This window comes from Tachypleus tridentatus, chromosome 6 (genome assembly GCF_004210375.1).
Source record: "Tachypleus tridentatus isolate NWPU-2018 chromosome 6, ASM421037v1, whole genome shotgun sequence".
NCBI classification, from domain to species: Eukaryota; Metazoa; Arthropoda; class Merostomata; order Xiphosura; family Limulidae; genus Tachypleus; species Tachypleus tridentatus.
The window spans coordinates 129,088,147-129,195,257 of record NC_134830.1 but is presented as its reverse complement, the minus strand read 5'-3'; the positions used below and the strand labels follow the sequence as shown (position 1 = coordinate 129,195,257).

Here is a 107,111-nt window from a genome sequence, read left to right as displayed (position 1 = left end):
TGCTGCACCCTTGGAATAAAGTTCAAATAAGGTCAGTCTAAAAATATCCCTTATAATATTTTTAAGTTGAAAGTTCGACTGTAGTTAATTCAGTTTTATTTTTAATATTTACTCAAACTTAAAAACTAAATAAACATGTAAAATGTATATTAACGATGTCACTATAATATGAATTACATGTATTTCGTTAAATGGTAACAGGTAATTTTGATAAGGTCACTCACAAGTTCAATTATATTCTAATTTCTGTATCAGGCTACAACAGTCTAATTTTTTATTTTAAATATTAACTTTCCTATTTCATGTTATAATTGTTCATCAATGTATCTGGTTAAAAAATATATAATTGTTAATATTAATTATCTTCGCCTAAATATCAATATTTCTATATATATATGTGTGTGTGTGTGTGTATATATATATATCAGATTGAACAAGGCAAATATTATAGCTAATACTTTATTTTTCATACTTTTACAATTAACACTCTTACAGTAGGTATAACACATTTAATATTTCATTTTCACACATGATAAACGGACATGACAACATCATTATTCCACAGCTGATTCTCTTTTGTTATGATTTAATACACATTTAACATAATGTAGTAAAATTTATGCTCATATTAGTTTACTTACAAAACACTTTTTATAATTATCATCCTGAAAAGGAAACTTATTTAATTCACTAAATAATACATAATAATTTAACACATTTATTCATTACTAAAAAATTATATTCTCACTTTTCCAAAGTTACTTTCATAAGTCTTTGTCAAGAGCTTGTTTTTTACTGATTCAGACTATTACATATAGGCTAGAAGTTCAATAAATTCTGATTGTCAAAAATATTACATACTACTCTACTTAATATTCTTACCATTTTATCTGCTATATGTTTCCTTTGGAACAGCATCTATATACTTTATGACAAGCATCACACACACACAAATAATGTGAGCTATTTCAGCATATTGCTGACATATCCTAGCTGATGATTAGTTGAGAAACTTGATACCTTTTACAAAATCAAATGACATGTTTGTCTAAGGTATAACAAGTAATGATGTTGTTTCTTTAAGACTGATAGATAAACCAGAAGTTCTTTTCCCTACCTTTCAATGCTCTGCTTTATGTATACCACTATACTTTTACATTTATTAATTTATGAAATTTCATTGTCTTCGAGACAGTGAAATGTGATTATTTGAACAAAGTTTCCATGATAATTGTAAAGGATCTTTAGTTATGAATCATGTGGGTAGCCTCTGATTGTTTTGAAACAGGTATTTCCTCAAGTGGATTTTGTAACTGTTACAGTAAGATGAATTATATTTTCACTTAAAAAATTATACAAACTGTCAGGTACATATCAGTGTTCTGTGATTGTCTTATATAAAACTGATTTTTCATTATAGCCTAAAATATTACCATCAATAAAGTCATTAAAATATCAGACTTATGATTAACATATACAGAATAAATTACGAAAACTTCAAGATGCATTAATATATTACTTACAAAAATATCTTAGTTTAAAAAATACTGACATGTCTAGTTTAGTCTTTTATGACAAATAACATACCATGAATATTAGTTTCTAACAACTAATAAGTATCTATTTATATTTCATATATTAAACCAATGTTTCATCATAGCCCAATATACTATTTATGGAAACAACTTGGTTTATGAAATACTGTCTTACATCCCAATGTAACAATACCTGCAATATATACTCATTATAACATGTTATTAATCAAATAGAATAAATCACCATAAGTAAGGAGCATTCCCCAAAATGATCAGTTTCTTTATTCTTGTTTGTTTGAAGTTAAGCACACAGCAATAGAATGGGTTATTTGTGTTCTACCTGCAAAAGGTATTGAAACCAAGTTTCTAGCATTGTAAGTATACAGATATACTTCTGTGCCACTAGGGGCATTTATCTTATAATCTGTGCAAAACACATCACAATCTGGAAATCTGCAAGTACTTTGACCATCCTTATCATGCACAACATTTCTCTTCTACAGCTTATAATAAAACTGTGTCTAGTTTAGCCTTTTATGATGAAGGCATCAGACAAAATACATGAACACTTAAGAAAGTTACTAAACAAGAAACTTATATTTATATAGTTTTACTTGAAAACTTGTGTACATCAACAGTATTAAAAAGCTGGTCTTGCTAAGGAAGATATATAAAACCTCAAAGACATAAATGTGTCAAGACATTCACCAACATGATTAATTTTCTTCAGAGGCCATTGTTCAAAAACTATGCATATTACAATTAAGTTAGCATTATTCCTACAATATAACATAATAATAAAGTTTTAGTTTTCCCATCTTAAATGTTGATGAATTTACCATAACATTTAAGAAAATTAGTAAACTTCCTGCTAGTAACAAGAATAAGATAAAGTCAAAGTCAGTACTTTAGACCACATGATTCTCCCATAGGTTTAAGTCAAAAGAATGTTACATACTCGTGAAGTAATTATGCAATCACCCATAGAAATTTTTTTGATGATGAATAGGTGTGCAACACAGAACATCTTGCCACATAGTCTTTTTCCTTCAGCAAAAATGAAAACCTTCAGGGCCTTGTGTTTCTGAAGCAGCCTCCAGGTCTCATGCCAAGATCATCCACAAAATGTAGACGAGCATACTGAAAGTAGGAGATGTAATGTACCTTGTATAGTACAAACACGTATAGGTCAGGTTAGCAGCTTCACTAATATCTAAAAGATGAAATATTTTATTTGCTGGTAATCTATTATCAAAACAACTAAGTGGTTCTTTGACAGCTCTTCCATGAACAGAGTAACAATATCAAATAAAACTAGTTTATCATTACATATCAATTTATCATTTTGATTTGAAAATATGAATTTTTTTACTGTTTAATTATGAAAGCTGGTTAAAAAAGAACAGTATTAACAATTAAACTTTACCAATGGATGAAAAGATGAGTAACTATTATCCACAATAATATGTTTTTTACTTGAAATTTAATCCTGATGATAGTGGTGTACAGTGCTGCCAAACATGTAGTCTTTCTCAGGCTGTATTCTATTTTAAATAAATCTACTTTCATTGTACAATAAGTCAATATTGTACGAGTTTTTAATTTTGTGACTTCAACAACACATTTAATGTTGTCTACACAAAACATTCCAAACCCTTAGTATTTGTTGTTGTAATCGATTTCAGTTTCAAGCAAGTTATTCTAGATGAATATATGACATAAATGTTTGTTTCACATTGTAAACATACTCTGCAAAATTTTATATAAGGTGATACACAGAGGTTACAAATAATCCAGAAGTAAAACACATCAGCAGCATTTTGCTATGTTTATAACAGTTAGAATAAAAGTGCATTAACACAGTAAACACTGGACATTTCATCTTGTGCTTTTAAAACTACAAGTACAATAATACTGGTAATTTATAATCACCTTTGTACTCTGTAAATTAGGTTTCACTGTTGTTCTATGTTACTTCTAAAACAATGTGCTGTAAAATGTTATTGGTATTTTCATTCTAATCATCTTGATGAACTACACACATTTCTGTATCTAAATCAACTTGCAATAAAAAATCATCATCTTCATTGCTACAGTTATAAGATGCATCATAATGATGAATAGCAGGACTTTCTTTTTCTGAATATGTCTGCAATAAAAGTTTATCATCATCCCAGCTATTAAAGGTTTGACCTTGGTGACTAACACGTGGCAATATTTCTGTATCAAATGGAAGTAGCTGGTTTTCAGTCTTCGACCACGTGTCAGAAGTTCCACCAAGATCTCTCTCTTGTGTTATATTAGAATTCTCCATTATTTCAAACCAGGGTAGGATCTCTCTAGGTAAAGATTTTGCTGAAAAGCACAATTTATTCATTAGGTAAAGTTTTATTAGCAATAAGTTTCATGTTGCATCCTGCCTTTATGATACAACTGTTTGTACATGTGTGTACTCTACAAAATAGGGGGAAAAAATCTATATATATCACATAATTTTTATTTATAATTTATGATATAGGGTACACAGCTGATTTATGACACACAAATCATGTTTACCAGTTCAATGCAAAACTAAAGACATTAATATTTGAAAACTTCAAATACTGGTGGGTTTTATGAGCTTCTTTGTTCAAATAGTCTTGGGTTATTCTATCTATCAAATCAATAAAAAAACAGATTTACATAAGAATTTCTTAATGTCATCAGATTTCTTGTGAAATAACTTTTATACATTTCAAATTTTATGTCAAGACAAATTAAGATATTAATTCTATTTTTGTTGAACAATATTCATACATAGCTTGCAAAGTTGAAATACAAGCCATTAATTTTTATGTTAAATTATACACTCAACGTTACCATCACAGTTATAAATTAATAACTATTATATTTACTATTCAGATATTCAAAGAAATGATGAATGTGATCAGAATATTTGAGGCTGGTAAAAGTGTTGTTTACATATTTTATATTATATATACGTTTCAAATATTTTGCACATTCCTACAACCACTGTTTTTAATTAAAATAAAGATGGAGCCAGTCTAGAGTCCATCAAACTCAACTTTCTTTGTATTAATGTGTTCTTGATTACACATAAAATTATTATAACATTATTTACTTTATTCATATAATCTACTTTATTAAAAATTAGTACTATTTGTTTATGACAAAACTTTTATTATCCCAAGATTTTTAGAGTTTATATATCTGATTTACTTAAACTAAAAAAAACTGACATTCTCATTTATATTTATTAAAAGAATACAGGCTCTTCATGCACAAGAGTTTCAAAATTACTACAGTAATCTCACAATTCCAACTAGATAGAATATTTAGAAAGTTCCTATAAAAATTTGGAAACTAAAGTTAAATGGTTTACTGAATTTCAAATCACAAACTAGAACTTTCTTTTCAGTTTCTTCCATAAACTGCTACAATATCATCTTTTCCGTATAAATGTATGTATAACTTGATGAATTTTTAATTTTTCAATTTAATTACTAGGTTTTAAAAGTTAAAAAATACTGAAAACCAATGATTTTCTTTCTTGATAAATCAAAGACTTTGAGTACTTTATTCACTGATGAGTTAAAGATTTAAACTTTTTTTTCAAAAATTTAAAAATTCAAACAATTTGGCAATTATTATAGTCATTCAAAAAACTGATCCAAAACATATTTTCAGAAAAAAAGTTGAGTATTTTTCTGTCTTCCTAAAAAACACATTCACTGAAATATCTTCTAATGCTTTGCTTAGAGTTATTTAGACATTCTACTTGAAATATAGTGTTACCAGGACATTATTCAGTCATGGCAAATGGATACAGATGTACTACATGGCAAGTGAAGTGTGAAACAACAGGGAGAATGGAAATATCAGGACCACATAACTGTGGACTAAGATATATCTGCCAAAGACAATATCACTTGTACTACATTACACCAATAATAATATTACTCCAAAGGTCATGCAATGTATAATCCCCATCTAAATGATAGTAAAACCTCATTCAACTTGTAAAGCTCTCTTGAGCAAACCAGATTGTGCAAGCACTTAAAAGCGAGCAGGTCAGTAGACAAGAGTCATGTCAAATGTATTCAGTTCACTGCTATACCACTTAAAATACACACCGAAAAATGTGTTAAGAATGGTATTGGAAAATGCTGAAAAAGATACCTGCAAAAAAAACATTTTATATCCAACTTGTGTCATATGATAAATACAAAGATGAAAAACCCAACCAACTGTAAGAGAACAATGTGGCTAATAGTCTTTAAGAGATCACCTTTGCAGTAGGGAAGAAGAAGAAGAAGAAAAAAAAAAGGGGGGTATAGACTTTGATGGGCCTCAAAAGCTAATTCATGGTGAATGTTGTAATTTGACATGGTTGTCTCCCATCTCCATCTGATGACCAACATTTGAGATATAAACACTTAACACCAAAACAAATCTACTTCAGAGATCTTTCTTATTTGACACTGTTCAGGCAATCTACAATTCTGTCAAAAGAATAATACAATTAGCTAATTCTACTTTAATGAGCAATTTTTCTTTTCTATCCTGAATTTTGACAAAAAAGCCCTAATGATGTTGCCATCCCAGTTTTAGACAACAAGTACGGTACATGTATGAAAATGTATCAAAGGTGAAATTATAATTAGCAGCACTTAGTTCAGCAATCAATTATGGTTGTATCCACTAAAGGAAACAGTGGAACAATCCCTGGTGTTTAACTTGCAGATACACAAAACAATAGTGAAGCAGTTACTTATCACATACTCTTGAAAAGTTTTTACATATATTTATACTTAGACATAAGGCATGGCATAGTTGTTTTTACATAAAGCATTTACAGATGGATTGTCTTCTTCTGGAACATGATGCAAAAACTCAGATACCATTCTTTTAAAGTTTGTCAAACGTGAATTGGATGGAACAAACAACAAATGATTACATGAAACAATGAAGGCTGCTGCACATGGTATTTACCAACCAGGTTTTTTTTTGTTCATTTGTTTTTAAGGGGAATATGAGAGTTATGCTTTTGTAATTTCCATTCTCAACTCAAATTTTCATACAGTGAATGCTCCAACTGGTGAAATAACACAACAGATTGATGTGACAAAAAGAACTAAGAAAGTGATAAGGTTTAGTATTTTACCCAGTTATCTGAATAATGTTTGCTGTCCCTGACACTAGGTGTATACATCTGAGGCAGGCAGTATCAAATAAAACACACAGGAACATCTACTCAACAGTGTCAACATCTGTGGTGAAACAGATGGTCTTCTTTGTGCATAAATTAAATTCCATCATGTTTCACCTAAAGCATTCCTTCTTTAGGTTCAGCATGACAATGAGAGCAGTCACCAACACCATCTTGGTATTTCTTATGTCAAGCAAGCACTGAATCAATAATGTGGTTCCTGAGATTCAAAGAGTGCAAGGAATATAGACTTGTACAAACAACTTATGGTTCTGAAGATGTTATGGATGTTGTAACAATCATCAATGTGAACACTTAGGAATCAAATAACCTTTGACAGCTGAATGTGAATGCTGTATGTAACATCTGTATGGGTGATTTATGGACAAGACTATAAATATTTTCTAGCTATGGTATTAAACACTTGTGAGGTAAGATAAACATAAATGTAATCAAAGAAATTTGAAGAGCTGGCAAAATTCCTATCCTATAAATTGTTATCTTTTGTTGAGGACTTGATTATCTAAGGCAACTGCATATTTGACACTATACTGCCTACCCCTCAATACAATTATTAAAAGCAATAACCTGTCTAAAACTTGAAGAAACTCTTAGTCCTTGTGAAAGTTGAGCTGTTTTATTTTACCACTTCTACAACCAACATACTAGTCAACATACCTTATATTTAAAAAACAAAATCCTTTTAAGAATGTCTTTCAAACAATATTTTAACAACTTAAAGATACTGAACAGATTGCATACTTTTCAGCAAACCTTAAGAGTAAGCATAACAGTAGTTGGCATACCTGAACAGAACCCACCTCTGGATTGTTCATACACCTTGATTCACAGTTATAATGGTTAACTCAAATGTGAAATTTACAATAAGACAATACTCAAAAGAATTTTATTTCAGTATTGTAAGTTTCATCACAATATTATATCATTCATTAAAACGTTAATTAATATCTTTATCCGACATGATTAAAAACGTTTCCAGAAAGAATTTGATAACAAAAATAAGCTTTTAGGTAACAATGGCTTCCATTATACATATAACTAATGAGTATCTGGAAAAGTGGAACTTAGTTAAACATTCTCAATATATGAAGCTTCTAAGCTTTCAGTATCTATTGTTTTGGTCTGTAATGGTAAACATGCTCTGTATGTTAAAAGGAACTACCTAACCTAGTGCATATAGCCTAAAAACACACACATGATCTGCTTTGTAAAACCACCCTGGCATGGCCATGTAGTTAAGGTGCTCAACTCGTAATCCAAGGGTTATGGGTTCAAATTCCTGTCACACCAAACATGCTCGCCCTTTCAGCCATGGAGGCATTATATTGTGATGGGTAATCCCACTATTCATTGGCAAAAGTGTAGCCCAAGAGTTTGCAGTGAGTGGTAATGAATAGATGCCTTCCTTCTAGTTTTACACTGCTACATTAGGAGACGGCTAGCGCAGATAGCCCTCATGTAGCTTTGTGCAAAATTCAAAACAAGTGAAACCAAACCTTGTAAAACCATGATACTTTTTATTCTTATTCATGTACAGAGACAGAGTAGTTTCCTTCAGTGAAAATAGCTGATGTGAAATATCAGTTTATTTGTCCTCAGTGGTTCAACTACAAAATGGCTAAAGACTTGTATGAAATAACATGCAAGTATTGATGTATTTATCAGAATAAACTTACTTAAATACACCTTAGAAGAGTTTGAGGTGACTGCCAACTGAAAATTAAGGTCTTCAGAAAAGACAAATGTAATAATTAATCACGATCCATATTTAAAAAAAAGGAGGAGGCCCCAGGAAAGTGAAAGAATAAATAAAAGTCACCCACTCACAGATGATCTATAGGATGGAAAATACCAACAAGAGGCTGAAGTTGTGACCAGAAACTGTGTATTCATTACCATAGTAAAATCATGAGTAGAATTAACAAATAAAATTTAAGAAAGCAATCAAAACCACTGTTTGAATATATGCAGAGAAAAAACAAAATCATATGACTAAAAGTTCAGAACAAAAAACAAATATAAAACAACTTGAAAATTCAAAGCAAAAGCTGAATTAATGTTAGGAGATAAGTGAGTGAAACATTTGATTTAATGAGTACCAAATAAGAGAAGTAAAGATTACATAGAGTGAGTCAGCTGTGTCAGAAGGGTATATCACACTCCTATTGGTGGAAGGTTGTTGCATGCTAAAGTGTAGCTGGAATATGTGAAGACACATGAAAGTAGATGGGATTATCTCCAAGCATGTTCCATTAGCTGTGAATACACAAGACAGTAGATATAGATGGTGGGAATCTCAAAACATTTGCACATACAATGGGCAGTAACAATCAAGGAAAACTTTTGCATGTTTGAAGATAAGATTTCATCAGAAAGAAAAATCTGAGTAATGGTTTAATGTCTATCCTTTACATCTGTTCCATTTCATTTTTGGGTTATTTTCATGAATGAAGAATTCAGAAGTTACAAAAATTACACCTTCTGGGTGGAAAGGATTAATGAGAACTCTGCTTAAAATACTTAGCATTTGTGTTAATGTTGCTTAACTGTTTGCAGCATACACAAATCTGAACGTTATATGGGCAGTGAACTGGGAATGATGGATTTGGTATAGACTGAGGTATTTGTGTCTCAGCAAGTTGTAAGAAAAACAATGTGAAATATCAATTTTATAAGCAAAACTTAGAAAAACTTTAAACAAGTATTATACATAAACACAAACTGTTAACATCTTGTGAAAGAATAATGTCATAAGTACCATAGTACCCTTGAAAATAGCTCTTCCATTGTTAACTGTGCAGTTTTATTGCTATGATTATAAACTAATACCTGAAAATGCATCTTTCTTTGTAATAATCTATTGGACATAATGATGATGTCAAATGAAGAACACATGTTCACAAACATTAAAAACACACACACTACTCCACTTGGACATCATCTGCCAAGACCATTTATGTGTAAGCAGATCAGAAATGCATCAAATGACTTGATAGACATTGCTGTGATCACCTTATTCATCAGTTTTCTTTCTTATAAAAACATCCTTTGATTTCAAGGTATACTTAGCTGGAATTTGTCAACCTTTGAGGAATTGTGACCAACTGTAAACTTCTATTATTTTCACAACTAAGTTATATTATTTAACAATTTTATTCACTTTGAAAATGATAACACTGCTTAGTTTTGGAACCCACTACTGTAAGAAATATGTTTACGTTACAATCTAGTGAATGCAATTTAAACACTGGTGCTACGTACGATTGCAGCTTTTAGGATGTGTTTCTGCATTACTATAGTCAAATTGCATAGTTTATTTAATCATCCATATTACTAATATAACACTAGTTTAAATGGGACATTAACGTTATTATAAAAGAAGTGTAAGAATTAAGTTCAATCATCAAAAAGCAGCTATGAAGAATATTATATGTAATATTATTAGACCAAAAAGGTGTGATCACAAAAGTGAATATGCAGTGAATGAACTAGATTATCAGATATTACATCTTGAATAAAACATTTATTATTATTAAGTAAATTATGCTGACTTATTTTATTTGAAATACAATAACCATTGTCTTTTCATTTGATAAAAATATTTTCTTTTCTTAAATATTGACAACATTTATTGAAACCAGGATACTGAAACACTTAAAACTCAGTAGCAAAGGTATTTCTTTATTAAATGTAATTATTCTAAAAGAATGTGTTACTTTCTTGTAATTTTGATCCTTTGAAGTTTATTCATACTAATTTATTTCAGTGTACTATTAACACTAAATTATATTCTCACATGTAATGATAAAATAATAGAGACAAACCGTTTTAACACAAATTTCATAGCTAAGTATACAAACATCTATAATACACATCTAATGTGAAAAAGAAAATTGATAGAAACTCTGTACTAAAATGCTTCACATTACTGATTACCTACTAAATAAATGAAATATACTGTAATAAATAAGTACATGGCTGTACTGGTGTATACGAATATAACACAGTTTATTTTTCTGCAGTCATAAATCATGTGCATTTTTTTGCCAATTGTAGGGAATTTATTGCCTTTTAAATACTATAAACAATGAAGAGTGGAAAAGCTAAGGCATACTAAATGTAACATTCAGACTATAAACTGATCTCAATTAAAAAACAAAACAACACTTGCAAGTGAGTGATGACAGAACCAAAAGATTAAAACATAAACTAACACTAAAATAAATAGCATACACTGCACAAAAATGTTTCTGAATAAACACAAAACAGTAAATAAATGAACAAAACTAAACAAAGGGGGAATGGTTTTATCTACAAAGAATCTTCTGAACTGCTTTTCTTTATTATTATTGATAATTAGTAAGCAAGATTAGTTTGTGAGTCACAGCAACACCAGACAGGTCAACGTGAATATCACAAACACAATTTAATTTTTGAAAAATGACAACTGTTATTTTGTGCACATCACACACACACACACACGCTACTTACATGTTGATTTGAATCCCTGTGCACGGCAATCAGGGTCCAAACACTTCTGGTAGTAAATACAGTGACGTAGGTCAACTATAATCCTGTTAAAAATACGTAAATACTGGAGTTTGTTTGGAAACAGGTTCTGATTTTAACTTAACACTCCTCATTAACTGCATATCTATACGTAAAATAAACAAGTTTCAATTTACAAAATAAACCATGTTTCACAAATTTAAATACTTGTTTTTATTGCTAAATTTAAGTTATACTAAACTACATCACAAAAACAACAGACATAATCTACGTCAAAATAGTGAGCATATGTAATGTTTATACTTTCTCTGTGGACTGTACACATGACATGCTTCCTATGTTTTCATGTATTCAGTCACACTGTCAAACACTTCTGACCAGTAGATAATAATATATCCTCTACCTCAGAACAGATGTGGAATTATTAATAAAATGAAATATATTAAAAAAACATTTTTATATGTTGTTTAACCTTAATTTTTAGTGTGTGCAAGCTTTAAACTCCAATGTTGAAGTCTTCATAAGATGTAATTTTCATCAGTATAGGCCTAAATAGACTTATCATCATACAGTTCAGACTACAGCAGAACCATTAAATATTACTACATTTACTGTCTTTAAACAATATCTTACTATGCATAATATTACATATATAATATGCATATGTAGAAATATACCTTGCTAACAAAAACGACCTTGTTGCAAACTTTTTAACATTCACATTTACATCACATAAAATTTTTTCATAATTTTAAAAAGCATTTGTTATCTTTAATATATCTAATATGACTCAGCAATAAAGCAATAACTGATATGAGCAAAAGTAAAGGGGAAGAGAGTAAACCAACTTGTCAAATTTTGTTTTCTTACAAGAAAAAGTAGACGTTTGTTAAGAAATAACGTGGAAAGAGTAAAATAAAAAGAAAGATAATTTGGTTTGAATAGCAGGGTGAGTTGTTTTATTTAGTTTGTTTACAAGGAAAACAGGTGTTTGTTAAAATGTGATGAAATATTAAATCATTTCTCAAAAAACAAAAACAAGGAAATCTTTTGAAATTATCAAAGCTCTAAGTTCACTCAAATATCATACACAAAAATAAGATATTTTGCAGAAGCTATGTAATTTGTACAAGGTTTTTTTTCTAAAACTTGAAATTACTTCATACAGCAGTGTTTATTAAATTGCAATGTAATAAAAATAGTTACCAATTTAATTCTTAAGATCTCCAACTGTGTTATTTTGATGTGCATCTACAGTGGCAGACCCATAGCATTTGGTAAAGGAATGTTGAGTTGAACTTTAAAAGAAGAGCAAATGAAGGAAATTATATGGATGTCACTGTTTCAAGTGACTCCTGTTTTAGGTTTTGTGTCAGAATTATCAATTATAGGAAGAAAAACAGTTCTTTTTCCTGGTGAAAACTTCAAATAACATGCTGAAAAATCAGTTTAGATATTATGCAGCTGTTAAAATTTGGTTTTAGGCATATTCTAAGCTGATGTCTCTACTAATATTGCTTCCTGAAACTGATGTAAAATGCCTCCATAATCTGTATAGATTTGCCCATGATTCATTAATACCTAATAAGTAGAACAAGCTCAAATTAAACTAGGATGGACCTCAAGGTCCTGGAGTACTTCCATAAGATTTCTAAATTGTTTTTATTGCATGTTTTATGTTTTCAGTGAGATTAAAGAGGCAGACATTAATACTAAGCTGAGACAAGTAGAAAATGCATTTGGCTTAGTTGCTATGTGGTACTTCAACACATTTGGCTTTAATATTGAGTATTTATTCTATCTTTGACTTTTTAATATACTCATACATTTGATTTGTTATTTTTACATGACAAAGTGTTTAAAACTCAGCATGGTGAAATCATGTATTTTCAAAAGCAGAAAAAAAGAAGTAATCTAAAAGTGAATTAGAAAATTATTTCTTTGCTCAAATATTTGTTCTAAAATTCTACAGTCACAATATCTTACCAATCAAAAGTGTCTTTGGATATACAGTATTAAAAGAGATTAAATGTTGTTTACTAATTATTTGGAAATCAAACATATTAATGGTATATTTGTTGTTGACAACTTAAAAAAAAAAGTAACGTTCTGTGTAACTAGTCATAATCTAGTGAGCTGTTCAGTTACTAGCTCAAATAGGCTAATTACTTAAAAAATTAAATTCCTGATAAGGATGGTAAATAGTAGTAACTGAAGAGTCACTCTTGGTATCCACGAGTTATCAAGTATTTGATGATACTCCAAGAAAGACTGCTGCTATATTCTCTATACTGTTAGTGTAGAAAGGTATGAAACAGAATTAGACAACTGTATCACATTCTCTAGTTATTTAGTGTTCACAGTTTTCACTCTTCACAAGCAGTGAAGCATTGCTGCTTTTCTTTAAATTCAAATGAACTTTTTTTTCATTGCCACTTTGGATAGACCCCAGTGTTTCTTAAAAACCAAAATGAGAAACATCTACTATCACATTTTACACATTAGAGCTTGGTCTGGGATATAATTAAATCTCGAGCATTCAAATGGTACACACACGTGAATGGACAAAGAATTCTACAAATGAGTGTGTGTGTGTGTGGGAGACTTGTATAAGTGGTTACTTATCACGTATTATCTCCAAATCAAAAAGTTTATCATTTAATAAACATTTTATGCTTAACAAGTAAGTTTTTTTGTCAGTTAGTAAACATAAAAATATTAGTCTGCAATTCAATTCTTTGAGCTTCAAAGTAATTACTTTGTTTCAAAATTCAGCATGTCTTCCAAAGGTTTTCCGAGACCCTTACAAAGTATGTATTATGGATGTTACAAAGTATGTGTATTAATCAACATAATAACCAAAAACAAGGAAAACGTGAGTCATTTTATCTCCTAAAATGTTTGTCACATCAATAAAACACAAATATTAATACTTTAAAAAATCTTTAAGGAGGGAATATAATGGGTGATCCCGTACCAATGACTTGTAACAGTTTTAACACATTAGCTCCCACACAACCTATTGGTGGCTCATGACAGTCTTCCAGCAAGACCCACCAGTGAGTTGCATTCTATTTGCTTTTTAAAGGGCCACTTATTGACTGGGAAACAGCAGCTACATATACACCCTTCTTAAAAAAAGTAATTGTAAAATTACTAGTGGGGCCCTGGAAAGTATTGGCAAAATAGTCTTGGGAGCCAATGTGTTAAAGGTTAAACTCAATAATTTTTTTGCCAGTGCACAATACATGTTTTTATATATTCTTTTGCAAAAAAAACAACAAAAAACATAAGAAAATAAAGTCTACAAAGGCATTTACAGTCAAAAACAAATATCAACAGGTACTGACTACAAAGATAAAACAACATGAATTATAACACATACACTGATTAATCCATTGAAATCAGAGATCATGAAAATGCTGAATCTTACTAAATTTTGAAAAACAATGCAAAACTAATTGTATTTTTGTTTCAATTTAACTATTAAGAATTGTTTCAAAAATTAACAAACTTTAAACAAGCTTATTTACCAACTGAACCATAGCTAATAACGAAAAGGGCTGTTGATATACAAATAAACATTCATATCAATTTTTAGCTTCCACAAACTTTAATATTATTATTGTTTACCCCAGATTTTTCAAACTCTACAGTATTGATATTAAATTTAAGATCCTTTTCAGACTGAGGATAGAAAAATTATATACACATACTTTTTTCACTTGTGGAAACCATGTACATAATAAAAATTAAGAAAATAGTCATTTAGATTTTGTGTCCCTTATTTAAATACCTACATGATACAGCAATATTTTAAGAACTCACAACTTTTATTTTATCATTTTTTTATTACAACTTTTAAAGCACTGAAATTAAATTCAGAGGTCTTTCCAGGCCAAGGGGAGCAAAATTATATATTCTCTTAATTTTTCTCACTCATGTAAACCATTTATATATAAAAAAATGAATAAAATCACACATTTTGTATCCTTTATTTGAATAACTACATGACACAAACAATTTAGAAACTCACATGATATTGTTGCTTTTGTGATGACGACCAATATTCTCACAAAACCTGTACTTAGCTATGTCATATACAAGCAGTTCATCATCAGAATAGTAAGTCCATCGTCTGATATATCCTGCCTTCTCTGATGATGCAACAAGTGAATGAACAAACTTGTCCACTTCACAGTATGGTGACTGTTGACATCCTTGGAGAGATACTGAAAAATAAGTTCATTGTGTGTTTGCATAACTATATTACTATGAAGATATTAAATTTATCTTACAGTAACAATGTCTTAGGATAAGGAATTATGATTTAGTATTATCATGGCACTTCTAAAGTTATGTATTGTGCTAAATGTTTTTAACAAAGAGTACGAAAAGCAACTGACAAAATATTTGAAAAGGAAAAGATATAAAGTATATATATATATAAATGTTGAATACATTTCACTAAAACACACTTAGAGACTTGCTATGTCATTACTCCATTTCACCAACTATGGTCATGCTTTACATGATCATCATACACATTTCCAATTACTTTGTCAAGTAGTTTCCCCTTCCACTTCAAAAAAACTAACCTAAAACTGTCAGCCTAAAGCACACTCCTTTTCTGTGCTGGCTTTCATGAGCCATTTAGTGTACAAGGTCAACAATTTTCCATCACTCATGTTAAGAGCCCAATCACACAGAAATCCATAGGTACTGCATCCAGTTTTTTGACTATTATGTCTTTTTATGAAATGGTATGGAAGACCATTTCATTCTAAAGCTGTTTGAAGTATGCAATAGTTAAGCAAATATGTCATGGAAGTAATTTGTTTACATGAACTTGTACCATATTTCCAGATAGAGATTTTTTTTTATGTTGTATACTCTTGTCTGAGAGCCATGAAAGGCTTCTGGCATTAACCCTGAATTCATGGATTCTCATGTGGGATATGACTTGTTTCATGCATCTTTCTGGATGGCTCTTGGTTCCACAGTTGATTCATACTCCTTTGTTTTCTAATGTCATTAAATACAAGAAATATCACCATCTTTGAATTTGTTAATCCCCAATTTGAATACATTTTTTATTATCTGAATATGTGAATATTTTACATCAGAAGTGACATTTTCAAAAGCAATATATTTTTTGTGGTATCACACTACCTACAAAATATCACAAAGTAGTTCTGATTCATGCAATTTCCAACAAGCTGTAGCTGTCACATGACTTATTGATTTGCATGTTTAAAGAGGTAGGTTGTATCTTTAGTCTACTTGAAGTTTCATACTTTTTTTTTATATCTATACATCTTATTCATTAAGCTTAATAAATTATAGTGTAATTCTATGGTATCAGTAGTTATTTATGATTTTTTGGTTATTCAACTGTATGTGTGAAACCTAAAATAAATTTTGTTTGATATCCTCCATGTGCTAAATTTAAAAAGGTTTAGAAACCTGTGTCCATCAGCAATCAAGTTCAAAAGTTGTAGCTAGAAGAGATAACTCTTTGCTTTACTTCTTTATTTTCTATTCTATATTTCAAGAAAAATAAGTTTAATAACTTATTTCTAAATAGTAATAATCTATATAATGTATAATTAAATGTTACTGTATAATACAAAATATTAGTCTACTAAAACAAAGCCAAGACCAGGTCAATTTTATATTATTGGATATGGTAACATGAGTGTATGTGCACTGTGCCAATGCAAGTTATGCAATGTTAACTAAGCAACAGAAAGTCAGTATAATAAAAAAATAATAAATATATATATAAAACTATATAACGTTATGAGATTCAAGATTCTTATAGTAAACATTTATATTTTTGTGTTTTAATATGTAGTCATTCTAGCTTGAAAAAAACTATTTTTATTATTCTAATATTTTATGATGGTTATGAGGTTGGTCAATTGACAGACCCCACATAGGGTAAAGGAAATAGCATGAAATATAGTCTTACTGAAAACATGTTTGAAATGTATTTAGGAGGTTATAGAGATTAAGTAAATAATATATGAGATTTTTTTTGGATGAAGAATAGTTTTTAATCATAACACAAGATCAGTTTGTACTCGGACTAGTAACCAAACCAATTTTTAGTAAAATATTTCATAAAAAAAACCTTATTTTCTGTGTACAAAGAATTTGTAATCTTTAATAAAAGTTTGCCAAATGTTGTGAAGACACACATAACGTATCAAAAGTTATAGTGTAAATACCTAATGTGTGAAAATGTGTATATTATACCGAGCTCATTGAAAAATATTTAGTAATATACTTAAGAAACTAATTCATTTCTCATCTTATTTTGCTTCATGAAGAGTAACTAACTTCTTACAGTTGACTGTAAATAGTAATTACATAACAAAATCTGTTGTAATTATTGCCTTTAAAATAAATACATTTTAACATTCTTGTTATGTAACTTGGTAAGAATTGTATGTCATGTTTATAGTTCAGTTGTAATATTCTTGATGCCACATTACATACCAAAATCTGTTCTAATTATTGCCTTTAAAATGAATACCTTTTAACATTCTTGTTATGAAAACTAAATAATCATTAAATATTAGATCACTAAATACAGCTGGTTAGTGAAACAGTATATGAATAGTTAATGATAAAAAATTCAGCAAATAAAGGGGTTTACTCAAAGTGATTTATCAAGCAAAAATGTTAATGCATCAAATCAGCTTAAAGATCAATAAAAAAATCAAAGGCCTAAAAGTTTTGTAAATTGCCATGCAAGAAAAAAAAGAAAAAAAGAGACTAATTTAGAATAAACTTAGAACAAAACACCCAAGAGCAAAGACTCATAAAAACAAGCACTTCATAGTATAGTGGCCACTGACATCCTTGGTAAGATAATGAAAAATAACTTCACTTTATAGTATACATAACTATGCTACTGTAGGAGTTAATTTGAAGATCCAATAAGCAGAAAGTCCATACTGCAAATAATGTCTCATGGGATTCTACCTTCTTATTACAAAAGGGTTCAAGCTTGGTTCACTCTAAATAAAGAACCTACTTGTGAGGTACCAACATCCATGCAAAAGCAGGATGAGGGCTTCCAATTTAAAGGGTGAACTGTATTCTGATGTCTCACTCCATTGTCACTGGTTATTGCAAATAGGAAGATATATCATCTGCACTTCCAGAACACCACTGACCTACTCTAACAAAATGGTTATTATTAGAAACTCATTCAGCAAGGTGTCTCAATGATAAACCACCCCAGTGGCTTGGAACAAAAGTGGTATGGAATCCCAAACCTTAACTCAAAGAAAAGAGGGTGACAGTGCAGTGGAGAATCCAGAAGAATATCATCACCTGAGAGAGTGCAATCAGTAACCATCAAACCCTATTTTAAAAATCAGACTATAGCAAGTTATTTGCTCTAGGCATGGCAGAAATGGAAAGCAATTCTATTCTGCTCTACCCATGCAATTTATAGGTGGTATGATCTGGGAAAAGCATGTTTATGAAACAAAAAGTCATGAGGTCATGAATTTACATGTGATCTTGTAGAATAACTCATCTTAACGGTATGCTATGGAAGATAAAGTGTAAGTCACCATGGCCCTACGATGTGGACTTCAAGTTAAGGAATACCTGGTCAGGTACCATATAATGATGAATGAAGAGAAGGCTCCTGAGAAGAAAAGAAAGTTTGAACAGGAACTTACCAGTTAGAGTCACACCAGTGTGCAGAATGACCACAGGTGGATGACAAAATCTCGAAGAAGGTGAGACCATGATATGATGTAGATAATGAGAGACGAATGTATTGGGCATGGGGTCCATGTCTTATTGTAGAATTTCCTCAAATGTAAGACAAAGATGAAAAGTGAAGGAAAATATAAGGTATCCAATTTGATGAGAAGACACACAAAACAAATACTGGGATGAATAAGTCAAATGGATCAATAATTTGACCCAATTACTAAGGGTCAAAGGTGAAAATTCATGTAGGAAGAATGACTGCCAAAAGGTAGAGAGTCAGGAACAGGTACCATGGAAGGATGCTTTATGGACAATATAACAATGAAAGTTCTTGACCAGGCACATCAGTATATCCAGATCCCATTGAGGTTAAAGACTGGAAATGGAAGAAAGGGACATAAAACAAAAGAAGGAACCACCCCTCCTAAGCTGCTGAGGACTTCGAAAGAAAGGAATGATCTGGATAAAGGAAGGTAGGTTGATAAAGGGTATGTGATGTGTTAATAGCAAACAAATCCAGCCACTGATATCCATACACTAAGAGAAGGAAATCTGTTGTAAAGGAAAGATGAAACACAAGGAAAGCAGTTCAAATGGAGGTAAAGTAAGGGAATGGAGGAACATATTAATGTACAATCGAAAAAAAAATAGGTTGTCTGTGAGGGTGATGTATCTGGAAGAAATGCAGGAGCATGGTAAAGACAAGGGAAGTAAAAACTCAACAGTAGTTGAAAAAAAAAGAAATAAAAAGTAGGGTATAAGGCCACCCAGTATTCTGAAAGTGAGGATTTTAAAGACCTACAGTCAAAGAGCAAATCCAGTCAGCAGGAAACTCCCTAGTTATAGACCAACAACAGAATACCTTTTGTATGTGTTAGAAAATGTCCATAGAAGACGGAACCAGCTATCAAGGAAATGATTGGACGTGTGAAATTGCATCTTCTCGCCAAGGACTGGACAAAAGCTGTGCATGAAGATGCAGAATGTGAAGGGTGGGATGTAGGACACATGAATGAAGTTGGCAAAGAAGGTAGGGAGAGGAGGGGAAAAGAACAGTTGCTGTAAACATGGAAACCAAGGCTGAGGTGGTTAATAAAGATCAATCAGGAAGAGCCCATAAGGAGAGGAATGGATGAAAGAAATTAACCATTGAAGCAACTGGATGGGTTGGTACACATAAAGATACTTAAAGGTACAGACAAAAAAAAGAGGTAATTTGTTGTTGAAGCATCCATGTGGGAAAAACCCCACTGATGGCAAAAATCCCTGGAACAAAGGGATCTAATGCCTACTCTGTGGGATACATCTGGTCAGGGTGTACAAGACAACATGCAACCAAATTGGAAACACCAGGTGTATGACAGCAATAATATGAATGTGATGTGTGTGGGCCCAGTGTAAGAGATTCATCATCCAAAAACAGATCTCTCAACTGGATGCTCCCATGGTAGTTGATATGTGCCACCACTGTACAAACATCTAAATGGACCATCATCGTATAATGTCAGGCAAGAGGAAAGAAGAGATGCAATGCCTGATGTATGGCTAAAAGTTCAAGAACATTAATATGCAAAGCACTTTTGTCTGCAGAACAATGTTCCAAATCCTCCTGGTGCTTGACTGCTTTTCCCCTTGCATGTAGGGATTTGTCCATGAAATAATTTAGATCAGTATGCAGGGAAGGAAGAAGCCTACCTACTGCTGAATGGGTTTGCCCAGCCACCAAAACAGATTCTCTCACATGGAAAAGGGAAGGGATATAGGGGTGAAAATCATGTAGTACACACTTAAACGATCTCATATGGGCACAATCATGGAAAGACAAGTGATAACTACATAAAAGACATGCTGGAATCTTGCAATTCCAATAAGGGGAGCAAAAATATTGTGAAAAAAAAGTGCAGAGAGAGAGAGTGGCACTGAACAAGAATAGCTAATCTTGTGGTAGGTGGTAAGTACCAATTTTGAATACAGCTTTTAGGTATATATCAGGGATATCTGTAGCAAAAGAAAATTTGGCTGGTCCTGGATCTCAAACCATAAAGGAAAAACATGGGCTCTTAGAATTCAGAAGGGTTTATGGGCTTTCTATTGTATTCCAGGCAATTTGGGGGCATTAAATATTCACATTTACTGATAAGTTTATCAGTAAACATTGGAATTTACTAACTTTTAACTCATGTTCCAATGATCAAATTACCAACCACTTAACATATAAACCAGTCATTTCACACAATATCTAGACATATACAATATATAAGCATTTAAATTGCAGTAGTTGGACCAGTTAAGTGTAAACTGGTCATTTCATGAAGCATTTAGCGAGTGCTTATAAAAAAACGTTTCTACTAGAAAATTACTGACCACTAGTTTATAATTTGTAATTGAAAAGCCAGATATTGGTATTTTACCCATCTTTCTGAAAGAAAGAAAGAAAAAACAAGCAAAATTAAATAGGTGCTGACTGATTTTTAGAAGTCTCTAATTCAAGTCCCATGCTACTACTCCATCAGTAACATAACTTAAATTGAAAACAAATACAAAATCTGTCATACATAATTCATTTGTAATATGTTTTCATTTGTCACAAAATCCCTAATAACTGAAAAAAAACTTTGAGAATTTTACCATACATATTTCATTTCAACACTTCTCAATTTTTAATGGGAAATGTCTCCCTCCCTCAAGTTCTATTTAAAGGATTTCACACAAAAATAACATTGAATGAAAAAGTGTCTATTTTGCATAATTCTAAACAAATGAGTGAAAAGCACACACCATTAAGATGGTGATACTTCATGACCATTTGCCATGACTCTTCTAAAGGTGCTAATTACTGAAATGTTTGGATGCCTTAGGCTTTGAAAAGAATTTTGCTACTGGTTGTTTGTCCCTTGCATGATTAATCAATGAGAAGAAAACATACATTTCAATTTTGATTTAGTATAAAAATTAAAGCAAACATAACAGTCTTAGTTTGATCATTTAAATTCTATTAATTTGTCTTATAATTCATTACCTCCACTAACTCCAACAGTTTTTCTCAACTGAATTTGAAGGAACTGGGTAGATGGCCAATTTTTCAAAGAAATTACAGAAGTTATATACCTTTCCTCTACTGAAAATATATTTCTGATAGGTACCTCCACTTGTCTATCACAGAGAAATCAACACCTTCATCAGTGAAACCGACTGGAAACAACCCAGGTGCAATAAAATACTTGGAATAAGATACATCAAGGGAAAGCAGAACGGAAAGAATCATAACAATCCCAGGTACCTCCACCATGACTCAAGACACAGATGGAGTATAAATGAGAGAGAAAGATAGACATCTGTAATACACATGTGAGAACTTATGTTAATTGGTTATACTCTAAATCTAAATCTCAGCCACTGGAAACTGACATCTGTGTAAGGTAGGATGAGGGATTCCAATCTAAGGGTTGACTGCAAGTTGAAATCAAAGACCTTTGTTTTTTGTATGCTTTATAGTGGAGGATATCACATCACTTACACTAACATAACTCCACTACCTTACTCTGTACTAAATGGTATTTCGGTATTGATGTTTTATTTCATCAATTCTCTCAACACGGACTCGGTCTATATGACCAACAATGTGATCTCTTTGTACTCATATAAAGCCTTTTTTTTAGATTTTATACTTCTAACTTTTAATACAGTGTTTATATCTTCACAAAATTTGGCAGTATTTAAGTTAATATTAAACTCCTTAACATACAAAAAACAATATTTTTTAGTGGCATATCTTTAATAGAATAAAATAAAGATTTGTCTATGAATATATTTAGTATTTATTTTGAATAATGTGTGCAAAGTAATTTTCATGTTAAAATTAAAAATACTCATTTTTTCAGAAACCTCAAATTTTCTTTTTGTAATCTGTAAGACCTCCTAAATACATTTCAAACGTTTTTGTTTTGTTTCTCAATTTTTCTGTTATTTTCTTTACCCTAACTCAAAACTAGGTTAATCACGTTGACCAACCTCATTGCTACCAAAATACTTGAAATAAATCTAAATTACTCTTTCCTTTTCCTTTCTAGAACGACTTCTTATTGTAATATCAAACCACATTTGTTTATATAAAGTTGCTTTAAGTTCATAAGAGTATATATCTTTTTAAAATTAAATTTTACTGTTTTATTGGCCTTTGAACATGATGAACTATGGTCCATGCAATTATAAGTTGTAAATCATTCAAGACATGCAGCTCATGTTACACTGTTAAATTACATCACCCACAAGTTACTACAAGCACATTGCATGCATGCTACATGAAGCATATTTATTACATTATTACTATTATTTGCTTTATTTAATCTGATCACAACCTAAAAATATCCTTATTTTTACTATTTTAGTTGCTTTTATAATTATATATAAAGAATAAACATGAAAAAAAGAAATAAAATAACAATCCTATCTTTTTCCTTGCTCTTAGTTGTTGAAGAGAGTTAACCCTCATTTTTCATAATATGCATAAGCCACACATTGGAATGAGTCATTTCCAATGTAGAGGAAGACGACTTGTGGCATCCATGAAACAAATTTTACATATAATGTGCCATATCGAGAACTCGCTAAATTCTCATCCTTGTAGTAAACACAAGTATTCCATATCTCCGTAAAGATAACAACAAAATACAGTCTGAGTCTAAAACATATACTTAGCTAATAATTACTTAGCATTAAAAAATATCTTTAAGAAAATGTATAAAAGTAAATAACATCATATACTAATTACCTCTTCGTTTTGGAAGGTTTGTTAACTTCTGTTTTGGTGTACAAGTATCAGTAAAAGTAAGCAGCTGGATTGATTCTGAACACCTAGAATATGAACAAATCCTGAAACTAATAATTTACACAATTAATCAAATAAATTACCTCTAATGTAATTTTCTTCAAAAGATTCTAAAATTTTATAAGCACTGAAATTTTACTGTATTTATTTATATACATGTGTATTTTAGTAAAATTAAATAAATAAATTTAAATGAAATTAAATAAGTAAACAAAATCATGAGGAATCACTGCATTAGAAACAGGAAATCCTAACCTCTGGTTAATTATAACCATAATTTTTAGGCCACAACAAAACACATTAAAATTAAACAAAATATCTGTATGTTTAAAAAATATCCCAGGGTACAAGTTACAACATGGGATTACAAAACACAGGGTGTTCGGAAAGCCACTGTGCAGTTTTGTAACCATATTTTATTCGGTCTATTTCAAGCCAGCAACTGATAGCAGTGTTTAGAAACAAAATAAGAATGATCCAGGCCTGTATTGATGCCAACTGGGGTCACTTTCAACATTGTTTATAATTGTCATTCATATTTACCTCCTGTATTCTATATTGAAACATGTCTGTTAATAAATATATAAGTGCACAGTGATTTTCTGAACACCCCGTATGTCACCTTCCCACAACTATCTGCAGGCAGTGAAAAGTGATATAGATGTGGGACACTGTGGGCTTGAGCATCCATATCTCGCTCTCCTAATTTCTAATCTAATTGTGTCCATTTATGTTGTAAGACTAGCAAATTGGAGGTTACGACTGACAGATAGTGCATCCCCACCTCAATGTGGGCCCTACTTCTGCAGTCACCTCCAAAACTTAGGATACGTTTTATAATCCCACGTCGTAGCTTGTACCCTGGGATATTTTTTTAAAAAATACAGGTATTTTGTTTAATTTTAATGTGTTTTGTTTTGGCTTAAAAATTATGGTTATAATATTATATATGTATATATATTTTGGGGGATTTTACAAAATCAGTATAATAAAAACCAAAAACTATATTTTTGAGAACTGTAACTTTTATCACATTATGGCATGACATTCTTTACTCAACTTTTATTATTATTCTAACAGTTTGAAGTACTTTTAACTCTGATTACTGTTGGAATCCAAAATTATTAGCTTTTAAAAATAAAGCAAACTGTTCATGCACCAGTTTGTTTGTTGATTCATGACTACTGACTGTACAAGTCAAACAAAATTTATTTAACAATCATCAACATTGTATTTAATCCTACTAATTACTGCTAGTGTCAGATATGTACCTTACACAGAAAATCAATGATTATATTCAGTTGTTTTTTTTATTTATAAGTTCCTTATAATGAGTGTCGTAACAAGCAAACATAGAAAATTATTTAATATGACACTATATGGATACAATAATAATGAACAATATGAAAGCATGCAAAAAATTTGTGGATCAACTCTAAGTTCATAAGCTTAGCTCATTTTGTTCTTGCTCTTACAGAGAATGATACAAAATACAACAAAACCAACATTAACTCCGATTTCCTTGACATATAATAAAAACAAATGGTAAACTGTACAAAAAGAATGAGATTATTTTCATCCTCTCACCCTGGGTATGCTTCACTGTGCATAACACAGTTTTAGTGTCTTACACCAAAATTTTATTAAACTACTTTGTGTTTAAGTTATATCAATTAGTATAAGATAAAATCTTAGGTAATAATCCATATTTTTAATCGAATATAAATTTTAAGTTCTTAATTCTACTACAATGCAATATAAAATTACTCAACATAAAATTATCATTACTCACACAAACCATAATTATCATAACTTTCAATTTTGTGTGGTTACAGAGCTACTGAATAGAAAATCAGACCCCTCCCTGCCACATCCTCTCCTTCAGGATTTGTTACACACTTTTACATTTAATTTCATATTACTAATAAGGCAAAACTGTCATTGACAAATAATGTATTGTACAACATTGTAATCTGAACACATAGACATCATTTACACTCAGAGCACAAGCTTCACTCTTGTAAAAAAGTTAATGATTAGCTTGGATGAAATTGTAAGTTTTTGTTGCATAGTTATATAGCCAGAAATTTTTGAGAGAGAGAGGAGAAATTGTCTTCTTTCTGCATGTTATTAGCTTTTTTGTTTAGTTATTTACATGAAAGTTATTTTTGCATTACTACTGGTATGAAAAAAGTAGGGTAAAGAGTAACCAACAGCAAAAAAAAAAAAAAAATTGGTAAGTACTTTATTTCTTGTTTTTCATGTTTATTCTTTCTTTTTTTTTTTTATAAAAGTAACTAAAATATAAAAATAGGGATCTTTTTAGGTTAATTAAGAACAGATCAGGCAAAATTAAAAAAAATAATAAAAAAATGTTTCATGAGTCACACATGCAAGCAGCTCATGTGTAATATAATTTGATAGCATAATGTGAGCTGCACATTCCTTGAGTGATTTACAACTTATAATGGTATGGACTGTTGTTAGACACAGTTGAAATGACAATCAGAAGGGCAATAAAACAATAACATTTAATTACAAACAGACATATACTGTTATGTGTTTAAAGCTACTCAAGATAAATTAATGTAGCTTCATGTTATAATTAGAAGTAATTCTATATAGACAAAATGAGTACTTTACATTTATTTCAACCTTTCTTTTTGAAGTTATGAGGTTAATCAAATTGACTGATCCCATTTAGAGAAAATAACAAATAAAATATAAAGTTTTACTGAAAAACACATTTGATATGTACTTAAAAAATATGGGATATCTGAGATAGAGATAAGGAAAAGTGTTTTTAATCTTAACATGAAAAGTACTTTGTACACAAAGTATTCAAAGCAAATACTCAGTATATTCATAGATAATTTTGTGAAGATATACACATTATGTTGAAAGTAATAAGTATTAAACCTATAAAGATGTTAAGTGAGTAGAAATAGGTCAAATTCAGAGTCAGTGTTGAGACAGTTAATTATATAACTGAATATTTCAAGTATTACCCTAAATATATAATACAAAGAAATGTTTCAAATTAACAAACAGAAAATATAACATTTTCTTAAATCCAAAATGTATTTCCAATGTACTTACCTACAGCTATTACTCAACTGTTATGATTTCTTTTCCTTTGTCTATCTCGGCATTGGTCTAATTTTTCTCCTTTGTTCCATTCTTTCATCTCACACTTAATTTTCATTGGTAATATCTGTTTTATTATACTCTCTACTTATGTACATGCATCCTCCATTTTCGTATTGCATATAAGCACCTCCTTCAGATAATATTGTCACTGACCTAATCCACAGTCTCTAACACCAGCTTTTAGAGGGGAGAGTATGAAAGGAGGTAAGTATTATAGGAAATACATTTTCAATTTAAGAAAATTCTAGCTTCCAAAACATACCTCCTCTCATACTGTACAAGGAGAATACTAATGAGGGTACTATCCATACAGAATGCATCTGCACAGATCATGGGTGTGTCAATAAAAGGTTAGTACCCAAGTGGGGGAACTACAATACACCCAGAACACGTATGCTCTTCATCCAGAATGTAAATGTATTTTACGGATGAAATTTGACATGATCCATCATTGCCACAGGCCAGACTCCAACCAGATGGCCAAGGTCCTACTGCTTAGGGTTGGAATTATAGTCACGGCTCCTAAATCTTGTTGTCTAGGACATTTGAATCAGAATATATGTAATATGTGGTGGCTTCCAGTCTTTAGTCATAAAGTGATGTATTCTGAACTGCTGGGATCACAACAGGAAGACAAACAACACTTAAGTGGACAATCTCCCTCCTTAATCTGACGAAGTCCAAAAGGCAACACCCCAAACTCAGAATAACAGGATCTTATATCCCATACTCAATCTGAGAAAACAGAGTTCATCTGGTTTGGGATTATGAACATGCATCCTTACTTTCTAACCATATAGGCAAGATAAATTCCACTTGCCTTTGGTATTATTACAAGGAGGAAGTAGAACAAACTGTGCTCAATCAAGGACCCAGGATGGGACCACTCTGAAAATCAGAATTATGAGTAGACAAGTAGACAATGTACCCCCTTCCAGAACAACATACTGAAACAATATTGATCAAAAAGAAGGGTCATGCTCAACCAAACTGTATATCCGAGTGTCAAACCTGATCCAGAATTACAAGTAGGCTAGTACAACTTGAACAATCTGGAGGAATAACCTCTGACCACTACCCTAGTGACTGGAAATTAAGAGTAGTGTGTGTTTTTTTTCTTATAGCAAAGCTACATCAGGCTAATTGTTGAGTCCACTGAGGAAAATCGAACTCATGATTTTAGCATTGTAAATCCATAGACTTACCACTGTACCAGCAGCAAACATCAAGAGTAGTAAGGGCTCCCTAGCTCCACTAGTATAATATGGGCAGAGGGGCAGTGGATGTTGAGGAATTTTAAGGAATAATGCTCTGGAAATAGTGCAATAGGTAAACCATGTTCTCTGAATTATTAAAAGCAAACTGACTCCCAATTTCTACAATCCACTAATCAGCAAAAATGGGCAGGATCCCCTTATATTTTACTCATGATAGTACAGAAGTGGAAGTTTAGCATAATACAATAATACCACCCATCTGTCTCTAGGTGCTCATTTCTACAGAGCCTGCTGCAACTTAGATGATATATATTGCATTAGAGGTTGATGGCATGGATTTGGTTTGATAAAGGCACACCTGAAAGGGCAACCTTTCCACAGAGTGAAATCTTGTGAGAAAGAGGTAATGGACCATGAAAAAAAAAGGAAAAAAGAGGTTAGTAAAGAAAATGCTGACCCTTCTTTTTATGATGAGCTGTGGCTTGTAGAAATCTCTTTGCCTCCAAACAGACCCCAGAATAAGCAATATGGATAAATTTTCATACCCACCCCTCCAAGGTAACCTTGGATAAACCTCAGGAAACTGAAGTGTTCCAATGAATAAAAGAAAACCCCTGTCTAGTGCTTTTAAAAGCTTTAGTACAGGCAACATAGTACTTCAAGGCCCCCACTGAACATAACAAACAATGGAGGTGAAAAATCAGTCATATGAATCAGTGAAAAGGATTTATCTCCTTCCTTGATTGCTTGTGTCTTAGGTAAGAAGACCCTGTCTGGATACAGAAGGACATAGGTTGAATGATAAAGCACCCTGTGCATGTGCAGCTCAAACAACTGCAACATCTGCAGGCCAGCAGTAACAAAAAAATAAATCTTAAGAAAAAAGTGATATAGAGTACACAAGGTTAAGGGCTCAAACAGATGTCAAGAAACATGTAACACCACTTTTATATCTCAGTTACATAACAAAAAAGGCCATTTGGGACAAAAGACCTGAAATACTTAAGTTAATTGAGGGGCACTTAGAGCTCAAAGAATTTCTATCTTTTCAAGTATCAAAGGTATCTAATAAGACTACTTTATATAGAGTAACAGTGGAAGAGGCAAACCCTTGTCAAACAGCCAGGTAAAAAAAAAAAAAAACTTTAATTGGCATATCTGGATGAAGTGGGTTCAACCTCTGTGTAATACACCACCATTGGTATGTTAGTAATTTCCATTAATAAATGCACATCATGAAACAATGCAGAGACTAAGAGAGGTGCATGGTAATCTTAGAAACAAAACCCTAATGCCATGCAAAGGGCTGCATAACTTCTGCATATGAAGCTTTAACTTTAAGATGATGGATCATGACTGTTTCAGTAGAGATGGCCAAAGGAGAAATGGTAAAGGTGGGGACTCCTAAAGGTAACACTGAAGCAGAAACCAAGGATGAGCCAGCCAATTTGGTGTAATCAAGTGAACATGATAAGGGGTTTAACAAATCAAAGATAGGACTCTGGGTAACAGAAAAATCTGTGGGAAGACATATAGGTACAATTCCATCCAGTTCTGAGTGAATGCTTTACTGCTAATACCTGAGATACCAAAGACCAAAATGCTTGTACTTGAATGTTCCAATTAGCGATAAATGCATCTATCATCAGTGTCCCAAACTGAGAGTGAGTCCAATGCAAAACCTCTCAATGAAGCAGTCATTCTGTCAGAAGAATAAAGTTGGGTAGAAACAGTTAATCTGCCATAAAATCTTCCTCCCTAGTATACTGCAAGGTAGTAGGTAACACAGAGAATGTTCAAAGTATCTCTAACAGTTGTACTGCAGAGAAACCCTAAGTTTTATTGAGAAATGGCAATATTATCTAAAGAAGGTGCTTATACACAGTACCAGGATAGAAACCACACTGATGTTGGTGGAAAGATTCATATCGTCAAGGGTATTTTAACTGTGGAAAAAAAATTGGCAAAGGAAAAGAAACCTTAGATGTTGAGTAATAACTGTTGTGTCAGCAAATGTGAGTGTTTTGGAAAAATATATACCTTTTAATTTTTCATTGAATAATCTTGAAAGATCTTTTGGTTATATTCTTAATTTTAAGTCTTTAGATTTTCATAGTTTATTTTGAAAGTTTTATTTTTCTTTCCCATATTTTAGCATTACTAATTACTGTAACACACATAAACAGGCATCCTCAGGCAATATTACAGTATTGTTGGCAGAGACAATTTAGCCTTCAACAAAATGTTGTTTTGGTTTACTTAATTTGGTTTAAAGTTTTTTAAAACATTAAAACTTTCTAATATGCACTTAGAAATATCAATAACACACAACTTACTGAAATATAACATTAAAACCTAAATATAATTTCATTATCTCTCAAAATAACATATTTCTAAGTGAAAACAATGCCAAGTATTAGTAAGGGCATAAGCTGCAAAAATACTAAGAACAGTTCTACGACACTATGAGATTCTGCATGGCAGTTTGATAATAACCAATGGAAAATTGTAGGTTAAAATTAGTTTCTTCTATTACATTAGTTATAAATATCTACAGAAATAGTGTTGAGTGTGAAATCCTATAACTTAAGTATAGAAAGTGGATGTTGCTTCCATCAAGAGTTTCGAAGAGATTTATTCTTCCTTTTCAGAATCTGCCCTGGGTAAACTAAAGGTAGGAGTAAGGATGTGTAAACAGAACTATTAACCTAGTTTCTGTCTACACATTAAGGTCTAATGTATGTGAGAAATGAAGTTACAAAGACTAAAATCTAAAACTTGTAAATGTTTGTGTGTCACAGAACAACAAAACCAAAAATTAAGTTTTCTAAAGTTTCTTTTGAAATAAAGAATTTAAAACATAGAAAATATAAAACATTGAATTATAATGTACATTATAATGCTAATTTCATTAACATTATTGACAATAAAGTCACTGAATGAAATTTTAAATCTAATGTAGTACAACCTTGTCACATATCCAGACAAAGGATACATAAACTTAAAAATAACTTAAAAAGTAATTTATGAAGTACATCTGCAATTTGCCATACAATGCATTACAAAATTATTTGAATTACCTTACCCTTACAAAAAAAAGTCTTAACTTTATTTACAAGTTAAGTACATAAGGAAATAAATTCAGCTTTAATTCACATACCTAAAATGTGTAACAAGAGAATCCAGAAAAATATTTTTACTGGTGCTTGGTGTTTGTGGTAAATACTGATTCTCTGGGGCAAGAACAAGGGGAGCTCCTTTCCCCATCTTAGTTGATAAGTATAATCTAAAGTTTCTATTCTTTGTATATACACCTAAATTATAAATCACAAACATGATCAAAAAAAGCACATAAAAGAAAAAGAAGCCTAAACTAGGTAAAAAAACAAACAAACAAACACCATAAATTGTTTAATGTTTAAATTAATGAGACTGGCTTCAACTGACAAATCATATATTTCACAAACTATTCACCAATATGCTTGTACTACTTACAACAAACATTAATAAATCAAAAATATTAAAATATTTTGGTGCAGAATTTCTTTACTTTGCAAAATACATTATTGTGAAATAAATATAGCTATGCTTTTAAAGGAGTTTAGTGAAATGGAAACATATTTTTGACTTTATAATAACAGAAATAGAGCAAAGACAAACCTTCATCACAGAATAAATGCAAATTTCCATCTTTTTCAAAGATGTTCAGTTCCCAGAGTTCAGAAGGATCAGGCCAGCTACGTGTTAAGTTATCAGTTTTTACTTCGCTTCTCACAGAGGACAACACTGATGAGCCACATCCAGTCAAATAAACAGTGTCTATGTTGTGTCTAATCTTCTCACATATATAATGCACAAAGCCCCCTATATATAAGCGTGTTAAAAAAAAAGATTTTTCCTTACAGTAAGAATTTATCAATAGTTCAGTTAATTCTCACCATCAGACAGTTTTATCATTCAATTATTCAAGAAAAGTGCAGCAATAAACTATTGGGTTGAGGAATAAATCGTGAGCATTTTTTCAAGTTAAAAAAATATATTCATAAATGAAACGCTTTCGCAAAATATTTCATGTCATTTGGTAGATAATGTTTTGCTCTAATAGATGGTGTGTTTGATTTTCATATGTCTTTAATTTTTGCTTTCATTTTCAGCTCATTAAATGGAATGTCAAGTGGACATAATCGAGCATTTTCGACACCATCTGCTTTTCGCATTTAATTTCTTGCAATTTTGTTTAAAACAATGCATACTATATACCTAGGTATTACATGAAATAAAGTATCATAATAAATGTTTTGGGTGTAATGTGTTCATGCAATTAAGTATTGTATAGTCTTGCATGTAATGCTTGAATGAAATTATTTAAAAACTCTCACGAATTATTCCTCAACCTAATACATTAAAATACCTATATTAATATTATTTAACACAGTCATGATTCCTATTTTCAGTATACCTGGAAATTGAAATTACATATATGAAAACTCTCTAAGTAGATTAAACAAATATGGTAATATGTCAGGTACTGACCACAATATACAAGTTTTTCAACAGTAGTAGTAATTACTACATCTGCCACTTTATTAAAGACAGACAAACCTTTAAACTCCAGTTTAGGTTATATTTATTAATTTCTTAACCGTTTATTGGTTGATGTAAGAAGGAAATAGAGTTTCTGAATAATATTTTCATAGAAGATATCTTATTAACTCAGGATACTTTTTTACAATATTGAAAAGAACTGAGTTTTTCTTTTTGAAGTTGCATACATATTACCGCACAATAATATTAGGTTACCAGGTCATAAAAGTTATAGAAATTGTGGAGTGAAAAACAATTTACTTTCATTAATTTTATAAGACATTAGACAAAACCAAAAACTGATTACTTATTAGAAAATACATGCCTCACAAAAAATAAATTAATTTTTAATACTAGTCTCTAATATTGAACTTTGACACAATCATTTTTTCAATGGTAAATCTTGAAACACCAAGTTCTTTGACTAAAATCAACACTTATTTCACATTTTTCACACATTGATCTTACGTTTTTTCTGATATAATATACAACTGCCTAGAGTACAAGGTGCTAATGAATGGTTTTCTTCATTAAATTGAATATCTGTGGGAAAATTTGCAATCTGATTTTTTGTAACTTGAAGCTTTTATCTGAACTAAAGCAATATTTCTTTTAAATTCAAGACAGACAGCTTTCTTTTAGTTAAAATACCATATTCATGTTGCTATCACAAACAAATTCATCACCAATGGCCACCACCATTTTTTTCCCCAGATCATCGGTCTATATATGTAGTTAACAACCCATAAAATGTATCTCTTCTATTTTCTTTTTATCAAATTAAGATGTTATTTTTAACCTACTTCCTCCTCTAACTTGTCATTATGCAATACAAAGTGACTGATGCATGAATAACTGTCATCAGTTATGATGGAATTGTCATTCAACATAAACACACAAATTTTCCATTTTAATGAAAGTCAAAACTGCCATGATATTTCTTCTATAGTTTCAACTGGTTTATACCCCTTTTTGGCCAAACCATATGAGCTAGCCTTTGATCAATAATTTTCCACTGTGTTTTCCAAAATATGGTACCAATAACTCATCAGTAATGAGTCATTCTTTTATAAATACCTCTAAGAATGATGCAATATTGTGGCATCATATTTCAAATACAACACAATAATGAACACATCTGAAGAGATGTTTTTTAATATTGAAGGCAGAAAAATACCTATTATGAATGTTTTTCAAATGATTTATTCAAATAAATGTGAATATTTATTTATATATGATAAGCAATACAAAAATGATAACATAACTAAAAAAATTATCATTAAATGAGTCTGAACAAAACCAATTTTCAGATTCTTTAACCCTTCTGTATAGAAATGTATGTGATAAGTTTTAGATTACTTTTCTATTTTACAGTACTCCAATATGGGAATACCAGACAGTAAAGGTTCAAGTTGTCAAACCTTTAAACATAGTGTTGGTCATATTCATCACTTTTTTAAAGGTTGACAAGTCTTGAAACTCTATTTTAGACAAAGACTTTGTCTTTGACAGTATTTATATTTAGAAAACTAACTTTAGTTCATATAAGTTCAACTTACCTACATGAACATTGTTAACAAATGCTATGTCTTTCAACTGTAATATTAAGTGGCAGCTGAACTTTTCTTTCGTACTGGAAAAAAGATTAAGAGAAATCAATCATAATATGAGCAGAACAACTACAGCAGTTTCACCATCCATTAAAGTAAACATTTCCACTCTTCAAATAACACCTAAGATACATAAATGTAGCCTAATAAAATAAATTATGTTTATAAGTAACATTTTAGGGTTTGCTTGTTTTGAATTTTGCACAAAGCTATGAGGGCTATCTGAGCTAGCCATCCCTGATTTAGTAGTGTGAGACTAGAGGAAAGACAGCTAGTCATCACCACCCACCACCAACTCTTGGGCTACTCTTTTACCAACTAGTGGGATTGACCATCACATTATAATGTCCACATGGCTGATAGGGCAAGCATGTTTTGTGTGACAGGGATTCAAACCTGCGACCCTTGGATTATGAGTCGAGTGCCTTAACCACCTGGCCATGCCAGACCTAATATTTTATGAAACCAACAAACTTTCAAAATGAAAAGAAAAGAATCTATTAATAAACGTCAATGAGGAAAAGAAAGATTTGTTGCAAAGGCCATGGTACATACAGTGTTCAAGTGATTTCTGAATGTAGTAAATACCAGAATTTCAAGTAATAGTTGAGGATAAAGTCTACCATGATATATAAGCTACGAGTGAGTGTTTGAACTAATGCTGTATGGTTATACATTAGAAACTACTGCTATACCTGAGCTGTAGTTTAGTACAGATATTACCATGACATCCAAGTTGTGGCTAAGTGAAAAAGTGAATATAATATCTGACATATAATAAAGACACTATCGTTATATTTCAGCTGTGTTTAGGTGTAAAAACTACTGTCATACTGGTGCTCCTAGTAAGTGTAGTAGAGCTATTACAATGTAAAACATATAGTTAAATGTAAAAACTAATAGGATTTCAAAACTATCATACGCATAAGCTATGGTTTTATGTAGACACTAAAACGTTATTTGAGGTACTAATGGATGTAGAAACTATCATTATATCTATGATGCAACTGAGTAAAGATCTACTATAATACCTGAGCTCAGCTGTGTGTAGAATACATCACAATACATGAGATATAATTGAGTGTTCTGACTAAAGAAACCATGACAATACCTAAGCTGTTTTTGAATAGAAACTTACCAAGATGTTGTGTGGCCCTGTAATGGCATTACTACTTTCTATGGTAGTAGACAATTGTTCCAAATTAGCAATTATTTAGTTTTACTATCATGATAGCAACATAAGGTTTAGAATTACTAACATGACCTTTTTTTTAACTGTTTTGCCCTTTTTTTCTCTAGTTGGTGACACTTTCTCTGCCTGAAAGGATATTTCAGTAGCATAGGTGAAATCAGGGTTAAGCAGATTAGCACTGAAATACCCTTTGCTGGCAAAAATGAAACAATGAGTGAAGGTGAATGTAGAAACAACAATGATACACGAGCTGTGGTTGAATGTAGAAACAACAATACATGAACCTTGGTTGAATGCAGAAACAATGATACATGAGTCATTCTAGATGAGTTTAGAATCTGATAAATATTAAGTGTGGTTGAGTGCAAAATAAACAATGATATGTGAGGCAATGATATATTGCAGCAAGCACAATGGTAAATGAGATGTGGTTGAGTGTAGAAAAGACTAGCATTTGAGCTTTCAATAAACTTAGATATTACCAGTGTTTCACAGCTATGGATGAGTACACAAGCCATCATATCTAAGCTGTATTTTAACAAAAAACGTTAAGAAAGGTATTTTAGTTGTGGTTGAATGTAGTAGCTACAAAATATCTGAAATGTGAAGGATGGAATAAATGAAATGATAGTTAATCTTTAATTGAGCAATGAAACTACCACAATCTATGACTGAGTGTAGGTAATTTCTGCCCAGTGTTTATTATGGTTACAATTTCGGGTCCTCTGTCACGCTAAGATTGCAGGACTTGCTAGTGGTATAGGCAAATAGGATTTTTGGTGGTATATACAAATATTAAATACAAGTTTAAACAGGTTATATTTTCATTGTACATGCCACTGGTTAGGCCACATTTAGAATAATGTTTTCAGTCTTGAGCTCCTTACTTTAAGAAAGACATGAAATGTTAGAAATGGTAGAGAGAAGGGTTACTAAAATAGTGCCCTGAATTGAAGGTTTGTCATATGAGAGACTGAAATATTTCAAATTGTTTTCTCTTGAACAAAGAAAAGTTGGGTGGGGATCTGATTGAGGTGTTCAAGATGGTAAAGGGAATTAATACTACTGATGCTTCATCTGTTTTCATATTTAACAATGAGAATAGTAGGATTGGATGCAATTATAAATTTTAAAAGGTAGGAGTCATATTCATCTAAGACAGTTTTACTTATCTAACAGTGGTCGGCCTTTGGAATAGGTTGCCTTCAGATGTTGCAGAGCCAGTAAATTTAAATGAGTTAAAGAAGTAGCTTGACAAGTAAACAAGTTTATTTAGTTCAGAGAGTGGAACAGCTGAGATGGACCAATGGGTCCAATGTTGTCCCGAAAGGGTCTTAAATTAAACTATTACTGTAACAACAAAACTATAAACTGTCCATGCAAGTAGAATAGTTAGCTTCCATTAAAACTACTATTAATCATTTAAATACCTGGTTATTGAAAAATATGCATAAGTATCATAACAACAGAAACATAAAATATTTTATATTTCTGGAGATAAGATATATATGTAAAAACAGCTGGTTTGGGTTGAGAAAATTTTTATGTAGAGGAGAGAACAACATTTCGACCTTCTTTGGTCATTGTCAGGTTCACAAAGAAAGAAAGAGGTAACTGACTGATAGTTGACCACATGTTCGAAGGGGGTTGTGTAACTGAGTGTAGGAATGTAGAGGGCGTGCTTAGACATTTGATTATATTCATTAATATAGATATAAAGGTGTTCCTTTGTATTGGTTTATTTTGGGCTTGAGTTATTGTATAAGTAAGGCTTCTTTAATTTTGTGTTTATGTTTGTTTCTTTATTTAGTAATTGGATGTTTTCTATGGTTGTGTTTATTTGACTTGCAGTGTTCGAAAACGTGTGAAGGTGACTTTTTTATGTTCTTTGAATCTGGTTTCTATTTTTCTACTTGTTTCTCCAATATAGAAGTCGTGGCAGTTATCACATTGTATTTTATAAATAATGTTGGTGTGGTGTTTGTCAGTGTAGTTTTTACATTGTATAGACCTCAGTTTTGTGCCTGGTTTTTGAATAAATTTGGTATTAACTGGAATGTCATATTTTGTTACTAGTTTTTGCCAAATGTTGGCTATTTGTCTGCTGATGTTGGAAATATATGGTATGCAGCAGTGTATGGTTTCATGATTTTTTTGATTTGTGAGATATATTTACTTTTGTTGGTTGATTTTGCTTTCTGTCTAGGTGTGTGCGTGTAATGTTTTCTATGGTTTGTGGAGGAAACTTATTGATGTTGATGAAGTATTGTTTTAATTTGTCTAATTCATCGCTAATTTTATCTGGTGAGCATAGTTTTATGGCTGTGTTTATTTGGTTTCTTAGTATGTTGAGTTTTTGTTTTGTTTCATGTGCTGAATCCCAAGGAATGTATAGTCCAGTATGGGTGATTTTTCGGTGGATTTCTGTTTTGAATTGTGTGTCGGTTCTTGTAATTTTGAGGTTAAGAAATGATATTTAATTGCTTTCTTTCTGTTCACATGTGAAGTTAAAGTTGAGATGTATAGAGTTAATGTGATTGAAAACATAAAGTGTGTGTTCTGTAGATATGAATCCTGCAACCATGTCATCTACATATCTGTACCAGTATAGTGGTGGATGTAATGCTATGTTAATTGCTTGTGTTTCAACTTGTGTCATAAAAATATTGGCTAGAACTGGTGATACTGGGTTGCCCATGCTTAGGCCATTTGTTTGTATATAGTTGTGGGTGTTGAACATGAAGTTCGTCTTTATCATGGTGAATTCTATGAGGGTTGCTAATTGGTTGCTGGGAATGTCTATAGTTGGGTTAGGGTCTCGGATATAGTTCTAAGACTATCTTGCAGGCTTCACTGGTTGGAACTTCTGTAAAGAGGGATATAACATCGAAACTGGCCATTAAGGCTTTATGATTAAGTTGATTTAGATTAGACTTGAAATTAAAAGAGTCTTTGATGAATGAGCTGGCTGATGTTACATATTTGGAGAATGCCCATGCTATGTATTTACCAAGATTGTAATTAAACGATTCATATGTGGACATTATTGGTCGTAATGGACAATCTGGTTTATGAGGTTTGTGGATGCCGTACATTTGTGGTGTGAGTGAGTCAGTCCTGCGTACATAGGAATAAAGTGTTTCTGAAATTGTGTTGGCTTTTTTCATTTTTAGTAGTATTTTGTTTAGTTGAATTTCATGTGTCTTTCTTGGATTTGTGTGTATTGGTTTAAATCTGTTTGTAACTGATAAGCTTGAAACTGCTACCAATGGACTCTAACTCTGTTAGACAGACTTATTTCATATGAAGGTCCCATTTTTAAACCTTCAGTATTATTGTCAGTTAATAACAGTAATTCTGGGTTATTTAAACATAGGACTACAGTTGTATGTGTGTGTTGTGTATATTACAGTTATATGTGTATTGAAAGCTATTTGTACATGGCCAAGATAAACGTTCATACTCACAGTTGATAATGAATGTGCTGATGGTCTCATTAGTTTATTTTAATATTTTTAATTGCATACAGGGGTAGCTTACCTAGCATCTAACCACAGAAATAAAGAGCTGTCAGCTTCTATACCATAAATCTCAAACAGTGAGTAACACACACATTTTATGAAAACTTTCACCAGATCAGGTCCATGCTTAGTTGGGTTGAACTTTTTTTCAAATTCTAAGTCAAAGTATATTTTACTTGGAGTTCCTAAAAAATAGAGAAAGTAATAAAGACTGTCCATATTCTTATACTTATGGGACATTAAAACAAAATAATTTTATTCTCCTTATTCTGTTATTTGTCAGAAATTATGTTAATATTTTTGAAAAGATGTAAATTCATTATATATACATGTAGCATGTCTAGAAGTCCAACTAATGTAAGACATAATGAACTGTATAAATAGTAGGCCACTCTCCTGTTCTTATGTAAAGCAGTTCACAAGTGATTTTTTTTGTGAAATTCTACAATACTTACAAACAATAGATAAGCTTTTCAAATACAACAACAAGATTCACATAAATCTATTTAGCAAAACTATATAGTAAGTTACTAAAACAAACACTAGGGATGCTAAATTTCCTCAAGTAAAATAGAAATAATATTATTATTCACAGGTAAATGGTACATGATCCCTACAGACAAAAAAATGTTGAGTGATGAGAAGTTTTCTTTAACTCTTATCAGGGTTGAGGATTTCTTGCAACTTCATGCATGAAGCTTATGGAAGTTAATATTTTCCCCATATTGAAAGGAGATTTCCAATAGATACTTACCTCACCCATTTTAGTTGTCTGTTCAGTCCTGCTGTCCTAAATGCAAAATCTTTTTCACATGCCACAAGTCTTGAACTCCTGCATAATCCACAATAAGCATGGTTCAACTGCGTTTCACATGTAACTCATCATGTAACAACCCTCCATCAATAGGAGTGCAGCATGCACTCCTGATGCAATTTTATGAAGCTATCATTTTGAGATTAGACAGAAAAGAAAGCATTGGTTTTTCAGTGTGAAAGAAGGGTGGGAAGTGTGAGAGAAGGTAAGCATCTATCAGAAATAAGTTTGATTATGAAAACATAATAGCTTCCACTTTGGTACCTTATTTCTTATCACATGCATAAACAGAATCCCATCTTGAATACGTGGGGAGACAAGTGTGAGTGACAGAAGTAAGTATCCTTCAAAAGTATCTGAAGAATACACATGAAGTGTGATCACCACTGGGAGAGGAACATGTGTAGAAGACTGCACCACTTTTGTACCAGTTAAATTTTGCAACTATTGTAGAAATAGGTGTCACATACACAGGCAGAAGGTGAGAGGAGTACAACTAAAAAGGGAGAAAAAACTGGTTGGGTTAGAATCTGCACCACAGTATACCAAAATGTAAACAATCCCAAAGAAGAAATAATGATCTACATACAGGAACATAAGAATAGCTAAAATGGATGGCCTCAAAGATGTAGAATGGTTAAGGCATGACAGACTGATCAACTTAAGTTCAAACCAAGCAGCATCTGAAATAGGATGAAACAGGAGTCCAACATGTTAGGAGGGTGTGTTGCACTGCTATAGGTGAATGTTTCTTTGTACGTGTTTTTTTTATTGCAAAGCCATATGGGGCTATCTGCTGTGTTCACTGAGGAGAATTGAATCCATGATTTTAGCATCATAAATCTGGAGAATTACTAGTTTTCCAGCATGGGACAGAGGGTTTTTGCATGATGATTAAGGTATGTGGGAGTTCAGGACTTGTGACATGCAAAAAGTTTTGTTTGTTTGGTTTTTGCATGTGGAGTGCAGCACTCAACGAGAATAGCTATTTCTGTAGGTGGAGATAAAGACCATGTAGAATTTTTGGTTGATTTTTATGCACTACCAACAAAATCACTGCAGTTTGTGGATTTCATAAGTTTGTTCTGGAAGAAAAAAAAACAAAACAAAATGTTGCCAGCATAGACGTTATGCATGTTAGGCCTTATTAGCTTAAATAACAGCTTGAATAGGGAGGGAAAAATTAAAGTAATGTGAAAGTTAAATATATACAAGTTAACCTTAGTGGTAGGAGCTCAATCAAAGTGACCAGTATAGCTTCCTTACTAAACTCATCTTCTCCTAGTTAAGGGGTTAAATGTTACATTACCAGTTACAAATGGATACTTAGCTGAGTATACTAATCCACTGGTAAGACCTGCCACAAGCCCAATGATGACATAATGGTTGCACTGACTAACTAAATGACATTTTTGAGCAATATTTTAGTCTGAAGAGTTGGACCTTGTCACCTAAAGATTAGAGGTTATGTTGAACCTGACCCTCCCTGGTCTAAAATATGGACCAAATTGCAATGAAGAGGATGAGACCTAAAGCATAAAAAATAAAACAAACATTTTATTACAGTAACTGAACTAAATATGTCCAACAAATATTGTATAACTTAATATATTCCTTCTATGCTGATAGAAAGACATTATGTTTAAACTTAGTGTGTGTGTGTGTGTGTATATATGTTGGATGTAGAGCTTGCACCTTACCTTATTAGTTACTTTTCACTAGCAAATAGTAAATCAACAATAATCAGGTTATATACAAATTAAACTATAAAGTAAAAAAAATCAATGATTATGATAACACATACACATTTTAAAGATCAAATTACAAACTACAACAATGTACAATGGTCTACCTTTAACAAATAAACTACAATGTGAAGCAAGAATGTAAAATAACTTAATATTTTCCTAAACTGATATTGTATTTCCAATAATATACATCTACACTGACACTGTTGCCATTCCTTGATATTAGCTTTGCCTATCTAAGCATCAGTCACACATGCTACAGTCTTTTACAGTATATTTTGGCATTATCTACTTTGCAAATCTTCCTACCCACATCAATGCACCCTCTATCCTGGTACTGGATATAACCATCTCACTCACATAATGTAATCACTATTTCAAGACTTAAACCATCCCAGTCTATAACACTGGCTCTCAGCAGAGATGAAGACAAAGAGTATTATTGAAAATACCATTTCAATTTAGGGAAATGTTAACTTCCAAAGCATTCTTACCATCTACTGAGACTATAACTAAAATCCCACATGACTAGGTGGAGGGGTTGGTACTTGAGTGCATTATCCAAACAGAAAGCATTTGCATAGATCAAGAGTGTACCAAGATAGTGGTACCCAAATGGGCTAAGTGCACTATATCAAAAAAAGGTGTGTTCATATATTAAGAGTAAAAACAGTATGAGTGATTATCACTATAGGCCAGCTCCAACCATATAGCCAAGGTTCTGCTACTCAGGGTTGGAATTAAGAGGTCTTGGTCCCTAAATCCCATGTTAGTAGCTAGAGTAATTGGATTACAATTTTAGATATTGACATATGTTGTATCGAAACTACCAGAATTATAACCAAACTTTCTCCTCAACCTGGATAAATTTGAAAAGACAACACTGCAAGCTTGACATGACAGGATTGTGTATTTCTTACTCAATCTGAGGAAACAGAATGCATTTGATCTGGAATTACCAAGTTGGCAAGGAGCATTACGTTTGCTCCCAGAATTATAAAGAGGGCATGGAACACCAATGTGTGATGTCAAGAAAACCCACTTGTAGAGAAATATATATGTAAAAAATGGCTCGTTTGGGTTGAGAAAATATTTTAGGTAGAGGAGCAGACAACATTTCGACCTTCTTCGGTCATCATCACAGAAAACACTCAAATACTAAATAAAGAAACAAACATAAACAAATGCAAAATTAAAGAAGCCTTACTTATACAACAACTTAAACCCAAAATAAACCAATACAAAGGAACACCTTTATATCTATATTAAAAATAATAAAATAAATAATATAAAATTATATATTCAAACATCTAACACTGCCCTCTACATTCCGACACTCTGTTACACAACCCCTTCCAAACATGTGGTCAGCTTCCAGTCAGTTACCTCTTTCTTTTTTTGTGAACCTGATGATGACCGAAGAAGGTTGACACGTTGTTCGCTCCTCTACGTAAAATATTTTCTCAACCCAAATGAGCCGTTTTTACATACATATAGCATGGAACATTGTTCTCAACCAAGGACCTGGGATGGGATCACTTTGCATTTAGAATTATGAGAAGACAATATACTAAACAGGCACTGATCAAAAAGAAGAGCTATGCACACAACAACCAGATAGCATAGTGTCAAATCTGAACTAGTATTATGTGTAGGCTCCCCAATAGGCTAATGTCTATGGGAAAAAAAAATCCAGGGACCTAGGTAGGACTGCCCCCCAATTTCACTCTCTTCTCAAAGAGTGGAGGAATGCACTCTTACACTGGAGGATAGTCCTCTGTCCACCACCCCAGAATTTGGAAACTGTGTGAGGTAAGGACTATCTAGCTTCACTAGTAGAATCTTGGGGAGTATTGTGCACTGAGGAGTCCTGAAGAGCATTAGTCTGGAAACAGTTCCATAGGTGAACCAAGTTCCCTAAACTTAAAAAAAACAAAAAAACTCAACTCAATTTTTTCACTCCAATGATCAGCAGGGACAGACAGAATCCCCTTTAGCTATACTTATGACAGACCATGATAATATAGTAAAAGGATCTGGTAAGCATCTAGTTGGTTTTATGGCACACCTCATTTTATACAGAGCTTGTTGCAACCAATAGTAAGAATAATTAAACTGGTTGCTAGTGATAAAAGAACACCTTGAAATCAGAGATAAGGTGATGACAAAAGTATACTTTCCTCATCATAATCTAGCAGATGTTAAAACAGCCCTATGGAAATAATGGGATACTCCCAGATCATGTAAAGAATGCAAAAGAAAAGCATTGAGGGAGTCCAAGTGCCAGCCCAAAAATGCCCCCCACAGCCCCAGAAGGTAAATGAAATGGGCAGCAAAAAACACATGTGCCAAAGCTGATGATATGCAACTCAAACGATTCTTCATCTGTAAAGTCCAGAATATCCTACCTGAATAGTTGAAAATCCTTTCTAAAGAACTAGGGAAACTGAAGAATTCCATTGAATAGTCGAGACTGTCACCACAAAAGGAGGTAGAGTGGGCCATGTAACACTTATGAGCCTGACAGGACAAAATAAATTACAATATGGAACTGATAGCAGAGGTGGGAAATAGATGGTAAAAGAATTGTAGAAAGGTATGTATCTTTCCTCCCTGGTTATTAGACTTAGAAAAAAAGAACCTCTCAGAGTATAGCAGCACCTAATTGGAGAGAGAAAAAGTCATACAAATATGAAAACAACTCTAGCACATGCTAGCAGGAACAAACTGCCCATCAAGAGAAATACTTGAATTGTTATCAGGACAATGCATTTAATACCATCTTAATATTCTGTTAAACTAATTTAATAGGTTGTTTGAGAAGAATGCTGTATAGTACTAAGTCCAAAACCTTCTGATGTTTAGAATAGCTATGAGTAATTAAAAAAGTTCTGTGACCTAAATAACAAAGACAAAATTACACCCAAGTAAAAAACCAGATATGGTGGACACATGTGGTAAAAGTGGGTACAAACTCCTTGTGTGGTAAACTCAGGCAACTTTAGCCATTAAACCCTAATAACCTTTGAAAAGTCTTGGTGTATAATGTTGGATAAAGTATGGCTCAATACAGATAGCCAAAGTGTAAGATACAGAGGTGGACTTACTTGAAGATACCATAGAAGAGGAAATCATTGTTAGGCCAATTAACCTAGGGCTAGCAACAACTCATAAATAGAGGATTAAAACATAATCACAACTCTGAGTAACAGAAAAATTTACAGAAAGACATAGATTTATAAACCCATTCAATCAGGACTAAATGCATCTATTTCCTGAACCTGAGGATGAAGTACTGGGGACTCTAAAGTTTGAAGCTGAAAGTATTGATGCATGGCAAAAGAGACCACAGAAAGCCCAAACTCAGAGCAAATCTATCACACTTCATTTCTGAAGGAGGCCCCCCCCTGCTACTACAGCAGTATGTCTACAGATTTACAACGCTAAAATCAGGGGTTTGATTCCCCTCGGTGGGCTCAGCAGATAGTCCAATGTGGCTTTGCAAGAAGAAACCATACATTTCTGAAGGGGAGCAACTGTGAAGGGATAATGCAGAACAGAGGATTGGTACACATTTATACATATACATATGTAGCCCTAATGGTAGGGCTGATCTAAACCAACCACCATTTAAAAACTAAGATGTTGCTCCTGAAGAAGAAAGGAACTGGAAAATTCAGTGGGTGGAAATTCCAGATCCATTAGACACTCTGGGACTACTAATGGTATAGCAGGTGTCCTCATTCCAAAAATTCAGAGATTTGAGAGAAGCCCATCCTTGTAAGTAAGAGCCTGTTCAATAGCCAGAAGCTGGATGAGAGGTGGCTGAGTCAGACTTAAACCATAGGGAAAATTAGTACAACCCAGCAGAAGACATGTGGTGTTGATGTTACACCAAAAGCTATATCCCTTCACAGACCTAATGAAGAATGTCAAATGCCAATAGGGGTGAAAAGGACACTACTGAGAGCCTGAGAAAATCAAAGAATGGGTTGAGATAAGAATGAACAAAAACTGTATCAATTTTTCTCTTGTTCCAGGCACAGCAAAAAAATGGAAACAAACTATCACTATTATTTCTGTGAACAGTAACTGATATATTTGAAGCAAAACTCCACACTTCAGTATTCAAGTGGGGTGAGAGGATAATGGAAGTGGAAAATTGAATGAAAGATCAATTTCAATAAAAGAACCTGAAATACCCTGTGGATCTTCAGAAACGAAATAGCATGTGCCTATCAGCAGTTGTAACTCACTCTCCCAGCACAAATCAGAAACATCAGGTGAAAGTTTGGTAAAGAAAGGCATCCTCCACAAAATAACTAGAATCAACAAAAGCCAACTTCAGAAATCCCAAGAAAAAACACCATCAGCTCAAAAGTACATCTCCATTTCCCAATGAATCCAACAGATAGCCTCAACTGAGAGTTACTCCAGTCCCCAAATGTAAAAAGACATTAGATAACAATTAGGAACAGGTGGGAAGTCAGATTAGCCACTATGCTGACTACTTTAATACACGAATACATACCTGCAAATATCATGTTTTTTTTTAATTATTATTATTACTATAAGTAAATTACAATTATACAGAAACCCACTAGGTACAACACTTTGTCAGAGAAAACTGTGATCAAAACTTTGTCAATAAAAAGTGATTATCTGCGTAAGGTGCTTATATATAGTACCAGAATACGTTAATAAAAATGGAGAGATTTGTCAATTAGATACTGTCAAGGACATTTAAGTATGGTATAAAAGACTGGATCATGCAAGACCAATGCTTGGATAGGTAAAGCCAAAGTTAAGGAACAGCTGTAGTATCAGCAGATAGCAAGTATGTTTTGGAAAACATGTATTAATTCCCTTTATCACACAAAGTTAAAAGTATTTTTTATTGTAGAAATAAGAAAAAATTAGAAATCACAACATTTGACTAGTATCCAGTATTCTATATATTATTTCCTTCGCCATCAGATTACTGAATCACTGCTATTACTTAAAAAAGGTCTAATTTCAATTTCATTTATGGTTTCTTTTAGGAAGTTGGAAAAGTAGTTTTTCAAAATTACTTCCAGGTTTTACAGACACAGAATAAAGATGTTAAAATTGCAGTAACATACACTATTAGTTTTGTCACAAGTCTTCTCTCATCTCTCATCCCAGACTATTGGTTACAGGTTCCTGAAAACATCACTAACCTTATTTATTGTGAGGTTCACCCCCTCATCTATTAGGGAAACTCAGAATAAAATGTTACCTAAAAGTAGGTGAATTTGTCCACTACTGTCAACACATGGCCATTCATTTTAATAGCTGAAGTAGTACAATGTTTACTGAGAGCTGACTGACGGATGATTTCAGTCTTTTTTCATGTGGATTTTTAAGCAAATTTGCTCACAGAATGTGTAGAAACAACCACTTACAATCTGTAAATCGCCCTGTGTGTGTGTGCTGCCAGAGCATAATAATTAGCAAACAGAAAGTCTTGCATCAGTTTTACATAGATTTTAAACTTAGTTTGGAGTTGTCATAGGTTGAGAAGTTTATCATAAGTTTTAAGCTGTGTAAATATTCCAATTTCAAGTTTTTTGGAGGGGCTTTATACAACAGGGTAATGAATATGGTAGGTGCCAGCATACAGCCTTGTTTCACACCATTTGCTATCTGAAAAGATCTAGACACGCCTTTAACTTTACTCTTGCTGTCATAATATCATTAAATATCATACCACTGCTTAAGGCTTTTCTTGCTAAGGTGTGAAAAGTCTTTATGAAGTTCCTAAATATAAAGTAAAGGTCTAAATGTTACTCTGCATGTTCTCATGTTTGGCAGATATCATATTAATGGTGTCTCTGCCAGTATGAAGTCTAAATATGATCAAATGTAAATGTATATTTTAACTCAATGCCATCCAGTGCCATTTTTAAATTCATTTCTGTGTATTGTACTGCATTATAATCAAAATTTAATTAAACCATTTTATCTCAATAATATCAATAAAACTAATATAACATATGCTAAAATTTAAACTTAAAAAGAAACGTTAAAAAATGCTCATACTCAGTTTTCATGCCACTCAATCCATGCATTGTGAAAATTCTCAATTTTAGTAACATCTCAGTCTTAGCCACATAAGGAGGCAATGTATATGAGTATGCAGATGCTAAAGTATTAACACATGAGATACAAACTCTGCAGATGTATTTTCTTGGATAAAGACAAAAGCTTCAATTCTTGATGGGTGGCATACCCACCTTCTTGTGCTTTGCCTTGATATCTACAATATATGTAATTAATTGACACAAATATACATTATCATTATAAATAATTAAAAAATGGTTAATTTGAAGTTGGCACATAGTTTTCCTCATGATGTACATGTAAATACTATTAGTACTAATGTTATCTGCACAACTGACTATAGCACATACTGTGGATTCTTACCTAATTATGCTATAGTCAAAAAGACAGTTAAATTGTATTCAAATCTTACATTTATATTTTAGTTAATTATGTATTGTGCATTTTCTAAATTATATTTGAACAATTTAACTTGTCACCTGGATTGTGAAAGGTAAGTAATAAACAACAAGATGTGTGTATAAGCACCATCTTGTTCAGGTAAATAATCTCTGAGTGGGAGGTGTCTGCTTAAGTAACTTCATAAAGGGTTATATGCATCAGCTGGCATATCAGCATAAATAATAAATGCAGCATTTGAAAGAAAAATTAAAAATAAACTATAGGTGAAAATATAAAGACATGAAATTATACACATACAAAAAATAAGACTATTCTAGTAGATTTATATGAAGAGCTGGAAGATATGCATATATTTCTATTTGTTAATTTTAATCATTTAATTGCACTAAATGTTGATGATAACAGATAGTGACATAGTAGAGAAAATGAAAATAAAATAAGGAATCTTAACTAAAAATTTTGATATTAATTTATGACTTTCTACAGATTATGCAAATGAAGTGTGGATATAAGATTAAAAAGTGTTTTTAAACTTCAGATAAAAATCACTTTGCCAGTGAACTATTCAAAATCTAATAACTACACAAAATAATGAATATTATAAAAAAAAAAACTCAAATATATTACTGTTGTGAAATGACATATTTTAGGAACTTTTGTTTCTCTAATTTCAAGCTATGTAACTTATTAGTTTTATTTTTATAATGAAATATAACAAGAGTGATGCTACCTTCTCTAACAGTACAGGGTGTTCAGAAAGTCAGTGTAGTTATGTAATCATATTTTATTCAGTCTATTTCAAGCCAGCAACTAATAGTGGTGTTTGGAAACAAAATAAGAAGGATCCAGGCCTGTATTGATGCCAATGGGGGTCACTTTCAACATTGTTTATAATTGTCATTCATATTTACCTCCTGAATTCTATACTGAAACATGTCTGTCAATAAATATATAAGTGCACACTGACTTTCCGAACACCCTGTATATCTATGCAACATAGGGGTTAAGGGCTTGTGGAGCAATTCTTTTACACCAACTTAAAGTGGATTGGTGTTTCAGCCAGATGTTGCCTCACACACTTCTAGGTTCTTATTCAAGGTTCTCTTTCAGGGGAAGTTACAGAAGACTGCCTACAGCCTCATTGCTAATGTCAGTTTTACTATGTAAAAACTTGTTCAAATGACCTGCTTACCTGTTTAGTATTTGTAATTAAGCACTACACAAAAAAGCAAGTACTAAACTGCTTAAATATGGATCATAATTCTTTCATATGACACTAAAAAAATGTTTATATCCTTTTTGTCATCACAATCTTGAAACTCATCTGTCTTGCTGTTCCACCCTTTATCACATATATCTGAATTTAGTTTGTACTATATTGCATATATTATACAGCTTTATTAGATACATATGATGGATTTTTTCTTCAGGGTGAGCAAGCAGCATTCCTTATTTAACTCTCTCTCAAAGGGCTTGATCAATTTAATCTAATTCATGACCCTAAATTAACCTTTAGTTTTCATACCATAACTTTTAATATGTTTTATGTATTTTCACAGAACTGTGCACATATCAGTAGATATTCCAAGTCTTTTGTAGAAAAAGTCAGAACTTTTAATAAACTAATGTTATTGAAATTTTCTCAGTGCAAAGTGATTTTCTAACTAAAATCAAATATACCTTTCTTCATCTGAAAATTGTCAAATATTATTTGTATAATCTCTAAAAACCTGCTAAATAGACTTCAACATTCAGTAAAACTGTGACAGTTTTATAATCACTAGTTAACAAGGAATTTGTTTCAGGTGCAATAGCCCTTTTGTTAATTAAAGCTAAATCTACCATCAGTATTTCCATGTGCAATGACCAATGTACTAGTGACTAAATTGCCTAAAACACCATACTTTAGTTTCTCTATGGAATATTTCATGCAGTTTACTCCAGTACAGGCTAACTCTGTACATTTCTTTCTTTATCCTTGTTGCAGCTCAAGCCTTCAGGTATGCTCTCTAACTAGTAAGAGCTCCATTGATCTAATATAACAGCAACATCAGTGTCCATAATTGTTTGAAGCAATGCAGTAAAAATGGAGGTGAATGGCTTTCATGAGTTTTTATCTTTCTGAAAGTCTGGATGAAGATAAATGAAATGTTTCAGTATCTTACTGTCACAAAGAAATGTCTTCAATAAGATATTAGTTCTAAAAGAAATTTAAAATGTTTTACATAAGCATTTTCATTTGTTCAAGTTTAAAGACCTTGTTGTTTCTCACTTACACTTCACACACCATATTATCACACTGTCATTTTCACTTTATTTGGTGGATCTACTCATCAGTGTTCTAACCATGTTAGTAAGAAAGTTGTGAAGAATATGTGCTAATTTGGCCTGGGGCTTGAAAAATTTCCACTTGAAAGTAGAAGATAATCAACTGGATGAGAATTAGTTTGTACCTGATTCTTCTGAGCCTTTCGTGTTCTACAAACCTCTTTTCTGTTTTAAGTACTTTTTCACTGCCTGCTACAAAATAGATGAGTCATCTAACTTGGATATGTTTGACTAAAAAGTGTTCCTCCAGTTAAAGTTTGTAAACCTCTATAACAAGCTCTTCTACATTACTACCACAAGTATCTAATCCTTTCCCAAAAGCATTGTGTACAACATGCAAGTTATCCAACAGTGATACATGTCTATTTTGCAAGCTCTTCTACATTTCTACCGCAAGTATCCAACCCTTTCCAAAAGCACTGTGTAGAAATGCCTATTAAATGTTACAACAAATGATATTCTGTTGTTCTTTATAATTTAATTTCATCTTCCAAAAAATGAATTGATTACTAGTATACTCCAACAGTTCATTTATTCTAATAATTGAACTTGCCATGCATGTAAATCACTTAAAGAGTTCATTAATCAGGTTATATATATTCACAAAATCAACAGCAGACATTTATAAGCTATGAATTAAATGTCTCAAATGGTGATTTATATTTAGAAACACATGATACTTGTAAGTAGAAGAATGGTTATTTTTATAAAAGCAGGTTTTCTTGTTTGAGTAAACAGTAACTACTTCAACATATTCAAAGTAATTTTCCATGGTGATATGCTTTAACTTTGCATTAGATTAAACTTTTTTCAATGCAGCAAACTATACAGATCCAGTTGATAATAACCAATAGAAATTTTCTTTATAACAAAGTAAAAAGTCTAATTTAAAGAAAAGGAGTAAAAGACAATCCCCTCTGTTTGACTTAATAGGTTAGGAAGAAATTCATAATAAATACCTTCGCACATCTGAGTGTTTTCATCTTTCTGAGACAATGCATCCATTTTCTTTCAATTACACACCAGGTCTTGTGACAGGTTTCCTCAGTGAAGTACTAAAGATCATGTAGTTACCTGAAACAACTCAACATCCCATTTAAAATATGCCTACACACAAACACAGCTTGCAATTTCCTCCAAAACATATGCAATTATAGGTAGTGTATAAACACAATTCTGTACATATCCACAATTTGTATTATATATCACAACCACACCTAACAAAGCTATCACCAAGATAGTTTACATTAATAGTGTTCCAGTTTTTTAAATCCCCGACTAATCACACTTCATAAACCATCATCAAACTAGCAAAACGTGATGATGTTACAATTTTCCAGATCTCTCAACTGACCAAATTCCAGCAGTGCTTTTGCTTTTTTGGGGGTTTCTGATAGCATAGAATTGTTTGTGTTTCTTTTTAACATAAATGTATTTCTTACCAATTTTTATTTTAAACTGTACTGATTACCTCCATGTATTTGATTAGAAATCACAGTGAACTTCAAATATCAAAAATCAAGGAAAGAAAACATCTGGTAAAGTGTAGCAGCTGACATGAATAATTTACTGAATATATAACACTATGTAACGAAATATTTACTTTTTCTTGTTCATGAGCAGAAAGTGTTATTTCCCAATTGCTTATGCCTAAAGTAAAAGGAGAAGACCTATTTTTCTCTTCAAACTTTGCTTTCATGACCTGGGTAATGAAATTTTCAAATTTACCAATTTTCCAGAACATTCCAAGTAGATTCAGTGCTGAGTAGCTGATAGAGAATTTTCTCGAACTTGCAAGAATTTAAAAATTTTCAAGAATGTTGTAGAACATATGAAAATTTTCTAGAACTTTCCATAGTAATATATATGCAGGGGCTTACCACTTCAGTTTAGTTTTAGCTGCCTAAGTGATCACATAGACCTATCTGATTTTATCAGAGATAGCATCAAAAAGCTGCAAGCATTCTCCAGATGCATTCTGCTATGTATGTGGCCAATTTATCAAGACAAGAGCAAAAAATTACTCTGCAACAGCATCTGCTAAAACGTATAAAGCCTACAAGGCATATTTCAGCATGCCTGTTGAGGATCAAGACAAACCTTGGGTATCTCATTTTACCTGTGAGCACTGCAAATAAAACTCTAGAAGGTAAGACGGACAATTTTTGCTTGCTTGAATAGTAAGATTTTATATTATACAAATATTAGACCTTTTAAAATTTAAATATCTTTTATTTTTTAATTTCTAATAGTTTAGAAAAAAATATCACAAAATATTTTGCATGAACCTCTTACATATCAGTTGTGGATGAAATAAATTTATTCTTCATAATAACAATTTTATTTTGCTCTTTTGCAAAATGGTACAGGGGGAAAAGAGAGCCATGAAGTTCACTATTCCAAGAATTTGGCATGAACCCACTGACCACTCAAGCAATTGCTACTTCTGCATGGTGGACCCTTCCAAACATCAGGCTGGCAAGAATGCATCTGCCCTCATGTATTTGGACCTTCCACCATCCATTGCCCCAGTGCTACACTGCCCTGAGCTCCCACTCTGCCAGAGAGAAAGCAGCCATCCTCAGAAGAGAGCAGCAAGTCAGAAGAGGCGGTAGATGTTGAAGATTCAGATTACAATTTCAGAGGTGCAGCTGGTGAAAGAAACCCATACTACCCCAACCAAAGAGACCTCAATCACTTGATCAGAGATTTTGGTCTAACAAAGTAAAATGCTGAGCCTATATTTGGGGGCTGATTTGTGAAAGTGATTTACATTACAGTCACAAATCTGAAAAAACTACTCACTTCTCAATATTTTTGTTCATTTTTGTATAACTTTAGTATAAATACATGTAAATCTTGATACATTTGTTGTTTTATTCAGACTGTATGTAAATGTGCAAATTTGCCCATTTTTACATAGAAAATAGGTTAATTTCTAAATTTGAAGGGAATGATGGCTATTTTCTGTACTTTTACAACATAAGCAATTAAGAAATAACACATACTATCCAGGAACAAAATTTGTGTTACATAGTGTAAACAACTGTACTGCAGCTATAACTGAATGACATTGACTTCAGTAATTCCTGAAAAAACTATGCTTTAGAAATTACACTGAACATACTATTATAGGCATATATCGTATGGATATATTGCATAGTTACATCCACCTATCATAAGTGCAGTAGTACTTGTGGTAGGAATGAGGCAGATACACAGTAAATGCAAAACAAGTTATTTATTCACATACACTTTGAACAACTGAATAATAAATATCTAAAGTATCTGAGAGGCACTTGCATGTGTTAAACAAACCATATTCAATATTAAAAGTCACAAATCCACCCAAGATAGTCAGTAGAGCAGACACAAAATTAACATAACCAAATATTTCTAAATTTCAACAACTGGCTGCCAATGTTGAATGCTTCATAGTTATAAGTACATCAAACAGAAGAACAGCATAGGGGCCAATGAACTACTGATACCATTTTTCTGTACTATACATCACCAAATAATTAAATTAGTTAACTAATTTATTAACACCATGTACATGCACAAAATCATAACACTCTACATCATTCAAATGAGACTGCACACTAGTGTTTGCTATCACATATACAGTACACTTGTACACTCAAAAATGTGTACACACACAATAAATGAACAGAATGTACACCACACACCATTAACTACCCATACCATAAAATTATGATGCACAGCCACCTTGGTGACATGCATATAGGACATCAGTGCAGATGAATGAATAGTAGAAAAAATATTTTAAAACTGAAAGCGTAGGAACATGTGCACCGGAATGGGACAAAACAAAGAAATTGGCATGGTGTAATAAAACTTCCTCTATATAACCTCACAATGGAGTAGGCCTATTTCATTTATTCCTTCTATCCTGTATACAATAAGTCAGGTGAATTAAACTTATCAAACCTTTTTGATGATGAGAAACCCACTTGAAATAAAAATGTATCTCAAACAGCTGGTATGGGTATTAACACTTTTACTAATAAAATAGAGAACTCTATGCAAACTCCCTCTCTGTTAACCTGAAGATGACCTAGGAAGGTCAAAAGGTTGTTTTCTGCTTTATTAGTAAAAGTGTTAATGCCCATACCAGCTGTTCTGAGATTCAAATTCTTATCAAACCTTGTTATGCTTATTATAAAATGACTAGAAGGTATCCGTGAATTGAATTATTGGAGGTAATACACATACTGTCAAATCTGTTCATACAATACTTGAAGAATCAGGTATTTGTGTGGGCCCTTAACTTTTTTAATTTGTTTTCTTTACAACTTGTCCCTCTTTCAACAGTTGTATGATAGGATTTCACACATTAGCTATATGGGTGAATTAAAATACAAAAATAAACAATCCCAAAAGGTTTGTGTATCAATGCCATGAATTCATTATTGTCTATACAAAAGTAGAAGAATTGCTAACACGCTCCTGCATGTACTCACAACTTTTTTTTCTGTTTTCATGATATTATACAAAAGTTGGCATGGACCTGAAGTTGACACACACCTTGTGAGGTTGTGCAGAGGAAGATTTATCACATCATACCCATTATTACCTTGTTTCCTCACTTTTCAGTAAACCCATTCCTTAGCTTTCAATTTTTCTAAAATATATTTTCCACTTGTATCACATATGCCACCATACCCAAAAAGTGCCTATCTACTCCTCAATCTATACAAAGTAGCTGTTTAGAGTTTAGTGTGGTGACACAATTTAAAAGATAAAGGTTGGTATGTTACTGATACATACTGTGCACATGCAGTTTTCTAATGAGAATAATATAGCAATGTACATTGTGGTCAAAGAGAAAAATATACAGTAAGCAATACTAATTATATTAGGTTGAGGAATAATTCGTGAGTGTTTTTAAATAATTTCATTCAAGCATTACATGCAAGACTATACAATACTTCAATGCATGAACACATTACACCCAAAACATTTATTATGATACTTTATTTCATGTATTACCTAGGTATATAGTATGCATTGTTGTAAACGAAATTGCAAGAAATTAAATGCGAAAAGCAGATGGTGTCGAAAATGCTCGATTTTGTCCACTTGACATTCCATTTAATGAGCTGAAAATGAAAGCAAAAATTAAAGACATATGAAAATCAAACACACCATCTATTAGAGCAAAAAATTATCTTCCAAATGACATGAAATATTTTGCGAAAGCGTTTCATTTATGAATATATTTTTTAACTTCAAAAAACGCTCACGAATTATTCCTCAACCCAATATTATTTGAAAAATAATTTGGGTACCTAACTAAATAGTTCAACAATCATGAAATCAAAAGGCTTGTATACACACATATTAGTAATCAGTTCTACAGTATACTGTACTTTTCATTCCAAATTTTATCATTAACAAATATATGAATATTTTTTTTTTTCCTTTCAAAATTGTAAAAGAACTTACCTTCAATTATAACTTCATAAGTACATCTTTCATCAGGAGGTCGATTTCTGAAAGGTAAAAAATATCAAGCATACAGTAACAGTACTTATAATGCTGAGTTCTGTGACAACAGATTTAAAAAATATATTTTAGTGAAACTCTTGCTAAAAATTTAATACTATATAAATTTAGCTGAAACTGTAACACACACATAGTACAATTTTATACAAGAACTTAGTTTTTAACAGTACTTCCATAAGCCAGACACCCAGGATTTGGGCTGTATGGCAGTCCTTAATGTATAACATCATTCCAAGATGAGCTAAAACTATTTTTTAACATTTCCAGGTTGAATTAAAGTTCCACATAAAGTTTAATAGACAAATTCAGATATTTTATCATACTATCACAAGTTTTTGACACCAATAATACACAGTATTAAACATGGAAGGTGTACATATGGTGTTGACTTATCCACTCAGTTAGCTAAGATCAAGCATAGCTTATGTTCTTGGTTATTTGTTCTCATTCTTATTATTTGTTTTCAGAGTAGATATCAAGGTCTTAAACTTAGCATCAGTGGGATAATTCTCATCACCTTGATCTATGGTACTCTACCATTTTCAGAACAGCTTGCTTACAGTAATGCTGGACAGATAGTATGGAAGATTCTAGCTGAAACCCAGACTTCAATCACCAAAAGTGTCACTTAGCTGATTCAAAACCTTGTTCTCTAACTTTCCTTTCACTTGTTTGAATGTCATCAAATATAACAGTGCATGTATAACTTTACTCTGAATACATTTCTCTGGCAAAGCTTGTTGCACATTGTTGGCAGATGAGAATAGTTTTGTATTATTAGCTTCTTGCAAGTATCATTTTCAATCATATTCATAAGACTATCTAGATCTCCTAGGAGTAATGTGGTGCAAAGATTCCTTAATACTGTCATTCAGAATGCAAACAAACAATTGTTCTTGTCAAGGGAACTGAAACTTGATGACTTTCAATGAGCTTCTTCATTCAGAAAGTTTGATGTCACTGTAGATTTGAAACCAAGGAACTGCTGAACTGAATAGACATTGTTCCTGCTCCCTGTTGAAGTACAAGAACAATACTTGCTTTCACATGTGAGTTACTTGATAATCTACATCATTTATTCAGCATCAGAAAATAAAGGGATCCTCAAAAGTATCATTTGACATTTCATTTTCATCACTCTCCAATGGAACAGAATAATCAGTTCTTCCTTTTTTCTTTTGTCGTACCTATAATTTGCTCTGCAGCTGTTTCTCACCTACTTTTCATGACATTTTGGCCTCTAGATATAAACCTTTGCATCCACACTGATATCAAGGGCATTTTCAATGAAAATATATATATATACTTTGCACTTACAAGCCATTTTCATCTTTTCCTGTATTAACTTCGCTGTATGAATACACAATCAGTACACTTATTGCTGAATGTTGATATCTATTATGCAGCCAGCAGTTGATCTGGTTTTCACAAAGGGTGTGGCAATCATCTGCATTTATTCACATCAGGTTTTAGTCAAAGTATTAGCCAATAAACAAATGGTCCAGAATGACCTGAAATATAAAGTTCTGCAAATTCCTGGGTGTCTGGCCCATGGAAACACTGTTAAATTTAAATTTTAAAAGTAGTTTAAAGGTATCTCAATATATACATTATCATTCCAAATATAAAACATCTACATGTAATTATCTTGTTGCTTGCAATAAACCTTAACATTATATAAAACTACATCATTAGTTAGTATAAGATCATATTTTCAAAAACATTATATTGGGTAAAACATGTAACATACAAAATAAAAATATGTATTTGTATCTGTTTGGGGAAGTCCATAAAAGACACAAGTTGTAGTATTATAAATGTTAAAACATTTACTTAGGGACCAGTTACATTTTCTTTTGTAATAATATTATTTTACAAGCTGCAAAAAAATAAATTTTTTTTAAAACTGAGATCCTTGCAGAGCCACAGGCCAGTGATTCATGGTCAAGTTTCGATCGAATAAGAGCACAATATGTTTTTAGCATAGAACATCAATCCACTCCCCAAGTGTTGGAAGAGAGGACATGGAGGATGTTCATTGCTCTTGTACATTTCACCCATAGCTGCTTGAAGTGGGAATAAAGGTCAGCTTACGGTCAAAGATAAGCAGCAAGAACATCGTCTCAGGGAAAACAGGCAGCACAAATTCACCAATACAGAGTTCAGAATCAGACTGAATATCTCGTTGGCAGCAAAAGTGCATGCAAATAGTTTTAGAGAGACAGAAGTTAAAGCCGTTGGCCGTGGTCCACTTCAGTAAATGATTGAGGACATTCTGTAACTGCTGCTCAAAATACTTCATGTTCAACGATTGACATGAAATGTGATAGTCGTCAACATAAAGCCCATTTGCAACAGTAGGAGGGAGTTGTTCAGTGATGGCATTAATCTTTATACTGAAAAGTGTGACACTCAAAACACAGCCCAGAGGGATGCCAAGTTCTTAACAGAAAAGAACGGGAATGTGTCAAACCCACACGAACTTGGAATCTCCTGTCCATTAACAATTTTAATAAAAATGAGCAAATGGCCACATAACCCATATATATGGAGGTATCGCAAAATGCCATACCTCCATGTCATATCATAAGCCTTCTTAATGTCAAAGAATATTGATACAAGATGTTGTCGTTTGAGAAAGGCTTCTCTGATTGACATTTCAAGTCAAATCAGGTGTTCCATGGTGGAGCGCTGTCATCAGAACACACACTGGGTGGGGAAGAGGCAGTTGTTTGATTCAAGGAACCAAATGAGACGAGCATTAACCATCCTTTCTAATGTCTTACAAAGACAGCTTGTCAAAGCAATTGGACGGTAATTTGACGGAATCTTGAGATCCTTCCCAGGCTTAGAGAAAGGTAGGACAATAGCCTGGTGTCAGACATCAGGAAAAACATTCTCCTGCCAGATCCAGTTAAAAACAAATAGAAAAATAGCAAGAGAAGCAGGAGATAGATGGTGCAGCTTTCATAGTGTACATCATCAGATCCAACTGATGTACTGCCAGACCAATGAAGGACCAGTTTGAGTTCTACAAGTGTAAAGGGTAGATTATAGTTAGAGAGACAATCAGCTTGAAAGGAAAGAAATGATTGCTCTGCCCGAGTCTTGATGGCCAAGAAGGTGGAGGAACAAGCAGAAGTGCTAGATACCTGGGCAAAAGCTTTCACCTAGAGTATCTGTGATGCTCTGGATATCAGCTACTTCTTGGACATCAGAAAGTAAGTTCGAGAGAGAGACAGAATTGTAGTGCCCACTGACCCTTCAAACCCTGTCCCATATGACTTTGGAACTGGTGGTAGAAGATATGCCAGTTGTAAACTTAATCCAAGACTCCTTCTGACTTTGACAAGCATGTGCAGGGCCTGCTGGAAAGTAATGTGGTGCAAGAGTGTGGGATACCTACTAAGAGTATCCCAGGCCTGTTTTTGAGCCTTCCGTGCAATGTGGCAGGCAGGATTCCACCACGGACGAAGATATTGTGGAAAATGTGTCAAGGTTTTAGGAATACATTAAGCAGCTGCTTGTATAATACAGTCAGTTACTGCTGCCACACAGTCATCTACAGACGTCTTAATGACAATGGCGGGATTGAATTCTGCGAAAGCAGTGAAAGAGGACCAATTTGCTTGATCCAGCCTCACTGTGGCATCCAGATCAGATGGCATCGACCACAGGCAGTCTCTCTCAAAATTTTAGGGAAATGATCACTGCCTCACGAATTATTATTAACTCTCCAAGAAAAATGGGAGAATAGTGAGGGGGAGCAAATTGAGAGATCAATAGCAATAAAGGACTGACTAGGTGCATGAAAGTAAATAGAAGAACCAGTATTGAAAAGAGAAAGGTTGTGATCAGAGAGTATACGCTCTATGGAGTGACCCCTCCTATCAATATCATCACTTACCCAGGATTAAAAAGAGAGATGGTAACTGTTCAATGAGAGCATCCAGGAACAGGTAGAAAGGACAAACAGTGATGGTATGACACAAGGAAACAAGGACAGCTACAGCCTCCAAGAGTGTGTCGAGTGGCAAAGACAGGGTGGGAACATGCTGATCAACCAACAGTGCCACCCCTCCATGCACTCATCCACCACACAGCCTGTCATTTCTGTGCAAAGAAAATCACAGAAAGGTGACTGTATCGGTAGAAAGTAATCAGTGTTTTGATGTCATCCAGATTAGAACATAAACCTCGACAGTTCCACTGTATCAAGGTGACCATTTTTATTTATGTGTGGGTGAATTGGGTGGAGAACCCTTTATTTATGACCACATCTTTTTCCTTTACTGTCTCCATTTGAGGGAGGTCTATCAACCTCCATGGATCCTGCTCTGGGTCAACTAGGCAGGTCTTTGTTGTTGGAAGATAATTCCAGTGATTGATGATGTGAACAAATAATCATTTTGCATCTTGAAATGGGAGAAAAAAATGAACTTGAGAAAATGCCTGTACCTGAAACCAAAGGAAGTGGATCTTGGGATTTGCTGAAATGTATGTTAGGGACAAAGATGGATGTTGAAGTTGATTCATCAACTTTTCTAACCATGGAGGTCAAACGACTTTTCATTTGGTTTGAGAATGATTCTTTTGGAGGCAGAGAGAGAGATCTGTCTGCACTGCCCCTGTAGTAGTGGAACAAAGTGATTCAGCATACGTCCAAGATGAAGTGGTGGACACTAACTTTTGAGCCCCACGAATTAAAAATCACAAAACTATATATTGCTGCACACCATATATTCCTGACATCAGCAGAAAAATAACCAACATTTGGCAAAAACTAGTAACAAAATATGACATTCCAGTTAATACCAAATTTATTTAAAAAACAGGCACAAAACTAAGGTCTATACTGTGTAAAAACTACATTGACAAACATCACACCAACATTATTCATAAAATACAATGTGATAACTGCCACAACTTCAAAATTGGAGAAACAAGTAGAAAAATGGAAACCTGATTCAAAGAATACAAAATGTCACCTTCACACATTTTTGAATACTGCAAATCAAATACACACAACATAACCATAGAAAACACTCAAATACTAAATAAAGAAACAATCATAAACATAAAAAAATAAAAAAGCCTTACTTATACAACAACTCAAGCCTAAACAAAACCAATACAAAAGAACACCTTCATACCTATATTAATAAATATAATCAAACATCTAAGCACGCCCTCTACATTTCTACATTCAGTTACACAGCTCCCTTCAAACATGTGGTCAGCTATCGGTCAGTTACCTCTTTCTTTCTTTCTTTGTGAACCTGACAATGACCAAAGAAGGTCAAAATGTTGTTCGCTCCTCTACATAAAAATTTCCTCAACCCAAACCAGACATTTTTACACATATTTTTCTCTACAAATGCGTTTTCTTGTCATCATTGATTAGGATAAGTAATGTTATGAATCGTTTTCAAACGCCAAACCTCTTTTTCTTCAAACCATTTACGGCAAGAACAAAAGTAGGACGAGTGAGAGCCATTGCAATTGATGCAATGAAGGTCCATTTCACACTAATAGGCATCATGGTCCTTGCCACTGCAATGAGCACATGTCAAGGAAGCACGACATGACGTTTTTGAGTAACTGAACTACTGACACTGGAAACATCTGAAAGGGTTTAAAATGTATGGCCATACCCTGGAATTAAGATAAATTGGCTTGATGGTGGCAGGTGGACATTGTGATGTAAATGTCAAAATGAGGACATTGGCCGGCATCATAATTCCATAGTTGTGAGTGGAAATATGCCTCACTGCAGAAACTCCTTGAGTGGAGAAACCAGCAAGAATCTCTGGCTCAGGGATGTTCTTCAAATCTCTCTCAACAATAACTTTTCGTGACAAATTCAAAGTAGCATGAAGTGTAACCTCAATAGATATATCCCCAATTGCCTTTGAATGCAAGAGGAGTTCACTGTGCTCAGATGGGAATGTTTCCACCAATATGTCACCAGATCGAAGCTTTTTTACTGACTTTGGAGAGCTAGCATGTCCCTCTAGTCCTTTCTGATTGAAAAAGGGAGACATTTGCCCTAAAGGTTTGTCTTAAAGAGAATGTAATATAAGAAAATGAGGTACAACAGGTGTTACAGATGTTGAAAATTGCTGCTCAAAATCTTCAAGATGTGGTCGTTTACCTATGGACTGTTTTTTCTCTATTTTATTTAGGTTTTTATTTGGAGAATCCATAATGCAAAAAGGAATATTTCAATGCCCACTGACCCTACCCACCATGGAGCCCTACAAGGGGATGCACTACAATGTCAAACAAGGACCCTGCAACAATGCCAGGGTTTCGTGAGCACTATACTCAAACACCAGCATCTGATACAATGTCCCCAACACCTGCTGAGAACATCCAACACTGGTACTTGGTTAACCCTAGCCCAAGTGGACCAGCCGATTGACCCAAGTGGATTGACATGTGGATGAATGTTTAGATCCCAAAGGAGGTAAACTGAAAGAACAGAACCTTCCCTAAGAGATCCCCTCACCATGTACAGGAATTCACACTGAGGGAAGAAGATTAGTGAAAAAACAAAACAAAACAAAATAAAACCAGAACCAGAAAGCAAAATTGAAAGTAAAAGGTATGATCCCCAACCTGGACAAATAAATAAAAGAACAGAGAATTGACAAAATGAAGAAAATGTAGAAATATGAAGGAAAAGAGGCAAAATTGCAAGAAGGACTAGGCATCCAGATGTGAATGGATCTGGATTATTAGATAATCCATTATTAGGATTATATAAGGAGCTATTAGATAAAGGAAATAAACTAAATCCTTTGAATAAGCACAGAGGGAAGACAAAGTAAGCTCCAAGTTCTGTGTTTCATGGAATAAAAAAAGAGAAATAATAAAGAACACAAACAAAAACAACAAAAGGAACATATCTGAGAAATAAATTCAGAGAAAAATTGGAAGGTTAATGTTGTTTCTCAGTTGCTACTTGGCATTACCCATAGCAAATCTGGTTAAAGTAGTAGTCCAATAAATTATTCCCAGTTGAGAAGAAAAGAATTTGGAACAACAGAATGGGAACAGGAGGCCCATGAAGCATGTTGTAAAAGATAACACACTGAACACAGCTATAAAATCCCTGGCAGTTGGATGCTACAATAGAAAAACGACTTATGTGAAATAAATATCACTCACACAGGACTAATTACAGGCATAGTGACAGTCACTTGAGAATTCATGATAAAGAAATGAAAGTTTTTGTAACAAAAGCAAAAAATAATAAAAACTAAAGTGTTATTAATAATACGAATCAAAACAAGTTGAAATCTGTTGAGAAATTTTAAACACATGTTCAAGCAATGCTACAAAGAAACAAGTTATCACAAGTGCATCAGCAAAGTTACTGTGCTTGGAGGGTGTGTCACCCTCCTACTATTGGAGGGTTTTTGTTGCACAATAAAACTAAATGAACCAGAACTTGAAAAGTCTATTAGCTTTAACTCTACAACTGTTTATTCCAATATTCAATTATTCAAGAAATAAAGTAAAGATAATTTAGCTGTATTTCATATTTTTCAACTTTTCTTTTACCCTGCATTGCTAATTTGGTTACAGCCAGTATCAGAATAAAGAACATTAAAGATAAATTATATAGTTTTCATAAATGAAATGACATATGAAGAATGTTAGGTAAAAAGAAGTATTTTTATTATTTTCAGCATAAAAAATCACCTTTTACTCAGACTCAGATAGGCCTTTAGAAAACTATGGAATACTTTTTAAGTAAATAAGAGGAAATCCTTAGTAGCCATGGAACTTGAATATTCATTTATGCAGGATTAGAAAACAAAACCTTTGTTTTCCTTTTCACTAATTATATTTTTGTGCACCAGCAACACCAGGCATGTGGTATGCTTTTACCATATTCAGTTTTATTACTCATCAAGATCTCTACCAGCCTACCTTTAAAGTACAATTCTTTTAGGCAGAACTAGAGTAAATTAAATCTATGAGACCTTAGAAATGGTCATATATATCAATGAAAAGGTTTGACCTTCCGAGTCCAAAACTGTAATTAGATCTCAGATTGTTAAAGAAATGGTGGAGTTATAAAGCTAAAAATTTGAACTTGAAAAAAAAAAAAAATAAAAAAAATTCAAAGCCAGTCTATAAATTGTTATGTCATGCATAAGAATATGTTAAAGAAATATCTGGTGTATTGAAGGAAACAGACATTTAAAAGCTTGCCAAACTTCATGCAAATATACTCTAGACATTCAATGTACAGTTTCATAATTACATGGTGGTTACAAGGTCAGTCAAAATGACCAAGCCTAATTTCATAAAGTTAAACATGACATAAATGAACAAAAAGTGTTAAAAGCACATGAAAGATACATGAACAAATAAGAAAAGTGAAAAGGACTGTAGTTGTGAAATAAACTGCATGTTTAGTTTTGTGTAAAAATTGAATGACTACATAAGCATTCTTCTGTGTCACTGTTGCTATTTATTTAATTCATTATAAAACTCCTTAAGATGTTCCTTATCATACATGAGCTTCACAGTTTTTATATATAGGACAAATCATGCTCAATTAGTGATATCATGCATATCTTATATAATGTATTTTTGTATTTCACAACTTTAATCTATAATTGCCATTCTTAAAAAATCTAAGTCCAGTTTAAGCAGTTTAGAGTTAAATATACTTGTGATCAAATGAGATATTTGAGAACATAATCACTTCATTTGTCATTCAGTCAATCACAGATATCTTAAGTGAATAAGTTGTAATAATTTTACCTGTGATTCAACCAGAGGTGTAGTGGATGAGTAACAAGATAAAGTCTTTGGCCAGGATTATCTGCATTTTTCTCCTCAAATGAAAAGACCATTAAATCCTAAAAATGAAAAACAAATTAATATGATCAATGGATAATTTTTCTTTTGACTAAAGGTAAAGGTGGTAGGTTTTAATACAAATAGTAAATCAAGAAGTTAACAATATTTCACAATAAAAATATATTTTATTCATACTCTCAAATATATACTCTTAATATATCAAAAGTCAATTTAAAATATCATTAAACACCTGTAATGTCATTAAAACATTGTACCTTACTTTGCTGTTAATATTACTGATACCTGGTATTTTTAACCTGAATGATATATAGAATAAATGCCTGAGTGAGAGACCAAAGTTGAAGTACAACCAACATGGGACTATAGTTATTTATCACAAAAAGGGTATGTATTCAGCCCCACACACCTCCTGCATAGCTAATCTAAACCAAATAGCAAGAATGATTGCTACTTTTGTAATGTTCCCATATACCATTTTCAGTGGCATATTGAAAGCTTAAATGGTTCAGCTTCTAATTTAAAGCTGAGAATAGTAAATATTCTATCACAGCCCACCTGATGTTACAATATTTATATCATACCTACAGCCTCATCATTTGCATGTGGTCACACTGATAAGTTACAAAGGAGGGCCAACTTTTAAGTAAATTGTGTCAACATAATCAACAGACACAATAAAAAGCAAATAATATGTTACAGTAACACCTGTTTTTTAAAGGTTAAGCTTGATTAGTTAATACCAAAATATACTAATATTTCTATGAATACTAATGTTAGTCCAACATACTATTAACCTAAAAGGTGTGTCTATGGTTCAAATGCAGGCTATAAAGTACCTTTGAGCAAATATATATGGCTCATTTCAGGGGCATACTTAAGAATTTTTGGGACATTTATGATTTTTTAAAGTTTTTATTTCCAAAACAATGCATTAAAATTTACTTTTTTGTCATGCAATAGCAAGAAATAAACTCCTGGACATGATTTATTTTGCTTCTCAATTATTTTTACTCTTAATGTTAGTCTTCATATTACTTACAATTGCATACTTCATACTTAAAATACACAACAATAAGCAACTGACTACGATCAATTTATTTATTAAATATTATTAAATGAAATTTACAAAATCTTAAACTATTAACTGTTTGTAATGACCAAGTAAAAGCTAGTACGTTATCTGAGAACCAAAACGTCTATATTACTATATACTTTATGAACTAAACTTTGATAAAAATAAAATGATAATTTCAGCACTACAATTTTCGACAATAAACTGTTAAAATCATATTCTGATTTGATTTCATAAAACATGAATACCTTGGAGTTAGTTACCACCACTTTTTTCTGAATAAAAGGATTATGAGATGATATGCTCCTCAGCAGATCTATTAACAAGAAGCAGTCTTTTCTAAAGACAATCACAGCCAGGCAAATATTTGTATTTCAGTCTTCTTTTGCAACAATAAACAAATATATTCCCTAATTTACATAATGTATAATTGATTATCCTGCTTTTCAACATTTAACAACAGAAGTTTCTTCAGATATTACACTAAGATTACACTACATTTTAAAAATTTGAGCATGAGAACAACTAGAACATGTGACATTTTTTTATAATAATGTATTAACTAAAGAATCCTATCACTGAAACATATTCACAAATCTATCAAAAATTGCAAGCTCAAAGCCAAGTGAATTTGTGTCAAGATTGATGGAGTCTTCTACAGTTAACAAATGCCAAGGTACCATTCATTCTTGTCTCAACTGAGCTGTCTTTGGAAGAAATATCACAAAATATTGAAGTATACTTATCTAGTTCTTTACAATTCACTGCAATGTAGCAATGTTGACTTGCATTGCAAATATATAATGAACAATTTTTCATCAAATCCAATCTACTATTTCACCTTCTGAAAATATTTTCCTGTGCTAGGTGATGAATTAAAACATTACAGACCAACTATTAACTTCTCCATATTCACACAATAAACTTTCAGACTTTCAAAAAGGGAATTGTAAACTAAATGCATGTTACAAGGAGTCAATGGCATTAAACCTGGCTGATCCAATGGTTTTAATTTCCTTATTGATGAGATTCCCAACTGTCTTATTTACTTCAAGGCTGTGTGATTTCAACTTGAGCAGTTTACTAAGTGGTATCTAGAACCCAATTTCTCATCATGTGTCTATGATTTTCTTGAAAACATCTACACCGCTTGCATATGCAAACATTAGGGTGTTTGAGGAATAAACAACCATTTCTCTATGATCTGACCAACTTACAAAATGTAGGTCACACAGTTTGCAGACTTAAGAGTTAATAGCTTTGTCACATTGCAGCACAAGTGCTGGAGCATTTAAGATCTTTTCACATAAGGCCTTTCAAAAGGAGTCCTAAGCCACAGGATAAAAGATATCTTTCTTCTGTTTATTGTTTCTTGGAAACATGTTCCTGAACAACTCTGTAAAGCCATCACAAGAAGAATGGTAAAAACAGCTATTAGCAATTTTCATCTCCTCAAAGAACTTCTCTTTATATGATATATCTTACATATTTGGATTTACACTTACAAAACATGAACAATTGTTCTTTTCACTTCTGTTAAAATTGACGAGTAATATGATTAATAACACTTATACATCTAAAGGTGGAAGAATTAAATAAGTTACAACAATAAAATGTTTCTGTATTGTAACCAAGTTTAATGTGTGTAACAACTTGTTTAAATCAGAATTTTCCACAAAAAACGTTTTTTAAAGTGTGCAATAATCTTTTCTAATATTGAAGAAGCATAAACTTTGCCCCACTTTAAACACTATAAATCATTTTGATGTTCCTAACTAGCACTGAACCTCATTTACCCAGAAGGTATTATTGCACAAGTATATTTATATCTTCAAATTGTATATAAATGTGTGTGTAAAATCTGAAAAAAGAAGAGAATGTACAGAACTTCAATGTACAGTGAAATCTCTATAAAAATTTCCCTCAAAAACCAGACAAATTATAAAAACTTGGCATTTACTTTGATGCTTTAAATGTTCATAAATATCAAGGAACACCTCTGTAGAGTATTTCCTGGCACTTATGTATAATGTTAAAATAACAAATAACACACATTGTTAAAATAGATACACAAAAACATTTTAAATAAGATCAATAATAACCACTAAAACATGAACTACATATTTCAACATTGCAACATCTTCTTCAGGTCAGTTAGGTCAATAATAACCATTAAAAAGTTGACTACATATTTCAACATTGCAACATCATCTTCAGGGCAATAATAACCACTCAAACATTGACTACATATTTCAACATTGCAACATCATCATTTTCAGGAGTGAGTTGAAGATGGTTACGTCATATTAATACTTTCTTTTTTGTCATTAAATATGTCATATTATTTATGTACGTGTCTGCAATTACAGCATGAATATTTTAGAGGAGATCACCTCATATTTTTCCATAAATACTTGTTAGACCTTATCTCTACTTAATAATAAATGATCTTTTTATATTTAATTATTTCAAAGATTCTTGAATGCTATTGGCTATAAAACATTTTGGTTAAGCTGATATTACATTTTTTTTTCCCACAATGTATATTGTATTTCATGTACATGCTCTGCAATGGATGAATTTTCAATTCTTTTTATAAATATTCCTTTATGCTTTATTAAATTATATTTTCAGTTTAGTTTGTCCAATATAAATATTAACATTCAATATTCAATTTTATAGACTTCTGTTTTTCCCCAATAACTGTATATTATCTTTTGTAATACCTAACTTTTGCTTTATCTCATTAATTAGTTTAAATATATAACAAAATATTTGTTTTTTAAACACTTTAAATAAATTATTAGTTAAACCTGGAATATATGCAGAGATGCCATCTATTTCAAATGACTGAGCATAATGATTGTAGATAGAGCCAGTACAGATATCGCACAACCACTGGACACAGTTTTGAGTCATCTGTGGCTAAACTGTAAACACTGTTAGTAAGTATGCTTGAATCATTTTGTCACCTTCACAACCCAACATTTGTACAATGGCTGTAATTTTGGTTCTAGCACAGCCATATTTTTTTGCTACATCAGTCTGGGAACATTTTTCTGAATAGATGTCCTGCATGATTAGCTACAGCTAGGGATAAATTATGAGCAATGACGAATTGCGTGAACATCACTTCTGCATTTATGGTTTCATATTCTGAATTCTTACTCATAAAAGTCGTTATCTGCATCATTTTTGCCTTCACCTCAGCCTTTTGTTGGTGAGATGCTGATTTTGTGTGTCTGGAACAGTCGTTTATTCCGATGTGAAAACTGAACAAAATGCACGACTGTCACTGACTTTTGATGCAATGACCAGATATTTTGCACTATACTCTTTCCTAAATTTTTAGATTGGCCCTTTTAGATTTGCCAGAAACAAGACAATCTGGTGAATGAAGCCTCTTTTTTTCCATCTTTTGAATGATCTCATTGGTGTTTCTATGCCACTTACAAAATGAGAAATACCCATCTATGCGAACGCTGATTGGCTGACAAGCACTGATGACGTAACTATGGATTCCCCACGTATCCAGTATGGAGAAGCACCACATTCAAACATTGGTAGATGTCGGAGATACAAATATTTTTTATAATTTCAAGCACAAACATGATTATCACAAGTAGCCATTTGAATTATGTCTTTTATTTATTATCAAAACTTATTTGTATCTCACTAGAAATTTTCTTTTCATCCCTTTCAAGCCCTGGGGGAACAATTTATTACTTTATTGTGTAGGCCTATATAATATATAATAATTTGGGAGTTGCAACAAGTCGTAATATTTGTCTGTATGAGCGTATAGTCATAACGTATACACCAAAATTGTAATGATTACACTCAAATTGTAATGGTTGGCATCTCTGATATATGGCAAAATTAAAGTTTCCTTTTTTTAATTTTATATAACTGGGTTTTAAAGTAATATTTAGATCAGTCATTACAATATTAGTGAATTTTTTAACAGCTACATCAACAATATTCAGGTTAAATCCTCTTTCAATTGCTACCAACTTTGTTAATAATAATTAATTTTATGTCTTCTTGTTTTGTACATGTCTTCAAAATTCTATGAAATAAGTTCAAAGTTCTTTTTTTTCTGATCTAGTATAACAATTCTTGGTGTGATTTCTGAAAAATAGATGTTTGTAGCTTACCTTTAAATTCCTTTTTTTACTAACACATCTCGAAAAAGGCATGGAGATATGGTAATAGGGCATTAATTTAGTTTGTGTGGTATTTCAATAACATAGAATCATCTATACAATTCACTCACAAAATTAAGAAGAAATAGCTTGCTTTTCCAGATGTATTAGTAAAACGGAATTTATAAGGTAATTGTGTTTCTCTTTTTATGTTGTGTTATTTATTATTTTAACATTATTTGCAAGTGCCAAGAATTAATACTCATGAATCTACAAATGGGGTCTATGACAAAGAAATCTGCAAAACAAAGGAGTAAGCTAAAAAGATGGATATCTCAATTACCATTCTGGGTGAGATGTAAAATGAAGAAAGTTATTATAAAATTTATACAAGTGAAATGTAATATCAAAAGTAAAAAAAGAGTATTATTGTATGAAAAAAAATTAAACAATGGATATTGTACATTACCATTCAAAATAAAATAAGTACCATAGCCAAGCAGGAAATTAAGGTATACCAACTGCATTTAAAAGTAGGAAAAGAAAATTATGAAGAACATTAGACGAAAAGGAAAAGATTTGCTTGGAACCAGACAATGAATGACATTGATAAATATAAATTAAAACAGAAATATAAAGGTTGATAAATAAAAAGAAAGTTTGTTTTGAGTTAAGCACAAAGCTACACAATTGAATATAAAAATAAAACAAAATAATACATACCAGTTTCACAAATTAATATTTAGTCAGCATTCCCTTGAATTTCAGTATTACTTCACATTAATGTGGTATGCTTTCAGTGAATTTGTACAGATATTCCTAAGTGACTGACTGCCATCCTTACTTCAGAAAATTCATCTTCTGTTTTTTGCTTACAATTTTTTATTAATCAGTTTAACTCAACCCATAAATTTTCAATTGGATTGATATTAAGTAATTGAATTGGCCATTTAGTAACATCAATTCTCTTATTTCTAAAATATTTTTCATGACTACACAACTGCAGAAAAACATATTTGATCATTTTGTAGACTAACTATAATAAGAAGATCTAAGAAACTACAACAGGAACACTACAATTTTAATGAGAAAATGTAACTAAAACCATGAATAGTTCAGGTATTTATGAAAGCCTGAGTTAAACTTAGAATTTGAGATCATATTTGAACAAATCCCATTGAGTACTTTCTAAAGACATAGTTTTATGTTTTTTTTTCTTTTATCTAATATAACAAATTAAAAACAATTTAAATGGTGCGGCCACTTTCTTCTTGTCCACTCCCTGTAGTTGAAAGAAAATGTTTTATATATTTTCCTTTTATCTAATATAACAAATTAAAAACATTTTAAATGGGGGAGGCCATTTTCTTCTTGTCCACTCCCCTGTAGCTGAAAGAAAATGTAAAGAACAAATCTAAGAAATCAAATCCACAAGGAGATTTGGAGGTCAACAATATCTTGTATAGGTAAAGAACCCTAGGAAAAACTCAAAGAGGAAAAAGCTGATTTGGCCATAGTCATATTCAGAAAGAAGGGAACAAGATTCCAATGCAGACAGGAACATGAGACAATGAAAGTATTAATGACTGCAACATCTTTCACAATCAATGTGCCTTCAGTGGTTATAAATGAAGTAAGAGTAATGTTAGCAATGTTGCCAGTACCTTGGAAGGAGATAATAAATCTCCACAAAGAGATTTCATCGTTATTAAAATAATTAATATTATTATTATTTTTTGCAGTAATTAAAAGGTGATGTAGTTTGAAATCAAATAAAATGAAACAAATCAAAGTTAACAGTCAAAGATAGGCAGCACAAATCAAATTATAATGAAGAAAGTTCAAACTACAGACAAAGTGCCAAAGGAAAGAATGACATTAGTTTCAAGCACTTGTGCTGATGGGGATTTACTATACGTAGAGTATGTGCCACTCTTCTATTAGTGAATGGCTACTGTTGAGTGATGATTACATCACAAACTAGTACATTCCATGTTAAAACATGTATATTAAATGGAAGATAGCTCAAGACATGCAAAATCTCAAAGATAGATGTGCAAGAAATAGCTACAGTGTGCAGGGAGGTAACTGGAACATTTTATTATTTTGATCTGCAACACAAAAATTAAAAACTCAGATAAAACTGTTAACAAATTCCTATGCTTTTGTTAATTAAATATACCTTGGATTTCTTCTGAACATATTGTATAGCCTCTGTTTGCTTCCTGAAGACCATCCAATCTGGTGGTAGCCCTTCAATTCTAAAAACACAAACTGTTAACATTGAAATCCAAAACATCAGAAACCCCATGTTAGTACTTGAATTACAGATAAATAGATTACTAGAAACATCACTTTTATCAATACTGATATTCAGATCACCAAAAATGACTGTTATCTTAACATCTTGATTCATGATATCTAAATACACAAAATTACACTAATACCTTAATAACTGATATGACTAGATTACCAGAAACACCAATTATGCTAATACTAATATCAAGAGCTATGGTTGCAAACTGCTGGTCTGTGGACTGAAATCAGTCACAAAGATAATAAAAAATTGTCTTGCAATATATATATATACACACACACACACACCAAAGAATAATGTTGTACAATGTGATATAAAAAAAGCTTTAAAAATGATTCATGAAATTTTAGGCTTAGAACAAAATAATTGCAAACCACTGAACTAGACCAACAGAAAAGTCTGACTACATTAATAAAAAATATCTACACCAGCTACGTTAATACCTTGATTACTGATATCTAGCCAACCATGAGCATTTTATACAAGTTAATATCAATACAATAACAAATCTCAAATGAACAGTTGATAGGTTCAACAATCCTGTAGTAGCCATTTAATATAGAAGTCTACTAACTATTCTGAAATATAATTCCTGTGACTTTGAAGAGTGGATTAACTTTAGTACCATTCGCATATACATCAGGTCATCCCTAAAGTCCGATTTTACATTCAGAAAAGATTTCAATTGCTTTTAATGTTATTTAACCAATAATTTATGCTTCATTAATATTAATTACTTCATGCCAATGATTCACAAACTTCTGAATGCCACTTCTATAAAATTCTTGGGGTTTGGAGGAAAAAAATGTAAAGAGGGTAATTTTGACATTTTCATGTGTTCCAAGCTCTTTTCCATCAAGATAGTTCTGCAAAATTTGGAGTAGATAATAATCAGATGGGGCAGTCTGAAGAATAAGGAGGATGTGGAAGTTTTTTCCAGTCTAGTTCTTCAATCTTTGCAGGTGTGATCCTTGCTGTATGGGGCTGTGCATTATCCTGGTGTAATGCAACACTTTTATGATTGATCAAAGTAGGCCTCTTTTCTTTCATTGCAACATTCAAACACTCTAGCTGTTGACAGTAGATGTCTGATGTAATAGTTACACTGAGTGGCAGCAATCCAAAGTGGATCACACCAACAATATCCCAGTTTACCTGTACTGAGCCATTGCCTGTGGCACTTAACATTTTTTACAATATAATCAGTGATGACGAGAAACCCACTTGTTGAGAAAATTTATATGCAAAAACGGCTCGTTTGGGCTGAGAAAACACTTTTACATAGAAGAGCGAACAACGTTTCGACCTTCTTCGGTCATCGTCAGGTTCACAAAGAAAGAGGTAACTGACCGGAAGCTGACCACATGTTTGAAAGGGGTTGTGTAATTAGATGTTTGAATATATAATTTTATTTATTATAATACTGCCCTCTACATTTTGACACACAGTTACACAACCCCTTTCAAACATGTGGTCAGCTTCCGGTCAGTTACCTCTTTCTTTGTGAACCTGACGATGACCGAAGAAGGTCGAAACGTTGTTCGCTCTTCTATGTAAAAGTGTTTTCTCAGCCCAAACGAGCCGTTTTTGCATATAAATTTTTACAATATATCCATTTTTCATCTCCAGACACTAACCTGTCCAAAAAAGGTGAGTTACATTCAGGAGGAGTGTAGAGAAGTGCAAATATCCACTCTTGCTCTGAGGTTGGCTTCTGTCAAATCATGGGGGACCCATTTTCCAAGTTCTGACAGCTTGGAAAGGTGTCATCTGTTATCATCTGGTCTGAACTTCTGAAACCACCTTCAACATTTTCTTTCATTGAGAGACTCCGCACCATAAACACCTTGAATGTTTCGTGTAGCTTCTGCTGCACTATTACCTTATTTAAACTCATAAAGCATTATATGCCTAATGTGCTCCTCAGACATATCCATCTTCATAAGGGTTTATTTTATTAATGATCTGAAAAAGTGGATTTGGGTTAGTTTCTTTTATTTGTCTTAACATTTTTATGCATGTCCTACTACATATTTTAGTCATTAAAGCCTTCCACAAAGACAGAAATGATGATGCACTTTCTGTATTACATTTTTGGACATTACTAATGGGATGACCTGACAATAACCTTAGTGATAATTACAATTTTACTTAATCACTATACAAAGAATAAACATACTTCCTTGAGATATGCATAAAAACAATATATTTATCTATACCATAAGGAACAATACAAGTCAACTATCACTGGCTAAAACAAAACTAAATTTAAAAACACTAAAAAGCTGAATACAGTCACTTATAGTATATTTACTAAACAACAAAACTTCTACCACAGAACTTTAAACAAACCTTGTCTTGAAGCTTGCTGGAAGAGGTTTAGATGAAAAATCCTTCAGCTGTTTTTTAGTTCTGTAAACAATATCTGGAGTTGGCCTAGAATATTGAAAATCAAACTGATATACAACAACTGCTCATACGTTGGATAGTTTAATTTAAAAATAGTCATGTTTCTTTTTTCTATTTTCATACATTTTCTATGCAAAAAGCTATAGCCCAGAAAATAAAGTTTAACTTTTTGTCACTTCATCGTTTTTTGATATAGAACTTGACAATATCAAAATCCAAAAATATGTCTACCTGTGAGGCCAAAAGGAACAATGGCAGATCATCTGTTCTGAAAAAGCATGGCCTAATTAAGAAGGAAAACACAATCCCAGGTTGGATGCTGTGATAAGGATCTAAATTCTGAAGCATACAGTTACAAATGGCAGAGAAGGTGTATAGGAGGTTCATGACACTCTTGCGTACAAACTATGTACTGGGTAAGTGCGAAAAGCCCCCATGCAGAACCAAAGCTCCAGATGATTAATGGGGTCCAGCATCTTCAAGGCTGTCTTGGCAAAGCCATAGACCAGTAGTCCAGTTTTGATTGAATGAGGGCACAATAGATCTTTAGCACAGAACACTGATCTACTCCCAAAGATATGGAAGAAAGGATATGGAGGATGCTCACTGCTCTTGTACACTTGGACATGCAGGTTGAGTGGCATGAACCACAGCCAGTCTCTCTCAAAATGACATGAAATTGATCATTGCTCCATAGGTTGCTATCAACCCTCTATGAAAAGTGAAGGGGAGCAGACTGAGAGATCAATAGCAATAAAAGACTGAATAAGTGCGTTAAAGTAAATATAAACACCAATACTGAAGAGAGAAAGGTTATAATCCAAGAGCATATGCTCTATGGAGCATACCCTACCATCAATATCAGCACCTCCCCAGAGGGGATGATGTCCATTAAAGTCCCCCAGGATTAAAAAGCGAGACAGCAACTGTTCATTGAGGGCATCAAGGTCTGATTGATCATAGGTCTCTCCAGAAGACTTGTAAAGAAAACAAACAATGATGATATGACACAAGAAAACACGGATGGCTATGGCCTCCAAGGGTGGGTCCAGTAACAAAGACAGGGCAGGCACATGTTGATCAACCAGCAGTGCCATGCCTCCATGCATTCGTCCCTTACACAACCTGTCATTTCTGTATTAAAAAACTACTGAAAGGTGACTGTATTAGCAGGTTTCAGAAATATTTCCTTAAGGAAAGACACACAGGATGATAGGATTCAATCAGAGCCTTGATATCATCTAAATTAGAATGAAAACCTCAACAGTTCCACTGTAAAAATGTAGCCATTTTTATTTATGTGGGGGAGAACTGTGTAGAGAGCCCTTCTGTTTTCAACCACATCTCTTCTCTTTATTAGAAGAAAATTCATCAAATTCCATGGATCCTGCTCTGGGTTGAGTGGGCAAGTCTCTGTCATTAGAAGAAAATTTCAGCAACTGGTCCGCATCTCAAAACTGAAGAAAAAGATGAACCTGACAAAATGCCCAAAGTCAGAACCAAAGAAAGTGGATCCAGGGATCTGTTTAAAGGAATGGTAGGGACAAAGATGGGTGATGATGTTGCCTCATTAACTTTCTTAACCATGGGGAGCAAAAAACTTTTCATGTGCTTTGAAAATGATTCATTCAGAAGCAGAGAAAGATCTGTCTGCACTTCCACTGTAGCAGTAGAATGGAATGGTGGGCAGTAAGTTTTGAGCCTCAGAATAAGAAATGTTGTTAACATTTTCAAATGCTGTGCCTGTGTTCCTTCCACCCATCTAGGGTATGAACAAAAGTAAGATGGGTGAGAGCCACTACTATTAATACAATGAGGGTTCATTTCACACTCTCAGGCATCATTGTCCTTGCCACCATAATGAGCACATGTCAAGGAACCACAACTTGATGTTTTTTGAGTGACCAAACCATTGACATTGGAAACATCTGAGAGGGTTTGGAATACATGGTCATACTTTGCAATTTCGATAACCTGCCTTGATGGTGGCAGGTGGATGCAGTGATATAAATGTCAGAATGAGGACACTGGTTGGCATCCTAATTCTATCTTTGCAAGTGGAAATACTGCAGAAACTCCTTGGGTGGAGAAACCAAGGAGGACCTCTGACTCTGGAATGTTCTTCAAATCCCTCTCAAGAATAACTCCTTGTGACAAATTAAAAGTAGCATGGGGAGTAACCTCAATGGGCATATCCCCAATGGCCTTTGAATGCAAGATGAGTTCACTATGTTTTGGAGTGGATGTTTCCACAAAGATGTCCCCAGAAAGTAGCTTTCTGACTGACTTTGGAGAGCCAGCAAGCTCCTCTAGTCCCTTCTGAATAAAAAAAGGAGACATTTGCTCTAAAAATTTCTCTGATGAAGAATGTAATATCAGAAAATTAGGTACAGGTGTTGAACACTGCTGTTAAGAATCTTCAAGATATGGTCATTCACCAATGGTCTGTTTTCTACTATTTTATTTTATAATAAAAATGGAATATTGTGGTGCCCACTGACTCCACCCACCACAGAGCCTGAGGGGAAACACACTACAATGCCAGATAAGGACACTGCAGCAATGCCAGGGTTTCATGAGCACTACCATAGTCTGAGAAACTAATTAACTTGCCCTCTCACTGTGGATAGATCATGATATTTTACTTACTTTAATAATTTAATTACAGTTTCATTATCCCTACACGTCAATCAAATTGCCATCACAATATATAATACTGTTTAAATTTTACTATTTTATGTTATTTGATACTTCAAAAGAAAACTTTAAAAAGCAAGATAACATGCTTTTTGTATTACATATAGCATGTCTTCTTGTTTTATTTCTTGGTTTACATTTTATTATGCTCACTATAAGAATCTATAGTGGTTAAAACCTAGAAATTTAAAGTTCAGACATTTACATGCTTGAATATTAAATAAGAACCTCCTATCTTTTTGATATGATAAAATATCAATATATTTTGCAAACCTACCAGGGTGGCCCCACCCACTAATCCTTTTTATAAAACCTTTTGTCTACTTATTCTTACTTCTCTTAAGTACATGTCCACAACAAACAGAAAGAGCACATTCTCATCTACATAAATATGACATTTGTAATTAGCTTGAAGGGGAAACACAACAGTACTGAAAATGACACTGTCTCTTTACTAAATCATGAATTTTTTTTGTCAACCACATACAGCTTAAATAGCAAGACAAATAAATTACTGGCACTTAGTTCATATACAGGACAGGTATGGCAGTAATAGCACCAAAGCAGACAGACTTAGCTGTGGTGTCAGTGAGCTCATTCTCATGAATATTGACGTGGCCTGGTATCCAGAAAAACTGGATAGAAAGACAAGAAAAATGGACCAGTCAGTTTTGAATATTGACAAGAAAAGGGTGAGAACTAACATGAAGTGATTTCAGGAACAAGAAAAAACTAAGAAAGTCAGTGTAATTAGCATAATTGGTGCACAGCAATCCAGGGCTAGAGAACAGACATACAACTTTGCAGTTAAAGCAAAAACCATAGAAAAGATTCTGTGCTCAATCATCAAAAGACAACAAACCATGGCAGAGTCCACAGTGCCACCTGATTTCGAACCATCCACACAAATGGGAATGGAAGAATGGTTGGCAAAAACAAGATGATACTTCCAATTGTGAGTAACCGCCTTCCTCAGATAACCCAAAAAATATGTCATAGATGAGGATGGTAATAAGCCATGGTGAGATGAGCTGACTACTGGAAACAGCAACATTGTCCAAAGACAGATCCAAATCAGTCAGCTGTGCCTGGACTAAAATGTTAAAAGAAACAATGGCAGACCATCCAGTTGGTTGGTTGGTTGATTTAGTGTTTTATGGCACAAAGCAGCTAGGCTATATGCACCAAAAGTCCAGTAAAAAGGTAAAAATAAAGTAAATGTAGTAAAATTCATAAAAGGAAATGAAGATAAAACAAAACAGTATTTAAAAAAATAAATAGCATAAAACCAATGTTGACATTTAGTCCACAATGTTAAGAGATAAACTACAGTAAGAGAAGTTGCAAAGGACTTTCTGTAGCATAATGGTAATTATCACAACCCACCAGGAAGACTAACAGGTAAGTACAAAAACCACCATCAGTCACCTGAAGTTGGCCTTTCCAGTCCTGGTTCCGGGTTATGTGTCATTATGGCCATTTTCAAAAGGTAAAGTAATAAAAGTTTTAAAAGACATGCAGCAAAACTGTAATAATAACTCGCCAGTATGACTAAAGGGTAGTTCAAATGGATAGTTCAAACAGTAGCATTAGTTACCTGAAGTTGGTCTTTCCAGTCATGGTGTTGAGTTATTTAATGTTACGGCCATTTTCAAATTTCAAATTGAACGAGAGATTGAGACTCTTAAAATGGAACCACAATTAAAATGGTGTAATGAATAAATATCAAACACTTAAATGGCATTAAAAAGATTAATGGCAATAAAAACTAAAAACTTTATCAAGGTGGACAGTGTCACCATCACCAATAACACTGTCTAATGTTACGGACAAAACTTGGGACCAAATAGTGTTAAAATGGTGTCGTAGTTGAGAGTCGTAATGATGGAAAGAAAGAAAAATGTAGCTTATAGCAATTTTAGGGTTACACAAACTACACACTGGTGCATCAGATCCAGATAAAAGAAAACAATGAGTTAAAAAACTGTGACCAATGTGTAGTCTAGTTATAACAACTTCTTCCTTATGAAAACAAGATGGCCAAAGTCCAATATAGGGTTTTATTTGGAAAAGCTTGTTTTCATGTTGCTCACTCCAAGTCGACTGCCAGCTGGCACAGAGCCAAACCTTGAATACTGGACCATAGTCCATGTATGGAATAGGCAGTGGTGATAGTGCCAAAGCAGATAGACTTAGCTGCTGTGTCTGCAATCTCATTCCTGCAAATACCAACATAGCCTGGTATCCAGAAAAACTGGATAAAATTAGATGTTAATGACAAATGGGCCAGTCAGTTTTGAATATCAGCAAGAACAGGATGTGAACCAATGTGAAGTGATTCCAAGGCTAGTAGAGAACTAAGTGAGTCAGTATAAATAGTGCAGTTGGAGTACTGCTTAGCTTTAATATGATCCAGGGCAAGAGAAATGGCATACAGTTCAGCAGTAAACACAGAAGCTGTAGAGGGGATTCTGCATGCAACCACCAAATTGCAACAAACCATGGCAGAGCCCACAGAGTCACCTGATTTGGAACCATCTGTATAAATTGGAATGGAAAGACTGTTCAAAAGATGTACAGTAAATAAAAGAAGGTACTTCCAATCGGGAAGCTTTTCTCAGATGACTTAAAGAAAGATCACATTTGGGGACTGTAATAAGCCATGGTGGGATGGGCTGACCAGTGGATACTGCAATGTTATGCAAGGAGAGACCCAATTCATCCACTTGTGTCTGGACGTGAAGATCAAAAGGAACAATGGCAGATCATCTGACCTGAAAAAGTATGGCCTACCGACAAAAGAAAACACAACCCCAGGTAGGATGCGTACGGAACAAAGTTTCTAAGAATATAGTCAAGAGAGATGCAAACATCGAAGTTACAAAGAAGGTTCATGAGATTCTATGTATAAGCTCTGAACTGGGAAAGTGCAGAAAGCTCCAGTGCAGAGTTGAAGTCCTTGATGATAAATGGGGTCCAGCATCTTTAAGGCCGAGAATCTGGCAGAGCCACAGACCAGTGATCCATAGTCGAGTTTTGATCGAATAAGAGCACGATATATCTTTAACAAAGAACATCGATCTGCTCCCCAACTGGTGGCAGAGAGGACACCGAGGATGTTCAGGGCTCTTGTGCATTTGACTCGTAGCTGTTTAACATGTGGTATAAAGGTCAGCTTACTGTCAAAGATAAGCTCCAAGAACTTGGTCTCGGGGACCACAGGCAGCAAAACTTCACCAATACGGAGTTCGGGATCAGGGTGAATACCCCGTTGGAGGCAAAAGTGCATGCAAACGGCTTTAGAGAGAGAGAGAAATTAAAGCCATTTGCCGTGGTCCACTTCAGTACACGATCAAGGGCAGTTTGTAGTTGCCTCTCAAAATATCTCATGTTCAGCGACTGACATGAGATGTGAAAGTCGTCGACATAGAACTCGTTTGCAACAGTGAGAGGGAGTTGTTCAGTGATGGCATTAATTTTTGTACTGAAAAGTGTGACACTCAAAACACAGCCCTGAGGAACTCCAAGTTCCTGTCCATTAAAAAAGTTTTAATAAAAATGGGTAAATGGCAACGTAATCCACATATATGGAGGTCTCGCAAAATGCCATACCTCCAAGTTATATCATAAGCCTTCTCACTGTCAAAGAATATTGATACAAGATGTTGTCATTTGAAAAATGCTTCTCTGATTGTCGTTTCAAGTCGAATCAGGTGGTCCATGGTGGAGTGCTGTCGTTGGAACCCACACTGGGTGGGGAAGAGGAGGAGGTTTGAATCGAGAAACCAAACAAGATGAGCATTAACCATCCTCTCTAAGGTCTTACAGAGACAGCTTGTTAAAGCAGTTGGATGGTAGTTTGAAGGAATCTTGGGATATTTCACTGGTTTAGAGAAAGGTAAGATAATAGGTTGGCATCAGGCATTAGGAAAAACATTCTATTACCAGATCCAGTTAAAGACAATTAGAAGAATATGAAGAGAAGCAGGAGATATATGGTGCAGCATGTCATAGTGTACATCATCTGGTCCAACAAATGCACTGTCAAACCGATGAAGGGCCAGTTTCAGTTCCACCAGTGTAAAGGGATGATTATAGTCACAGAGACAGTCAGTTTAAAAGGAAAGAGGTGAACGCTCTGCTCGAGTCTTGATGGCCAAAGAAGGTGGAGGAACAAGCAGAAGTGCTAGATACCTGGGCAAAAGCTTTCACCTGGAGTATCTGTGATGCTCTGGATATCAGCTACTTCTTGGACATCAGAAAGTAAGTTCGAGAGAGAGACAGAATTGTAGTGCCCACTGACCCTTCAAACCCTGTCCCATATGACTTTGGAACTGGTGGTAGAAGATATGCCAGTTGTGAACTTAATCCAAGATTCCTTCTGGCTTTGACATCTTACCCACCTTGCATGTGCATGGGCCTGCTGGAAAGCTATGTGGTTTGCAAGTGTGGGATATCTACAGAAAATATCCCAGGCCCATTTTTGAGCTTTCCATGCCACGTGGTGGGCAGGATTCCACCACGGACTAGGATTTAGTGAAAAACGTGTTGAGGTTTTAGGAATACAATGAGCAGCTGCTTGTATAATACAGTCAGTTACTGCTGCCACACAGTCGTCTATTGATGGCTGACAGATGATGGCAGGATCAAGTTCTGCAAGAGCAGTGAAAGTGGACCAGTCTGCCTGATCCAGCTTCCACCAGGGCATGCTGGTAGGGTGGCCAGTCTGTCTCAAAAGTATAGGAAAATGATCACTGCCTCATGGAATATTGTCAACTCTCCATGAAATATGAAAGAATAATGAAGGGGAGTAAACAGAGAGATCAATAGCAGTAAAGGACTGACTAGGTGCGTGAAAATAAGTGGAAGAACCAGTACTGAAAAGAGAAAGATTGTGATCAGAGAGCATGTGCTCTACAGAGTGACCTCTCCTATCAATAACGGCACTTTGCCAGAGGGGATGACATCCATTAAAGTCCCCTAGGATTAGAAAGGGATATGGCAACTGTTCAATGAGAGCAATTTCAATGATTTATCATATGTCTCTAGAGGTTACAGGTATAGAAAATAAACAGTGATGGTATGACCCAAGGAAACACTGATGGCTACTGCCTCCAAGGGTGTGCTGAGTGACAAACACAGGGTGGGCACATGCTGATCAACCAAGAGTGCCACCCCTAAATGTACTTGTCCACCACACAACCTGTCATTTCTGTACAAAGAATACTGCCACAAGGTGACTGTATCTGGAGGTTTCAGAAATGTTTCTCGTAAGGAAAGACATACAGGATGGTAGGAAGCAATCAGTGTTTTGATGTCATCCAGATTTGAACGTAAACCTCGACAGTTCCATTGTATCAAGGCGGCCATTTTTAATGACATGTAGGCGAATTGACTGGAGAATCCTTCTGTTCACGACAATTTTTTTCCTTACTGTCCTTATTCGGGGGAGGTCTTTCGACCTCCATGGATCCTGCCCTGGATCGACTGGGCAGGTCTGTGTTGTTGGAAGGGGATTCCAGTGACTGAGGATGCGAATGAATGATTGTTTTGCATCTTGGGGTGGGAGAAAAAGATGTATCTGAAGAAATGCCTGTACCTGGAACCAAAGAATGTGGATCTTGGGATTTGTTGGGATGTATGGGAAGAACAGAGATGGGTGTAGAAGTTGATTCATCAACTTTTTTATTCATGGAGGTCATGAGGCTTTTCATTTGTTTTGAGAACGATTCTCTTGGAGACACAGAGAGATCTGTCTGCACTCCCATTGTAGTTGTGGAACAAAGTGCAGCAGCATATGTCTGAAATGAAGTGGTGGACAGCAATTTCCAACCCTCAGGATAACTAATATTATGAGTCGTTTCCAAACACTGCATCTCTTTTTCCTCCAACCATTTAGGGCAAAAACAAACATAGTAAGAGTGAGAACCATTGCAGTTGACACAATGTAAGTCTGTTTCACGCTAATAGGCATCATGGTTCTTGCCACCACAAGAGCACATGTCAGGGAACCACGACATGACGTCTTTAAGTGCCCGAACCTCTGACACTGGAAACATTGGAGAGAGTTTGGAATGTACGGCCATACCCTGCAATTTAGATAACCTGCCTTGATAAAGGCAGGTGCAAGTGGTGATGTAAATGTCAAATCGAGAATATCTGCCGGCAGTGTAACTCCATCTTTGCAAGTGGAGATGCACCTCACTGACTCCTTGAGTGGAGAAACCAGTGAATATCTCTGACTCAGGGACGTTCTTCAAATCCTTCTCAACAATAACTCCTTGTGATGAATTCAAAGTAGCAAGAGATGTAACCTCAATAGATATATCCCCAATTGCCTTTGAATTCAAGAGGAGTTCACTGTGTTGGGATGTGGATGTTTCAACCAACATGTCTCCAGATTGAAGCTTCTTTACTGACTTTGGAGAGCCAGCAAGTCCCTCCAGTCCCTTTTGAATAAAAAAGTGGGACATTTGCCCTAAAAGTTTCTCTGAAAGAGAATGTAGGATGAGAAAATGAGGTACAACTGGTGGTACAGATGTTGAAGAATGCTGATTAGTCTTCAAGTCGTGGTCGTTTACCTATTGACTGTTTTTTCACTATCATATTTAAATTTTTTGTAGGAGGATCCATTGGAAAAAAAGAAAATTTTGGTGCCAACTGACTCCACCCACCATGGAGCCTTACGAAGGGATGCACTACAATGTTAAGCAAGGATACTGCAACAAGGGGGGCCACCGAAAGGCTGCCCGTTTACAGGAATTCAAGGCCAAAGTGGTGTGTTAGGGTTAAGCCCCTCAACCACCAGGATTCTCTCCTCCCCTTCATGGGTTGCCAGGCACGGCAAACACGTGGGTGGATGTTTAGACCCCAGAGGAGGTAACCTGAAAGAACAGAACCATCCCTGGGAGGTCCCCTCACCACATATTGGAATCCACACTGAGGGGGCAGACAATCTCTTCTGAAAAGACAAAGCCCACTGAGAAAGAAAAACACAACCCCAGGTGGGATGTTGTGGTGAGGATCAAAGTTCTGAAATATACAGTAAAGAAGGTTGCAGGCAGTGAAGGTGGAGAGGAGGTTCAAGAGACTCAATGTACAAACTCTGTACTGGAGAAGTGCAGAAAATTCCTGTGCAAAGTGAAGCCCCAGTTGGTAAATGAAGTCCAATATCTTCAAGGCCGAATTCCTGGCAGAACCACAGATGCATAGTCCAGTTTGGATCGAATGAGTAATAATAAAGCTTTAGCTAAGAACATCAATCTGCTCCCTAAGAGGTTGAACAGAGGATACAGAAAATGTTCAGTGCTCTTGCACACTTGACACACAGCTGCTTGATGTATGGAATGGGAGAATAATGAAGGGGAGCAAACTGAGAGATCAATAGCGGTAAAGGACTGACTAGGTGCATGAAAATATGTGGAAATACCAGTATTGAAAAGAGAAAGATTGTGATCAGAGAACATACGCTCTACAGAGCAACCCCTCCCATCAATAACAGCACTTCCCCAGAGGGAATGATGTCCATTAAAGATCCCCAGGAGCAGAAAGGGAGACGGCAACTGTTCAATGGGAGCATCAAGGTCTGATTGATCATATGTCTCACCAGGGGACAGGTAGAGAGAACAAACAGTGATGGTATGACCCAAGGAAACACTGATGGCTACTGCCTCCAAGAGTGTGCTGAGTGACAAACACAGGGTGGGCACATGCTGATCAACCAAGAGTGCCACCCCTCAATGTACTCATCCACCACACAACCTGTCATTTCTGTACAGAGAATACTGCCACAAGGTGACTGTATCTGCAGATTTCAGAAATGTTTCTCATAAGGAAAGACATACAGGATGGTAGGAAGCAATCAGTGTTTTGATGTCATCCAGATTTGAACGTAAACCTCGACAGTTCCATTGTATCAAGGTGGCCATTTTTAATGACAGGTAGGCGAAGTGGTTGGAGAACCCTTCTGTTTACGACCATGTCTTTTTTCCTTACTGTCCTTAGTCGAAGGAGGTCTATCAACCTCCATGGATCCTGCCCTGGGTCGATTGGCAGGTCTTTGTTATTGGAAGGTGATTCCAGTGACTAGAGAATGCATAAGCGAATGATTGTTTTGCCTCTTGGGGTGGAAGAAAAAAATGTATCAGAAGAAATGCCTGTATTTGAAACTGAAAGATGTGGATCTTGAGGTTTGTTGAAATGTATGGGAGGAACAGAGATGGGTGTGGAAGTCGATTCATCAACCTTTTAACCATGGAGGTCAAAAGGCTTTTCATTTGTTTTGAAAACGATTCTCTTGGAAACACAGAAAGATCTGTCTGCACTCCCACTGTAGTTGTGGAATGAAATACAGCAGCATATGTCTGACATGGAGTGGCGGACAGCAATTTCCGAGCCTCAGGATAACTAATGTTATGAGTCGTTTTCAAACGCTGCACCTCTTTTTCTTACAACCATTTTGGGCAAAAACAAAAGTAGAAGGGGTGAGAACCATTGCAGTTGACGCAATGTGGGTCCATGTCACATTCATAGGCATCGTGGTCCTTGCCACCACAACGAGCACATGTCAGGGAACCACGACATGATGTCTTTGAGTGGCCGAATCTCTGACATTGAAAACATCGGAGAGGGTTTGGAACGTATTGCAGTACCCTGCAAATTAGATAACCTGCCTTGATGTTAGCAGGTGCACGTGATGATGTAAATGTCAAAACGAGGGTATTTGTTAGCAGTGTAACTCCATCTTTGCGAGTGGAGATGAGCCTCACTGCAGAAACTCCTTGAGTGGAGAGACCAGTGAGAATCTCTGACTCTGGGACGTTCTTCAAATCCCTCTCAACAATAACTCCTCATGATGAATTCAAGGTGGCATGAGGGGTAACCTCAACAGGTATATCCCCAATTGCCATTGAATTCAAGAGGAGTTCACTGTGGTGGATTGTGGATGTTTCAACTAATATGTCTCCAAATCGAAGCTTCTTTACTGACTTTGGAGAGCCAGCAAGACCCTCTAGTCCCTTCTGAATAAAAAAGAGGGGGACAATTGCCCTAAAGGTTTTTCTGAAAGAGAATGTAATATAAGAAAATGAGGTACGTGTGTTACAGATGTTGAAGATTGCTGCTCAGAGTCTTCAAGCCGTGGTCGCTTACCTATTGACTGTTTTTTCACTATTTTATTTGCATTTTTTGAAGGAGGATCCATAGGAAAAAAGAAAACTTTTGGTACCCACTGATCCCACCCACCATGGAGCCCTACGAGGGGACGCACTACAATGTCACGCAAGGACAATGCAGCAACGCCAGGGTTTCGTGAGCACTATACCCAAACACCAGCATCAGGCACAATGTCCACAATACCCATTGAGAACTTCCAACACTGGTACTTGGTTGACTCTAGCCCAAGTGGACCAGCCAACTGACCCAAGGGGGGCCACCCAAAGGCTGCCCGTCTACAGGAATTCAAGGCCAAAGTGGTGTGTTAGGGTTGGACCCCTCAACCATCAGGATCCTCTCCTCCCCTTCACGGGTCGCCACGCACGGCAAACACGTGGGTGGATGTTTAGATCCCAGAGAAGGTATCCAGACAGAACAGAACCTTCCCTTGGAGGTCCCCTCACCACGTACAGGAATCCACACCGAGGGGCCAGACCAATGAAAAGCAAGCTTGAGATCCACCAGAGCAAAGAGACAATTATAGTCATAGGCATGATCTATAAAGAAAATCCTCAACCACCAGGATCTTCTCCTCCAATTCACTGGTCACATACAAGGCAAATGTGTAGGTGGTTGTAGAAAGTAAACTGAAAGTACATTTCCTTTTCTGGGAGGTCCCCTCTCCAAATACAACAATCAACCTTGAGGGGGGAATAACAGAGGTGGAGGAGAATGATTTGTTTGTCAAAGGGTGTTTTAAAGAAATTAAACCTCCCTGCCTGAACTTTCATGCTGTCAATTGGTTCTAAAGTAATTGAACCAGACTGCATGAACTTTTAACAAATGAAAAGACAATTACATAATGCTCTAGTTTAATCTGTGGTAACCAAAAGTGTAACAATTTTTGTACATATATTTGACTTTTTTGAATATATTATTTTAAAACATTTAGATTATGTACCGGCCATTTATTGTTGCAATGTGTCACCAACAAATCACGGACACCTAAAATAAAGAATTCAGCTCCTAAACAAATGCTTGACAATGATGCAACATTCTGAAAATTATTAATGGTCTATTAGCAAATAATATATTAATTACTCTGCCAACAGATTTTCAATTCAGTGTAAACCACCTTTGCATAAAACAACTACAGACTATTCATACTAAGTCCACTAAAATTTTCAGATTTACAGTCTCTTCTCGACATACCTTAAAGAATATTCTGCCACTGCCTTTGTTATAGTGTAGCCAGTTAATATACCTCTCCCACTTGCCCCTGTAACCACTTTTCCTCTTTTTCCTTTCCATACTCATGATTCTGTTGCATTCTTTTTTCAAATGAACAACATTTGATTCTATTCATTTAAGAAAGTCTTTAACATTGGGTGATTTTTGTGATTTGGGTGACCTTTATGACATGTTCTCTAAAACTTTAACTGGATGTCTTTAGGTAAACTGGACTGCCACAGATATTCTTTTTCATAACTACAAAGTCATTTTACAACAATTTATTTTGATTATTAAGAGACACTTTAAATGGGAACAAAAAAATTACTGTTATGCCATCCTTTAGAGAGAACTTAGAGATCATATATAAATAAAAATCATATACATGGTCTGAAAAAACTAAAAAAGTTTGATTAGTTTTTTGTGAAGTTCATAACAAACTAAAAGTGAGATATCTCTAGTTTCCTTTTAATTTACATAACATCCACTATTTAATGCAGACACATAACAGTTGAGTTACATCACACTGCAGACACATAACTGTTGAGTTACATCATACGCTGCAGACACACAACTGTTGAGTTACATCACACACTGCAGTTTAAACGTAAACAAAATGAGTGTACAAAATACATGTAAAACATCTGAATTATAATTAACAGAATTTACATGTGGGTAGCATGGTAAGTGTGATGTGATAATTAATGCCAACAGATTACTGCATTTGTCGGAAGAAATATTTTTTAATTCCACACAAGTGTTTTGGAAGAAAAGGAGCTTGTTGCTCTAGTTCATGAGTCTCTTAATCATCCGTGCAATGTACTGTTGTTAGTGGTAGGTCAAATAATGTTGTAGCATGTATTTACAAAAACATTTTATATAAATCTAAAGGTGTCATAACTTCATTGTGTTTGTTACTTGCTAGACCTAATTTGAAATTTGTTCAGTTCAGAATCTATACTTTAAGGGCACTAAACTGTCAGAAAGAGTTAAAATGAGGACTACTGATTTTCATAGCAAACTGAATGGTGCCAGTATGAAAAAAAAAAATGTTTAGAAATTCCCACCAACTCCTGTATCACCAGGAGAAAAGCAACCTTCCTCTCAGCTGTATTACTTCTGTTACATTATTCTCTTTACATAAATTCTTTGATTTTATAGTTGACACACAAAATATTATTTGGATGGATGGATAAGTCTGGCTGTATACCATTTATATATACATAAATATAACTGAATAAACACACATCTGCTGAATGTATCTCACTCACTTCATGAATCTTGAAGAAATTAAGTGTGTGTGTGTGTGTGTAAATAAGCCAATAATAAGCAACAACAAAACACATTTCCTATCACTTGATTTGAATGATGTTCATCCGGGTTCTATTCAATATACACTGAGACAACAGCAGAAACATTCAAGTAGCATTCTCCACAGAGAAAGTTTTTGTTGAAATGGGAGTGCATGGTCAACTTTATTGGACCAAGTAGTCTTTTTGTCTCTAATAGTGCATGTTTGTCACTAACTTGTTAAACAAAAGCAATAACTTCCCCTTCCTGTGGATAATGCACAAGTTCTCAGATGCACAAAAACTGAGAAGAAACTACCATCGTGAATATCCCTACCTCTCAAGTTGCTTTGGTCTTCATGCTCAGTGTCAACATTGATGTAGGACCATTTTAAGGGTGGGGCAGAAGAAGTGCCTAAACTAGAGCCTCAACAAATTGGTGGCCCCAATGAAAAGAAATTTTGAAATTATTTTTTTCTTTTGCAAATATTTAGGGGAAACAACTGCATTTTCTTTTTAAGAAACCTGTATTTTTCAGTCAATAATTACACTTTGAGTGTTTTCAGGAGAATGTTTTTTTAACCACACTTAAACTCATAAAGAGCAGGTTTTGGTCTATAATGTATAGAAACCATTTAATATGCTCAGATCTTTGTCAATTGATAATATCCTTCAACTTATAAACTTTAATGACATTATTTTTTACTTTGTTACAAAGCTAGAAAAAAAAGCCTTTTTTTCACCCTGTTTTAGTTAATTCAGTGAGTCATTTAGTTTATTTGAAAACCTAGTTGCCAATAAATTATTGTATAGCTTGTTCACAGTCTGCTAAAATCATAAATGTTCATTTAAATATGTATCGAAATTTGTATGTACTTGGAGGGAGGAAGCAAGTGCTATTCTATTGCCCCAGGCCCCATTTGACCTAAATCCAGCCCTGTATAAGTGATAAATGTAATTATAAATCATATACACCCTACCCAGCTTATATCTGTAAACATTAACTTTTAACAATTAAGCTGTAGGTAGTGTAAATGTTGGAGACAACGGGCATTCATGTTTTGAGTGGCAGCTACAGCACATTATTAATAGTATTATTTGTAATAACGTTAGATCTAATGTGTAAATGTAGTGGTATAGAAGCCGACATCGTACTCGTGCTATACAACTTGTAACTACATTAGAAGGCTAATACTAATAGCAAACTAATCCTTCAACAACAGCACTAATAGTAATGCTATTACTAGTCAGTTACTTAGTACAGCAATATCACTTGTTATTAATATTACGTTAAATCCAGATAAACGTTAAATTCATTTTAATTTTTTTCTGAATGAACTTCAAAAAATCGTATTAATATTTATAATTCACATAAATTCACCTTTTTGTACTATAAAACTTCATTGGTGAAAACATATCACCTCGATATGAGTTGTTAAACAAAACTGGCACCAGGTATTCTACGCAATGAAATTAACTTCCCGCCACTTTTGTTTAATTCACAAATTGTTAAAATTACGAGAGCGCTATCTATCATAAGAAAAAAGAGAGCAAAATAGCTTCAACGTAAATGTCACTTCTTCAGTTTTATTTCAGATTTAAATCAAGCAAATATACAAAATAATAATAATAATTTTAAGCTTTTATTAAAGTACAGATTTATCTACTTATCTGGTAAAACATGATTGATAAATATTTCTTCTCAGTATAACTAACGAAAATGTATTTTAGTATTGTTTCTTTCTTTCTTTTTTGATTTCGCACAAAGCTACTCAAGAGCTATTTGCGTTAGCCGTCCCTAATTTAGCAATGTAACACTAGAGGGAAGGCAGCTAGTCATCACTACCCACCGCCAACTCTTGGGCTACTCTTTTACCAACGAATAGTGGGATTGACCATCACATTATAAAGCCCCGACGGTTGAAAGGGCGATTATGTTTGGTGTGACGAGGTTTGAACCCTCGACCTTCAGATTACAAGTCGAGTGCCTTAACCACCTGGCCATGCCGGGCCTAAAATGTAGGAAACTGAGTTAAAATTTACCCTCAAAAACGTAAACTTCCTGCTTTTTTGTATGCAATAAAGAGTGAGAACATCATCACTATACAGAAAAAACAACAGCATGTATACATACAAATATATAATACACACACATTTACAAAATACAAAACTTACGCTCTTGTCTTCCACACACATTCATGAATGTAGAAAACAGAGAGCACTTATTAATTAATATAAAATACAAAATTAATTATTACAGCTTATATATACAATTAATAAACAAAATGCTGACAGTAAGAATAGAAAACCGTCAAACCAGCTTGTCAGACTGACTGAATCGGTCTAGAAAGGATTTAATAGAAAACAAACTACTATAGCTACATTTCTAGATGTTCAGTAAGTCTTTAATTCAGCTTAGTACTATAGATTACAGTACAAGTTACACAAAATTGTCATTCCAATCACGCTAATACGCTCAATTCCAAGTTTCCTTTTCCACTGTACTACCAAATTTAAGATTAATGCTATAGTATCGCTTCCATTATCTCATAACATAGCCTTATACTTCCTGTTAGTCAATATTATATTTTATTCCTCTTTAAGACTAATTCCTAAATTCGCGTGTTGTAGCTGAAGAGAAACTACAGTTACTGAATACCCTTGGTTGTCTCTCAAACCCCTCTGAGGCTTATGAGATTTAAATAAAAAACTGCTGCCAAGCTCATTCATTCATTCATAATACTGCAACCTACTGACAGTAACACATGAACACTGGAACTGCTATAAATGTTTGAGTTGTTATTATCTTTGGTGATTTTAGTCCATTTTTCTCCACTTCTAAAATGTCTCTCTTTCTCTCTATGCCAGTGGTACCTCAGTTGCCATAATAATATGTGCCCTTTGAGAATGTCATTGACGACATTGAGGTTTCTTTGTTGACAGAAGAAACTATTGGCTGAACTAGCTGGAAGTCATGGTCTCATCATTGAACTTGTTGCTTCTCAGTTTTAACCTCTTTGGGCTGTATCCGCTGAGATATTGACTTCATCTGTTAAACTAGTATGCTTGATTTCTCCAGTTGTGATGAGGATGAGTCCATTAACCCAATGTTAGGGTATTTTTCAGATGTCTCAGTGGGAATGAGTACTTCATGAATCATCATAAGCAACTCGGACATAGGAGACACGCGAACCTATCAATTCACCAATTTCGTAACCTCTCCCAAGTCTGACATATTGATTAGCAATGTGTTATCATTCATGAGCTCGCTAACAGAATTTTAAATTGAACACCCTCTTTCTCCGTGGTGATTTCATAGCCCATGCTGTAGAGAAAGTTTTCGGTGTCCTCAAACAGCTCCCAGGTTTCATAGATATAGGAAGAAACAATGATAGAAGTGATACCTACAACTATAAACAGGCAAGGAGAGGATAACAACTGTTTAATTAATAAAAGAGACTCTGATTATGGTTAAATCTTGACTTTAAATAAAAAAGGTAAAATTTAAATGCAAGGCTAATCAAATTTTAATTTGTCGAACGTTCAGGCAAATGCATAGCTTAAATGGATCATAATGTGAGGTTACAATTATGAATAGTTCCATTAGGTATTGTTCAAGTACCACATCTACAGACTTAATATCATATAATCATACGACACTTTGCTCATAGAACATGTACCAAGGAACCTGAGGACTTTCTTATTACCAGGTTTCTCTGAGCTCTATTCGTTCAGCTACCTTGTGTCTCTACTGCTTTTTTGTCCTTGTTGTACAACGTTAAACGCAAACTATATGATAAACTGCCATGCATTACTATTACCCTTTCATCCGGTTGTAAGACAACATCCAACTCAAGTAGGAAGGAATGGGATTGAACTACAACATTTCTTGAAACAGAGTACACATTGTCTGCGATAGAGAAGAAATTAACAAAGCAACTAAAACAAGGCAACATGAATGACTTTATGGACTACCTGAGTATTCTTAAAATACGTAGAAACAAACCAAAGGAAAATTCTTATCCATCAGCTGATTGACTAAAGATGTAAGAGATGGTAGTTGTAATATATTGCTTTTCTCCTTTCCTCTCTAATAAAATAGATGAAAGTAAAGTTTACATTAAAACACCATTATCACTGAGGTTAGGTTGAAACTTACAATAACACACCTATGTACTATTACTGTATAAAATTAATTAACCAAAGATATGTCTAGGATTAATCATTTGCCTGGCATGGCCAGGTGGTTAGGGCTCTAAATTCGTAATCTGAGGGTCGCGGGTTCTAATCCCGGTCGCATCAAAAATTCTCACCCTTTCAGCCGTGGGGGCGTTATAATATGACGGTCAATCTCACTATTCGTTGGTAAAAGAGTAGCCCAAGAGTTGGCGGTGGGTGGTGATGACTAGCTGCCTTCTCTCTAGTCTTACACTGCTAAATTAGGGACGGCTAGCGCAGATAGCTCTCCAGTAGCTTTGCGCGAAATTCACAACAAACAAACAAGCAATTAAAATATAAAAACTGGGTATTATCGTGCAGGCAAATACTAAGTTATAAACAATATTTCTTTTGATAACCAGAATATGCAGCCACTCATAATAATCCACAGATCACGAACTTCAAGATGACTGCATAGGAGAAAGGAGCAGGGAAACTTAAAATTATAAAATGGAAATGCAAGATCTGTTAATACATTTATATATATATTACGATACCATAATATTATATCATGGTTCTTTCATTTAAATGTTTGATCGATAATTTAAACTATTGTACAGTACTTCATTTCATAAATGGTACAAAACTTAGTTAGAAGTTTTAGACTTTTTCAATTTCATATATTTTGTGAGGACGGACATGAGTTGTAGGTTTTCTACTTTAGCTGACTTAGTTTGGAGCTCAATAAAGCTAAATACTTCTTAGGAGCTGGTATTTCTCTTCTTATTTGGTATATTTAAACCCGGTTTTTATACATTTTAGTTCGTGAAGTAGTCCTAGAAAGTCGGCCCACCATGGACAGGTGGGTTAAGGCGTTAGACTCGTAATCCGACAGTCGCGGTTTCGAATCCCCCTCGCTTCAAACATGCTCGTCTTTTCATCCGTGGGGGCGCTATAATGTGACGGTCAATCCCATTATTCGTTGGTAAAAGAGTAGCCCAAGAGTTGTTTGGGGTGGTGATGACTAGCTGCCTTTCCTCTAGTCTTACACTGCTAAATTAGCGACAGGTAGCGTAGATAGCCCTCGATATCTAGCTTTGCGCGAAATTCAAAACAAACCAACCTAGAAAGCGATAAACATGCTCGCCCTTCCAGCCGTGGGGGTGTATAATGTGACGGTCAATCCCACTATTCGTTGGTAAAAGAGTAGCCCAAGAGTTGGCGGTGGGTGGTGATGACTAGCTGCCTTCCCTCTAGTCTTACACTGCTAAATTAGGGACGGCTAGCACAGATAGCTCTCGAGTAGCTTTGTGCGAAATTCCAAAACAAACAAACAATCTAAATATGACAACAACAAAAGCTAGTAAATTTGGGGAATACTGACAGAACAAAATATCTTATAAATACGAAAATCATTGGTACATCTGTATATAGCGTGTGATTCTTTTAGTTAGTGAAAATACAGCGAATCATAAATAAGTACTGAGTTAGTTTTGCTTTCATTCATTCAGTAAAGATTTAGTTCACTATCTAGACGTTAATTATATATCGTCTTTATTCAGCTACATAATCAATCATTGTTTGTTTGTTTGTTTTTGAATTTCGCAGAGCTCAATTATTATTTGGGATTGACCGTAACATTATAACGCCTCCACGGCTGAAAGTGCGAGCATGTTTGGTGCGACTGGGATTCGAACCCACGACCCTCAGATTATGAGTTGAACATCTTAACCCACCTGGCCATCTATTCGTTGGTAAAAGAGTAGCCCAAGAGTTGGCGGTGGGTGGTGATGACTAGCTGCCTTCCCTCTAGTCTTACACTGCTAAATTAGGGACGGCTAGCACAGATAGCCCTCGAGTAGCTTTGTGCGAAATTCCAAAACAAACAAACAATTTCACAATTCATGAATTAAGAAAATATATATATTCAATTTTCAAAAACATTGTGCTCTGCTCTCATTACAGGTGAGAAAAAAATGTTAAAAGAAACAAATATTATATTTTCGTAAAAGTAAACTTCATTTATCTCTTCAATTTTTATTTTCGTATTAATGATAGTTTGCTACCTCCATAGCTCATAAAGTTTGAAACAGTTTCACAACAGTGGTCAAAAATGAATATTGTAAGTGTAATATACCAGTCTAGTGATATACGTGGTGACGAGGGGAAACGCAAGGACGAGCAATCTGTGATTGGAAGACCAATATATTACATTAACGAGATCATGTGTCAGTTTAGTTTTAGGGTTAAGAGTAATTATAAATAAGAGGTTAGGGCGTTCGGTTTGAAAGTGTATCTAATGTACAACCTGGTAAAATGACTGAAAATAGTGAAATCATGGGAGATACACGTCGTTCGCGCGTCGCTGTTATATATAGGCTAGTGGAACATCTTATGAATTCCTTTCAAAATAATGCACGATTAATGTTGCAAGACAATACGGAAATGCAGAATCTCATTCTTCACTACCAAGAACAAGGCCCACTCTTTGATTCAATGCGTCGAAGTTATCTTCCAAATTTTGATATATCAGATTTTAAGTCCCATTTTCGAGTAAACCGGAACACTTTTGAAGTATTTGTTAATCGTATTGGCCGAACCTTGTCAGTCGGAGAGCACCAAGCACATCCTGGTGGAAAGCCACCTGTTCCTGTAAACATGCAGTGCATGATGTTTCTATGGTATATAGGTAAGTCTAAGAGTTTAAACTCTAAGAATATATGATAAACTTTAATTGTTGCAGTTGAAGGATTTGTATTTTATTACTATTATTATTATTAAAATATTTGTGTTGAAGATAGATTTAAGTTTAATTTTAAGTTAAGAATAAGTGGAAAATACAGGGTAAAATAATTATAAAATGTTTTTTAAAGAAACATTACTTAGGTTTAAAAAAGAGACAGCCTAAAATGCCAAGTGTAGAAAATGCTTAACGTGTCCAAACTTATACCTTTGATACACAAACTTTGCACAATTTAAGGTAAGCACATCAGAATACCTTACAGAAAAATATACATTTTTGCTGAAGAAAACAATAAGTTGTGCTATATAACCTTGCAACCCTTAATGCAGAAAATGCTTAATGTGCTTAATTTTGAACTTTTCACATACAAACTTTGCTCAGTGTAAATCAGGCACATTCCAAGATAACAGAAAAAAAATGGAAACTTTCACTGAAAAGAAAAACAATAAAAAGTCATGCTAAACCACATATATAGACTACTTAATATGAATTGTTCTCTGCAATGTAGTCTCAGTGGATTAAACACTTTATTTTTCTTAGGAGTGAAGAGAAAGGCTTGATATACTGCAATTTCATATAGATATTTCAGTTATTAAAATAATGCTTTACTCTTATCACCCCAATTTTAGCTAGCATCTTTCTGTATGAATCATTGAAACTCGACTATAGAATATGAAATAGTACAAATTACTAAACAGTTGTCACACAACTGCAAAAGCCATAAGGTAATTTATTCTTAAGTTGTGAATGCTATCTTTTGGGGGAATTTGAATGTGTAGCTGAACATGTACTAACATTTTTTTTAAATCATTATATGGTCCATAATGTTCACTCATAAGTACTTATCTCAATATACATATGAAACAAAAAGTTGAAATAAGAAGCTTTGTTTTCTACTAATTATTTTAATAATTTTCACAAGTAATAAGAATAAGTAAATATTAATTTTCTTCATATTTTATGCACACAGTTTGGCACCTATCATAAGCTATCTGGAAAGTGTAGGCATTATGAAACTAACATCTGTAGATGACACAGAGAACTTGGATATATTTATGCTGTGGATCTCCACACATTCAGTTTCATAATGCATTGTCTTCAGTTGTCTTGATTTAATGCATATTCTAACCTATGTAGAATACAATCAGCATCTTGTTCACTGAGAGTTTTTACATGAACAATGACATTTTATAAGACAAAACTGCTTCATTGTATCTGAATCAATTCCCATTTGAGTTTTGATCTTTTTCTTTGTTTTGTTTATATTGAGAATAATCAATACATCTAGGATCTTGTTGGTGAAAGCTGCCAAAATAGAACATAGATAAATTATAACATATATACTGCAGTTATAACTGTAATTTTGTGGAGGAATATTTACTATGGCAGTAACCTTCCAGTTTTCGACATAATCTTTTGGACTGTTATGTAAATGCAAGCTGATTTTTTTTTTTATGAGTTCTGGAGCAGCTATTTCTACAGTTACCTTGTTGTCCACAGAGGTAAAAGTAATATATCTTTCTCATGGATACCTGCTACAGCATGAATCCAATATGATCTTAGGTCTAAAGCATTTGTATTCTGTGGAATAAATACCACATCATAAATGAGGACCTAGTTTGGCACACAGTACTGTAATACAGAATAGAAACTTGTTTACAACAAGTTGATAAATGTAAGTAGGCAAATCACTTGATCAGAATTTGGATGAATCAAGTTATTGTCTTTTATAATCTCATCTTCAAGTCAATTTGAGGAACAAAGATTTTTATTTTTTTCTAAAGCACTTGACCGATCGGAGATAAATACATCAGGAGATAGCCTTGGAGGTGATACAATGTGTTTATGTAGATCTAAAAAGTATTTGTAGTTTTAATGTTGTGAAACCTGTTTTTCTTCCTCATGTTCTACAGTTTTACTTGGTAATTTGTCCTCATCACTGAACTTGCACATTAAAGGAATACTACTTTACAAGGTACTGCAACTTTTCATAAATGACATAAAAGAATCAGAAGAAAGAAACTTAGAAAAAAGGACTATAGTTACTCTGTAGATTTAAATTTTGAAAAGGTAAGACAGGAATTATGTGCTGTGAAATGGGTAAATTAATTAATTAGATACACTAATCAAATGTGGAAAAATCTTTAATTTTTAAAAATATTTGAGACAGGCATATTTTTTATAAACAAAAAAGGGTGAGTGGAAGTGAAAAATCAGTTTTGACTGATAAAATATTTAGTAGATAAAATTAGAAGCATTTTTAGAAAAGTTTAAATTCACTGCAATGTTGGGAGCTTTGGACTAGGAGTTAGTCAAATGGGAAACTAGAAAATCATAAAAAATCTTATAAAGAAAAGTTTAAGTAATTAATTGATCATTTCTTCATCTGTATCATTGATGTATGTTACAAAAAGCAAGGATACATTTCCAAGCAAGGAGGGATTCATTCTAGATATCTTTGTTTTCAAATATTAGATCTTCCCCTTTGGGTTTACAAATATAAGATTGTTCTACTTGCTTGTCATGTTCCAAGTGTAATGAATTTAATGGCCGATTAGTTATCTCATACCAATATAGTTAGTTCTTCCCATGGAATGGATGCTTTGTCTACAATTCTTTTGTGGGATCTGTTCTTGTCTAGGGTTGCTGTAGATTGACACACACTGGAATGTCCAGCTCCTCTGCTTCTGGCCTCTTCTTCCTCACCCCCTGGCTTTACACCTTCCCTCTAAATCATCTGTTTTCCAAAGTTCTTGCAATGATTCATTCCTTGTCCTGTTGAGTTCTTTTGGTAGCACCATATTGGCCAGCTTGGCATTGTTTTCCTATTTTCAGAAGTGCCAACCTTTTCTACTTTTTCAGCCACCTCTCTGGTGCTAACTTTGCTTGGACATTTTTCATCTGGCAATCACTGTTCTTTGACTTAATGACAGGCTTTTATGCTGTCCATTAGACATTAGTCTTTTGAGATTATCATTGGAAATGGTTGACTTATTGTCGGTGTTCTCTCAGACATGAGTTTAATCGTCTCATTCTATTGTACTGCATGTTTTTCAATTTCTGACATGTTTACTCTACGAAGGCACCTTTGTCCATTTCTTTGTAGCAGTAACCTATGTCAACTATTTTTTGTTTTTCTAAGAGAGTTAAAGTTTTCCAGTCCCTGTTTTTGTCCTTGCTTCTCTAATATTTTTGGGATATATATACTTGATGTCCTTTCCAAGTTCCTAATTGGAATATCACAGTGATTCTCCTTGCCCTATCCACCCTTTGAACCTTTTGGTGTCATACTCCATATCTCACCTTTCTCTTAAGACTTACTTTCTTCTGTTGTTGAATAGCAAACTTTGGTATTTGACTTTTCACAGGACTCTTTACCATTCTTCTTATGTTCTGTTGTATTCAGATAGGTCCTAGACAAGGGAACAAGGTTAACTTTTCTATTCATCTTTTTTTCATTTCTCATTTTTATTACCTCTAAGATCCATATCTTTTATGCTCAGTTGGAGTCTTCATTCTTAACTTGTTTGCACTGAAGAGTTGTGGAGTTCATGTTATCATTTGTTTCTCCCCTGGGTTCCTAAGGTGTCATGTGGTATATATCATCAATTTGAGAGGCTGGGTTCATCATTTGGTGCATATTGTTTATTCTGGGCTTTGATTGGAGATTTCTTTTGGGTCTCATCTCATCAAGTTCATCGTATATATTGATGTCCTTGCTGGCTAAGTTACCTTGGTGGGGATTGTACATGTCTAATACATTTATATATTGTTATTTGTGTGTTTTTGCTGTTATCTTCTTGAAACATTTTTTGGCTACCACTCATGGCTGTTTTTCATTGCCCCAGGTAGTTTGTAAGGGAGTAAGTGACTTCATTTCTTTTGTACTTATTGCTATTCTTCTTCAGTACCCTAGGCATTTTCATTCTGATCCCATTCTATGGTGAGTGTTGCCTGATGAGGTATACTTATTTTCCAAATCTGCACTAGCTTTGAGTTAACCAATTAAAAAAATTTCCTGATGGCAATGGGCTCTATTGAGATTGCATGTTCCGTAAGACCACTTTGTGTACTTTTTGTGTGGTAACTAATTATAACACACATGCAAATATACTATTGGACCACTATTTCTGGACTATCATAAGTAAAGCTTAAAAACTATTTTGACCATCCCTGCTGACCTCTAATTTGAATAAATCATGGTCAGTTTGCTTTTCAAAATAGGGAATGTGGTTCACCTATTGCACTGTCTCTGGAGCATTGTTCCTTGGATTTTCCCAGTGTAAATATTCCATCGTTTCTCTCAGTGGTGCTTGGGATTCCTTACCTCTCCAGTTTCCAGTCATTAGAGTGGTGGGCAGAGGTTTATTTTTTCAGTGATGCTTGAACTTGTTATTCCACTTAAGGAGAAAGAAGCAAAGCTGGATATCATCCTATCATTAATCTTGGTTATGTTTCACTTGTGTGTGGTAGGAGCAAGACCAATTTATGCAGGGGCCTCCTTGTCAGTCCTGTTCAGAGATGACTATCTGATTGAGTTGAGTGGCACATTTTGTTTTAGTCATTCTTTACACTTTGGTGATCATGGAAGAGGTCCTTGGCTCATAATTCTACCGTGCAATTTTTGTGCCATGGCTTCACATAGCTTGTTCCACACCCTCCTCATAATTCTGGGGGCAGGAGGTATTGCCTTGCCTCCCAGGGTGGGTAATCTGTTGCTTTAGATTGAGCAAGTCATGATAGGTACTGTAATTTAGAGTTCAGTGTACATTGCATTTTGGAGCTTCTTCAGGTTGAAGCAAAGGCTTGTCCACTTCTGTTTTGCTTTTTTTCTTTTATGATTCTATAACATTAAGTAATTTTCAGGTTGAATTCCAATAATACTTCATTAAACAAACCCAAGTACAAAGCTGGCCTCTAAACTTTGTACACCAGTTTGGGTTCACAGCTATATAATTCTAATAAGAACATAAGGGACCTTATCTGCCTGGTTGGGCTTTGGACAAATTCACATTTCTTCTAACAGTGTTCTGATTTTGTCTGTGACTAGACAGCCTTTGCTGAGGAATTAGGTTTCATGTTGCTCAGGGAAAACGCATATCTCTTTCAGAAGTGGTGTGGAACCCACTTGTGTGCTTTTTTTATATAAATTGGTAAATAAACTAGGGAAGAGAGAAGACTTAAAAGCTAAATGTCACAGTTCTCACACTAGGAGAGATTAAGAATTTTTAAAAAATATTGCCTTATAAGATTCATAACTTAAACCTTGTATAATATTAAAATTTCATATTGGAACTACGTTTTGATGCAAAGTTTATTCTTATATCCTGCTAATGTAATAGTTTAATTAAATTTGAAATATAATTCTCTAAAATGTTCAAGAAGTCATGTGCTCTTTGACCTTTCTGTGGTAGTAGGATTTGAATTACTACAGAATATAAAATGCATAATGCACTTAGGTAACATAATCACATATAGGATGACTTATGACAGTGTGTATCAAGGGCTAAGGAAGGGTTTAGATCAGTTGAGGAAATAAAACCTCAAGTTGAATCCCAAGATATGTGAACTATTCTAGCAAGGAGTTTTTGGGTATACATAATTAGTAAAGTAGGAATGTCCACAGATCTATCAAAGACTGACATTCAACTGTACTCTTAGTATTATCATTTTGTAAAATCTTTCGTTGACATAGCTTATGTACCTGAGGATGACATAATCTTGTTAAAACATCATATATTTACAATAGTTTTCTTCATTATTCAGTCAAGCTGTCTCTAAACTTTTATTTAGCAAATCTCTATCAATATCAGCATTTTAATGATTTGTTCCACAAACTTTTACACAAATTACCCACTCCTTGTTATTAATGCAATCCATACAAGATACTTAAGAGTGTGAAATAACACATTCCCAGAGCAGTTTTAATTAAATCTGGAATAGGTAATGTGTATATGTACTGGTAATGTATATTTTGTACCTGTGAAAAATAAAATTCTAAAGAATATCATATACTAATTCTTGCATATTACTGCAAGGACTTGTATTCTTTTAGTAAGTAAATGAACTAAATATTTTAACTTTCCATTTTTCTTCCTATGGGTCATTCCATGTCAATTCATCCAGATTTTGGAAACTTTTCCAGGTGACCCCCTCAGAATGCCTTGAAAAAATTCACATGTGCTTATCTACCCATATAATGAAAAATTGCTAAAGGTTAGGTCAATATCTTTAACAGTTTCTGATTTACATCCCTGTAAAATTTAATTAATTTCAATTAATTTTAGGCAAATTCATTTTTGGGCAACTTTAGCTGCTTAAAGCTGCAAGAGTAATGATGGTAGAAGGCTGAAATTTGCTACATTGACTGAATTAATCACACAGAATTAAAAAAATGGTCTCAAACCAAGTTTATCTCTCTTAGGATTTACATAGTGAGGCTGTAAAATCATCTGAAAACCCAAAATCGTAAAACACATTGGTTTATTTAATGAGCCATAGCTCTAAGACTTAATATGATACAAAGCTGAATCTACTTTTCAAATTTGCTATAGCATATCAGTTGATAAATCAGCAATTGTTGTAATTAAAAGTCTATTAGATCTCCTGTAAAATCATTTAGTTGCATGCAACTTTTTATGATTTACCTAAAAATAGCCCTACTTCAGGCCACAGTTTGACCATGTCATCAGTTATTCAGCCTTTTCAGATTTTTACCATATATTCTTACATCTCTGAATATGATCTACAAAAAAAATCAAGATGGTGTTCAAGCTACTTTTTGAGTTATAATTTTTTAAAGTATCCTCTGACCATACGTGTTTCACTTGAAAAATGACCTCAATCCTAACACAGCTATAATGTTATTAGACTATTCTGAAAACTATAGCTTTATACTTCAGGATGCTGTGCAGGGGCACCACTACGCCCTTTTGTAATGTACTTCAGAGAATCGAATTCAGAAGATATCAGTGTTGTTAGCATGTGTGTTCTGTCAGATTGTCTGAAATACGACACAGTAGCTGTTCATGCTTTCATTACCACAGTACTAAGCCATGTTAAACAGAAATATCCAAACACAGAAGAGATCATTTATTTCAGTGATGGTGCAGCTTTGCAGTACAAGAATTTAACACTCCTACGAAAAGACGTTTCTAGTCCTGATTTCTCCAAGCCCGTTCCCCTGGCTGTGGTTTCGCTAGATAGTAGATAGGGACAGTGGGAATCTCGTTAATCCATTCATTAATGGATTTAAATGGCAATTTCACTTAAATACAAAATTATTAGCCAAATATTGATAACCTTTCAAGTTGCTCTGGGGCCTATTAGGCCCCACTTTTTGTAGGAGTGTTAAACTTCTTGCAAATCTATGCTGCCATTTTGAAAATAATCAGTTGTCTGCTGAATGCCATGTTTTTGCCACCAGTCATGGGAAAAGTCCATACAGTGGAGTTGAGGGTATGGTGAAGAGGCTGGTGGCTTGTGCAAGCCTTCAATTGCCTATAATTAATCAAATTTTAAGTGTCTCTGATGTGTACCATTGGGCAAAGGACCACATTCAGGGCATAAAGTTCTTTCTTGTCAATCAGGAATTAGTCCTGCAGAATTGTGTAAAGTTTGATCTACTTGAGTGCTTTGAAAAACACAAAACTGTGACAGGTATTAGGTCACATCATAGCTTTATTCTACCAACACATTCTATATGAGAAGGCTATCAGATGATGATGTGTACACAGTTGTAACTGTTGGTAGTAGCAGTGAAAGTGATGCTGCAGCAGCTCAAATAGAGTCTAATGATAGCAATGACAATTATCAGCCAGGGAAATATGTGGCATGCATATACAATCCTGAATGGTATGTGGGAAACATAAAAGATAGATTAGATGAACATTCTGATGTGTTGGTGTCATTTATGAAGAAATCAAGAAATGAACTGTTCTCATGGCCTGCAAGGTCACATAAAGATGAAAGCTGGATTCCTTTCCAACATATTTGTCTGATAAGTGTACCTACCGTGCAAGGCAGTAGTGCTCACCACTATGTTCGAAGTCAAAGTGATCTCAACATAATCAAACTCAAATTTCAGAAATTTAGTCAAGCTGCCTGAACAAAGCAATATTTATTTGGTGGTGTTAAGTCTATTTTTTCCCAAGGCAGTTTTTGAAACATTTCATTGTCACAATTGTTGCAGTTTGGTGTGACTATAATCTTTCTCAGTTATCCCCTGTTGTAGCACTGTGCTTTTTGTGTCTGATTAACCTTTGTATTTATTATATTATGAACCTTAAACTCAGCCATATCTGCATAACTGTAGTGCATACACAATATATTTGCATTGCCATGTGATCTAACTAGTTATGCCAATAAACTTGTTCAGAAATGAATTAATTCTTTCTTGTTTCTTACAACTTCATTATTTAACATTGTAAAAGGCTGGTTAGAATATTTCAGTGGGATTCATAAAATTCTGACAGGTATTGTTCAAAATTGTATGGATATATTTGCACACAGTAACACACCTGAACTGAATTTTTCTTTAAATAACAAACGTATGGTCAGAGGATACTTTACAAATTATAACTCAAAAAGTAGGTTGAACACCATCTTGATTTTTTTTGTAGATCATATTCAGAAATGTAAGAATATATGGTAGAAATCTGACAAGGCTGAATAACTGGTGACATGGTCAAACTGTGGCCTGAAGTAGGGTTATTTTTAGCTAAATCATAAAAAGTTGCATGCAACTAAATTTTTTAAAGGTGATCTAAGAGACTTTTAATTACAAAAATTGCTGATTTATCAACTGATATGTTATAGGATATTTGAAAAAAAATTCAGCTTTGTATCATAATTAAGTCTTAGAGCTATGGATTATTAAATAAACCAATGTATTTTACAATTTTGGGTTTTCAGGTGATTTTACAGCCTCACTATGAAAATCCAAAGAGAGAAAAACTTGGTTTGAGACCATTTTTGAATTCTGTGACATTAATTTAGTCAGTGTAGCAAATTTCAGCCTTCTATCACCATTACTCTTGCAGCTTTAAGCAGCCAAAGTTGCCCCAAAATGAATTTGCCAAAAATAATTAAAAATTAATTAAATTTTACAGGGCTGTAAATCAGAAATTATTAGTGATATTGATTTAATCTTTGGTAATTTTTCATTATATGGGTAGGTGAGCACGTGAATGTTTTCAAGGCATTCTGTGGGGTCACCTGCAGCCCCCTGGATGATTTGACATGGAATGACCCTTAATTAATCTGTTCACTTAATAAACATTTTAACATGATTTCCCTTTCCTGTCTCTGTACTTGATTCAGATAGTCCTTAGTAAAATCATTTACTGATTTATAGTTTCCTTAAAGACTATTCACCAACCTTCTTAAGAGGATCTGTTTTCAAACATCTATCAGTTAATATTATGTCTGTTTATTCATTAACACATTGAAAACTAGTCTCCCTAAACATTTATGAAATTAGTCATGTAGAAGAAAGGTAATCATGGTTTGTATGGCTTTGTGTTTTATAGGTAACCAAGAAACATTTAAGTCAATGTCTGAAAGGTTTACAATATCTAAGTCAACTGCTCATGCAATTTGTAGACGGGTCAATGAGGCCATTCAGAAAACTCTAATGCCTGAATTGATAACCTGGCCAAAGGAAGATGGTATCCAGGATATTAAAAATGGTTTTTCCCAATTAAGTCGATTGCCAAATATTATAGGAGCACTAGATGGAATACACATACCCATCAGAGCACCAAAAGCAAACAAAGAGTCATATTTTAACAAGAAGAGGTTCCATTCCATTGTTCTTCAAGGTGTGTGTAACAGTAGGTTACTTTTTACACATATTTATACAGGTTGCCCAGGAAGCACCCAAGATGCTGACGTCTTTACAAGCTCTGTTCTCTATCTGGAACAACAAGAGTACTTCCCAGAAGATTCTTTTATTGTTGCTGATTCTGCATATCCATTGTTACCCTGGGTTATTACACCCTATAGAGATTATGGTATTCTAACACAGGAGCAAAAAGTATTCAACAAAGAACTTAACAAAGCAAGGATTGTAATTGACCATGCTTTTGGTCAGTTGAAAAGTCGATTTCGTCGTCTGACTAAGCTAGAAGGCTTAGACATGCAGCTTTTAGTTGGAACAATTGTATCAGGATGTGTGCTTCACAACCTGTGTGTGATGGCAGATGAAGAAATGTATGATGAAACTGATGTAGTAGAAGTAAATGATATAAGTGAATGTATATATGCTGATGATGAAAGTGGTATTGAAGTCCGAGATTACTTACTGCACTTAGTTAATGATTAACATTATATACAAGTTGTTTTCATTTACATATACTGTATATTAAGAGCATATATTGAATAGTAGTTTCAGACCTTATATGTAACAGAACAAGCTGTTCTAACAATGTAATTTTAATGTTGGACTGTTTAACTTAGGTAATGTTGTACTTCATGAAATTATTTGAAATGTTTATATTTTTATATGATCAAAATGTTTGTCTCATCACAAAGAGAAATTAAATTATAATACTCATATCTATTGAAAACCAAAAACTGAAAGGTGTTTAGAAAATATGTAAAAAAAAATATGTAAAATATGAAATATAAATGAACAGAAAATGTTGCATTAGTTACTGAACTCTACTTCTAATTCAGACTATAGTTTTTTGCCAGTTATCAATGGCAAAAGCTTGTCAGTTAATGTTTTTTTTTCATGTAGTGATTTTCTTTATTCAGCATATTTTACCAAATTCATGTTGTTATAAATCTAATTAAATGTTTTAAAGTTTTGAATCACATTTATTTATTTCCATGATTAATACAAAAACTATGAAATAGGATTTTTTGTATAAATTATCAAAATCTGTATTAAACTGATTTAATTAGTAATTTCAGGTTTTATTACAAATAAGTAAGATGTACAGGTGAAAATCGTTTTTCAAATGAGTAATATTGCAGAAGTTGGTAAAATTAATTTTCAGTTTTGTTAATTTTTATTGCATGAAACAGGT

The 107,111-nt window shown here is 33.7% G+C and overlaps 1 protein-coding gene across 9 annotated transcripts; it reads right to left on the bottom strand.

Annotated features, from left to right (window-relative positions):
• Positions 1 to 447: 447 nt before the first annotated feature.
• On the bottom strand, positions 448 to 90,696 carry LOC143253642 (DNA-directed primase/polymerase protein-like). Of its 9 annotated transcripts, none has more exons than XR_013029754.1 (14): positions 90,559 to 90,696; positions 74,752 to 74,835; positions 72,265 to 72,343; positions 64,806 to 64,903; positions 55,962 to 56,008; positions 39,136 to 39,301; positions 34,353 to 34,426; positions 31,870 to 32,073; positions 31,370 to 31,523; positions 23,786 to 23,892; positions 15,311 to 15,506; positions 11,257 to 11,339; positions 3,468 to 3,890; positions 448 to 2,748 (listed from the first exon to the last, which is right to left on the bottom strand). XR_013029754.1 is itself a non-coding variant. In XM_076507829.1 (13 exons), exons 3-13 carry the CDS (start codon positions 72,316 to 72,318, stop codon positions 3,553 to 3,555), a joined length of 1,521 nt encoding a protein of 506 aa, XP_076363944.1. In that variant the 5' UTR covers positions 72,319 to 72,356; positions 74,752 to 74,835; positions 90,559 to 90,696; the 3' UTR covers positions 448 to 3,552. The 9 variants fall into 9 exon arrangements, 7 of the variants coding, with proteins under 7 accessions (XP_076363944.1, XP_076363942.1, XP_076363943.1 ...); XR_013029755.1 differs by having other exon boundaries at positions 448 to 2,675; XM_076507829.1 differs by having other exon boundaries at positions 448 to 3,890; positions 72,265 to 72,356.
• Between the last annotated feature and the right edge of the window lie 16,415 nt (positions 90,697 to 107,111).

Coding starts and splice junctions, on each gene's coding strand:
- LOC143253642 (XM_076507827.1), bottom strand. CDS start 90,593: ATGTTTTCACCAATGAAGTTTTATAGTACAAAAAG. Junction 31,524..31,869: donor GCATTTATTCTGTGATGAAG/GTTTGTCTTTGC, acceptor TTTATAATTTAG/GTGTATATACAAAGAATAGA. Junction 3,891..11,256: donor ACAGGGATTCAAATCAACAT/GTAAGTAGCGTG, acceptor TGTGCTTTTCAG/CAAAATCTTTACCTAGAGAG.